We start from the raw sequence: 142,983 nt of genomic DNA, 5'->3' as shown, positions 1-142,983 counted from the left end.
CAGATGATCACATGAACATATAAAAATATACAAAACATAACACGTTTCCTAAGCGATATCTAATGTTAACACAAAAATAACCAAATTTTGGTTATCTAAAGAACCAAACTACAAAATCCACCAACTATCTATAAATAACATTGGTGAATTAATTATTTTGTCATTTTTATGGCACCAACCAATAACCATCATGAGTAAATCAAACATTCATAATGTGGACCAATAAATTGTAACCACCGCACATAGAAAAAGCAAAATTGTACCTGAATTGTTCTGTATAGGGGAGCTTTGAGTTAAGCGACTTGACTGGTGTGTAATTGAACAGGCCAAGCCACGGTTGTTGCGGCGGCTTCAGCCGCCTCTTCTTGACGGCGACCACCAGGACTTGGGCCACGCTCGTGAACGGACTTCCCTCCGGCTTCACGATCACGTAAATGCTGGTCCCCACGAAGAAGACGAAGCACGATATCAACATAAATAAAGTGGGGATCCCCAGTCCGATGCCCCAACTCACGTCCGATTGCACGTACACAACGAGAGTCACCGACACCATTTGCGCGAAAGATAACGTGAAGAAGTACCAATTGAAGAAACTGTCGATCCCCCTCTTGCCACCCTCCGTTTTCGGATTGAACTGATCGGCCCCGAAGGCTAAGTTACATGGCCGGATCGCGCCGGCGCCGAGGATCATCAGCCCGAAACCGCTTAGCAGAAATACCATTTGCCACGGACTTGGACCGACGCATCGTACATCTTGTGCCCCACAATGGGGTGGATGCAAGTTCTTGACTGCAGCTGTTAGTGTTATCACCAACAAACCCTGCGCCAAACAAAAAAACGTCACATATCTCGTGCGTATATTCGAAAACCATTGTAGCAATAACAAGTAATTCACCAGAAAGGAAGCAATGGAGCCAAATCCAAGTGTTTTGTAGCGACCAAAGTAAGTATCACTAGCATAAGCACCAATTAGCGTGGAGAAATTGGTTGTCCCGTTGAAGACATTCAAAAGCGTGGTAGCAGAGATCCGTTTCATATTGAAAACAGTCGTCAAATAAACTTGAAGATTGAACAACATCCCAAGTGCTCCAAGTTTCTCAAATGTCTCATTCCCTGCTTCATTTTTAAATTTGTTTTCAAGAACACAATTAGAATCATGTTCAAATTGTCGAAGTTAACAAGAAAAAAAGAAGAAGATGAAAATTAGAGTATAAAACATCACCTATGATAAAGGGCATGGCTTTGATTCCTCTATAGTTGATCTCTGGTTCATCTTCATCGTTTGTGGTTGCTTTCTTCTCTTCCATTTCCATCGCCATATCCTACCTAATTTTGGCACTTTGATCGGACTCGAACTCGAACTCGAATTCTGTGTACACTTGTTTGGCAAGAGGGAAACACTTGGAAACAAGAAGAATGGTGAGATAGGGTCAGTCGGTCATTTGCTTTGAGACCTTTGTAATGCTAGCTCTCTCCTCTATTATATACATGTGTAAGTCGTTTTCCCTTTATTTTCAATATCTATATAGATGCATATTTGGTTATCTAAAATCAAATTTCAGTCTAAATCCATTAGTTTTATTTAATTATTTATTTGTTTTATAATTTTAGTCTTTTTTTCATGTGACACCCATGTAAAACTGACGTATCACTAACTCGTGTAATGTCACATAAGCAACAATCTTGCCAAAAAAAATACTAAAATTGCCAAAAGTTTGAAAAAAAAAAATTACAAACACTGAAATTTGTTAATGTAAATAAACAAAAATCACAAAGAAACAAATATAAATTATCAGAATTATAATTTATTTTTATCTTTATTTTTATAGTGAAATATTATATTATGCAAAGCATATGTACACTAATTATTTTTTAAATTATTAATTTTTTGGAAATCATAAACTATATATGGAAGTGTTGAGTGAGACCATATGTATGTATGAAAATAGAGAGTAAATTAAAAGAGGTCATAATTATGGTGATGTAGGTTATATTTTTAAAATAACAATCAAGTTATCTTCTGACAAAATTGAATGATCTTTTTGTATTTGCTTTAAAAGGATATGGATAAGTTCAATTTCCTAAATAAACACTTTTCTTACCATGAAATAAATTGGACAAATATAAAATTGCACTAATATATGAAAAAAAGATATTGAGGTGAGACTCTCCTTCTTATTTGTGCTCTTAACTTCATTCCCACTATGTAGTGAAATCAGAAGTTTTTTTTTTTAAAAAACCATCAATTAATTTTAGATATTAAATTTGAAAATTCGAGATAATTTATAATTACATCTACGTACTTTTCTATTGTTTTCGATTTCGTTATTCTAATTATGTGTGTCATTTATATCGATCTCTCAAATTTTAGATTGTGTCACGTACGAGGCTATGTCGTTACCTTTACCACGAATCATTCCATTAAATTCCATAACAATTATTGTTTGAATATCACATGAAAATTGGAAAAAGAAGAAGCAAATATCCAAATAAAAAATCCTCATTAGATTTTATTTAGTAATTATTGATTTGTTAATAGTTCATTGGTATGTAAAAAAATAATAATAAAATAGAGTGCCATATTGTAGTATAATGTAATCTAATAACGGAATATTTTAGAGGATGCATAAAAATAGGTAAAAATTTATGTGAGATGGTCTCACATGTCGTATTTTGTGAGATAGATCTCTTATTTGGGTCATCCATGAAAAAATATTACTTTTTATGCTAAGAGTATTATTTTTTATTGTGAATAAAGATAAGGTTGACTCGTCTCACAGATAAAAATTTATGAGACCGTCTCACAAGAGACCTACTCATAAAAATATACATTGAAATTATTTATTATGTTTTAATATGTAATATTGATTTTCTAAAAAATAAAATTGTTATTTAAATTTTCAAATAACAAGAAATATTTTCCCATTTTGATCGACACACACACTTAACATTTTCAACAAGTCAAACTTGAAAGTAGACATGCCAAGACGCCAACAAAGACCATGGCTTACAATACAATCGGATCCAACTACTTGCCTGTAATCATTATTTTATTCAAACATACAAAAATATACAAAAGTTACAAAACTATTTTTTAAAAAAGTATTTTTTTTTAACTTTTATTATCGAACGATCCGATCTATACCTATAACCAAGACGAGAAAAACAACCCGTCGAGATTTAATCGAACCACATTTCATCCATCAAGATCAAATACCCGAGTTTCCATGCTTCCGCGTCTACGAGATGATCTATGTATACACGTAATCGATATTCGACGAGTTGTTTTTCTGAGACGGTCTCACGGGTCGTATTTTGTGAGACGGATCTCTTATTTGCGTCATCCATGAAAAAGTATTACTTTTTATGCTAAGATTATTACTTTTTATTGTGAATATCGGTAGGGTTGAATCGTCTCACAGATAAAGATTCGTGAGACCGTCTCACGAGAGACTTATTATATATATATATATATATATATATAATTTTTTAACAAAAATTATATTTTGTCCATTAAAAATATTAGTTAATTATATCCAATAATTGAGTTGGGTGTTGACTACATAAAGGGGTAAGACAAAGTGCACCACTATGAACTAAAGTCGTGCTTCATGAAACAGACAACATGCACACGGAAAGACGTTTATTAATATTCATTTGATTTAGCTTTTTTACATCATCCAAATGGACAGCACACTACTAACCATGTCGACCCAGTTCATATTCACACGTCTCTTGGTCTAGTGACACTCGATTTATAGACTGTCTTCGAGTTCGAGTTCGAATTCGAGTTCGAGTTCGAGATACGTGAAATTTTTATAATCGAGGTATTAATAAGATTTTATTTAAACTAAGTAATCAATTAATAACAACTTATTTTTAAAATAAACATTTCAACTACCTTTTGATCAAGTGTGTGAAATTTAATTAAATTTATAATATTATATTTATTTTTTTTGGGATAAAATAGTGTGTGAATAAGTGTGAAATGTGAGACCAATTTATTTGTTTTGGGTGGCCACCAAAAAGTATTATTGGTGTACTTAACTTTCTACCTTACCTGTTTATTAAATTCTCTTTTTTCAAATTCATTTATTTATATATATGTATGTATTTCTCTATTTGTCTCAATTGTACGTTTTTTTTTTATTTTTTATTATGTCGAATATATAGTTCAGTTTCTATATTTAATAATTTATTTCGTTAATATATTATTATTAACTAAGTTTTGGAAAAAAGTAACTAATTTTTAATTATTTAATTAAAGACCAAATAAAAAATTTGTTTCTAAACTTTGTTTTTCCAATAATTTCCTTGTAAAAAGTAATATATATTATTTAGACAAGAGAATAAAGTCACATGCGAGTCTGAGAATTTATTAGAAAATTAAATGAGAAAACATTGGAATTGTGAAATCTGAATCCGACACTCAATCTAGCCATGAGTGTAAGCTTCTAATATTATTTTTGGAAAGGTTCCAACATTATCATTCTACTAGTATTTATAGAAATTTTTGCCAAAATTTAAAAACCCGAAAACCTATCCGAACAAATAAAAATCGGTTCGATTATGTAGAATCCGATAAAATCTGGTTTTAATCGGATGAAATTCTCGAATATGAACCGGTCTGACTTCTGATCGATCGAGTTTTTTCTTGCTCGAACTAACTTGACCTACACCACATATCAATCAATTTTTTTTTCCTCATTCTCTTAATAATTTGTTAGCACTTCATAAAACTTTACTCATGTTTGGAGGTGCTGTATCGTATCGTATCGAACCGAAAATCTTATATCGTATATCGTACTGAAAATTACAGTATAAGAAAATTCAAACCGATATCGTACCGAAATTTTCGGTGCGTATAGCTAGCATACCGATTATTTCAAAATTGTATGATATATCGAAATTTCGGTACGGTATCGATATATACCGTTTCATACCGAAAAAAACCTTACATCATTGGAATTTCATCAATTTCAAATACCGAACACCCAAAAATGGTAAACTAAACAAAGAAGTTTGTACACATTCGCCAAATGAAACCTCACGATATATTTCTTGAAATCACACAATTTCAACATCTATTTGAAAATCACTCGTAAAATATTCACCCACGCAACCACCGCCAGATACCTTTGCAATTATTGAATGTGTCCAAATGATTGATGGATATTGATTTGATTAGCAAATATGGGTAAAATATTTTTGGATTTTTTCGATTGAGTGCTATAAAAAAATATGTAATATTTTTAAAAATAATGATTTATATATATAAAAATATTAAAAAATTTGATTACATACGTTAAAAATGACACCACGTGCATGACCAAATGCTAAAATTATTTAGTGCAGTTGTGAAGTTGGCATCCTCGTGGATGCTGCCCTCTTTTTCTGCATCGTCTCGAATATAATATAAACTAATACATCGAAACAGTGTTACATGATTGTATCATATTTTTTTATAACACTTTATTAATATACATGTAATTATTAAAACAGATCATGATACCAAAAGTTAATTACTCTAAAAGGTGTCCAACTTAATAATATAATATAAATATTGTATTTTTTTATAATTTGTTCCGGATATAAATTATAGTTATCATATTTAGTATTATTTTCTTTATTATTATATATATTATATATCATTATCATTAAATACATCACAAAAATCAGATGAGATTGTTTCCTAAGGCAATTTTGTGAGAATTTTTTTTTACCTGACCGAATCATGAAAATGTTATACTTTTTATGTCAAAAATAAATATTTTTGACTATAAATATGGACTGAATCGATCCGTCCTATTAAACCCACTAATTAAAGATTTATTCTAAGCTCATTAACTACTTCCAACATTTTTTTATCACATCAAAACACTCATTAAATAAGGATAAATAAAAAATTTATTTGTAGAATTAATGTTTCAAACAATTTTCTATATGAAAATATATATAAGTCTATACATATAATACAGATGAAGTCAAAAGTATTATTTTTATTGTAAATATTAATATGATTGATCTGTCTAACGAAAAAAATATATGAGATCATCTTATTTACTGCATACGTAAAACTCGTATAAAAATCTAAACGTAAATCCGTACCGTATTTGATTAATTTATTTTCCATATATTTCTTGAATGATACACGGGATAACTTATATCAAAAAATAAATCCAGTTGTACCCAACATTATATAAAAATAGATGTACTTATTAGTAATTTTAAAACATCTCACCGAATATTTTTCTACTTTTCTCTCGACTAATTCCGAGATATTTAGTAAATCACTTTTTAAATATAGAAAATTATATATTCCAAACTATTATTTTAAAAATAAAAATAAATTTATATATGAATAACAAATAATATGAATATCTTATATTATATACATGTATCGCGTGTGCTACGCACCAATATAATATATAAGAATCGAAGAGAATCAAACATTAGTGAAATATTAATTCAACGAGTAGGTCTCTTGTGAGACGGTCTCACGAATCTTTATTTTTGAGACGTGTCAACCCTACCGATATTCACAATAAAAAGTAATATTCTTAGCATAAAAGTAATAATTTTTTTATGGATGACCCAAATAAGAGATTCATCTCACAAAATACGATTGTGTGAGACCGACTCACACAAGTATTTACCTAATTCAACTTAGACTATGATATTTTTTTTTTTTTTCCGATTTAACCTAACATGTAGAATTCCAACAATCTACTATATTATAAAGTTAAAATAATCCCAATTCATTGGATTTTTTCACGGAAACCGATTCTTTGGATAACGCATTAATAAACTGTCCTAGGCACGACAATCAACTTTATAAATAATAATATAATCGGAATATAATATAGTTTGGTTCATTTTTTTTTATAAAGAGAATATAATATAGTTTGCTACTCAATTTCAAAACTCGGGGGGAAATACAATCGATCGAGTTCCTTTGTTTTGTTCTTTTTTTAAATATAATTTGTTTAGAACTGAATGGGATAATATAACTTTATAATAAATTTATTTATAATTAATGTACTGACGGCAAAATATGTTTTCAGAGAAGCAATTAAATTAATTATAATGTAAAAACACAAGAAAAATTAGAAAAGAGAAGGGTTTGAAAAATCAAAATATCATTTTTTTAGTAGGTCTCTTGTGAGACGGTCTCACGAATCTTTATTGTGAGACAGGTCAACCGTATCCATATTCACAATAAAAAGAAATACTCTTAACATAAAAAATAATATTTTTTCATGGTTGACCCAAATAAGAGATCCGTCTCACAAAATACGACATGTGAAATCGCCTCACACAAGTTTTTGTCTTTTTTGAATATGAATTAAATCGATCAGAATCAGAAACAAAAAATAAATAGAAAATTATCACTTTTCATTAGAGCAAACACTTCCTAACTTCAATATGGAATGGATGTAATTAAATATTACACCCTATTTCGCATTTGCTAATTCCACAACCATTTTTCAAGTTCGATTCTGCCGCCATCCTTTGGTTGCAATAGGATGTGAGGATAAGTATATAAACCTCGATCTTAATTAAAGTGGAGTTTAATATATTTAAGATTACAATAACTTTTGTGAGACGGTTTAATAAGTCAATTTTGTGAGACAAATCTCCTATTTCGGTCATTCATGAAAAATAATTTTTTAATGTCAAAAGTATTACTTATTATTGTAAATATAGACATTGTTGACTCGTCTCATATGTAACGTCTCGGATTCGACGACTATCCTGTTGTACCAAGACGAGTCTTTCCAACGTACTTGTGTCCTCACTCACATGTATCCTAAGAAACTTCTCAAAGGGTTATCCAACCCAGAATTGAGTCAACCACACTTAGTTTTTGAGTTCTTATGTGATAAGCTCCGAAAAAAATATGCACTTTTTTGTAAGAGTAATACCTATTAAATCATTTAAACACTCCTCAACTGCACAGTCTCATATCTGAACAGTTTTTGGAATCTCGCTAATTTTGGTGTAGGATCGGTTCTTTCATGTTTCATTTGCCTATAAGCTTGCCAAGATCCGCTCATTTTTCGTGCAACCTCATGACACAGGTGATCACCCTCCGCTCTCTTCGGCCCCGGGCCTCATATCACATATAAAGATTCGTGAGACCGTCTCACAAGAAACCAACTAATCTATGACATATTTTCAATATCTGAATTAATTTTACACAAAAACTCATGTGAGACATTCCCACAAGTCAATTTTGTGAGACAAATATTCTTTTTGGGTTACCAATGAAAATATTTATTTTTTATTGTAAATATGAACACGATTGATCCGTCTCACGAATAAAGATCAACGACTTATACTATATCAACATTTTTATCGAGCACACAACATGAAATTAGGTAGAGATATATATATGTATCCTGACTTGGCTCGCAACAAATCTAATTAAGTGGTCAAGTGAGGTGAAACGTTAACAGTCGTCTGTTCGTTTGATGCGCATGTCCCTCTTCATCCTTTACCTATTCACGATATTTTACATAATGTACATAATCCATAGCACTGCACCCATTACAACCACCTGTAAACTATTTTCAACTTTCAATTTTGCCTCCCGTGGGACAAGAGCAACTAATTTGCTCTAATTACGAATGTCTGAAATTTGTTCGACGAATGATAATTACGTAGTTACATCGTTTAACATATGGAAAAAGATCCAAAGACCAAATTCTAATGAGGCCATGGATCGATAGAACTTTTGGATCTAGCGCGAGGGTAATATATTTATCCTCGACATAGATCGAGATTAAAATTAAACTATCTTTGCCTCAAATATCAATGTAGATTTCAATTCAAAGTGCTTTGTGATCTAAACTACATGAATTTTATGATCAATCTTCTCCATGGCCACATCTTTATCATTACTCTCAACCCTCTTATACTTATACCACTTGGCACAAATCAAGAAATACCCCAAATTCACCACTTGTATACCAGCAATCATGTAGTAAAAATAATCCAATCTCCCCTTGTTCAAATCCTCCTCCAACCAATTCCCATTTCCCCGCACCCTCGTCGCCTTATGAACCACCGAAATCAAGAAGCTTGTGATGTAACTCGAAATCGCGAACCCACTAAACAAGAACGCTGCGGCGAAACTCCGCATGTTTTCGGGGAACTGCTTGTAAAAGAACTCGATTTCCCCGATCACCGCGAATGCCTCTGATATCCCCGCCAGCGCCAGCTGAGGCACGAGCCAGTAACCCGACATAGATGAGACCGTGCCCTTCTGTGCAACGACACCTAACGTGGGACGAGTAACGGCCAATGTCCGTCTGTGATCCTCCACTACACCTGATACAACCATTGTGAGTACTCCGAGAAATATTCCGAATCCTACTCTTTGCAGCATTGTGATGCCTTCTTCTTTCCCTGTGATTCTTCGAAGAAACGGGACTATGATTCTGTCGTATATGGGGATCCATAGTGTAAGGGTTGCCATGGTGAAGACATTGTACGAGGCTGCCGGAATCTTGAAGTTTCCGGCGCTTAAACGCCTATCGCATTGCAGGGACTGGAAGACTGGGTAGGTTTGCATCAAGGCTAGGATAATGTAGTATATCATGCCGGATAACCAGATGGGAATCACTCGAATTATGCATTTAGCTTCTTCGACTTGCTGCACGCTGCGGAGTTTCCAGGGATTGGCTGCGGATCCATCGGGATTGATTGTGTCATCAGGTGTTGCAATTGCTGCTCTGTTCAGAAACCTGGAAACGAACATTTTTCTAAGCTCATTAACTTCAACTCAAAAGATTCAAACTTCATTAAGTGAACAAAAGATCAAAACTTGAAAATGCCCACAAATTTATTTCATTTTTACCTCAATTCATCTGTATATTGAAGCTTAGAATTCATGGAGCCTGGATCGACATGATTAAACAAAGAACACCGTGGTTGCTCCGGCAGCTCCAGCTTCCTCTTCTTATAGGCAACCACAAGCGTCTGCACGAGGCTCGTAAACGGGCTACCTTCCGGCAGCACTTTCACATAAATCCTCGTTGCCACGAAGAAGAAAAAACACGACAGGAACATCATAAACGCGGGAATCCCCAACCCGATCGTCCAACTCATATCCGATTGCACGTAAACGATCACCGTGAGGGACAGCATCATGGCGAAAGTGAAAGTGAAATAATACCAATTAAAGAAACTGTTGATCCCCCTTCTGCCGGAATCCGTGTTAGGATTGAACTGGTCCGCGCCGAAGGCGAGATTGCAGGGCCGGATCCCACTGGCGCCGATGACCAGGAGCAGGAACGCGGTGAAGAGAAAAGCGATCTGCCACGGTGAAGCTCCGATGCATTTAAGATTCGGTTGTGTTGAACACTCCGGGGGATGAAGGTTTGTAAGTGCTGCTGTTAAGGTTAGCATCAGCATACCCTGGAACCAGTAAATTTCACATGAATGAAAATATAATTATAACTTTTTCTATTCAACGGGGCTACTCAAACTCGACTCGTACTGGTTCGAGATCGAATTCTTCGAATCATTTACAAGCTATTTGACTCGATGCATCCCCAAACAAAGTCTAGTTTCTGGAAAAGTACCAGAAAAGAGGAGACCGAGGCGATGCCGAGCGTCTTGTATCTGCCAAGATAAGTGTCACAAAGGAAAGCTCCGGCCAATGTTCCGAAATTGCAAGTTCCATTGAAGATATTGACAACATTCGTGGCTGTGATTGAATTCATATGAAATACAGTCGTCAAGTATACTAAGAGATTGGAAGAAGTCCCGATTGTCCCAAGCTTCTCGAATGTCTCATTTCCTGCAAAATCATCCAAGAAAATCTATGTCAAACTCCAAGAAACTTGGGAGTTGATCACAAATGAAACTTAAAATTGTACCCATCAAGCTTAAAAGTCATAAAATCGCACCTATAACAAATGGCATGGCTTTCACCCCTCTATAATTTGGCTCTTTTTTGGTCGAGGAAATCTCATTTTTCTCCATTTTCAATTTGCAGGAAGCAAAAAAGAAGAAGAAGAAGAAGATATATTTGGAGATGGGCACTTTCCCTTTTTGGCGGTACTACTTTTTTTCCAAGGGAGTTGTGCCACTTGAATTGCTCGTTGTTAACCAAGGGTTATCAAGTTATTTATAAAGAAGATACGATACTCGCAAGTCAACTACAATTTGGCTTTTCAACAAGAAAAATTATACAGTATTTGGGGCATATTCTGGTGTCGGTTTAATGCTTCACGTGTATTTATCTTGTTTTTATATTATATATGATTTGATCTTAGTGAAATAGACGAGCCGGGTAAAGGGCTCCATCGGATCAAATCAATAATTTAGTGTTTAGGAATTTGAGTGGAGATAATGGCTTCACTAACACCTGCAAACAAGAAAGTAACTCGTGAATGGGCGCCGGAGAAGTGTCCAGCGTAGCCTCTCCGATGCTTAAGTCAGCAGGTTGAAGATGAACAAAAACGAATATATGGGAGAATATATATAAGTACTTGAGAGTTCAAAGATTTCAGAATCTATAAATGACAATAATACCTGCTATTTATAGTAGAAAAATGAGGTAGGATACCTCGTTTCTAGTGTCACCTACTAAGTATGGTAAGTCGACTACCCATACTATAGCTTCTGATGACTTTTAGAACACTCCAAACCCATGTCGCTCTGACAGATTTGACAGCTTGTATCAATCACAATCGAGTGTGGTGCAATTCTCGAGATGGCCCGGGTGGTAAGGTACCCGGGTGCTTGTATGAGGGCCCGGGCTATTGATTACCCGGGAAGAGGAGAAATGCCCTGGCTAGCGAGGAAAGTACCCGGCACATTGGCTCTGATCTGGGCTATCCAATTAATAACCCGGGTTAATGATGACCCGGATCCTTATGGGGGTATCACCACCCATCCTTAAAATAGTCGGGCTAGAGTCTTACTCGCTGTCCCGATCAGTCATATCTGTTCTTTCATAGAAAAATAGTTTAGAGTGTGTAAGAGCATCGGGGCTTCAACTATCCCAGAGATGGGACGAGATACCGGGGTCTGATACCACCCGGACTTAGGATAAGATGTCGGGACCTTAAGTCTCCTAGTCTTTGAATATTGTGCCGGGGCCTCATATCTCTCGGACTTTGAATATTTTTGTCGCTTAGTATTCTCGGGTAGTCAGTGGGGTGTCATTATGACGCATGCTCTAGCATTTAAATCCGTCGAAAAATCGTTTCGTATTCCGAGATAATAATGAGAATGTCTCCTCGATATTCGTACGCGTCCTTTCACCTGCCTGCACCATTTCCTAGGTTCATCCTGATCGTCTAATCTGATCTAAATCAACGGTGGAGATTGATTCCCTCACCTTATATATAGTAGCCCACTTATTTTTCGAAAATCACTTGCAAATTCAAACTTGTGGCGAAGCTCTTGCAAATTTTTTCCTCGAAGTTCCGTCGCGCAAAATCATCCACTTCCGGCGATCTTCCACCACTTTCCTCTCCCAAAACTCGTAAGTTTTCTTCTCCAATCTTCTTAAAAAATGTCTACCTCCACTACCTCTACTTCAGGAGCCAATGCGCTGAGGCTCGCCTAGTGACGAGTCCACCGCGCTGTGCTCTGATTCACCCCCATCTCCCTCTCGCCATCATATTCCAATTTCCAAAAAACCCTGCAGCCCATCAAACTAAGCCATTTTCTTCCAAACCCTCTTCCTCGGGTCTCTCCCAAACTCTAAAAAAGAGCAAGAGTAAAGGTAAGGCCTGGGCTTCTGACCCTCCTGTCTCCGAGGCCCCTGGGGTTCCTTGGTTCTCCTCAATTTTACAGAGACTTGAGGGTGTTATTTATAGGCCAAAATCTGACTGTTAGACTCCCTATTAATGGCCATAATCTGCATTTAACAGTCTTTATTCCATTTTAAATGCTTCAGTTACAAGTCATGAGTTGAATTAGTAACTGTCTGCTGGAATCTCGTTCTTCTGCTGCTGGATTCTATCTGCTGGAAAATATCAACTTCTGGAATATTAGCTAATGCTGGAATTGTTAGCTTCTGCTGGGATTTTCCTTTGCTACTGAATATTGCTAGCTGCTAGGAAATATTAACTTCTGTTGGAGTTTTGCATTGCTGCTAAAATGATGGAAATTCGGGTTCTCACATCCCTCCCTCCTTATGAGAAGTTTCGTCCTCGAAACTTGGCTATACATGATCCTCAAAGAGATAATGGTATTGCTCTCGCATCTTTTCTTCCAACTCCCAAGTAGCTTCTCTTTCGGTGTGGTTGGACCATTGTACTTTGACATATGGAATAGTTCGTCTCCTCAGTACTTGGTCTTTGTTATCCACATTCGAATTGGAATCTCTTCATATTTTAGCCATTCATTTAAATTTCCCTCAACCAACAGTGGTCCAGCTTCAAGAATATGACTAGGATCGGAAATATATCTCCTCAACTGCGAAACGTGGAATACATTGTGAATTCTTGACATGTCGGATGGAAGTGCTAATCTATAAGCAAGTGTTCCCACTTTCTCAAGAATTTCATAGGGTCCGACGTATCTAGGATTCAATTTCCCAGCCTTATTGAATCAGATTATATCTTTCATGGGTGACACTTTCACATATGCCTTTTCTCCAACTTCAAATTCCACGGGTCGTCTTTTCTGATCAGCCCATCTTTTCTGTCGATCTTTTGCAGTTTTTAATCTCTCCTTGATCAAAGCGACTTTATCCACTATTTCTTGGTTCATTTCGGGTCCAACAATGACTTTTTCTCCTACCTCATCCCAATACAGTGGTGATCGACACTTTCGTCCATACAGAGCTTCGTATGGTGCCATCTCAATACTGCTGTGGTAACTATTATTGTATGCGAACTCAATTAAGGGCAGATGTTCGCTCCAATTACCACTGAAGTCTAGAGCACATGCTCTCAGCATATCTTCTAGAGTTTGAATTGTCCTCTCTGTTTGGCCATCAGTCTGAGGATGATAGGCCGTGCTAAGAGTAATTTTGGTCCCCATAGCTTGTTGAAAGCTCTTCCAAAAACGGGATGTAAACCTCGGATCTTTGTCTGATAGTATGCTAGCTGGAACTCCATGTAGTCGTACGATCTCATTCATGTACAGTGTGGCTAGCTTGTCCAAATTATAGTTCATGCGGACAGGTGAGAAATGCGCAGATTTCGTGAGTCTATCTACGATTACCCAGATGCCGTCATGACTTTGTCTAGACTTTGATAACCCGACAACAAAGTCCATGGAGATATGTTCCCATTTCCTATTCTGGAATTTCTAGAGGTTGCAGAAGTCCTCCAGGTCTTTGGTGCTCTGCCTTGACTTGCTGGCACACGTGACACTTGGAAACAAACATTGCCACGTCTTTCTTCATTCCACTCCACCAAAAATTTTTCTTCAAATCTCTGTACATCTTGGTACTGCAAGGATGGACTGAAAATATCGACTTATGTGCCTCAGACATTACTTCTTGTCGAAGGTTATCGATGTCTGGTACGCACAATCGTCCTTCCATCCACAAGATTCCTTTGTTATCCGTCTCGAAATCTGGTGATTTCCCTTCTTTAACTTGCTCTTTTAGTTTCACCAAAGCGGAATCTCTATCTTGACTTATCTTGATTGTCTCTCGAAGACATGGTTGTGCTGAAAGTGATGTCAAGATCACCTTACTCATATTCTTTCGACTTAAAGCATCTGCTACCTTGTTGGCTTTGCCTGGATGGTAGCTTATCGTCAAGTCGCAATCCATCATGAGTTCAAGCCACCGTCTTTGTCTCATATTTAGTTCTTTTTGAGTGAACAAATACTTGAGACTTTGATGATTGGTGAAAATCTCGCACTTGGCTCCATAAAGATAATGTCTCCAAATTTTTAGTGCGAATACCACTGCAGCCTAGTTCGAGGTCGTGCGTTGGGTAATTTTGTTCATACGACTTCAACTGCCTTGATGCGTATGCAATCATCCCTTCCCTCTTGCATGAGTACAACATCCTAAACCTCCTTTAAATGCATCACTGTAGATAATAAAGTCTTTACCTTCAGTTGGCAATACCAACATCGGAGTGGAGGTAAGCTTCTTCTTCAAATTCTCGAAGCTTTGCTCACATTTTTCACTCCATTGAAACTTAGAGTTATTCTGTGTGAGCTTGGTGAGGGGTATGGCTATTGAAGAGAATCCTTCAACAAATTTTCGGTAATAGCCTGCTAATCCCAAGAAGCTTCGAATTTCTGTCACATTCTTTGGTCTAGGCCAATCTGATATTACCTCTACTTTCTTAGGGTCCACAGATACTATTGCTGCTGATATTATGTGTCCCAAGAATGTGACGCTCTCTAGCCAAAATTCGCATTTCTTGAACTTGGCGTACAGTTCCTTTTCTCTCAGCGTCTGGAGGGTGAGACGAAAATGTTCTTTGTGGTCTTCTTCACTTGACGAATACACTAAAATGTCGTCGATTAATACCACAACAAACTTGTCAAGAAATGGTTTGAACACCCTGTTAATGAGATCCATGAATACTGCTGGAGTGTTGGTTAACCCGAATGGCATTACCATGAACTCATAATGTCCATATCTTGTTCTGAAGGCTGTCTCCGGAATATCGTCTGTTTTGACCTTCAGTTGGTGGTAGCCTGACCTTAAGTCGAGCTTGGAAAAGACCGTAGCTCCCTTGAGTTGGTCAAACAAGTCATCTATCCTTGGAAGTGAGTATTTATTCTTCATTGTGATCTTATTCAGTTCTCTGTAATCAATACACATCCTCATGCTTCCGTCCTTCTTCTTTACAAATAGGACAGGAGCTCCCCACGGAGATGCGCTTGGTCGGATTTGCTCCTTATCCAACAATTCTTTTAATTTGCTCTTTGAGTTCTTTCAACTCTGCCGGAGCCATTCGGTATGGTGCTTTCGAGATTGGTGTAGCATTGGGCACTAAATTAATCTCAAATTCCACTTCGCGGTCGGGAAGTTCGCCAGGGAGTTCTTCAGGAAATACATCCGGAAACTCTTGTACTACCGGAATCTCTTCTAGCGTAAGTGTGGTTTCTTTCTTTACCTCACTTAACATAGTGGTTTCTTTCTTTACCTCACTTAACATAGCTAGGTAAACTTCTTCTCCACTTTTCATAGCTTTCCAAGTTTGAGAAGCAGAAAGAAGAGTCTTTCGTTCTTTTGTCTTACCATGAAATAAAAGTTTCTCTTGGTGTGGAGCTTGGATGGTTACCGTCTTTCCATGACAGTCTACTAAAGCATGATTCTTGGCTAATCAATCCATTCCAAGAATTACGTCGAATTCCACCATGTTTAGTTGAATCAGGTTTGCCTTGAAATTCTGATTATCTATGAGAACATCAATATCCCGATATAGAGTGTGAGTTTCTAAAATTCGATTTGCAGGAGTTGCTACTCTATATGGTTCTTCTAAGTTATCAGGCTTAGCTCCTAACTTCTTGGCAAATATCTTAGACATGAATGAATGTGTAACACCACAATCAAATAACACATACGCAGGCATATAATTGATTATAATGATACCTGCTATGACATCATTTGAGTTGTCAGCCTCTTCTTGAGTAAGAGCATAAACTCGAGCATTTGTCTTGTTTTCCTTAGGCTTGTTTGGATTTGTTCCTCCTGCTGGACCATTCCTTGGATCTGGAAGAGGGCATTGAGCAATGCGATGGTCCATCTTTCCGCAACGGAAACAAGCTCCAGAATTACTACGACATTCACCAGTGTGAGCGAATCCATAAGTTTGGCACTTGACTCCCTCTTTACTTGATTGAAAAGACGTGGTTCCTTTAGCTGGAACACTGGTGAATTGATTGCTTGAAAACCTAGGCCTCTTGAATTGCTGGCCCGATTGGTACTGGCTTGCACTGAGGACATTTGAGTTTGTTCTCGCCTTCACGCCTCTTGATGTCATTCTCAGCCCTGATGGCAGCTCCCATCAATTCATCAAAACTATTGGGCTCGATAACGGTAAGGGCAAATTGAATACGGCTGTTCAATCCCTTCTTGAAGCGATGCATCTTCGAGACCTCGATTCCCATAATGGTTGGGGAGTAAGTTCCCAATGAGTGGAACTTGGATGAATACTCCACCACTAACATGTTTGGTTCTTGAACCAAACTTTCAAATTCTGACAGCTTATGCACTCGAACTGCTGTCGGGAAGTATTGCTTCAGAAATGCCTCTCGGAACCTTTGCCAAGTGATAGGTCCCGCCCTTACCATAGCTAGTGAGACTCTTTCCCACCATTTGGCTGCTTTATCCACAAGAAAATGTGTAATCACATCTACCTTGATCCATTGTGGAACCTCAAGTAGTCGAAGATGGTTCTCCACCTCCTTCATCCAATTTTGTCCGACCTCAGGATCGGAGCTTCTATCGAAGTTTGGGACTCTTGCTCTTCGGAGAGTCTCATAGTGCTGTTTCGTCCCATTCTGAGCTGGAGGTGGTGGCGGTGGCTGATTAGTATTAGGGTTCACTAACCCTTGTAGCGTGGTTGCCACAATCGTGGCTATAGCCATCAAGTCCACCTGACTGAGGCCAACTGCTGGTGGTGGTTGTGGTGGTTGTTGTGCATCTTCATCATTGCGGTTATTGTTGCGGTTATTGTAGCGAGGATTGCGATTGTTTCTAACTGGTCGTCCGTCCATTTTCTACAACTATGAAAGTTCTAAGGTTGATGGTAGAATAAAGACTAAACAAAGGAAGCAAAATGATTGAGTAATTTCTCCAAAAATTAAATATGAAACCAATGGATATAAATAAATTTTTATTGATTTCCCAAGAAAGTGCAATTACAAATAACCTTTGAAAATGCTAACAAAATGCAAATAGAACAAGTGCTATTACAAAAGGCTAATACTGAATGTCTAATCTATCACTTCTTCTAATCCCAAATCCATAGGATCCTCTTCGACTTCTTCATCTTCTTCGGGATCCTCCTCAGGTTCGTCTTCATGGTTGGCTATTACTGCTTCTAGATGTTCAATATGACCATGCAGAACTGCATTCTGGTCGCTAAGAACTTCAACAGTGTCCTGCAGCTCTTGAATCTGAGCATCAGTCTGTTCACTATACTGATTATGCTGGTGCACGAGTTGGTGATTTTGATCCTTAATGTATTTGGATCTTCTCAACTAATGTATCACGTAACTCGATGAACTCTGCCACAGTCTCTCGGGAGGTTTCAAACTCTTGAGTTCTCCTATTCCTCTCTTCTGCTTCATGCAGATAATGAGCATAACGTTGAACATCACCTCTCAAGTGTTCTGCTCGACGTTCTAATTCATCTTTGTCCAGCTCTAGGCAGTAGTTATGTTCCTTGAGTTTCTCTAGCTTCCTCTCTAAGCTCTTAATGTAGCTACTCTGGTCAGTCATATCCTACATCCAAAACATGGAAGTGAATGTTCAGAAATGATCTCGAAAATACAGGTCAAGTTATAGACAAATACTGGAAAGAACGAAATCACTACTGCCTACACATTTAATAGAAGAAATAAGTCAAAATTCTTCGATCCTAGAATTGCGTGAAAAATTTACTAAAAATCCTTCACATCAAGAATATGAAGTGTACCAAATTTGGTGCAAAAATATTGAGCCAGTTTGGAAATGAAAATTCCTCAAAGTTTCAAAAATCTGGAAAATTTTACGGAATTGAATGATATCTCTATCTAAACGAAGGATTTTAGGGTTCGTCGGCGGTGCTAGAACGAAAGTTTGGTTCTAGGTTAGGTTCTTCTCGTCGAGAGCTTTCCAACATAGTAAAAATTCCTCCTGGATCAAAAGTTATGGCCGTTTGAAGTTTGCGCGTAAAAACACCTCAACTTTCATATGCCATTTGCAAGGCCTACTGCATGCGCTTGCTGGAATTCGCGGTCTACTGCAATTCTGATGCTTCTGCAATCAGTCTGCTGCTTTTCCAGCACTGCCTGCTGCTTCCCAGCACTGTTAGAACCAGTCTGCTGCATTCCGAGTCTACTGACCCAGTCTTCTGCATTCAGATCTACTGGTTTCTATCTACTAGTTCTGGTTTCAGACTACTGGTCTGATACTACTGTTTTTCGGTCTACTGGTTTTTCTGTTATCTGCTGGTTCCGGTCTACTGATTTTTGGCCTAATGAATTTTTTTTCTACTCATTTCAGTAGTCTATTACAGTAGCTTATTTTCAATAGTCTTTCTCAGTAACTTTCAGGACTTATTTTCAGAAGTCTATCAGAACTTATTATTTCTAGTTCCTCCTCCCCGGATTATGAAACATGGTTTGCTCTGATACCACTTCAATGTCACGCCCCGGGACGGGGGTTGGTTGACACCGGCGTTGCTCTCAAATTTACATTTGAAAACAACAAGCCTCATAAGTACAGAATTCAGAAACCAATCTTTTTATTTATAAATAGTGAATATTTCAATGTCAGATACAAACTCAATGCCAAATGTTTTACAGCGGAAATGTAAAACCAAATATAACAACGTCTTATCAAATGCAGCGGAATAAACATAAACTAGAACTGATAAACAACGGTCTTCTTCACCAACCCCAGAATTGAATCTGCTCTTCTTCTTCTAACTTTTCTTCCTCGTTCTTATCTGAGATGGGTTTGGTGGGTGAGTGATATGATTGTCACTCAGTAAGCAGGGGCGGAAATAACTCCCAGTTTTCGAAATCGTTTTCAACAGAAACAGTAATATAAGAATATATAGAAACTCTTATTTTCAGAACTAGAAATCAGAATTCAGAAAATCACAGGTTTCAGAACAGAAATCAGAATTAGTAAGCACTGAGCATGTTAGTGAATTTCATGGCTAAACTGATATCAGTCCCCTATATGTTTTCTCCTCTAAGGGGTGAGGCCAGAATCAGAATAATTCAGAAATGTTCAGAATATATATTCCTACCATTAGTTCACTAGGGAGTTTCAGTGCTTCAAAATCATATATAAAAAATCAAACATACAGAAACTGAGCTTTAAAACAGAATTATCAAACGAATTTCAAGATATTTATATATAAGCCCACTTACCGTAATTTGCTAGAGTTTCGGTTAAAGTCTACTGGAAATCTGGTTGCTCTCGCTACTGGATTTTTACAGCTCGAACAAGGAACTCTCTTAGCTCGAAAATTTTTACAGAGACTTGAGGTTGTTATTTATAGGCCAAAATCTGACTGTTAGACTCCCTATTAATGGTCCATAATCTGCATTTAACAGTCTTTATTCCATTTTAAATGCTTCAGTTACAAGTCATGAGTTGAATTAGTAACTGTCTGCTGGAATCTCGTTCTTCTGCTGCTGGATTCTATCTGCTGGAAAATATCAACTTCTGGAATATTAGCTAATGCTGGAATTGTTAGCTTCTGCTGGACTTTTCCTTTGCTACTGAATATTGCTAGCTGCTGGAAATATTAACTTCTGCTGGAGTTTTGAATTGCTGCTGAAATGCTGGAAATTCGGGTTCTCACATCCTCCTCCTCCCTCCTTCCTTGATCCTGCTCCTGCTCCCTCCCTGGAATGGTATCATGATGAGAGAGATCTTTCTGGGCCATGGCTTTTCTCACTGCCTCATCTTTCATCCGAGCCAGATTTTTTGGGGACACAGTGATAAGGTTAGGTTCTTTGAGAAGAGCACCACCTTGTCCCGAAGTATGTGCACCAGCACCATCTCCAGGAGCCCGGGAAGTATCTTGATTAGTTCTTCTCATTGGAGCCATATCAATGCCTTAGTCTCAATTTCCCACAGATGGCGCCAATGATGTGATCTTAGTGAAATGGATGAGCCGGGTAAGGGGCTCCACAGGTTCAAACCAATAATTTAGTGTTTAGGAATTTGAGTGGAGATAATGGCTTCACTAAAACCTGCAAACAAGAAAGTAACTCGTGAATGGGCCGCCGGAGAAGTGTCCAACGTAGCCACTCCGATGCTTAAGTCAGCATGTTGAAGATGAACACAAGCGAATATATGGGAGAATATATGTAAGTGCTCGAGAGTTCAAAGATTTCAGAATCTGTAAATGACATTAATACCTGCTATTTATAGTAGAAAAATGGGGTATGTACCTCGATTCTAGTGCCACTTACTAAGTATGGACAAGTCGGCTGCCCATACTATAGTTTCTGATGACTTTTAGAACACTCCAAACCCATGTTGCTCTGACAGATTAGATAACTTGTATCAATCACACTCGAGTGTGGTGCAATTCTCGAGGTGGCCCGCGTGGTAAGGTACCCGGGTACTTGTATGGGGGCCGCGCTATTGATTACCCGAGAAGAGGAGAAATGCCCGGCTAGCGAGGAAAGTACCCGACACATTGGCTCTGATCTGGGCTATCCAATTAATAACTCGGGTTAATGATGATCCGGATCCTTATGGGGGTATCAATATAGTTTTTATCTGGTTTAATATAGAGTATCACGCGGGTTTAATGCGTCAAGAATATTTTTTTCATGATCATAAAATTCATAGTCACTATCTTTCGATACGTATTAAGTAAAATTTAAGCTAACACATAGTCCAACAGTTGTGATTAATTTAGATTTTGGAATGTAGAAGAGTAATGAAATTCATCAAACCATTTTTATACTTGATTTTAAGAATATATCTCTTGTGAGACGGCCTCACAGATTTATATCTGTAAGACAGGTCGACCCGATCTATAATTATAATGAAAAATAATACTTTTGACATAAAAAATTTAATTTTTATGTATTTGGTCAGATTAAAGATCTGTCTGACAAATTAATTTGTGATTCTCACAAAAGTTTTTGTATGATTTTAACAACAAAGTTACTCTTTTTTTTCACTTTTGAAATCTAAAATGGATAATTTTTGTGTGTGAATATTATACATGGAAAAGGTGATGCTTCTCTTCATGACTTTCATACTTGATATTGACTTAAAGTCTTAGTTTTTATTTATATATATATTTTAAAATTTTAGTCTTTTTCCAATATGACTTAGATTAAATGTAGAAGTACGCAATATTACATTAATACTCTAAAAAGACAAAAACTTGTGTGTGACGGTCTCACATGTCGTATTTTGTGAGACAAATCTTTTATTTTGGTCATCCATGAAAAAATATTACTTTTTATGCTAAGAGCATTACCTTTTATTGTGAATATCAGTAGAGTTGACCAATCTCACAGATAAAGATTCGTGAGACCGTCTCACAAGAGACCTACTCCTCTAAAAAATATCATAATTACAAAATGAAGGATCTAAAATCTATTTTTGATAAAATAAATCACAAAGAGAAATACTCATGTTCCAAATTACAATTGTTCCTTCAAAAATATATTCTGATACTACCAAAAATTAAATTGTCCCACTCAAGACACTAGTTTGATATTTTCCTTTTATCCTCACTACACCAAATGAGACCTAAACTTTCTCTAATGTTATCTTATGCAGGTATGTGGGTAATAGTCTAATCACACAAAAGTTGTCAGTTAATTTTGTCGATGCTTAGGCCATTTTGGAATCAATATCCCAAATTCAAAATGGAGTATCCGATTCAAAATCTAATTATAACAAACATATTCTCCAACCCAAAACAAAATTTTCAATTTTGGACCAGCAACACTCCGTGGCTCACCAATCATGCTCATTTTCATGTCCACTAATTAGATAACACTTATCTATTAAATGTTATGAAACATATCTAAATTATATATTTATTAAATGAGTGTCGACGAGATGTCGTTGGTGATGGGAAAGTAAGTATATAAGTTGTCATTTTTCATAATGTGTACTTGTGATGATGATTAGGCCACATGGAAATATATTCTCACTTGGAGGCGTGTCAAATTTGTTATTGTGCTCAACTAGACATTTCTCATTTTGTATGCAAACCTTTCAAAAGCCAACAAATATTTGGATAGAATTCTCTAGTGTCTATAATATATAATATTCTAAAATAGTATAATTTTTTTAGAGTAAGTCTCTTGTAAGACGGTCTCACAAATCTTTATCTATAAGATATTCACAATAAAAAAGTAATACTCTTAGCATAAAAAGTAATATTTTTCATGGATGACTCAAATAAGATATTTGTCTCACAAAATACGACCCATGAGACTGTCTCACACAAGTTTTTGCCATTTTTTTAATACCAAATTTAATCATGAATTCGATTTCATAAATAGTAACTTTATGTTATTTGAATATTTTGGTAAATTAAATAGTATGCATTAAAAATAATTAGATTGATTAAAATATACTTTAAAAGAAATGCATCTATTAATTTTGATTTAAATTTAAATTTAAATTTTAATTTTATATAATATTTAAAATAATTAAATTATTTTTAGAAAAACGTAAAACAAAATAATATTAACATTTGTCATCCCTAACGTGGGAGATATGCCGAGATGGTGATCGATTGGACTCCAAATCTGGACTATTATCCAAATTCTTTAATAATAACGTGTACATTATGATAATTAGTTAGTATTTAGTAGTAGTTTGTATTTAGCCGCATGTATGTTGTGAGACGATTTCATGAATCTTTATTCTTGAGACGAATAAATTATATCCATATTTAAAATAAATAGTAATATTTTTGACGTAAAAAATAAAAAAAATTCATAGATGACCCAAATAAAATATTTATCTCACAAATTGATCAACGAGACTGTTTCACACGATTTTTGTGTTAGATCAATGGATTAGGAGCGAAGAATCTCAAATCCTAAATAACGAATGAATCCAGCTCTTTAGTTTACATGCTCTTGAAATCTATAAATTTGAAATTTATTTGTTTTTTTATTACATTTGATTTTGATTCTCACAAAATTAAGTTATTTGAAATCTTTTCTCAAATCCAAATTCTTCTATTAAAATTTAACCTTTTCTTTTCTTTTCTAAATATTTTGGATATGTTTTTAAAATAATATACTAAATGAAATATTTTAGTTGAAATTTTTAAATATTTTATTATGCAAATAATCGCGTATGATACGAGTACATTTCATGGTCTTTACGTGGTAAGAACTGATCAAATTTGAAACAAAATCGAATATTTTCTTGGAATTTCTATTTTGTTTTTATTTGTTTTATTAAATAAGGACAAGTCGATTACTGGGTCACGAGCTTTGACTCAGATTGTGAAACCACGCACGACTGTGGGCAGTGGCGAGTTCATCTATCGAAAGATTTTTCTTTTCTCATAAATTATAATTATAAAAAAATATTAGAAATCTATGGAAACTTTTTTGAAAAAAATTAGAATATCACACTAAAATTTAGATAAATTTTGCATTTTTCATAATGTATGTTTGCATTTTTGTGATTTCGGTCATTTATGTTATCAAATTTCAAACTTTATCCAGCAGTTTTTCGGTTTTTTTATAATTTGTCATCTAGGAGTAACATCAATGTCATGTCGACGCCACATCAATGTCATGTAGGATAAAAAACGAAAATTCCAAATTATAAAGATTAGAATAAGACAGAAATTTGATAATACTGATAACTAAAATCACATACAGACAAGTATACAATATCAGAATTGTAATTTCCCCAAGAAATTAACAATGTTATGGACAAGTTCAATTACTTTTAGAGCACAAAAAATCTTAGCTCGGAGTCTAAAACTTGAATAAAATAATCTTTTTTCATACAAATGATGAAACAATATTGTCCAATCGGTAGTAGATTTCTCACAATAAATGTTTGCTTCATGGTTGATATTGTTACATTAAAAATTGTTGGAAGCTAAGTGTATCGGGATTTAATTAATAGTAATTATAAAATTAAATACTATGATTTATATAATTTGAATAGGTTTTCAATGAATTGAACATTAACTGAATAAAGTGAAAGTCTACTATAATATAATACAAACAACTATTTAAGTCGGGGGTTTAACTATGATTGATTTTTTTATAAAAAAAATTCATATGAAACAGTTTCATGGGTTAATTTTGTTAGACGGATTTTCAATCAGGTTTGATTCATGAAAAAATATTATTTTTCAGCTAAAAATATTATTTTTCACTTTAAATATGAATATCATCGATAATATCAAATTGATGTGATAAAAAAAATAGAACATCAAATTGATAAATAATCCAAAATTAGACATCTTTCATCAAATATCCTAAGATGACACCTTATATCTCTGCAAAGCTTAAATTTATTCATATTACGAATCTTACTAGAACTGTACGTTTTTTATATGAAGCCTGCGATTTGGTTTTTGATGCAGGAAGTAGGGGAAAACAAATCTTAATTGTTGGTATAAAAAATAAAGCAACTGATTCAGTGGCATCGGCTACAATAAAGGCATGGTAACATTGTGTTAATAAAAAATGGCTCGGCGGTACGTTAACGAATTAGTCCACTAGCAAAAACGAGACTTCGTAAGTTCAGACACGTGAGAATGAACAAAAAAGAGAAAACTCAACCGTCCTCCGAAAAGAGATCTCAGTTACTATACTTTAGATACATAAGTATTACCTTATATTAGTATTATTATACGCATACATTTATGAGCACAATTTTACTCGTCAAAGACCTATAAAATTTGCTCCATAAACAAGTACATGAAACAACATATCCCATGCGGACCAGACCGCAGCTATAAAACGAATCAAGTTGTGTTCGAGCTCGATTTTCGTTCTAGGTCCTCCAACTCGTAACTCAGAAAAACACCCGCCCGGCGAACACCAGAATCCCCCTCCGGCCCTTCACCGGCCCTGTCTTTTACACCATTGCCGCAAAGCACAAACTTTCTACCAAAACATGTGAAATATAACAAGTTGAGAACTCCTAGAGATGCAACGAAAAAATAGTAGTACTCAAGTTTATTCTTGTTAAGGTCATTGCCCCCTAGCCATGGCCTGTCTCCTCTGCCATTTGTGACATAATGTATCACATTCACGAGTAATGAACTTATATAGCTTGCAATCGACAGGCTAAGGAAAAAGATCGAACCCGCGACACTTCTCATAGTCTCCGGCATCTGTATGGTGAAAAATTCCATTATTGCGACGGCCGCAAACGCCTCGGTTAGGCCTGAAAGTATGAACTGAGGCAGCAGTGCCGTTACATGTAGAGGTGAATCCAATTTGTCGTATCTTAGAGCAAGTTCTTTTCGTTCTTTCTCAACGATTCCTGCGACGACCATGCACAGAATCGACATGATGATCCCTGTTGTAATCCTTTGCTGCATAGTCATTCTCAAGTCCTTTTTCTTCAAGATTTTCTTGAATTTCTTGACATATATTTGCTCGTATATGAAAATCCAAATCGAGAGTGCGATCATGGACGATATCCCCATCCAGGCTGGTGGGATTACGAAGCTTTTCCCCAACATTCTGTTCATCTGGATGGATTGGAGGATTCCGAATGTGCTCTGCTGATCCATCACCACGAAGCACCCAACGCCCGATACCCAGACGGGAGCGATCCCGAATAAGCACTTCAGATTCTCAACTTGTTGCACACTGCACAGTTTCCAGCCATTTTTGGGCATATTTCTTGCATCCACTTCACTTGGATCAGTTATCACTGCTGCCTTATCCAGGCACTTGAATCTATCTACCTTGATCGTTTTACTCGACTCGGGCTTGGCTTCCGATGAACCATCATAGAACCCTATCCCATCTCCTGAATTCAAGTCAATTTTTCGGTTCCGATACGCCGCCACCATAACCTTAGCCATGTCCACAAAAACAGTCCCCTGCGGCGTTTTGTAAATGTACGTGTGCGTCCCTACCAAGAAAATCGTGATCGAGACCGCAAGACAGCCCGTGGGGATAGCATAGCCTATCATCCAGCTGATATTCGTCTGGACGTATATAACACCCGTTAGAGCTATGATCAATGCGATCGTGAATGAGAAGTACCACCAGTTGAAGAAGCTCTCAAGCTGGGTTCGCCCCTTCTCTGTTTTTGTATCGAATTGATCAGCGCCAAAGGCAATGTTACACGGCCTGATCCCACCGGCACCCAATGCCACAAGCCCGAGTCCTGTGAACAGAAAGGCAAGCTGCCATTTTTCTGGCTCAATACATTTCAAATATTCCCCCTCGATGCATGGTGGTGGCCTGAGTTCAGGTATTCCAGCAGTTATTGTAACAGCTCCCATTCCCTGATCACAAGAAAACACACACACACACATTTAACGCTGATAGATTATCCAATCTCCCCCTTCAACCAACCCAAAAAAATAGCATAAATTTATCACTAATCTCCAAAAAACTACGTTATATACATATATTCAGCGCCATTTTGCATGAATTATCGCTAAAGAAACTTTAATAATGGAAAGATCAATACCATACCAGCAACGTGAAAATGGTGCCGAACAGGAGAGTCAGGAACCGCCCCAAATACACATCGGAAACAATGGCGCCCGCTATCGACGACAGGTTCGTCGAGCCAGACCATATCATCACCGTGTTTACCAAAAATATCCCGCTCAAATTGTACTTGGTTCGTAGATACACCGTTATGTTGGATACCAGGCTTATCGAAGCCAGCTTCTCGAACGATTCATTTCCTTTCAAGAATCCAAACCACAAAACACATAAAACCCATCAAAGATCTTAATATAACATCATACAAAAATTTGAAATAAGCACATAATCTAAATAATTTTATCTACCAAGAATGTATTTGATGGCTCTCCATCCACCACGCTTCTTGGATTGGGATTCGGACGAAGAAGAAAGGGTCCGTCGGGTAGGGGGAGAATGGCTACCATTCTCCATTGCTCTCCCTTTTTTCCTTTTTTCTTCCCCTTCTTTGTCTTCAATATTTTTTCATTGCTTCCATTTTGTTATTTGGATGTGGACGAGGAGAAAACAATACATATGACTTTGTTAATATTGAAAAACTTGTAATTCGGAGAGTTCGTTAATGTTTAAGAAGTTGGTTAATTGCATGCCACACATCATGATTTGTTGGGTAATTTCATCAAATTTTACAAGTTGTTTAACATAAATCTATTATCTATTAACTATCTATTATTATTATTATTAATATATGAGTTTGAATCGTGAATTTACATCTATGTCTTTATCTTCTTAAATAATATTCATTAATATATGTCACTTTACTTGTTTTGTTTTCATCTATTAATTAATAGAATCTAAATTAAATTCAAGAAAAATAAAATTTAGCATATATATGAGTTTAGATTGTGAATTTACATCAATGTTTTTTTTTTCTCCTAGCTATTAATGACTTTTAACTATTAATGAATTTAAAATAATAGTTATAATGTTTTTTGTAATAATGAATTTAAAATAATAGTAATAACATTTTTTTTCTCCTAGCTATTAATGAATTTAAAATAATAATAATAATCCATTTTATAAAAAAACGTATATCTTTAATAAAATTCAAAATGATAATAATAATAAATATATAGTTTTTGTTTGTTTTTTAAAAATTGTGATGTTACTATCTTGTCCACAAATCGTTGGCTGTTGAGATATTTTGGTAACCATTGAAAATCGAGTTTCAAAGTTGATATTTGAATTGTGTTTTTGGATTCCTAACAATATGTCATATTGTTTTTAAATTATTTTTATCACTATCGTGATTGGTAAACACATTTATTACAATATATAAATATAATCATCTCTTTAAATTAATATTTACTTTAATGTTTGACATGTTATGAGTCTTGGCCAAAATGAGGAACAATAAATTCAAGCAAACGAATATATAAAGCATGGGGCGAAATCAGAATTATATGGTAGTGAGAATTAAATATAAATCAATAATTTTTAGTGAATTTATTGTTGTTAAGATGCATAACAAATCATATATAATAATGTATAAATTTTTTGTGATGAAATTTGCACTCTATTTTTTTAAAAAAAACTTATATTTTTAATGAAATTCAAAATGATAACAATAATAAATATATGTTTTTTTTAGCTTGTTAATGAATTCTAAAATAAATTGAAACCACTTATTTGCATGAAATTACACTCTATATTTAAAAAAAAAAAAAAACTATATCTTGTTCAAAATTTTATACTTCTCCAATTTTTTATTAGGTTTTCTGTAAGACGACATTAAGTAGATATATCTCTAAGACGAGTTGAAATTTTTTATTAATTAATGTTAATTCATTTAAAATAAATCGAAAAAAAAGAAGTTTATACTTTTGTTCAAAATTTTATAGTTCTCTAATTTTTGATTAGGTCTTCTTTGAGACGGTTTCATGGATATATATCCATGATACAAGTTGACCCAATCATTTTCAGATTGAAAAACAATTTTTTTATAATTCAGGGTCGGATATGAGACATGTTTCACAAAATTGACGAAACATTCTCATAAGAGTTTATGTGCCAATTTATTTTAATATTTTTAACTTGAGTAAATTAACATCCATGATAATGTAAATAATAATAATTAATATATGTCTCTTTGTTTATTTATTTGTTTTTTTCCATCTATTAATCAATAAATTCTAAAATAAAGTGAAGAAAAATGAAATTTAGCCTTTTTTTTTTGGAATGAAATTTAAATTTAGCCTTCATTTTTTGGAATGAAATTTACACTCTATTTTTAAAAGTGTATATATATATATATAATGAAATTTAAAATAATAAAAATACATATTATTATTAATGAAATTTAAAATAATAACAATAATGTAAATTGTGTGAATTTACATGTATGTCCTTATTTTCATTAGATAGTATCAATAAATATATGTTTTTTCCAGGTATTAATGAATTTTACAATAAATTGAAGAAAACGAAATTTATTTTGGAATAAAATTTACATTCTATTTTTTTAAAAAAATTGTATATTTAATGAAATTTAAAATAAGCGACACAATGTCAACAATACGCACAAGAACTCCCTAAGAGTTCATCAATCTCAGTATTATTGTCACTCATGCACACTTAATCCAACAAAACTGAATGATAGTGAAAGATTAATCTTTTGGTTCAAACGTTTCTTGATCTTCGGATCAAAAGTTATATTTGTTACCAAAGACAAGATTTTTATTTCTTATATTTGTGATACACAGTATAAAGCCATATACAAAGCTAATCATGAGAAATTCAGAAATTATGGTTGTTGTATGTTCCATTATCGTATGATCCTCACGTGCAACGTATGTATATGTCTTCTAATAAACAGAAAATATCGAGATTGTGTGTATCAGTTAATTGCATGGTGTACATATTTTTTCTATTTCGAATCACGGCGCGATGCTCCTAACAGATGAGACATATGAACAATATATGTGGAATTTTTGTAAAAAGGAAATAAAATATTTAAAATTATAGTTTCAAATCGATCAAAATAACTAATTAAACTGAATTGGTGGCATGGATCTAGAATTGGACAGATCGTGTTCAAGTTAAGAATGTGGGAATATTCCGCTCTTGCAATTTGAGCACCATAAAATGGAAGTATTCATTTAGCTTGCATTTTTTTTTTTGTGAAAGAATATCTAAAAAATTAAGGTTAATTAGTTTTTGGCAAACAAAATTAAATTTGAGCTAAGTTGGAAATATGCATTTGGCAAAAACTTGTGTGAGACGGTCTCACGGGTCGTATTTTGTGAGATGAATATCTTATTTGGGTCATCAATGAAAAAATATTATTTTTTATGCTAAGAATATTACTTTTTATTGTGAATATCGGTAGTGTACCAGGTTGACTCGTCTCACAGATAAAGATTTGTGAGACCGTCTCACAAGAGACCTACTCTATGCATTTTTTCAAGAACAAACTTGTTTGGACATAGATTTATGGAGAAGAATAAAATGATCATTTTGATCTAAAGTTTATTTTTTTAAATCTTATTTTAGTTCAAATTATTCGATATATAATTGCACATTTCTGGTCATGCATTTCAAATATAAATTTACAATATCTCTACTTCATTAGATTTGCTTATTATCTTTCGTCTGATTCACATATCATATGTACATAATGTCCAATGGGAGACCAACGCAATATTTATTCATTTTCAGGCACAAAAAATCAGGGAAAGAGGATTAAAAAAACTCAAAATGATCCTATAGAAACCTTGCTATGATTCCAATGAAGCTCCACTTTGTCTTTTTTCGTTTAAGTATCATGATCTTTGATTCTTTGACAAATATAATTAATTCTTCGATTTTTTTACTATTTTTGTTGTTTTGTTAGGCAGCAATTTGAGAGAATAATCTGCTGGGAATATCGGATGCTCTCAAGTGCACAAGTATGCTATAAATACAGTAATTTAGTTTTACGATTTCGGCGTGAGAGATGTTGAGAAAATGATTGAAATGGCAACAGGTTTGTGGGTGGCATTTGCCATCGGTGTTGTGCCATTAGCAGGGTGCCTGTTTTGGTACTGGAACGATATCTGGTATGTTCTGCCGCATCGCCTTCGCCGTTCTGGAGGCGGCGGGGAGCTCCCTCCTGGCTATATGGGGATACCATTTCTTGGAGACATGCTGGCGTTTCTTTGGTACTTCAAAATTGTTCGTAGGCCTGATGTTTACATCACTTCTAAACTGCGAAAGTAAGGACTTTTTAGATAAGTCACTTGCTTTTTAAAGCTGTTGCAATGCTTGAAAATTCTTGTTAGCAAGTGTACTTAATTGTCTTCGATGTTGAATGCTTAGGTATGGAGATGGTGGAATCTATAGGACGCATCTCTTCGGATCACCATCCATCATAGTTTCCACCCCATCGGCTAACAAATTTGTATTGCAAAAGGATTCTAACTTCACAGCAGAGTGGCCGACTCCGGAAATCGTAGGGGTCACCTCACTTGTATCAGTACAAGGAGATTCACATGCTAGAGTCCGAAGCTTTGTCGTGAGGTGCATCAATCAACCTGATGCACTCCGTCGGATCGCCCTTATGGTCCAACCCCGCATAACTTCTTCCCTCAAATTGTGGGCTAAGAAGGGTAGGATTGTTGTTCATAAGGAAGTCAAGAAGGTATATATTATGATCATTTCAGCTTAGGAACAATTTGTTTTTGGCATAATATAGTAAGATCAATCAAACCATGAAACCACCTTAAACTTTAAGCTAAACATTATGCATTCATTAGTCTCTCTATTTTTTTTCTCTGCAGGTAACATTTGAAAACATTGGCAAGTTTTTTGCCGGATTCGAGCCCGGTCCTGTTTTGGATACCCTTGATGATTTATTCAAGGGCTTGATGAACGGGATTAGATCCCAACCAATCAATCTTCCAGGAACTGCATTTCACCACGCTCTCCAGGTCATTAACTTTGTTTCCTCAAAACTATTTTATCAAGGAAGTTTTACTAGTACTTTTGAAAGTCTTGTATGAGACTAAGCATTCATTTGCTAAAATAGTCTCTCAATGGCAGTGTCGAAATAAAGCAATATCAATATTCAGAGAAGAGATGGAGAAGAGAAGAAAGAATGCTTCGAACGCGAAAGACGATCTAATGGAAGGGCTAATGCAAATGAAAGACGAGGAGGGGAAGCACTTGAGTGACATTGAGATTCTTGATAATATTGTTAGCCTTGTTGTAGCTGGCTATGCATCCACTTCTCTGTCTATTATGTGGGCTTTTTATTATCTTGCCAAGTATCCAAACGTTCTTGAAAAGCTTCAGGTAAAATGACCATAAAAAAAAAAATCCATATCCAATGCTTGTTTATCTTGATAATCTCCTAATTAGATGATATCCCGCTAAATCCAGGAAGAACATATACCAATAAGCAAGAGGCTGGACGGAGAATTTATCACGTATGACGACGTTTCAAAATGCGAGTATACCAGCAAGGTACACATAGTATGAATTAGAACACAATCTCTTCATGCTGAAAACTTTGTTCTGGTATTCTGCAAACAGGTGGTGGAAGAGGTACTTAGAATGGCCAACATTTCTGCATTTATTTTCCGCACTGCTAAGGACGACGTCGAATATAAAGGTAAAACAACTTAATTGTCGTAGCAGTTCGATATAAGATAGCATCAAATTCCTATAATTGCCCACAGAGCCAACCTAAAACAAGAAACACAGCTTCTCTTCTAAAAAAAATAGTATGAATTTCAATTAAAAAGCATATTGTTTGAATAATCTATCACGAAACAGGATATAAAATTCCGAAAGGTTGGAGGGTCATATGCTGGGTCAGGTATATTCATGAAAATCCAGAAAATTTCGAGGATCCAAGGTGCTTCAACCCCGATAGATGGAATGTAAGCAGAATTCGAAATGACATACACAAATCAAACAATCAGCTTCTCATTTACTAAAGTCTAGTTAAACCATTTCTACTCAGGAACCCGCGAAGCCGGGGACGTTTTTAGTGTTTGGAGGAGGACCTAGAATTTGCCCCGGAAACATGCTAGCACGATTACAAGTTTCTATCATAATCCATTACCTGGTTGTAGGATACAGGTAATAACGCTAGCTGCTGTTTCCGAAATTCGACTACTCGATTCGGCTCATCCGGTTTTTTAACTATTAATGTCATGATAAAATGTATAACATGAGCTTTCATTTTTCAACCCCAGATGGAAACTGGTGAATCCTGATGCTGGGATGACATATCTTTCCCATCCAAAGCCAGCGGATGATGTTGAAATTGATATCACCAAAATTTAAGGACATGCAGAATATGATTCCCTGCTTTTCTTGCATTATTTCTTGTATTATTACCGTACTGAATCCTTAAATAATCATATGTTTTATCTACTTTGATCTATTTCTATTTAATATCATTCCAATTAAATCATATTTTCCCTCTCATGAATTATTACCACCCGAACAACATATGACTTCTGTCTGCGTAGGAAAGTCATTGGATTGGAATAGACCCATCGAAACAGGAGGACACATCAAAATTCCATGGTTGACAATACAATAGAACCAGAGAAGGAGACAGACAAATCAACTCGGGAGCTAAATAAATAGATGTAGTAATTCACACAGGTTCACAAAAATCGAAAGAAATTTTTTTACTTTAATCATTGGAATTTATTTATAAGAAAAACTTATTTTAGCAACATAATTTTGAAATGAAATTGTCTCCACTGACATAAAAACAAATATCTCATTGTTCACGGGTCAAAATAATATGGTTCATCGACCAATACTTAAAGTTTGGCCAACAAGAATCAATAATACTTCGGCATAAAAATTAATCATTTCAACCAATAAATCAAAATGTAATATGTGAATCTCACCTCATCGATAAAAATAAGGCATGTAAATGGGGAGCGTATAGGAGAGGGTTTGGCCATTTGGACTCGCTTGACTTCGAATCCGAAATGGGGCGGGTTGGACCCGCAAGAACAGGAAAAAATTCAGAAAAGCATTGCCCATATCAAGATTCAGATTTGGAAACCAAATTAAACAAAGATTTCTACAATTACATGAATTTCAAAGATAATTTACAAGAAATTAAAAGTAAAAAACCCTATGATCAAATAAACAATATTAAAGTGACTTTTCATTCTTCCAAAACCGTCGGCCAACTCTTTTTTAAAAAAAAAACGTCGCTCTAAAAAATCTAAATGAACAATGTAAATTTTATTTGATAAAAAGTATCATAAAATATATTTTAATAAATTCGTAACTTATCTATCTCTACTATATGTAGATTTTTTAAAATAATCATATCATTCCTAGATTTAAAAAATCTAAAAATTTAAAAACAACAAAAATTATTTTACATGAAAAATTATATATAAGCATACAATGTGTTCGAGGTGACACTAATTATTTATTAAGGATGCGTTTGGTTAGAGTGATTAGGTGAGTTTATGATTTTTTAACCCACATAATCCCATGTTTGGTACGTTTTTTATTTAACCAAGTCAATCTCTCCTATGAATGATTAGGTTATATTAGGTGGGTTAAAATAATCACTCCTCACCCTCTAAAATTATTTATCTCACTCTTAATCCATCTTATTTTTCCAATTTTACCCTTCTCCTAAATCCAAACTCACCACCACTTCCCTCCACCGAGCGCCTGCCTCCGCCGGCCGCCGGCCGACCACCACTGCCGCCGACCGCCGCAAAAGTGAAAGGACAATTTTGTCAATTCATCAAAAGATTATTAATTATCTCATTCTTAACCATCGTACCAAACATAATATTATTTTATCATTATATATTATATTTCTACTTCAATCATTTTTTTATCATTTCTCTCTTAATCATTTCATTATTTTATCCTCCAACCAAACGTAGCCTATGAGTCAAAATAGGAATGAACTATGAAGATTTGAAATGTAGTGACAGATTGTTAAAAGGTTGGCAGTAAAAATGTAATTCTTTAAATTATTTGTGGACTACAACATTAGTTTAGTATAAATGAAAATTTGTAGCAACATACTCCTACACACCGCATGAACTATAGTTTGATTAATGCTAAATGTATATTTAGATTGACACATGTAACAATATTTTTAAAAAATAGATATTTTTTGTAATTTATCGTGCCAAAATGTAAGCATCACTTCGTCTTTTCTCTTGTCAGAAGTATATTGAAGATAAATATATATATCCTATGTAAGATTTGAAAGATTATCTAAAGTTAGTGGATAATTATATCATGTACAATATTTTTGGAGCTTGAGATTTAAGATAATATTGTGCATATTTTAAACTTGGGATAATAAATAGATCATGATTTAAGAAATTAAATAAGAAATTTTTGGATATAATCAGGTAAATTTTGAGATATAAATTCAAAATTGAAAAGATTATAACAGATAGAGATATAAGATTTGAGATGATATTGATATTTGGGTATGGATAATGAGATAGATAAGAGATAATAATCTATCCTAAATTCAAGTTTAATTCAAAGTTTAAACGAGGAGATAACACATGATCTGGATCACAACCACCCCCTATAAATAGGAGAAGCTCTTATTCAGAATTTACACATCAAATTTCGAGTTTTGCTATCATATTTTCGAAATTTCTCCCCAAAATTCTGCACAAGTAATCAAAATTCTGTCCAAGTTCAGAAATTTATTTCTCTCGCTCGGTTAGTCGGAATCCGATCTCCACCGTTCAGTATTTTCGGTGCATGTATTTTCGTTTTTTTTGAAAATTCGGTCGAGTGCAAATTCTTCTTCTACCCCCTTCTGGTTACGATTTTTGGCATGAGTAAATGTTTTGAAACTGTGAGAATTCAAATTGATATGAGTGGGAATCCCAACCATACGTACCCTTACGCGGTGTGGGAGATAACCGATATACGGCCTCGTCCCCTTAGAGGAGTAAAAATTAGGGACTGATATCAATAAACCATTGAAAGTAGATGAATCTCAGTGTCTGGTTAATGATGTGTACATGGTATGAGTTATGTTATGAAAGGTGTGTGTTTCGAATTTTTATGCATTTTGTTATGCTGTGCTCGAACGACCCCCACTTGCTGAGTATTTCCCAAAATACTCACCCCTTACTCTACCCTCCCAGATAAATCAGAAGAAGAAATAGAGAAAGAAGAATCAGACACCAGTTTTTAGACTGATAGTGGACGCATGAAAAATTTTAATTAAGAATATGTTCTTGTGAGTTTTAATTCAAGTTGTAAACGCTTCCGCATATTTTTATCGTTTTCAGAGTTACTATTGTAAAGACGATTTCATTTTTATGGTATTTATGAAATAAACTTGTTTCGGTTTATACTATGCTACGATGCTGGTTTTTTTTCGATTGTGTGATTGATGAACAACGCCAATGTCGACTAAACCCGATTTCGGGGCGTGACATTTAAGTGGTATCAGAGCCGGCAGGTTCATAATTCAGTTGGGGAAATTTTAACAAAAAAAAAAAAAAATCGCCCATTTTAACAAAAAAAAAAAAATCGCCTTGATTTTTTTTTGCAAAGAGCCGATCCAGTCTCCTTCGAAACTACCCAACGAGTAATATTCACAAGTTTGTGAGGCGTGGTTCGCAAATGCGAAATTTCTTCATTTAGACCTCCAAAATCGCGTTTTTCCATTTTAGAAAAGTTTCGTATATCCTATAACTTTCTGAAAAAGAAATTCCAAATTTTATTATGTCAACTGTTCTGGAACCCTCTCGACGTATTCTTTCAATCCATATGTTTATCTCTAGACTTTCATTTTTGGAATATTTTGTTTAAAATTAAGTTGGGGGGACAATATCTTAAGGATAAGAAATTTATATTATTTTGGGATAAATAGTAGATTACGACCTTATGTGAATAAAATAAGTTACGAGATATTGTTTGACATTGAGGAAGGTACAGCATAATAAGTTTTAAATTTTGTTACGGTACTAAGAATGATTCAAGGAGAAAGAGATTCAATAAAAATAGTTTGTGTTAGAGCTCTCTAAGCTCATGGTCTTGAGAAAAGTAAGGTTTAGTGTAAGTAAGATTTAACAAAAGAATTAATTGATGATTAATTTCATTTATACAAGGTTGAATAAGATTTTATTTTATGACGACTGAGTTATAATTTTTGGGATTTAAATCAATAGGGTATATATTGATATTGAGTTAAGTTCCAAGATTTTATATGGGTTTTAAGTTTTGAGATAATAATTGTGATAATTTCAAGATAAAATAAAATCAGTATCTATTCGCATATATTCCGTGCCAACTTGATTCCAAGTACTTTGGTAGATTTCGATGTCATCATATGGATGGTTTGGTAATCTAACCGCAGTGCTGTCACGCCCCGAAACTCGGGATTTGACACCGGCATCGTTTAGCAATCACACAATTGAAAACAACCAGCCTCGTAGCATAGTATAAACCGAAAGCCAGTTTATTAATCATAATTTCTCAAAAACCAATGTCTTTACAATTGAAATAAAATAAATTTGCGGAAACGTCTAACACAAAATTTAAATTGCAAAAATTCGAAAATCCTGTTCAGATTCTCCTTCCTCAACCTGTTCTTCAGATTTATCTGGGGAAGGTTGTAAGGGGGATGAGTATTTTGGGAAATACTCAGTAAATGGGGGATATTGAAAACAACATAAAAATTTTTACAACATTTTCGAAACATACATATAAATAGATCATGCTTTTAATAATTGTAACATCATAATCATATCATAATAACACTGCGATTTTTTTACCTTTCATGGTTTACTGACGTCAGTCCCTAAGTTTTAATCCTCTAAGGGGGCGAGGCCATAGAACGATTATATCCCACCGTTAAGGGCCATATGTTGGAATTTCAGCCATTTTCAGGGGATCCTCACAGTGCCAAACATAAACGTACCAACTTTCGTAAAAACGTATAGACGGGAGACGGAGCTCGACCGAATTTTTAAACCGAAAAACCGAAAATTCATATGCACAAAAACCGAAATTTAAAACAGCCCACTTACCTCAAATCTTAGAGAAAAACGTGAAAATAGAAGGGTTTCTTGCATTGGGAATTCGAAATTCCTACTTCACTGGCTGGACGGCGGCAGCGCCTCGCTGTGCTCGAAAATTCCTAGGGAGGCTAGAGGAGAGTCTCGAAATTTTGAGTGATAATTTAGGTGTGATTTTCGAGTTATAGGGCCCTCCTATTTATAGGGGTTGGCTGCTATCGGGATCGAGTGATATCGCGTTGAAATCTGACTTAAATCTTTTATCTCGAATCGTGATATATATATCCGTGATTTGGGTGATAACCGAATTCCAAATCTTCCATCCCCCTAAATTTCGAAATTCACATGGATAAATATATACACTGATTAATTCGAATCCTAGTGATTTTATTATCTCATGCTCGATCTTTTATCCCGGTATCTCCATCTCAACTCAAATCTTAGATCTTTTAGGTGCTTATTTTCGAAATTCCTTAATAAATTCTTGGATAGAGATAGATTTATCCTCCCAAAAGTTCAAGTTGCACGATAAATAATACCATATAAATTTCGAGCTTCAAAATTCTGCACACGATAAAATTATCTACACGGCTTAGATAACCTCAAAAGAAATCTTATATTCTGGATAATAATATCAACATCCAAGATTAAATCATCCTAGTACAATCAAATTATTAATCTGATATGATCACGATTGTACAAAATTCCGGCTTTTACAAGTTCAATAGCAGATTGCCGGAGTAAGAATTTCAAACTCCGGACCACGAACCAAGAATAAATAAGGTATCATGGCAATGCCAAAAGATAGAAATACATTCTTTCTGCTTCCCAGACTTGGAAAGCCATTAAATCAGGCAAAGACGTTTACCTAGCAATGGTGAACGAAGTGCAAGAAAAAATTGAGCTCAAGCTGGAAGATACCCTAATAATGCGGGAATTCTCGGACGTTTTTCCGAAAGAATTACCTGGGATAGTCTCGGATCACGAGGTTGAGTTCAAATCAATGTGGTTCTCAGTGCTGCACCAATTTCAATAGCACCGTACCGAATGACGCCAACTGAACTCCAAGAACCAAAAGAACAACTCCAAGAATTGCTAGACAATAAGCAATTTCAACCGAGTACGTATCCATAAGGAACTCCAGTACTGTTTGTGAAAAAGGAAGACATAAGTCTGAGATTGTGTATAGATTATAGAGAACTCAATAAGATCACAATCGAGAATAAATATCTTATTCCAATGATAGACGATCTTTTCGCTCAACTTAAAGAAGCTACAATATTTTCCAAGCTCGACCTGAGAAGATGCTACTACCAATTGAAAGTCAGGGCTGAAGATTTTCCCAAAACAGCCTTACGAAAAAGGGGTTCAAGCCATTACTTGACAAACTTTTTAGCGGTGTTCACTGAGGAGATCCTCATTTTCTTACCAAGTGAAGAAGACCAAAAAGAACATCTCCATCTCACTTTTCATAGGTCAATGGAGAGAGAATTGTATTCCAGTTCAATAAAGGTGAGTTTCAGCTACAGAACGTCACTTTCTTAGGTCACATAATATGTGAGGCATGAGTATTTGCGAACCCTAAGAAAGTAAAGGCAATCAAAGACCGGCCAAGACCAATGACAATATCCATGGAATAACTAAAGGCAATCAAAGACCGGACGGGTAAGAAGTGTGCGGATTTTGTAAGTCTATCTACGATTACCCATATTCCGTCTTGTCCTTGTCTCGACATCGGCAACCCTACCACAAAATCCATGGAGATATGCTCCCATTTCTATTCAGGTATCTCCAAAGGTTGCAATAATCCTCCAGGTCGCTGGTGCTCTGCTTTGACATGTTGACACACTTGGCATTTAGCGACAAATTCCGCTACGTCTCTTTTCATTCCGTTCCACCAAAAATTGCTCTTAAGATCTCTGTACATTTTTGTACTCCCTAGATGGACTGAAAACTTGGACTTGTGTGCTTCTGACAGTATTTCTTGGCGAAGGTTATCGCTGTCTGGTACACACAGTCGTCCTTTCATCCACAAGACTCCTTTGTCATCGATCTGTAGGTCTTGAGACTTCCCACTTTCAACTTGTCCCTTAAATTTCTTTAGCTCAGGGTCTTGGTCCTGGTTTAACTTGACGGTCTCTTGCAGATAGGGCCGAGCGGAGAGTGAAGCCTAGGGTGGTCTTGTTCCCACTTTTCCGACTCAGAGCATCGGCCACCTTGTTCGCTTTACCTGGATGGTAACTTATAGTCAAGTCGTAATCCTTCAGTAGTTCGATCCACCGCCTTTGCCTTTTGGGTGAACAAGTACTTGAGACTCTGGTGATCTGTGAAAATTTCACACTTGGTACCATAGAGATAGTGCCTCCAAATTTTTAAAGCAAAGACAACTGCTGCTAGCTCCAGATCATGCGTAGGGTAGTTCTGCTCGTGCGGTTTCAACTGCCTTGACGCATAGGCGATCACTCTTCCCTCTTGCATGAGTACGCATCTCAGACCTTCCTTAGAAGCGTCACTGTAGATGGTGAATTCCTTATCTTCAGTGGGTAAGATTAGTACTGGTGTGGATGCGAGCTTCTCTTTTAATGTCTGAAAACTCTTCTCGCAACCTTCGTCCCAAACGAACTTGGAATTCTTCTGAGTGAGTTTAGTCAGTGGTATGGCAATCGAAGGAAACCCTTCGACAAACTTTCTGTAATAACCTGCCAGTCCAAGGAAGCTCCTGATGTCGGTGGCGTTCTTAGGTTTTGGCCACTCTGTAATTGCTTCCACTTTCCTGGGATCCACTTATACTCCTGCTTCAGAGATCACGTGCCCTAAAAAGGATACACTGTTTAGCCAGAACTCACATTTCTTAAACTTAGCATAGAGTTCCTTCTCTCTCAAAGTCTGAAGTGCAATGCGGAGATGCTCTTCGTGATCTTTCTCGTTTGAGGAATAGACGAGGATGTCGTCAATAAATATCACTATGAACTGATCCAGGAACGGTTTGAACACTCTATTCATTAGGTCCATGAAGGATGCAGGCGCATTGGTCAGTCAAAAAGGCATCACTGTGAACTCATAATGCTCATATCTTGTCCGAAAAGCTGTTTTGGGAATATCTTCAGCCCTGACCTTCAGTTGGTGGTATACAGTCCTCAGATCTAGTTTAGAAAAGACTATGGCTCCTTTAAGCTGATCAAATAGGCCGTCAATCCTCGGGAGGGGGTACTTGTTCTTGACAGTGATCTAGTTCAGTTCTCTATAGTCGATACACAACCTCATACTCCCATATTTCTTCTTTACAAAAAGTACTGGAGCTCCTCATGGGGACACACTTGGTCGGACTTGCCTTTTGTCCAGCAATTCTTGGAGTTGTTCCTTTAACTCCTTGAGTTCAGCTGGCGCCATCCTGTAAGGTGCTTTCGAAATTGGTGCTGCACCAGGAACCAGATTAATTTCGAACTCAACTTCGCGGTCCGGGACTGCCCCTAGTAGTTCTTCTGGAAAAACATTCGGGAACTCACGTACTATCGGTATGTCTTCAATCTTCAGTTCGACTTCTCCCTGCACTTCGCTAACCATTGCTAGGTAGATATCTTCTCCGGACTTCATGGCTTTCCATGCTTGGGAAGCGGAAAGGAGTGATTTCCATTCCTTGGATTTACCATGATACACGTTCTCTTCCTGATTTGGGGTTCGGAGCTTAACTCTTTTCCCTTTACAATCTACTATTGCATTGTTTCTGGCTAACCAATCCATTCCTAGAATGATGTTGAAGTCGGCCATAACTAATTGTATCAAGTCTGCACTGAAAGTCTGATTACCGATACTGATTTAACAGTCCCTATGAATCTCGTGAGTTTCGATGGCCTTACTTGTCGGTGTGGCTATTCGAAAAGGTTCAGCTAATAATTTGGGCTTAAGTCCTAGTTTCTTAGCAAATCTCTTAGATACGAAAGAATGCGTAGCACCACAATCAAATAACGCATAGGCAGGCACTTTTTGAATTAGGATGGTACCTGACACGACTTCATTGGCGTCGTCGGCCTCTTCTTGAGTCATAGCTAAGACCCTGGCGTTAGGCTTGCTCTCCTTTGGCTTGTTGGGGTTAGCTCCTGAATTTTTGGCCCAGTTCCCTTACTGGGCCCGGCGGCTTGGTTGGCGGCAGTAGGGCATTCGGCAATTCGGTGTCCCGCTTTCCCACATCCGAAGCATACACCACTGTTTCTTCGGCATTCTCCCAGGTGTCGTAAGTGACAAGTTGGGCAAGGCTTAATATCCTGGTAGCTTGAAGTAGGCGAATGCCCTTTAGATTAGGGGTGTTCAAACTTCGGATAAAATCGAAAAAACCGAAAATCCAAACCGAAAAAATCGAAAATGGAACCGAACCGAAAGCCGAATTTAGTAATTCGGATATAAATGTTAAAACCGAAGTTTATTTGGTTCGGTTTAGGATTATATATGTCAAAACCGAAAAAACCGACCAAAATTTCAATAAATTAATAAATTTTTTTAATATTTTTATTGATATTATATATTTTGATATGATATTTAGTGAACGAAGAACTATTTTGAACAATTTTTAGGTGATTGTTGTTTGTTTAATTAATTTAGACAATATTTTGTTTGTTTAATTAATTTAGACATTATATTTAAATATTTCACTAAGAAAACATGTAAAAAGTTAACATATTATATTTTACAATATATTTATATTATTAATTTAAATAATTATATTAAAACCGAATTAACCGACCGAAATAACCGAACCGTTTTGGTAGAAAACCGAACCGAACCGAAGGAAAATGGTTCGGATATCGGATTATATATTTCTAAAACCGAAAAAACCGAAATAAAAAACCAAAAACATAACCGAACCGACCGATGAACACCTCTACTTTAGATGGTCCACCGGACTGGTTAGGCTTCTTGAAAGTCTGATTGTTGCGTGAGGACTGACTATTCATGGGCCTTTTGTTCTTATTTTCCTTCTCCCTGCGCTGGATGTCAGTTTCAGCTCGGATAGCTGCGCCCATTAGGTCTGAAAAATCCGCGGGTTGGTAGACCGCTAGAGCTGATTGGATCCTGCTGTTCAATCCCTTCTTAAAACGGTGCAGTTTCAAAACTTTCTCCACCATGATTGCCGGAGCATAAGATCTAAGGGCGTTGAACTGGGAGGTGTATTCTACGACTGACATATCCGGAGTTTGAGTGAAATTTTCAAACTCACTCAGTTTCTGTAGTCTAATCTCGGCCGGATAATACTGTTTCAGAAAGGCTTCTCGAAATCGCTGCCAAGTGATTGGTCCTGCAGCTGTCATGGCTGGCGAGATTGCTTCCCACCATTTTCCTGCTTTATCTTCTAGCAACGGCACAGTCACGTCCACTTTCAGTGCCTCGGGAACTTCCAATAGTCGCAGCTGCGTCTCTACACTTTTCAGCCAGCCCTGGCTGACTTCAGGGTCTGCAGCTCCACTGAAGGTTAGACACCTGTTCTTGTGAAGCGATTCGTAGTGGAACTTAATTCCATTTGGTGGAGGAGGTGGTGGTGGCTGATTGGCGTTCTGGTTTCCCAACCCTTGCAGTGTTGTTGCCACAATGGTGGCTATGGCCATAAGATCAGCTCGGCTTAAGTTGACTGCAGGCGGGGGTCCATTTCCCTGCCCATTCTCCTGTCCGCCTTCACGGTCGGTATTAGCATAACGCGGGTTGCGGTTCTGTCTTGGGGGTCTACCGGCCATTTCCTACAATTTCAAGTTCTAAGAATTTGTTGTACGAGTAGGATTCATGCAATAGATCGTGCAGAAGTAAATTGAAATCAATGGAACAAATAAAATATTTTATTGATTTCTCAAGCAGAAAAAAATAAATGAACATGACCAATCTAAATGAAATAAAAGTCGTACTGAATAAAATAGCAATAATGGAAAGATAAACTCCTAGAACAAAATCACTAAAACATCCTAATCTAATCCTCTATCTCTCCATCTCCAACGGCTGCGATAGGCTCCTCAATCTCTATAGGTTCTTCCGCTTCCGGCTCCTCATCCGGCTCTCCTTCCTGCAGTAGCTCTACCATATGAGTGAGCCGGGCATTGTCTGTATTAAGCTGGGCCACCTGTGTCTTCCATCCCTGAACATCTGCCTCTGCCTCGTCCAACAGATCTATGGTCATCTGATGGCGCTGTTCGTACTCCCTTTTATTTTGCTTGATCTTGTTCTTCAGTGTTTCACCCTGTTGAGTCAGTTGATGGTTCACCTTAGCGATGCAGCTTATGGCTTCACTTAAATTTTCCAATCTCTTTTTGCTCCTGGCATTCTGCTGCTTTTCTTCCTCCAACTCTTTTCGGTACCGGTCGATATCTTCTTGCAGCTTCTTCTCTCGAGACAGGCCATGCTCTATGCCATCTCTCAAATCCATGATATATCCTCTTACCAACTCTCCTTGATAGATCGCCTTATTGAGTTGGACCCTTATGTCCTCCTTTTCCGTGGTTAGAGTCTGAATTTCTTGTCTCTTTTTGCCTAATCGTGCTCGAAGTCGCTTAATCAGGCGCGACTGATTGTCAAGGGCAAGCTGCTTCATGTGGATGGCAGCTTGAGCACGAGTGCGGAAATGGGGAGACAATTCCTGAAAATAAATAAAAAAGAAAATGCTCAGAATATCATAAATATAACAGAATAAAATATCAGGATAGAGTAAGGTACTGAAAATTAAAAGTTTTCGAAAATTTCCAAAAATGAAAAGTTTTGAGATAGACATATGGATTCGAAGCATATGTTGAGAGGATTTCGGAACATTTGACAGAATCGAATTCGGAGTTTCCTATGAGAAGTCGAAGGATGTGCGCAGCGGGTTGACTCGTTGATTTGGCTGGGTTGACTCGCCAGGGCATGGTCGGAGCAGCGGCATGTGCCGGCGACGGGGTCAGGATCACGGAACCGGTGGCGGCACGGAAAGAATCGGTCGAAAAACGACCCAAATGGACCGGGAACTCGCTCAACTCGGTTGACTCACTCGAAATTGGGCGTTTCCAATTGGTTGATCCGAATTCCAAATTGATGTTTGGGAAACATTACCCATGGATAGTATAATGTTTGGGTAAAAGGAATTGAAAGTCAGAGTAGGATTGGTAGGGTAACTGGACGAAATACCATTCGGCGTTTAGGGTTTCGGACGCCCCATCGTAGATCCAAAATTTCGGTTGCACCCGAACGCGAACTCTGAAATTGTTTGAGGGCTTGTGTTCGTCTCATCGAGGCGGTTCTGGAACAGGTCGCCGATCGAAGAAAAAGTATCGAAAATGGCCGGAATCGGAGGAAACGCGGCGGCGCGCGTAGACGCCGTTCGTCGGAATTTCCCGAAAATTTTCCCTTTTTTTTTTTGAAAATCGATTTTTCCTACTCGGATTATGAACCTGGAGGCTCTGATACCACTTAAATGTCACGCCCCGAAAATCAGGATTTGACACCGGCGTCGTTTAACAATCACATAATTGAAAACAACCAGCCTCGTAGCATAGTATAAACCGAAAGCCAGTTTATTAATCATAATTTCTCAAAAACCAATGTCTTTACAATTGAAATAAAATAAATTTGCGGAAACGTCTAACATAAAATTTAAATTGCAAAAATTCGAAAATCCTGTCTACCAAATTCGAAAATAACCTAATCACCAGCCCCAAAATTGTTCAGATTCTTCTTCCTCAACCTGTTCTTCGGATTTATCTGGGGAAGGTTGTAAGGGGGATGAGTATTTTGGGAAATACTCAGTAAATGGGGGATATTGAAAACAACATAAACATTTTTACAACATTTTCGAAACATACATATAAATACATCATGCTTTTCATAATCGTAACATCATAATCATATCATAATAACACTGCGATTTTTTTACCTTTCATGGTTTACTGACGTAGTCCCTAAGTTTTAATCTTCTAAGGGGGCGAGGCCATAGAACGGTTCTATCCCACCGTTAAGGGCCATATGTTAGAATTCCACCCATTTTCGGGGAATCCTCACAGTGCCAAACATAAACGTACCAACTTTCGTAAAAACGTATAGACAGGAGACGCCAAAAAACCGAAAATTCATATGCACAAAAACCGAAATTTAAAACAGCTCACTTACCTCAAATCTTAGAGAAAAACGTGAAAATAGAAGGGTTTCTTGCACTGGGATTTCGAAATTCCTACTTCACTGGCTGAATGGCGGCAGCGCCTCGCTGTGCTCGAAAATTCCTAGGGAGGCTAGAGGAGAGTCTCGAAATTTTGAGTGATAATTTAGGTGTGATTTTCGAGTTATAGGGCCCTCCTATTTATAGGGGTTGGCTGCTATCGGGATCGAGTGATATCGCGTTGAAATCTAACTTAAATCTTTTATCTCGAATCGTGATATATATATACGTGATTTGGGTGATAACCGAATTCCAAATCTTCCATCCCCCTAAATTTTGAAATTCACATGGATAAAAATATACACTAATTAATTCGAATCCTAGTGATTTTATTATCTCATGCTCGATCTTTTATCCCGGTATCTCTATCTCAACTCAAATCTTAGATCTTTTAGGTGCTTATTTTCGAAATTCCTTAATAAATTCTTGGATGGAGATAGATTTATCCTCCCAAAAGTTCAAGTTGCACGATAAATAATACCATATAAATTTCGAGCTTCAAAATTCTGCACACGATAAAATTATTTACACGGCTTAGATAACCTCAAAAGAAATCTTATATTCTGAATAATAATATCAACATCCAAGATTAAATCATCCTAGTATAATCAAATTATTAATCTGATATGATCACGATTGTACATAATCCCGGCTTTTACAAGTGCAATAGCAGATTGCCGGAGTAAGAATTTCAAACTCCAAACCACGAACCAAGAATAAATAAGGTATCATGGCAATGCCAAAAGATAGAAATACATTCTTTCTGCTTCCCAGACTTGGAAAGCCATTAAATCAGGCAAAGACGTTTACCTAGCAATGGTGAACGAAGTGCAAGAAGAAATTGAGCTCAAGCTGGAAGATACCCTAATAATGCGGGAATTCTCGGACGTTTTTCCGGAAGAATTACCTGGGATAGTCTCGGATCACGAGGTTGAGTTCAAATCAATGTGATTCTCAGTGCTGCACCAATTTCAATAGCACCATACCGAATGACGCTAACTGAACTCCAAGAGCCAAAAGAACAACTCCAAGAATTGCTAGACAAGAAGCAATTTCAACCGAGTACGTATCCATAAGGAACTCCAGTACTGTTTGTGAAAAAGGAAGACATAAGTCATTGTGTATAGATTATAGAGAATTCAATAAGATCACAATCGAGAATAAATATCTTATTCCAATGATAGACGATCTTTTCGATCAACTTAAAGAAGCTACAATATTTTCCAAGCTCGACCTGAGAAGATGCTACTACCAATTGAAGGTCAGGGCTGAAGATTTTCCCAAAACAGCCTTCCGAAAAAGGGGTTCAAGCCATTACTTGACAAACTTTTTAGCGGTGTTCAGTGAGGAGATCCTCATTTTCTTACCAAGTGAAGAAGACAAAAAAAAACATCTCCATCTCACTTTTCATATGTCAATGGAGAGAGAATTGTATTCCAGTTCAATAAAGGTGAGTTTCAGCTACAGAACGTCACTTTCTTAGGTCACATAATATGTGAGGCATGAGTATTTGCGAACCCTAAGAAAGTAAAGGCAATCAAAGACCGGCCAAGACCAATGACAATGACAGAAATTCAGAGCTTCTTAAGATTGGCGAGCTATTATCGGGATTTGTCCAAGATCGTCCCTCAATAGCAATGCAACTTACAAAACTCACAAAAGAACTCTAAATACAATTGGAGCAAAGAGTGTGAGAAAAGTTTTGAAACCTTAAAGAAGAAACTTACAACCACAATGGTGGTAGTGCTACCTGATGAAGGCAATGATTTTTTCAATTACAGAGATGCGCCAAAGTAAGGTCTAAGATATGTGCTCATGCAAGAAGGAAAGAGTAATTTCCTTTGCATCAAGGCAATTGGAACTGTATAAGCAAAACTACCCAACTCGCGACCTTGATTTGCCGCAGTAGTTTTTGAATTAGTGAAGCATTACCTTTACGATACCAAATGTGTGATCTTCACTGACCATCAGAGCCTCGAGTATTTGTTCACGCGGAAAGAATTGAACATGAGACAGAGATGATGGATTGAATTATTTTGACGTAACGTTAAGCTACATTTCAGGCAAGGCGAATGAGGTAGCTGACGGTTTAAGTCGGAAAAACATGGGTAAGATGATTCTAGCCTCACTATCAGGGCAATCGTTCTTTGAGAAATCAGTTAAGCAAAACCAGTTTCATGGTCTTGATGAGAAATTAAGATTTAATATTAGAGAAAGAAAAGAAAATTTGAGATTAGAGTTTATGTGAAATGATCAATTGGAATTTTGATTTTTATTTTTTAAGATAATATTTTTGAGGTTTACTTTAGGTTGACCGTAATGGGTTATAGTTTGACTTTTGGGAATTTTACATTACTACAAGCATTGGGATATGAAACAATTTTAATTGGGATCCAGCGTATGCATTACATGGTTGATATAAAATTTAAGAAATGATTTTTTAGGATTTATATTGGATTGATTATGAGACTAGTCTTTATATTAAAAGTTCAATGGAAAAGTTGATATTGATTTTTTAGATTTTAGTTAGAGTTACATTATTGGGCTACATTTGGATTCAAAAGGTTTATATTTGGGTTTTTCTCTCTCATAAGAAAATAGTTCATCAAATTATGATTATGAGATATGCGATTATTGGGTTATAGTAAGTTGTAGAATCAACGATTTTAATAATTTTGGTTCAATAGAAGAGATATCATTGGATGCAGTAATAGAAGTAATAATAAGAAAATATGGTGTTACAGTTATGATTGAAAGTATGAATAACTCAACACTTTAGTTATTAAGATGTCTGAAAAAAATCACTATATATGATTTAAGAATTTTAGACGATTTTCTAATCATACTGGAAGAGAAGTCGCTTGATAACTAGAATGGAAGCTGCACGACCAATACCCGTACCTCTTCTTAGAACAAGCCAATCTAAGTTTCGAGGACGAAACTTCCCATAAGGAGGGAGGGATATAAAATCCAAGATTTTTGCATAATCATGATAATATTTTCGTACTAGGATTTGCGCAATCTTCGGGTATCTATATCATTATAAGATGTAAGATTTGCAAGATTATCTAAAGTTAGTGGATAATTATATCATGTACAATATTTTTGGAGCTTGAGATTTAAGATAATATTGTGCATATTTTAAACTTGAGATAATAAATAGGTAATGATCTAAGAAATTAAATAAGAAATTTTGGATATAATCAGGTAAATTTTGAGATATAAATTCAAAGTTGAAAAGATTATAACAGATAGAGATATAAGATTTGAGATGATATTGATATTTGGGTAATGATAATGAGATAGATAAGATATAATAATATATCCTAGATTCAAGTTTAATTCAAAGTTTAAACGAGGAGATAACACATGATCTGGATCACAACCACCCCCTATAAATAGGAGAAGCTCTTATTCAGAATTTACACATCAAATTTCGAGTTTTGCTCTCATATTTTCGAAATTTCTCCCCAAAATTCTGCACAAGTAATCAAAATTCTGTCCAAATTCAGAAATTCATTTCTCTCGCTCGGTTAGTCGGAATTCGATCTTCACCGTTCAGAATGTGCTTCCATATGTTTTGAATTACATATCCAAATTTCGGTCAAATCCAACGGTTAGTTTTTTGTTTGTAGCCTTCGCAAGAAAACTACTCCGATTCTAGGCGGGAAACAGTATACCTACGGTTTTTTTTCCATAAGCAGGTTAAAACGACCTCCAAAATCGATCTTCACCGTTCATAATGTATTTAACGTCATTTTGAACGTATTGTGAAATTTTGAGCCCGATCCAACGGTTCAATAAGGCAATGAATTTTTCAAGACTGCTGATTTTTCGGGCGATGGTGCTGCTGCGTTTTCAAAGTGTCGGTTACATGATTCTTCTATGATTTTCGAATTATTCTTATTTGTTCTTCAAGGATTAAGGTAAGTGAGCTTGTTTTAAATTGTTAAATTTTCGGTGCATGTATTTTCGTTTTTTTTGAAAATTCGGTCGAGTGCAAATTCTTCTTCTACCCCCTTCTGGTTACGATTTTTGGCATGAGTAAATGTTTTGACACTGTGAGAATTCAACTAGATATGGGTGGGAATCCCAACCATACGTACCCTTACGCGGTGGGGGAGATAACCGCTATACGGCCTCGTCCCTTTAGAGGAGTAAAAATTAGGGACTGATATCAGTAAACCATTGAAAGTAGATGAATCTCAGTGTCTGGTTAATGATGTGCACGTGGTATGAGTCATGTTATGAAATGTGTGTGTTTCGAATTTTTATGCATTTTGTTATGTTGTGCTCGAACGACCCCCATTTGCTGAGTATTTCCCAAAATACTCACCCCTTACTCTACCCTCCCAGATAAATCAGAAGAAGAAATAGAGAAAGAAAATCAGACACCAGTTTTTGGACTGATAGTGGATGCATGAAAAATTTTAATTAAGAATATGTTCTTGTGAGTTTTAATTCAAGTTGTAAACGATTCCGCAGATTTTTATCAGTTTTCAGAGTTACTATTGTAAAGACGATTTCATTTTTATGGTATTTATGAAATAAACTGGTTTCGGTTTATACTGTGCTACGAGGCTGGTTGTTTTTTCGATTGTGTGATTGATGAACAACGCTAATGTCGACTAACCCCGGTTTCGGGGCGTGACACTGTGTCCATATTTCCCATGATTCCAATGAAGCACCACTTTGTCTTTTCTAATCAGAAGTACTATGATCGTATGAAATTCCTTCTATCATGTTAATCAAAATTCCTCGGTTTGTCTTTATGTCAGCCGGGATTTCAAGAAATAGTCTGCAAGGAATATTGGATGCATTAAGTGTAGAAGTGCGCCAAAAAAATAGAATATATTTAAGTTTTCCGATTTAGGCAAGGAATCGTGTTAGAAAAATGATCGAAATGGCGACAGGTTTGTGGGTGGCATTGGTGTTTGGTGTTGTGCCATTAGCAGGGTGTCTGTTTTGGAACTGGAATGACATTCGGTATGCTCTGCCACACTACCATCGCGGTTCCGAAGGCGGGGGGATGCTCCCTCCTGGCTATATGGGTATACCATTTCTTGGAGAAATGCTGACATTTATTTGGTACTTCAAAATCGTCCGTCGACCCAATGATTACATCACTTCTAAACTGCGCAGGTATGGGTTTTCTGATAAGCCTCGAGCTTCTAAAGTTGTCGCAAAAGTAGTTACATTACAATGCTTGAAAACTCTTGTTAGCATGTGTACTTGAATGTATCCGATGTTGATGTTTAGGTATGGATCAGACGGTGGACTCTACAGAACTCATCTCTTTGGTTCACCATCCATCATAGTTTTCCCCCCATCCGCAATCAAATTCGTGTTGCAATCAGATTCTAACTTCCTGCCGGAGTGGCCGGCCGCAGAACTTGTTGGTGTTAACGCACTTGTATCGGTAGAAGGAGATTCGCATGCTAGAGTCCGAAACTTTGTTCTGAGGTGCATTAATAAACCTGATGCACTTCGTAGGATCGCCCTTATGGTCCAACCACGCGTAACCGCTTCCCTCAAATCGTGGGCTCAGAAGGGTAGGATTTTAGTTCATAAGGAAGCCAAAAAGGTATATATTATGATAATTACAGCACAAGGGCGATTATGTATTATGCGGCTAAAGACTAAACGTTGATGCAATCATCTAACTTTTTATGTTTTCTGAAGGTAACATTTGGAAATATCGGCAAGTTCTTCGCTGGATTTGAGTCTGATCCTGTTTTGGATACCCTTGATGAATTGTTCAAGGGGTTGATGAATGGGATTAGATCCCAACCAATCAATTTTCCAGGCACTGCATATCACCATGCTCTCGAGGTTATTCACTTTATTTCATGAAACTCCTTCGTGCTTACTAACTAATTGAATCTACCCTTACACATGGATAAGTTGAAGGAATTTTTCCCGATGAAACGCAGTTAGTACAAACAAGGCGATTATACTATGTTCGCGGAGAAAGTGACACCAAAAAAGAAGTGGAAAAAGAAATCTTAAGCTAAAATTGAAAAGAATGAAGAAAGCTTGTATCAGATTAATCATTCATTTGCTGAAATGGTGTGTTACTCAATTGACATTGTCGAAATAAAGCCAACATGTTCCGATAAGCAAGAGGCTGAATGGAGAATCCATCACGTATGATGACGTCACAACGTGCAAGTATTCGAGCAAGGTATGGCGAACATTTCTGCATTTATTTTCCGGACTGCTAGGAAAGATGTCGAATACAAAGGTAAAACGATTTTGTTGTTGCAGCAGTTCGATATAAGTTCGTGTTGAATCCTGCTTTATCATGAAAACAGGATACAAAATTCCGAAAGGTTGGAAGGTCTTGTGCTGGATCCGGTATACTCACGAAAATCCGGAAATTTTTGAGGATCCAACAGACTTCAACCCCGAGAGATGGAATGTAAGCCAAATTTGAAGTTACATATGGATCAACATAAAGGATTTCTTTTATTAATTATCCTACTATAAAATCCAAAAAAAAATTGTCTCATACTATAAATACTTATAATGAAATTTGACCTTAGTTTTTAAAAAGATCTCCTATGAATTACCATAACTATTTTGCCCATAGATTAAGATAAATAATCAAATTTACCTATTAATTATGTTACCTTATTTCATTTTCATGAAGACAAACATAATTAGAAGATCGTAGTTCATATTAAATTAGCAAGAAATTATAATATCATTATACATTAATTCATACTAAAATTATATTAAGATATATACTAACGCACTACAAATTATATACAAAACCATACGCATGTTACTAAGATGTTCGTACAAATTGTATATATATAGCCATGCATGGTTTATCAAATTAAACTATTAAAAAAAACCACGTGGTAAACTTAAACTTCATAATATAAATTTATTAAGGGCAAATTTCAAAAAAATACATCTGTACATCTTTGGTTTAAGATTCAGTATCTAGATGATTTTTTTTACAAATCAATACCCGACAACTCTACAAACTTAGTTTTAGCTCCCTACAAAGATAAATTTACATTTTGGCCCTTTTATTATTTAATTTAAATAAATATATAATTTTATCCACCAAATTAATTGTGTGTTTTCCATCTACCAAAATATTAGTACTTATTATGGGATTTCAGATACTTGATTTTGTTATTTGAATACTCCAAATATGTAAAAAAAATACTATATTTTCGAACAATAACAATAAATTCAGTCATTGTTGGTTTTTCATTAAAAATGCATTATAATGACTTAATTATGTCATTTTATTTTTTAAAAAATATAGTTGTTCACTCGTCGTGAAATAAGATTAAGTATTTATTTTGACATATAAAGTATCTATTTTGAAGTTCCAGATACTTGATTTGACTCTTTAAATACTCCGAATGTGTAAGAAAATACGAAGATCACCATAAATTCAGTCATTGTTTGTCTTTTCATGAAAGATGTATTTGGATGATATATTCATCTCATTTAATATTTTTTTGTAAAAAAAATTAAATTCCCCACTAAGCATGTACATTTTAAAATACTTAGTTTTACTTGAGAAATACATATTTTGAGTTTGCAAATACTTGCATTTCGTAAATGAGATACTCACAATATTTATTAAAATATTGGATATTCGAATAGACAACGTAAATTCACCAAGTATTGGTATTTCAATAGAAAATGCATTTGGATAACATATTCATCTCATTTAATATAATTTTTTGTAAAAAAAAAACAATTTCTCAAATAAGCATGAAAATTTTAAAGTACTTAATTTTACTTAAGAAGTACCTAGTTTGAGTTGTCAAATACTTGATTTCGTAAATGAGATACTCACTGTATTAAAATATTATATATTTGAATAAGCAACGTAAGTTCTCCAAGTGTTGATATTTCCATGGAATATGCATTTGGATGAGAAGTACCTAATTTGAGTTTGTAAATATTTGATTTGATATAGGAGATACTCATAGTATGTCATAGAATACTGGATATTCAAATATGCAACGTAAGTTCACCAAGTGTTGACTTTTCACGGAAGATGCATTTGGATGACATATTCATCTCATTTAATATATTTTTGTAAAAAAAACAAATTCTAAAATAATCATGAACATTTTAAAGTACTTAGTTTTACTTGAGAAGTACCTAATTTGAGTTGGCAAATACTTGATTTCGTAAATGAGATACTCACAATATGTAATAAAATACTGGATATTCGAATAGACAATGTAAATTTTCCAAGTGTTGGTATTTTCATGGAATATGCATTTGGATGAAAAGTACATAATTTGAGTTTACAAATACTCGATTTGGTACAAGAGATACTCATAATATGTAATAGATTACTGGATATTCGAATATCCAACGTAAGTTCACCAAGTGTTTGCTTTCCACGGAAGATTCGTTTGGATGACATATTTATCTTATTTAATATGTTTTTTTGTAAAAAACAAAATAAATTCTCAAATAAGCATGAAAATTTTAAAGTATTTAGTTTTACTTGAGAATTATATAATTTCATATTGAAAATACTTGATTTGGTACGTGAGATACTCATAATATGTAATAGAATACTGGATATTTGAATATGAAACGTAAGTTCACAAAGTGTTGGTCTTTCTATGAAATATGCATTTGGATGACATATTCATTTCATTTAATATTTTTTTGTAAAAAAAATTTCTCAAATAAGCATGGATATTTAAAATTACTTAATTTTACTTAAGAAGTACCTAATTCCATATTGCAAATACTTGATTTGGTACACGAGATACTCATAATATGTAAATAGACTACTTGATATTCGAATATGCAACGTAAGTTCACAAAGTATTGGTCTTTCCATGAAAGATGCATTTGGATTACATATTCATCTTATTTAATATTTTTTGGTAAAAAAAATTTAAAATAAGCATGAAAATTTTAAAGTACTTAGTTTTACTTGAGAAGTATCTAATTTGAGTTTGCAAATACTTGATTTCGTAAATGAGATAGTCACAATATGCATTAAAAATACTGGATATTCGAATATGCAATATTTCCATGAAAAATTCATTAGGATACTTATTCATGTCATTTAAAAAAATAAACATAGTTCATTATTCATCATGGATTAATTGGGAGATGCATTATGAACATAGTTTGTAAATGAGCTTGAAGTTTGCATTTTAAGCACATCTATCGATTTTTGGATTAATGATTTATAAAATATTCATCAATATTGATTGACAATACTTTTGATATTCATTGAACGACTTATTTGACAATTATTCTTATTTAGCATAATACTTATTAGTATTTTTTTCTTTATACTTATGAGTGTTAATTTATAATATCATTAATATTCATTCACAATTCTTGTTGGTATTCATTAAATGACAAGACAATACTTCATTTGATATCATCCTCATTAGTATTCATTCATAATATTTATTGGTAATCATTCATTATATGTATCAATATTCTTTCATTATACTTATTATCAAATTTGAGTTTTTAAATGATAAAATCAATTATCATTTGAATCTAATTATGTAATATTTTTAACAATTTAGATATCACATTTTTATTTCACGGATCTTATCATCAAAAGTCACTCAATATTGACTTCAAATTATATATTTTGACATCATCAAATAATCGAATTTGAGTTTTTAAATGGTAAAATCAAGTATTTGTGGACTCGTATTAGGTATTATTTGTATTATTTTAGGTATCACATTTTTACTTCACGAATGTCATCATCAAAGACCACACAATATTAACTTCAAATTATATATTTTGACATCCCAAAATAGTTGGATATAAGTATTTAGAGAGTAAAATCAAGTATTCGCGAACTCGCATTAGATATTCTTTGTACCAACTTAGCTATCATATTTTAACTTCACCAATTTAGATACTCTTCGTATCAATGCATCTTCCATGGAAAGAACAACACTTGGTTAATTAACTTACGTTGCCTATTCGAATAGTCAGTATTTTAATACATATTGTGAGTATCTCATTCAAGATATCAATTATTTACAAACTCAAATTAGATATTTCTCAAGTAAAACTAAGTATTTTAAAATTTAAATACTTAGTTGGGAATTTGTTTTTTTTTTACAAAAAAAATATTAAATGAGATTAATATGTCATCTAAATGCATCTTCCAAGGAAAATAAACATTTGGTGAGCTTACATTGCATATTCGAATATCCAGTATTCTATTACATATTATGAGTATCTCATGTACCAAATCAAATATTTGCAATATCAAATTAGGTAATTCTCAAATAAAATAAATACTTTAAAATTTACATGCTTAGTTGGAAATTTGTTTTTTCTTTTACAAAAAAAATATTAAATGAGATGAATATGTCATCCAAATGGTTATTCTATAGAAATATCAATATTTGGTGAACTTACGTTGTCTATTCGAATATCCAGTATTTTAATATATATTGTGAGTATCTCATTTACGAAATCAAATATTTGCAAACTCAAATTAGGTACTTCTCAAGTAAAAATAAGTACTTTAAAATTTTCATGTTTAGTTGAGAATTTGTTTTTTTTAAAAAAAAATATTAAATGAGATGAATATGTAATCCAAATGTATCTTCCATAAAAATACCAACACTTGGTGAACTTACGTTTCTTATTCGAATATCCAGTATTTTAATACATATTGTGAGTATCTCATTTACGAAATCAAATTAAGTAATACTCATTTATGGAGTAAAATTAAGTATTGATATATCGAATTAGATACTTTTTATACTAATTTAGGTATCATATTTTAACTTCACAAATGACACATCAAAAGTAATTCAATATTACTTGAAACTATATTTTTTTATATCCAAAAATAATCAAAATTGGGTCTTAAAAGAGTAATCAAGTATATGCGAAATCAAATTAGGTATTATTTGTATCAATTTAAGTATCACGTTTTTTATTCACAAATCTCATCATCAAAGAACAGTCAATATTATCTTCGAACTATATATTTTGACATACTCAATCGAATTTGAGTATTTAGAAGGTAAAATCAAGTATTTGTGGACTCGAATTATGTATTATTTGTATTAATTTAAGTATCACATTTTTACTTTACGAATTTCATCATCGATATCACTTAATATTAACTTCAAATTATATTTTGTCATCCTCAAATAATTGGATATGATTATTTACGAGATAAAATAATTTATTTATAGATTCTAATTAGATACTCTTTGTACCAATTTAAGTATCACATTTTAACTTCACAAATGAAACAATCAAAAGTCACTTAATATTACTTGAAACTTAAGTATTTTCTTATACATTTGAAGTATTCAAATAGCCAAATCAAATATTTGGAACCCCAAAATAGGTATTTTATCGATCAAAATAAGTACTTTTTTCTAATTCAACAATGAGTGAGAAACTTGTGTTTTTTCAAAAATTAGATGACATGAATAAGTCATCTTAATGCATTTTCAATGAAAAGACCAACAATTATTGAATTTATTGTGATAGCTCGAAAATCCAGTATTTTCTTACACATTTGGAGTATTTATAGAGTCAAATCAAGCATTTGGAACTCCAAAATAGGTATTTTGTAGGTCAAAATAAATATTTCATCTTATTTCATGATGAATGATGACCTATGTTGTTTTTAAAAAATAAAATGACATTAATAAGTCATCCTAATGTATTTTTCATGAAAAGACCAACACTGACTTAATTTATGGTCAATGCTAGAAAATATTGTATTTTTTTATATATTTGGAGTATTCAAAGAGCGAAATCAAGTATCTGAAACCCCATAATAGGTACTTTGTATGACAAAATAAGTATTTACTTTTATTCCATGATAATTGAGAAACAATATTTTTTTAAAATTATATTTTAAATGGAGAAGATACATGTAATGTTTGTGAATAAAATAATATATTTTTTTAAATAATAAAGGGTAAAATTGTAAATTTTTCCTTATAAGGGTTAAAACTAAAAGTATATATTTTTCAGGTACTGATTCCTAATAAAATATGTCTATGTATTGAATCTCAATTGAAATGTTGACAGATGCATTTTTCTTAAATTTACCGATTTATTAACATCTCAAATATAAATTTGTTTTGGGCTATCCAACAAAAAAAAGGCTAGATGTTAATAATATAAATTTATTAACATCTCAAATATAAATTTATATTTCAAGACTCAAGCCCAACTATGTCACATCTAGCTTTTTTTTTTTTTTGTTGGATTGCCCAAAACAAATTTATATTGCTGTCCTAAGTAACCGTAATTAAGAAGTATTTACTACCTATATTGCTGTCATAAGTAACCGTAATTAAGAAGTATTTACTACCTAATGATGTTTCTGTTTTTGAAAACTCGATCGTACACTACTCATTTCATGTCTTTTATTCCATATATGTTCGTCCCTCATAATTCTTCTATTATTCTTTGATTTCCCGAATAAAAGAAGAAGAAACGCGAAAACCTCATTTTAACTTGTGCAGAAGAGCTGGTACGGGGGCGGTTGAGGTTGTCAGAGGCACTTTAAGGACAATAATAATAAATATATATCTGGAGGATAAAAGTATTGTACGAAAATCTTGTATATATTCACATTAAATTTATTGTCTACCTTAATTTTAGGAAGATTGTTTGAAAAGGAACGATAAATGCAATTAATTTTGGGGTAGGTCTCCAGCTTTAGTGGGGTATATTCAATGTAGAGATTTAATGACTTTCAATGACTTATTTTAAATGATAGATTTTCGTGGATTTGGTAGATTTTTATTGACTCTTGTAGAATCTCACGGATTTGTAATCAGAAATCCATGGAATTTTGTAGACTTTTTGCAAGATTTTGATTGACTTTTTTGCAAGATTTTGATAGATAACTGTTAGTATTTTGCCTATACACTGTTGGAATATGAGTGTCATCAATAGCCTCAAAAGAAGCAAATAACAAATAAGTCTCGGACACAAAATAAAATCAATGAATAGTGATATGGATCAAACTCCTACAAAAACTTTCATAAGAAGCTAACAAGCATATACATTTTTTTAACATATTTTGTTAAATTATCTCCAATTTGTTCATCTCGGTACACAATATATGATGACCCACTGTTGATAATTTCTTAACTTCAACAGAATGAAACATAGAAATTGAAACATATTTTTTTTAAAGAAACTGATAGACCAAAGCCTTCATGTACACTACTGATGAATTCTATATATATTGGACATTAAAAAGCTACTAAATTTGAATAAAATATAATTATTTAAGTATAATAATACTTTCCAATTCAATTGATTATTATTATAAGGTTATCAATAAATTAGATTCATACCGTGCCTAACTTCTTCAAATTTTCTCTATTTTTTTATTAATAAAAACAATAAAATTTAAAATTACAAAATGGTGAGACATGATGTAAGGCCCGAGATTATATCATTTTAATCCGAGATTATTTAATTTACGAATTTTGGAATGATGAATTAAATTTCACGATTTTTGTAATTAATTAGGATTGAAATGGAATTAAAAAGAGTTTTGGGGACCAAATTGCAAATAGTGAAGAATTCAGGGGCTAAAGTGCAATTATGGGATTTTAGTTGGACACTTGTCTTTGCCATGTGTTTTGGACATATATAAATTGTAATTCCCTTCGTTCCACCAGAAACAAGACCGATACTTCAGAGCAAAATCTTCAATTTCATGTTGTTCAAGAAATTTGATTTTGGTTGATCCGATTATCAGAATTTTGATCCGAACACAGTTCTGTAATTTTCTCGTCGACAGCTACTACAGGACGTAAGTTTTATTGAGTTCTGTTATCATTTGAAATTATGATATTTGATGAATTATTATTTGATCATTATATGGTGTTCTAGATATGTTAGACATCGTAGAATCGAAGTCAGATCGGAAGAACAGATTGATTATGGAATTGTTGTGAATTTCTGATTATATCGATTGAAATTGGACAGATTTGAATTATGGATTGATTACAGACTATATCGGATATGGGTTGTGATTTGTAATTGATATCTGTTGATATTGTATTGACGGGAATATCGGGATTGTGCAGTTATACTGTTAATGTTGAATTAGATTCAGATTGATCGGATTTAGTATTGAATTGGGAATGGAATGTTGATATTGTTCTTCTCGATAATGTCATTTCAGATTTATATTGACAGCTTCGGATTCAAGACTTCGACTTCGTCCGAACTACAATAAGAAAATGTATAAGTCAATGTGGTATTGGGAGATCGACTCAAGTAAGATATACTTGAGTTTCCCTAAATCACATACTTCTTATTATTATGTTCATTGATTTGATTTGATATGCTTGTTCTATGAATGTATAGAAAGCAGGTATTAGTCGAGTGATCTTGTGACATCAGTGCCGATAGTGATGGAATCGTCACTGGTACATTGCACGGTGTCACAAGATAGTTGAATTGGCGATAGTGCCACAGTCTGTAACGGATAGGTTAAGACCCCGAATGTTTGGTTATATCGAAGTGGATAGAATTGGATTTTCTTCTATTACTGATGTTCGATATAGGAATACCAACATCTGGAAACCGGGATCCCTAGACTAGGATTGAGTCTAGTCTGAGACGTGGAGTCACGAGTCTGATTGACATCATCATATTGATTTTATTTCCAGATTTTGATATATATATTTGATATATGTTGCATGTTTTGTATTGATTATATGATTGCATGTTCATTGATTTATACTGGGATTATATTCTCACTTGAATTATCCGGCTGTTGTCGTGTCTGTATGTGTGCATGGCAACAGGTGGGACAGGATCAGGGTCGAGGAGATGAGGAGAGATCGTGATAGAGTGGAGACTACGGACTTTATTGTAGATAGGGTTTGAACACTTGATGTTGAACCTTAGTTTGTATTGAATGTATGTTGTACATGACTTGTACCTTATTTATACTGATATGTATAATAGATGAATTCCATTACGTTCCGCATTTAATACTGTATTTAAAAAAAAAATTAGACCCTGTTTATTATAATTGATTAATTAGTCCCAATGACGATTAAGAACATGATTAGCGTCCGGATCCTCACACATGAGATAATAAATAATAATGAGATAGTAGTAACAATAGATGCTCCGTCCTGTTTTCTATGATATTTTTAGAGCTGGATTTTTTAACTTGTCCTCGCGGAATTTTTTTTATCTTGTTATTGTTTTCTTAGATTATAATTTATAAGTGTAGTGATAAAATCTCGAGGACAACTTGAATGGGAAGAGAGATATATGAGTGAGAAAGATATTTTATTTGATTAAAAGTCTACCAAGATCTCTAAAGTGAGTAGAAGACAATTTTTGAGTTTTTATAGTTGTACCTAGAGTTTTAAGGTTTGTACATAGAGAATTATATTAGAATCATTGTAAATCTATGAAAATATTGGATACCTATATATTTTTATAGATATTTAAAAAGTCAAATTTGAATATCACTATACTTTTTAAGACTCTATAAAAATCTAATTTGGATACCACAAAAATTTATAGAGTTTATAAAAGTCTATGTTCAATACCTCTAGACTTTTAAACTCTAAAAAAGTCAATAAAAGTAATTAAATTTCCAAGATTGAATACACCCCTTAAAGTAGACCTGGCTCTCACGCGGGTCTTCGAAGCCATGATTGAGCATCTGCAGGATCAGTTTTCCCTGCATTAGCATTTATAAAATAGTCATCCATGGGAAAAATACTTTCTACGTTTATGTTTATTCAATAATGATGGTGGTAAACATAAATGATTTCTTTTATTAATTATCCTAATATAAAACCCAAAGAAAAAAAGTCTCATACTATAAATACTTATAATGAAATATATATATATATATATATATATATATATATATAAACATACTTTATACGTAAAGATAATTTTCTGAGTGAATAAAATTATATTGAGTGCGCTACATTACATCGGTGAGTTTATTGAACTTAATTTCTTCTCAAAATATAGATATTATTGAAATATTGTGCATGCAATATTAAAAATATTTTAAGATATACAGTATTTTGAACATGGAAAAGTGACATATATGATCAAATAAACAATATTAAAGTGACTTTTCATTCTTTCAAAACTATCGGCCAACTCTTTTTTTTTTTAAAAAAAAAAAAAACGTCGCTCAAAAATATCTAAATGCACAATGTAAATTTTATTTGATAAAAAGTTTCATAAAATATATTTTAATAAATTCGTAGCTTATCTATCTCTAGTACTATATCTAGGTTTTTTAAAATAATCATATCATTCCTAGATTAAATAAATCTAAAATTTAAAAATAATACATGAAAAATTATGCAATGTGTTCGAGGTGACACTAATTATTTATTAAGAGTCAAAATAGAATGAAGATTTAAAATGTAGTGACAGATTGTTAAAAGAAGTTGGCAGTAAATATGTAATTCTTTAAATTATTTGTGGACTACAACATTAGTTTAGTATAAATAAAAATTTGTAGCAAAGTTCTGCTGCTACACACCACATGATGACATGAACTAAAGTTTTATCAAGACTTGTTAATTGTCCTACATCGGTTGGATAAATAACATCGGAGTTGTATATATGGGCTTGGACAATCCTCCCCCCTTGAGCTAGCTTTTCGGGTTGAGTTAGGTCCAAGTGTCAATCTTAACATGATATCAAAGCCCAGGTTTCACCGTTATGTGTTGGACTGCCTATAATTAGGCCACCCGTTCTGCCCATAATTGGGTCATTTGTAAACTCCACGCGCCAGATGTTCATTCCTGGGCGTGAGAGGGGTGTGTTAATTGTCCCACATCGGTTGGATAAATAACATCGGAGTTGTATATATGGGCTTGGACAATCCTCCCCCCTTAAGCTAGCTTTTGGGTTGAGTTAGGTCCAAGTGCCAATCTTAACAAGACTAAAAGTTTTTGAAAACTCGATCGTATATTAATCGTTTCATGTCTTTTGATTCCATATATGTTCGTCCCTCATAATTCTTCTATTATTCTTTGATTTCCCGAATAAAAGAAGAAGAAAAGCGAAAACCTCATTTTAACTTGTGCAGAAGAGCTGGTAGGGGGCGGTTGAGGTTGTCAGAGGCACTTTAAGGACAATAATAATAAATATATATCTGGAGGATAAAAGTATTGTAGGAAAATCTTGTATATGTTCACATCAAATGTATTGTCTACCTTAATTTTTAGGAAGATTGTTTGAAAAGGAACGATAAATGCAATTAATTTTGGGGTAGGTCTCCAGCTTTAAAGTAGACCTGGCTCTCACGCGGGTTTTCGAAGCCATGATTGAGCATCTGCAGGATCAGTTTTCCCTGCATTAGCATTTATAAAATAGTCATCCATGGGAAAAAATACTTTCTACGTACATCTGAAGAAATTCTCAAAATTGTTATTTATATATTTTTATGTTTATTCAATAATGATGGTGATAAACATAAAGGATTTCTTTTATTAATTATCCTACTATAAAATCCAAAAAAAAAATGTCTCATACTATAAATACTTATAATGAAATTTGACCTTAGTTTTTAAAAAGATCTCCTATGAATTACCATAACTATTTTGCCCATAGATTAAGATAAATAATCAAATTTACCTATTAATTATGTTACCTTATTTCATTTTCATGAAGACAAACATAATTAGAAGATCGTAGTTCATATTAAATTATCAAGAAATTATAATATCATTATACATTAATTCATACTAAAATTATATTAAGATATATACTAACGCACTACAAATTATATACAAAACCATACGCATGTTACTAAGATGTTCGTACAAATTGTATATATATAGCCATGCATGGTTTATCAGATTAAACTATTAAAAAAAACCACGTGGTAAACTTAAACTTCATAATACAAATTTATTAACATCTCAAATATAAATATAAATTTATATTTCAAGACTCAAGCCCAACTATGTCACATCTAGCCTTTTTTTTTTGTTGGATACCCCAAGACAAATTTATATTGCTGTCCTAAGTAGCCGTAATTAAGAAGTATTTAGTACCTAATGATGTTTCTGTTTTTGAAAACTCGATCGTACACTACTCATTTCATGTCTTTTATTCCATATATGTTCGTCCCTCATAATTCTTCTATTATTCTTTGATTTCCCGATTAAAAGAAGAAGAAAAGCGAAAACCTCATTTTAACTTGCTGCAGAAGAGCTGGTACGGGTCAGTTGAAGTTGTCAGAGGCACTTTAAGAACAATAATAACAAATATATATCTGGAGGATAAAAATATTGTACGAAAATAGTGTATATATTCATATTAAATATATTGTCTACCCTAATTTTAGGAATATTGTTTGAAAAAGAACGATAAATGCAATTAATTTTGGGGTAGGTCTCTAGCTTTAAAGTAGATCCTGGCTCTCACGCGGGTCTTCGAAGCCATGATTGAGCATCTGCAGGATCAGCTTTCCCTACATTAGCATTTATAAAATAATAATCCATGAGAAAAAATACTTTCTACGTATGTATGAAGAAATTGTCAAAATTGTTATTAATATATTTTTATGTTTATTCAATAATGATGGTGATAAACATAAATGAATTTCTTTTATTAATTATTCTACTATAAAAAAAAAAGGTCTCATACTATAAATACTTATAATGAAATTTGACCTTAGTTTTTAAAAATCTCTCCTATGAATTACCATAACTATTTTGGCCATAGATTACGATAAATAATCAAATTTACCTATTAATTATGTTACCTTATTTATATTATTTTGCATGAAGACAAACATAATTAGAAGATTGTTGTTCATATTAAATTAGAGCAGAAGCTTACCTACATCATGATTGCTGCCATAAAATAGTTCATCGTGATATAAAGTCTAGCAATATACTACTCGACGAGAACCTTGAGCCTCATGTTTCGGACATTGGTCTTGCCAAACCGTTGGTTGATGAGGATGCTCAATGTCACAAATGTTGTTGCAGGAACATTTGGTTACCTGGCTTCCAGGTTTGTTCTACGTGTTTAATGCACTAAGATTTCTGAGTCTCATGACTAATGATCGTTGATTGCTCTACAAAAGATACCAAAACTGTCGCAAAATTAGGTGGTGGTTTTTTAAAAACCGTCGCTAACTGCTAATTTTTTTGTAGTGGCGGCCTACCACTTGTGAATGTAATTTAATATACACGTAGCTCTTGCTCTAATGACTGACTGACATCTAATTTGTTTTTAATTTCAAAATTTTGACTCCATCATGTGGTTTCTTGAATTCCTCCTCCTGATTATAACAAATTCATTTATTTATTCGAACAAATTCACTAAACAATATATTTTAAATATCAATTAGTTATGTTTGAGTCATTTTTTCAATTACTAACTCGAATACAAATCCTCTAATTCAAATCAATTTGATGGATTTATGTTGGATGCATTTGTTCATTTATATAGCTACAATGATAGTAATGATGTATTTAAAATATAAGATATACGCTTCATATGAAATCCTTAATCTTAAAATAATAATTTGGTCCAATAATTTAAATTAGTCCAACGAGCTTTGGTAAATGGGAAATTGTGTCACAAACTCATGGCCTCAACACATAGAACATTCATCAAGTGGACCATAAACATCTACTACATGTAGATGGACCACAACATTAAGTATGACACATAAAAAAACTGCATATAATAATATAATTAATTATTTTGCAAAAGGGTCGAACCACTGATTGAGCTGAGCATCTCCAGAATCACCTGCGGAGCCGCCACCACCTTTCACTGCATTAGCATTTATAAAATAATTATCCACGGGATCAATACTTTCTAAATTCTCAAAATTATACAAAATATCTTATCTAAAAATGGATATTGGGGTGTGGCCAGCATATTCAAATGCTTCTCCAGCTTCAAGATAGAATCGTCTGTCTTTTTTGCTGAAAAGATGATAAGAGATATAAGTTTCATATAAATGTACAAAATTTATGTATTATTATCCATATTTTCTTACACATCGACAAGAACGAGAGTACAAGTTTTTGATAAGGGGGTTCCTGCATTGGCTAGTAACTATGAGACCGAGGTCTATGGCATATTGAAACACATCATCCATGGAAGCGCCGCCTCTGCCAAGTTCGTCCTTCAATTTTTCCTCGTCGTAATACAAATTGTACAAATTTTCAAAAACATCTTGTACGTCCAAAAAATATTTTGTGGTGCCTTCCGCTTCTAACTTCAATTTCATGCAGTTCATTTCTATGCATGCCACTTCTGCTATAAAGGCACATGAATTTTTTTTCATGTAACAGAAAAAAAATGTTTTTTTAGGTTATATATATGAGACCTTCTGAAAATGAATTAACTAGTGAAGATGAAGATGTGCGCATGTGGTGGTGATAGTGGGAAATGCAAGGATTCAGATTGATGACGAAGTTACAAATTTTTTTGTGTTGCAAAACAGCTATGGTGAAAGTTTTGGATGTGCAGGGTATGCTTTAATACCTACTCATTTGGCAGATGAGTTTTGGGTACCTCTCGTCAGTAATCAACAACTCTCACTCCGAAAGCTGAAAAAATTTTGGTATATATTTTTCGTATTTAGGTGAAAGTCATTGTGATTTTTCACACTTTACATTTTCAGTAAAGAATACAGCCGCCAGTCACACGTCTGTGCCAAGGAAAAGACCGGGGAAGGGTCGCAAAATTCGGGTTCCCGAGTGGGTTGAGGGGGAACTAAGGTAATGCAATCTCATGCACAAATGTCTCTTGAAATTATTTCCTACTGTTGGTTCCGCTTGTAAGTTTTGTTACGAGTTGTGTTTTTTTTTAATGTTGTTGTTTGAAGAATGTCTCGGTACATGATAAACCAAACTTGGGTGATCTTTTTTCCACATCAATGTTAGGATGCTTTATGAACATTTAATTTTCTTGGTTATATATGTTGTTCCCTTGTGTTATTTTTTTTGTAATCATATATATATGATGTATCTTGGTTTGTTGACGGACCCATTTTTAAATAAGATATTTTGTATAATTTTGAGAATTTAGAAAGTATTGATCTCATGGATAATTATTTTATAAATGCTAATGCAGTGAAAGGTGGTGGTGGCTCCCAGGTGATTCTGGAGATGCTCAGCTCAATCAGTGGTTCGGCCCTTTTGCAAAATAATTAATTATATTATTATATGCAGTTTTTTTATGTGTCATACTTAATGTTGTGGTCCATCTACATGTAGTAGATGTTTATGGTCCACTTGATGAATGTTCTATGTGTTGAGGCCATGAGTTTGTAACACAATTTCCCATTTACCAAAGCCCATTGGACTAATTTAAATTCTTGGACCAAATTATTATTTTAAAATTTAAGATAAAGGATTTCATATGAGCGTATATCTTGTATTTTAAATACATCATTACTATCATTGTAGCTATATAAATGAACAAATGCATCCAACATAAATACATCAAAGTAATCAAATTGATTTGAATTAGAGGATTTGTATTCGAGTTAGTAATTGAAAAAATGACTCAAACATAACTAATTGATATTTAAAATATATTGTTTAGTGAATTTGTTCGAATAAATAAATGAATTTGTTATAATCGGAGGAGGAATTCAAGAAACCACACGATGGAGTCAAAATTTTGAAATTAAAAACAAATTAGATGTCAGTCAGTCATTAGAGCAAGAGTTACGTGGATATTAAATTACATTCACAAGTGGTAGGCCGCCACTACAAAAAAATTAGCAGTTAGCGATGGTTTTTAAAAAACCATCACCTAATTTTGCGACGGTTTTGGTATACTTTGTAGAGCAATCAATGATCATTAGTCATGAGACTCGGAAATTTTAGTGCATTAAACATGTAGAACAAACCTGGAGCCAGGTAACCAAATGTTCCTGCAACAACTGTGAGAACCCGAATTTCCTGCATTCCAGCAGCAATGCAAAATTCCAGCAGAAGCTGATATTTCAGAAGCTGGTATTTTTCCAGCATATTAGAATCCAGCATCAAACAACAGATAAAATCCAGCAGCAGACAACAGATAAAATCCAGCAGCAGAAGCACGAAATTCCAGCAGACAGTTACTAATTCAGCCCATGACTTGTAACTGAAGCATTTAACACGGAATAAAGCTTGTTAATGGCAGATTATGGCCATTAATTGGGAGGCTAACAGTCAGAATTTTGCCTATATATAACACCCTCAAACCTCTGAATTGGTGTTACACAAATCTTGAGTTATCACTTGAATTTTTCTGAGATAAGAGAGTGCTTATTTTCGAGCAGTAGAAACCAGTAGCGAGAGCAAGCCTATTTCCAGACTTCAACCGAAACTCTCCAGCAAATTACTGTAAGTGGGCTTATGTATAAGTATCTTGAATCCAGTTTGATGATTTATGTTTTAAAGCAAAGTTTATGTCTAATCGATTTCTGATATCTGAATTTTGAAGCACTGAAACCTAGTAAACTAATGGTAGGAATATATATTCTGAACATTACTGATTACTAGCATCACCCCTTAGAGAAGAGAACATATAGGGGACTGATATCAGTTTAGCCATGAAATTCACGAACGTGCTCAGTGCGTACTTGTTAAATTTCTGATTACTGATTACTGAATACTGAATACTGAATACTGATTTCTGATTACTGATTTCTGTTATGAAAATAATAATTTCTGTATATTATTCGTGTTACTGTTTCTGTATGAAAATGATTTCGAAAACTGGGAGTTATTCTCGCCCCCACTTACTGAGTGACAACCATATCACTCACCCACCAAATCCATCTCAGATAAGAGCGAGGAAGAATTGTTAAAAGAAGAAGAACAACATCAATTTTGGGGCTGGTGAAGAAGATTGTTATTTTTCTCAGTTCTGAATTATGTAATTAGATTCTGCTGCATCTGTTAAGACAGTATTATGTTCGGTTTACATTTCCGCTGTAAAACATTTGAGTTTGTATCAGACATTGAGATATTCAGTATTTATGAATAAAAAGACTGGTTTCTGAATTTTGTGCTTCTGAGTCTTGTTTTTTTCGAATGTAAATTTAAAAGCAACGCCAATGTCAACCAACCCCCGTCCCGGGGCGTGACAACAACAGTTGTGACATGAGCATCCTCATCAACCAACGGTTTGGCAAGACCAAAGTCCGAAACATGAGGCTCAAGGTTCTCGTCGAGTAGTATATTGCTAGACTTTATATCACGATGAACTATTTTAGGGCAGCAATCATGATGTAGGTAAGCTAATCCTCTCGCAGAACCCATGGCGATCCTTAATCGAGCACCCACCCCAATTCAAGGATCGGTTCTCTACCCAATATTATTCTAAAAGCCACGCAAAAGGTCAATGATAGCATAGAATCTTTCTTACAAGTAACTATTTGACTTAAATTTAGTGGTTCGAGGAGAAAAGTCGAAAGCATACCATGCAAGAAATCGTCTAAGCTACCCATGGATAAATGGTCAGAGATCAGGAGCTTTGCTGTGGGAAGCCTACAGTAACCTCTGAGGTTGACTAGATTAATATGCTTGACGCTACCCAAGATATCCAGCTCCCTCTCGAAAACTTGATCTGAACCTTCTCGTGTACGATCAACTTTCTTGACAGCAAATGTTCCACAATCGTTCATAACCATTCTATACACAGTCCCAAATCCTCCCCAGCACCGACAATATCCTCTTCGTTAAGGGATTCAATTTTTTATACTAGCTCACAAGAAGGGTATGGAAGATCACCATGGAAAGTGATAAGCTTGGCACCTAGAAAAATAACAAGAAAAACAAACCATGAAAGACCAAGTAGAAGATTGAAAATTTTGCAATATTTTTATAGGAATCTTTTTTACTTGGTTCTTTGTAGATTTGCTTCTTCACTTCGGTATATATCTTAATAGCCCTTTCTTTCTTTGACAGTAACCAAATCCAGAGAAAGCCAGAAAGCAAAATAAACGCAAGCCCTAACGCAGATATTGCACCAATCACAGCTCCTTTGTTGAAGTGGAAGGATCGTCCCTCGGGCACTGGATAGAGAAGTGTATTTTCAAATGGGAACTTTAGAACTTCAGTTTAAAGTCAATAATTAGGTTGCAATCCTATTGTCTAATGATGATGTTAATACCTACTGCTTCATCATTGGCAGCATGAGGCAATATAGCAGGGAATCCTAGTGAGGTTCAGCATGGCTTGCCCGCTTGTCGGCCACAGAGATCTAAGTTACCAGTAAACCTGTGCACGAGCATAGATATGCAGATCAGTGTCAAAATCTTCAACTTTACCTAAGGATGACAAAATAAAAGGTTCTTATCGGTGAAAACCTACAAACATAAGAAAAACAATCTGGTTGCTCACAAATTTGATGATCCAATAATAATTTGCAATAATATTTCATTTTCAACTTATGGTAAAAAGGGACTTACGACGAGTTTCCAAACTTGCTTAGCACTCCAACTTCGGAGATTTCACCTGACAAGAAGTTTGTAGACAAGTTCCTGAAGAAATTAATTAAGAGTGTCAAAAATTCATAGCTTTACCTTGAACAAATTTGCCTAAAAAATCAAAGCACGGAAATGATGAAAGCAGTGCTAGTCAACTTACAGATATTTCAATCGGGCTAATCGTCCTAACGAAGAGGGTATGGCACCTCTAAGTGTATTGCTAGACAAATCCCTGTATAACGATAATTAATATCGATCACTCGAACACTTTAATCAAACAACAGGGCTTGTGATTAACAGATGAAAAAATACAAAGTTCTTACAATATAGTCAACAGAGAAAGGTTTACAAAATTTGAGGGTATGCCTCCTTGAAATAGTTAGCCCCAAGATACCCACGTAAACAGTTTTAATTTCAAGAAATTAAACCTTACACATTGAAAAAAACAGGGTAAAAAAAACACATTGAAAAATACACAAAACATAACTCAGAAAATGAAAAGGGGGACGCTTTTCCACTTACAAAGCTCTGAGTTCGGAACAATTTGCAATTTCATAGGGAATGAAACCATGAAGACTGTTCTGATGAAGTGCCCTATGTTAATGAATTAATGAAAATATAATCAAAATACGCATAGTGTTGGGGAAAACCCATAAACCGCAGAATCCATCATGATAAATCATCAAGAATTTGACTGAAAACTTAAGCGGAAGCGTACCTGAAGCCATAATCCTGAATTCTTTATAACGTGTCTTGATCTTCCAGATCTACGCGCTCTTTCCTTGAGAGAATCCTTTAGTTTCTCTTCAGAACTATTTTCTTACTGGGGGAGAGAATAGTGAAAGTGACAACGCGAGATCTGGGGACCATGACCCATATTTATAGATAATGTTTATCAATATCTTCTGATATTTCTGTTTTAGCCCATCATAAAAACAGAAATTACACTTATGTCTCTACACATTAAAGGCCCACAGCCCATTAGATACATTAAAGCCCAATAACCCGAAACATTAATTGATCAATTTATTTTGGGCTTAACTTAATAGACAACCCACAATACATAATTATTCACATATAAGCCCATATAAATAAATTGATCCAACAATCTCCCACTTGGGCTATATGTGCAACTTTATAATTATGTTTGTAAAAATAACCTTATGAGCTCAAAATTGTTGTCATTCCGAAATGTATCTATAACCAATCCGGTCCATCAATCACATCAACATAGGATCAAAGCAGTGTTCGCTACACTCAAGGTAACTAGACCCATCAATGGTCACATATGCCAACACAACTGAATGACATGGATCATGAAGTGGATGTGTAGCATGGAAATTTCATGCAATGTGACCGTAACATGCCTATTTCCAACTGGTCCTCCCTTTAACATTATCGAGATCAAACTTTAAATCATAATTAGAGTGTGACTTAACTTGAAATTTATTTCTGCAGAAAATAAATTTACATAACTGTAACTGAAAATGTCTACAATTGAAAAGCATTTAAAATAACAAACTCCCACTAAAACTGGATTTCCTCAATTGACATAACACCCATACTAGCAGTATGCTCATAAAACTGTTTGGGTGGTAGTCCCTTAGTAAGCGGATCCGCAACCATGGAGTTTGTACCGATATGCTCAATAGACAACTTTCCACTCTGAATTCTTTCTTTAACAACCAGAAACTTGATGTCAATGTGTTTTGACTTCGTCAAGCTTCTGTTGTTATTGGAATACATAACTGCTGATTTATTGTCACAATGTAATCTTAGTGGCCTTTCAATGCCATCAACAATGCGCAGTCCCGTGACAAAATTTTACAGCCATATTCCATGATTGGATGTCTCATAACACGCTACAAACTCAGCTGCCATGGTGGAAGAGGCTATAAGTGACTGTTTAGCACTCTTCTAGGAAATGGCACCTCCAGCAAGGAGATAGATGTAGCCCAACGTAGATTTCATACTATCTTGGCATCCAGCAAAATCGGAGTCAGTATACCCAATGATCTCAAGCTGATTCAACCTCCGATATATGAGCATGTAATCTTTTGTTCTCTGTAGGTACCGTAAAACCCTTTTGACTGCTTTCCAATGTTCCACTCCTGGATTACTTAAATATCGTCCCAACATTCCTGTCACGTACGCAATATCTGGACGTGTACAAACCTGAGCATACATCAGATTCCCCACTGCAGATGCATAAGGAACCTTCTGCATTTCTTTTTCCTCAAAATCATTCTTTGGGCATTGTTTGAGACTAAATTTGTCTCCCTTAGCCACAGGGGTATCTGTTGTTTACAATCTTGCATCCCGTATCGCTTGAGAACTTTCTCGATATAGCCTTTCTGAGATAATCCAAGAATACCCCGAGAACGATCCCGATGTATCTGAATACCCAGTACAAAAGATGCATCACCAAGATCCTTCATCTCAAAATTCTTAGCTAGAAATCTCTTGGTTTCATGCAACAACTCTATATCGTTGCTAGCGAGCAGAATGTCATCAACATATAAAGCCAGAAAAATATGCTTACTCCCACTGAACTTATGGTACACACAATCATCGACCAAATTCATCTCAAAACCAAACAAGATGATCACTTGATGAAATTTGAAATACCATTGTCGAGATGCTTGCTTGAACCCATAGATGGATTTCTTTAATTTGCAAACCATATTATTTGTGTCTTTGGACACAAAATTTTCTGGCTGCACCATATAAATCGTTTCATCAATGTCACCATTTAGAAACGCAGTTTTTACATCCATCTGATGAAGCTCAAGATCGAAATGCGCCACCAAAGCCATTATAATCCTTAAAGAGTCTTTCGAAAAACCCGGAGAGAAAGTCTATTTATAATCAATGCCTTCTTTCTGTGTAAAGCCTTTAGCGACAAGACGAGCCTTATATCTTTCCACATTGCCTTTTGAATCCCTCTTGGTTTTAAATATCAATTTGCAACCAATGGGCTTCGTACCTTTAGGCAATGGGACAAGATTCCATACGTCATTGTCCTTCATGGACTTTATCTCCTCATTCATGGCATTATTCCACTTTTGGGAGTTAGAACTTTCCATGGCTTGACGGAAGTTAATAGGATCATCCTCCATCAATCCAATGTTTGCCTCATGTTCTTGAAGAAATACAATGTAATCATCTGGCACTGCATTTCTCCGCTCTCTAGTGGATCTCCTTAATGGCATAGGTTCTGGAGGTGCTTGAGTTTGTTCATCTGGAATGAGAGGATCTATAATATTGTCTTCATGTATTGTGTCTTGGTCAAAGTGAGGAATATGATCCTGATCAATGTCCAAGACACCTGTGGGAATATTTGCATATTCCTCTTCAAAGACAATATCCCTTACTTTATCTCCCCCCGCAAACTCAACATCCTCAAAGAACCTGGCATTTCCTGACTCAAAAATCGACTTACTCGTGGGATCATAAAACTTGTACCCCCTGGATCTTTCAGAGTATCCAATAAAATAACAACTAACCGTCTTTGAGTCCAGTTTCTTTTCATTAGGCTTGTAAGGCATTGCCTCAGCTGGACATCCCCAAACGTGCAGATGCTTAAGACTGGGCTTTTTACCCGTCCAAAGTTCATAAGGGGTTTTGGTCGCTGCCTTAGCTGGAACCCTGTTAAGGATATATGCTGCGGTCTTTAGTGCTTCTCCCCAGAGTGATTCTGGTAAGGTAGAATGACTGATCATACTCCTCACCATGTCCTTAAGCGTTCTGTTTCATCTTTCAGCAACACCATTCATAGTGGGCGAACCCGGCATAGTGTACTGTGGGATGATACCACATTCCTCCAGGAATCTAGCAAAAGGTCCTGGACGTTGTTCACCTGAACCGTCATATCTACCATAGTATTCACCACCACGGTCAGATCTAACGCTTTTAATCTTTAAGCCAATTTGATTTTCAACTTCAGTTTTATAGTTTTTGAACACATCCAATGATTGTGCCTTTTCATGAATGAGATAAATGAAGCCATATCTTGAAAAATCGTCTGTGAACGTTATAAAATATTGTTGACCATTCCAAGAAGCCGAAGGGAATGGTCCACAAATATCAGTATGTATAAGTTCTAAGACGCCTGAACACCTGTTGGCTTCAAATCTCCTTTTGTTGGTTTGTTTTCCCTTTATACAATTAACACAATTATTAAAATATGTGTAATCTAAAGGTTTGAGGATTTCGTCTGACACGAGTCTCCTTATTCTCTTTTCAGAGATATGACCCAATCTTTTGTGCCATAACGCAGCTGAATTCTCACTGGTTAATTTTCTTTTAGTGCCTCTACTTGTTTGCAGGGATTCATTAAATGAAGCAATAACATCCAAAGAATAGAGATTATCGTATCCTGATAAAGAACCAGAACCAACCAATTTTGAATCGAGAAACAAACTGAATATTCCATTTCCAAAAGAACAAGAATAACCAAATTTGTCCAATGCAGAAATGGAAATCAAATTCCGTCTAAAAGACGGCACAACAAATGTTTCATAAAGATCCAAATATATTCCAGTCTTTAACAATAATCTAAATTTTCCTATTGCCTCAACTTCAACTTTGTTGCCGTCACTAACATAGATGAATCTTTCAGCATCACTTGGTTTTCAGCAATCCAGGCAACCCTGCATATACACACTGATGTGAGTTGTAGCACCAGAATCTATCCACCACGTGTGTCTAGGCACTGAAGTTAAATTAACCTCAGAACAAACCATATTCAGAAGCATACCTTTCTTAGCACGCCAAGCGTGATAATTACTGCATTGCTTCTTCATATGCCCATCACTGCCACAGAAAAAACAACCAGAACTTTGAGAATCACTAGGATTCTTCTGTTGTTTCTTCGGAGGCTGTGTATCCGCAGCTTCCTTATCCTTTCGTTAATTTCCTTTAACCTTCGAGGTAGAGGCATAATGAGCACTTTCTGTCTTGTCTTGCTTCAACCTTTCCTCTTCCTGGACACAGTGCGAGATGAGCTCATTCAGAGACCAAGTCTCTTTCTGACAGTTATAGCTCACCTTGAACTGGTTAAACTGAGGAGGAAGAGATATCAAAAACAGATGCACCAGCAAGTCCTCAGAGAGGTCAAGCTTCAGTGCTTTCAACCTTGAAATAAGATGAGACATTTCCATAATGTACTCCCTGATGTTGCCCTTACCCCTGTACCTCATTGAAACGAGGCTTGCCAAAAGTGTATCAATTTCAGACTTTTCACTTTTAGCAAACCTCTTTTCGAGGTCTTGAAGGAAAGCCTTAGCCGTAGCAATGTCGCTAGACATTGTGCCCCTGAATGTTTCTGGAATGGCCCTCTTCATGATCATCATACACATGCGATTCGATCTCTCCCACCTTTCAAACTCCCTCTTTTCATCAGAGGTACTCTTATCCGTAATGGCGGGAGGAGAGTCAACCCTTATCGCAAGGTCCAAATCCATGACTCCGAGAACAATCAATAAATTATCTTGCCACGATTTAAAATTCGAGCCATTTAACATAGGAATAGAATTTATGTTGGAATAAATATTTGCAGGAGTCAAATCTGAACAGAGAACATAAAACAAAACATACATGCTCAACCAAATATTCAAATAAAATAATCAATAAATTCAAATAATGTAAACCCCCATAAACAGAATATCGAGCACTCCATTAATGTTTCATCATTGAACAAAAGATTAACTTGTAAGTGATATCCTGGCGCAGCAGTCAAACACTGATAGTAATTATCATGTCAAATAACAACCTTCCTTTGGGCCGATTTATTATTCACATGAAACCGAACAACTATCACATGTTTACCACCACAAGTGCATATGTAATTATATTAAATATTAACCTTCCTTTGGGCCGATCAGTATTCATATAAATCACATATACCCAAAATCCTTTTGTATTTCAAAATAAAATTAATTTCCATAAAAGAGGTCACTTTGGCGACATTTTATTTCAATTAATCAATTTTTTAAAATGCATATAACCGTATCATTATTTGAATTAATGAAAATTTAACCTTAACCGAATAAACCCGAACTGAAAAAAAAAATTTCTTTTTAAATTTCGGAAATTCCGTACGGGTCGGGTCGGCCCGGATCCGTACGACCTGACCCGGATCCGTACGATTCGGGTCGACCTGGGTCCGTACGACCCGACCCGAATCCGTACTTTTTTTAAAAAAAAATTTAATCCGAATTTTCGATTTTCCTCTAAAATATTTTGTTGAACAAAAACCGGAAGGAAAATCGAAATCTTATACCAAATATTTAAGTTTTACAACCAAATATTTTTTACCAAAACTGAAACTTTAAAAGATTTGATTTTCAACCAAAATATTTTCCAGATCTGAAACCATATCAAAAAAATTTTCAGATCTAAAGCAAAATAATTTTCAGATCTGAAACATATCAAAATATTTCCAGATCTGAAAACATATCAATATATTTTTCAGATCTGGAGCCATATCAAAAGGTTTTAAACAAAATTTTCTTTTCCAGATCTGGATCCAAATAATATGCAAAACTTTAAACAAATCTCAATGATTCAAACATGAATGGCTCTGATACCACTTGTTGGGGAAAACCCATAAACCGCAGAATCCATCATGATAAATCATCAAGAATTTGACTGAAAACTTAAGCGGAAGCGTACCTGAAGCCATAATCCTGAATTCTTTAGAACGTGTCTTGATCTTCCAGATCTACGCGCTCTTTCCTTGAGAGAATCCTTTAGTTTCTCTTCAGAACTATTTTCTTAATGGGGGAGAGAATAGTAAAAGTGACAACGCGAGATCTGGGGACCATGACCCATATTTATAGATAATATTTATCAATATCTTCTGATATTTCTGTTTTAGCCCATCATAAAAACAGAAATTACACTTATGTCTCTACACATTAAAGGCCCACAGCCCATTAGATACATTAAAGCCCAATAACCCGAAACATTAATTGATCACTTTATTTTGGGCTTAACTTAATAGACAACCCACAATACATAATTATTCACATATAAGCCCATATAAATAAATTGATCCAACACATAGCACCAACCTTTGAATAAAAACATATAATAATAATTATGGGACTTACAATCTCTGTAATCGATTGAGTTTACCAATGATAGGAGATATAATCCCCTCAAACTGCATATATGGCAAGTTTAGGCTTGAACACTGATAAAAGAGCCACACACATAGATATTACTCTTGAATCTTGAGTGCCACAAGAAATGCCAATCCATTTACAAGGAGAATCATCAGAATCGTTTCAGTTTCTCAGAAAATTCTTGCTGTCATTCAAACTGTTCTTCACTTCCAACAATGCAATCCCAAAGAAAAACAAAAAAAGAAAAAAAAGAATTTAAAATGGGAACAAACCCACAAATATTTACCCATTTTAAAGAGAAACTGCGCCAAAGATTCGATTTTTCTTCAAAAAAGGTAATAAAACGAAGTATCATACCATCTGGAGAGAGAGCTAAAGAGCATTCACTCAAAAGGGTTGCTGCCAAAGCAGCTGAGAAGAGCAAAACGAAAGAACACACTTTCATTTCTCAGATTCAAAATGTGAGTTTCCTGTGAATCTGCACATCAAGACAAGGTCTGAACTATGTTCTGAGCAATTTTACTCCAATATTTTTGTCTTTCAAATTTTAATTTTAAATGGAGAAGAAATGCGACAAAGAAATGAAGAATGATAAAAAGCAAAAATAATGATCGGTTTTTGGAAGTGGGCAAATGTATATAATGACTAGGCACAAGTCTAGATAAGAAGAATCGAGCATGGGTTGTAAATGAATCCAGTGTATTTATAAGTTTTTGGAGTCGGTTCGATAATTTTTTATTTGTATTTGAATTTATCGAGATAAGAAGAATCGAGCATGGGTTGTAAATGAATCCAGTGTATTTATAAGTTTTTTGAGTCGGTTCGATAATTTTTTATTTGTATTTGAATTTATCGACCTTGAGCTAAACTCGAACAAGTTCGAACTTTTTTCGAATCGAACTCGAGCCAAAATTATTTTATTTGATAATTCACGAGTAGCTCACGAATTTTAATAGTTTATTAATATAACATAATATAATATATGTATATTCCGAGTCTTTCGAACTTTTCGAGCTTTCGAACCATCATTCTTGAACTTTTATGTCTGGGAAATAGTTCGAATGGCTTGCTAATATATTCGAACATTTCGAGCCGAAATCGATCAAAAAAATTTAAAATTTTCGAGTTTCGGGTCGAGATCGAACTATAATATACTTCATTCGAGTCTTAAATTTTTATTAATATCCAACTCGATTCATTTACACCTCTAATTATTCAAACATCATTATGGCTTTCCTTGGTGTTGATTTTTGGGTTCAAGATTTTGAGATAATAATAATTATATTTTATATAATTTTTAACCTTTATAAGTTTTTTTCAATTAAAGAAAAATTTTGTTATAATTAATCTTCTCATTTTAAATTTGAGATTTTCATACATAAATAAACTGGCATGGCCAATATTATGACATACTTATGTGTTCATATTTTGATAATTTCAAAGGCCTTTCTTATAGGATATATCTAAAAAATATTAATTTTACTAAAATATGTACAAAAACTTTTTTTTTATCTCCAAAATACAAACCAAATATCAAGCAAAAGCCTCCAATTTTCTCTACATTTTTAAATTTTTATTGATATTTGAGCCATCAGACATACGGTTTATTTCATCTTACCCATGTGGGTATTGTCCCCATGACAGGATGGATGGCCAAAATTTGTCCATGCATATATAAGACCCACTCTTTTTTTTGAAATTGTATATATGACAAGATCTTACTCGTTGAAATGAAGTGAGGGTAGTGCCCACATAGGTAGGATCTCATTAACCGTTGTCTTCAGTGAGTGGAATTTAATAAACTCTCGCGCTAGACTCTGCGTGATATACACTCCCTCTATATGGTAAGATCCATGTAAAAAAAACCAATGGATGAGAGTGTGAACGACATTCGAAATGATGGCGCGTGAGATTAACCAGGGCTGGCTAAAAACCCGAAATTCCCGACCCTACCCGATTCCCATCTCATTCCCTTCCCGCAAATTTCCCGACCCGATTATGTCCCGACCCGCAGGTTCAGGATTTTTTCCGTCCCGATTTATTTCGGGAGAAGGGTAGGGTATATAATCTCCTCCCGACGAGATTCCCGTCCCGACCCGAAAAAATATTATTAAATTTTATATTATTTTTAATTATTAATATGATTATAATTAATATTGTAACACCCCAATTAACAATCAAGTATTCGTAAAATAAAATTATTGATATATTTATGTTAAATAATATAAGTCTAATTTTTAGACAATAATTTAAAAACAAATAAATCATGAATATGATTTGGTATTATCTTATAACTAATTATGAGTCCTTTTATAAGTATCATTAACAATTAAGTTAAATGAATATTTAATTTTGGGTTTGGACTTGAATATCACCCACAATATATTTAAACTGAATAATCAACCCTATAATTCACATTAATCTTTCACGCTGCACGTATCAGCGGCGTTGCAAGGCATAGAGAAGAAAACCCAAGAATCTTCCATCTCAAGGTCTCGAGAGATTTCAAAAAAAAAAAAAAATCGGGATATCACATCCCTACCCGACGGGATCCCGAATGTCCGGGTCCCTACACTTGTCGGGTACGGGATCGGGGGAAAAAAAGATTCCCAATTTTTATCGGGACGGGGATTGTCTATGATAATTACGGGACGGGTCTCTACCCGATCCCACCCCTAAAACCAACATCTTTTATGCAGCAAGGTCTGTAAATCCGCCTTACTTAACATATTTTGAAAGCTCTTTATTTAATTAATTTTATGTAAGAAGATTTTAATCATGTTTGTAGATACCAAATTTGAATATAAAAAATATTGAAGTAATTATTTTTAAAATGATAAATTATTATATTTTAGATAACCAATATATTGATGTAAATATATAATAATGAACCGATTAAACTGAACTACTACTTTAAAAATTACTCAAGTAAAAAAAAAAAAAAGCTCATAATCAAGTTGAAATAACCAATAAAGTGGAAAAGTACTTATATGATCCTTTTGTGAAATTGAGCTCAAGTTTCAATGTTTTGGAGTGGTGGAAAGGGAATACAAAGACATTTCCAGGCTGTTCAAAGATCTTCAATGATGTTTTTTCAAACTACTAAAAAGAATTATAAAATTTGTATAAGTATCATAAATAAATAAACTACAAAAAATGAATTAAAGAGCATATTATTAAGGAATGGTCTGTGGGCTCGGTCTTGTCAGAATTTCCACGGGCTTGGCCGCTTTGATATGTTCTTGAGCTCGGTCTTTTTTTGAAGAGAATACGAGCTCTGACTTTTAAGAACTCTGGTCCATAACGATGCATAACCCTTAACGAGTTAAGCCAATTTCAGTGATGTGCTCGGATCCCCAACAATTTTAGGAGACATCAATAATACATATATATGTGTGTGTATATATAAACACACACTAATACACACTTCGTTTTGTTCCGATATACTATTTTCATCTCAATAATAAACATTTATATTTGATTTTGTTTCCGATTTCGATGTATATATTTTTTAAATTGAGTCTTTTTTTTAAATGTATCAAATGATGAATGGATTTTTGGTTTATATTAGGAAGGGAAAAAATTTATTATAGGATACAAAACTATTCCCTAAAAAACCAACATGGCACGAACTTTTCATATTTCATTGATTATTCTATCATTATATTATATGGTTATCTTATAATATCTAAAATGTAATAATTTTAAAAATAATTACTTAGACATTTTTTATATTCAAATTTGATATCTACAAACATAATTATAATTTTCTCACATAAAATAACTTGTTATATCAAATAAAATATTAGAAAATTTCTTCTGTGTAACTTCTTCCGAATATATTTCTAAAGGTAAAATTTCAAAATTATTCCCCAAAGACCGAACGCAACCATTTGCGCGCGTGAGTTGTTTTTATTAAAACTATTTCTTCCATTCAAAATTTTGCTTGGCTGGGGAACTGCAGCTTGGATTTTATTTTGTAATAATAATAATAATAAATCTCACGCGCCATCATTTCGAATGCCAGACACACTCTCATCCATTGGTTTTTTTACATGGATCTTACCATAGAGAGGCAGTGTAGTTCACGTAGAATCTAGCGCGACTGTTTATTAAATTCCACTCAACTGAACGACAACGGCTATGTATGTCTCATGGCTCAAATATCAATAAAAATTTAAAAAATGTACAGAAAATTGGAGGCTTTTGCTTGATATTTGGTTTGTATTTTGGGGGATAACTTTTCGTGTATTTTATTTTTAATTTAATTTCGACCGATTATTTAATTAAGAAAATATTTTCTTTGTGCGTATTTGATATACACATAAAAAGATCATTTTCTTAATTAAATAGTTGATCAATGTTATTTTACAAATTTTCTCTAATTTTTTTTTAAAAAATTTTGTACATATTTTAGTAAAATTAATATTTTTAAGATATATCCTATAAAAAAGGCTTTGAAATTATCAAAATATGAACACATAAGTATGTCATAATATTGGCCATGACAATTTATTTAAGTATGAAAATATCAAATTTAAGATGAAAAGAATAATTATAATGAATTTTTTCTTTAATTGAGAAAAATTTATAACGCTTAAAAATTATATAAAAAAGAGAATTATTAGTATCTCAAAATCTTGAACCCAAAAATCAACACCAAAGAAAGCCATAACGATGTTTGAATAATTAGATGTGTACACGAATCAAGTCGAATATTAGTAAACATTTAAGATTCAAATGAAGTATATTATAGTTCGAGCTCGATTCGAAACTCGAAAATTTTAAATTTTTTTGTTCGAGTTCGGCTCGAAATATTCGAACATATCCGCAAGCCATTAAAACTATTTCCCAAATATAAAAGTTCGAGAATGATGGTTCGAAAGCTCGAAAAGTCCGAAAGACTCGAAATATACATATATTATATTATATTAATAAAATATTGAAGTTCGTGAGCTACTCGTGAACTATCAAACTAAATAATTTTGGTTCGAAAAAAGTTCGAACTTGTTCGAGTGTAGCTCAATAGATTCAAATACAAAACTCAAAAACTTGTAAATATGTTCGATTTGTTTACCGTGTTTGATTCTTCAACTTAAGATCTTATATAGACTTGTGCCTAATCATTATAGATTTTTACTAGTAAACGCAGTGTAATTATACCTTTGCCCACTTCCAAAAACCTATCATTATTTTTGCTTTTTATCATTCTTCATTTCTTTGTCGCATTTCTTCTCCATTTAAAATTAAAATTTGAAAGATAAAAAAACTGGAGTAAAATTGCTCAGAACATAGTTCAGACCTTGTCTTGAGGTGCGCAGATTCACAGGAAACTCACATTTTGAATCTGAGAAATGAAAGTGTGTTCTTTCGTTTTGCTCTTCTCAGCTGCTTTGGCAGCAACCCTTTTGCGTGAATGCTCTTTAGCTCTCTCTCCAGATGGTATGGTACTTCTTTTTATTACCTTTTTTGAAGGAAAAATCGAATCTTTGGTGCAGTTTCTCTTTAAAATGGGTAAATCTTTGTGGGTTTTTCCCATTTAAATTCTTTTTTTTCTTTTTTGTTTTTCTTAGGGATTGCATTGTTGGAAGTGAAGAACAGTTTGAATGACAGCAAGAATTTTCTGAGAAACTGGAACGATTCTGATGATTCTCCTTGTAAATGGATTGGTATTTCTTGTGGCACTCAAGATTCAAGAGTAATATCAATGTGTGTGGCTCTTTTATCAGTGTTCAAGCCTTGTTCTTTTTATTTTCTTTCCTTTTTTGTTCTTTTGTCCTATGGGGGGTTGTTCCAATCTTGCTTAAAGTTTCATGGTATTACTTGTAGAAACTTGCCGTATATGCAGTTTGAGGGTATTATATCTCCTACCATTGGTAAACTCAATCGATTACAGAGATTGTAAGTCCCATAATTATTATTATATGTTTTTATTCAAAGGTTGGTGCTATGCTTATTTTGATTATATTTTCATTAATTCATTAACATAGGGCACTTCACCAGAATAGTCTTCATGGTTTCATTCCCTATGAAATTGCAAATTGTTCCGAACTCAGAGCTCTGTAAGTGGAAAAGCGTCCCCTTTGTCATTTTCTTAGTTATGTTTTGTATATTTTTCCATGTGTTTTTTTTTACCCATTTTCTTAAAATTAAAACTGTTAATGTAGGTATCTTCGGGCTAACTATTTTCAAGGAGGCATACCCTCAAATATTGGAAACCTTTCTATGTTGACTATATTGTAAGAACTTTGTATCGTTTCATCTGTTAATCACAAGCCCTGTTGTTTGATTAAAGTGTTCGAGTGATCGATATTAATTATCGTTATACAGGGATTTGTCTAGCAATACACTTAGAGGTGCCATACCCTCTTCGTTAGGACGATTAACCAGATTGAAATATCTGTAAGTTGACTGGCACTGCTTTCATCATTTCCGTGCTTTGATTTTTTAGGCAAATTTGTTTAAGGTAAAGCTATGAATTTTTGACACTAATTAATTTCTTCAGGAACTTGTCTACAAACTTCTTGTCAGGTGAAATCCCCGAAGTTGGAGTGCTAAGCAAGTTTGGAAACTCGTCGTAAGTCCCTTTTTACCGTAAGTTGAAAATGAAATATTATTCCAAATTATTATCGGATCATCAAATTCATGAACAAACAGATTGTTTTCTTATGTTCGTAGGTTTTCACCAACAAGAACTTTCTTATTTTGTCATCCTTAGGTAAAGTTGAAGATTTTGACACTGATCTGCATATCTATGCTCGTGCACAGGTTTACTGGTAACTTAGATCTCTGTGGCCGACAAGCGGGCAAGCCATGCCGAACCTCGCTAGGATTCCCTGCTGTATTGCCTCATGCTGCCAGCGATGAAGCAGTAGGTATTAACATCATCATTAGACAATAAGATTGCAACCTAGTTATTGATTTTAAACTGAAGTTCTAAAGTTCCCATTTTGAGAATACGCTTCTCTATCCAGTGCCTGAGGGACGATCCTCCCACTTCGTCAAAGGAGCTGTGATTGGTGCAATATCTGCGTTAGGGCTTGCGTTTATTTTGCTTTCTGGCTTTCTCTGGATTTGGTTGCTGTCAAAGAAAGAAAGGGCCATTAAGAGATATACCGAAGTGAAGAAGCAAGTCTACAAAGAACCAAGTAAAAAAGATTCCTATAAAAATCTTGCAAAATTTTTAATCTTCTAGTTGGTCTTTCATGGTTTGTTTTTCTTTTTATTTTTCTAGGTGCCAAGCTTATCACTTTCCATGGTGATCTTCCATACCCTTCTTGCGAGCTAGTAGAAAAAATTGAATCCCTTAACGAAGAGGATATTGTTGGTGCTGGAGGATTTGGGACTGTCTATAGAATGGTTATGAACGATTGTGGAACATTTGCTGTCAAGAAAGTTGATCGTACACGAGAAGGTTCAGATCAAGTTTTCGAGAGGGAGCTGGAAATCTTAGGTAGCGTCAAGCATATTAATCTAGTCAACCTCAGAGGTTACTGTAGGCTTCCCACGGCAAAGCTCCTGATCTATGACTATTTATCCATGGGTAGCTTAGACGATTTCTTGCATGGTATGCTTTCGACTTTTCTCCTCGAACCACTAAATTTAAGTCAAATAGTTGCTTGTAAGAAAGATTCTATGCTATTCATTGACTTTTTGCGTGGCTTTTAGAAGAATATTGGGTAGAGAACCGATCCTTGAATTGGGCTGCTCGATTAAGGATCGCCACAGGTTCTGCGAGAGGATTAGCTTACCTACATCATGATTGCTGCCCTAAAATAGTTCATCGTGATATAAAGTCTAGCAATATACTACTCGACGAGAACCTTGAGCCTCATGTTTCGGACTTCGGTCTTGCCAAACTGTTGGTTGATGAGGATGCTCATGTCACAACTGTTGTTGCAGGAACATTTGGTTACCTGGCTCCAGGTTTGTTCTACGTGTTTAATGCACTAATATTTCTGAGTTTCATGACTAATGATCATTGATTGCTCTACAAAGGTTTTTCTTAAAAGAAATGGTGTTATGGTGCTATGTTTGCTTGAAGAAAATTCAGAACCCTTCCCGAAATCCTCATCAATAACAAAACTTACCATGTTCTTTATTTAAACCTGGAACAGAATATCTGCAGAGTGGAAGAGCCACAGAGAAGTCGGATGTCTACAGCTTTGGCGTCTTACTGCTAGAACTCATAACCGGAAAACGCCCCACTGATCCGACCTTTGTCAGGCGTGGATTAAATGTTGTTGGTTGGGTATGTCAAGTCAAACTTTCTTCAATCTTGTTACCAGCAAATGTATAAAATTAGAAGCAGCAAAATCAGATTGTTAATGACTGTATTGTGGTAGAAAAGCTTAATCATTTCACATTAAAATGATGTACAGATGAACACCCTTTTGAGAGAGAATCGATTGGAGGACATGTTGGATAAAAGGTGCGCTGATGCAGATGTAGAGACAGTAGAGGCAATCGTAGATATAGCAGCAGAATGCACTGATGCTAATCCAGATGACCGCCCCTCGATGCAACAAGTACTGCAGTTTTTGGAGCAAGAGGTCATGTCACCTTGTATGAGTGAATTTGTGGAGTCTCCATCCGATAAATCTTGATTGATTGCTAATTATCAGTTAACGTATCGTTTTAGAAGCATGCTAAACCAATGATTTTTTTTCCTAATACCCATTGTCTCGTGGGTATTATGATTATGATTCTCATGTTCATCGGACTGAGTTGTATTCGTACATTCAAGTTGAATGTGCATTTTCTCCTTGGTACTCACGTTGCCTTGTAGATTATTTTGTTTTGTATTGTATCTAATGTTTGGATGGAAGAAAACCAGTTTTGATCATTCAAGGAATTAAGATGATGTACTGTTGGCACTGATTTGAAATGAAATCAGATCATTTCTTAAAAATTTTCCAAGAAATGAAATAGAACATCATCCTTTGAAATCACAATCAAAACCGTTCAAACATGGATAACAACAGTGTACTTTAAATCACTGTCAAACAATATTTTTGAATTTATTTCCAAAAGAAAATGAAAGATCAAAATCAACCTTCTGTAAAGTTATTGTATGATTAAATATAAACAGTTTCACAACTTAATTTATTTCCAAAAGAAAATGAAAGAAACTGAATTTTTCTTGGACGTTTTCTAGATTTTGATAGGAATTGGAATTGAAACATTTGCAAATTGGAGTTGACGTCTCTGAGCAGTATGGTTTCCGCTCCAAACTGGAAGCATTGGTTCTGAACTGTCGATTTCGAAATCGTGGTCATTCCTACACGTAACAAAGATATGTATCAAAGAAATCAAGGAATAAAGAGGCCACATCAACATAAATCGTTCTAGCATTCAATTGCACGACGACATAATCCAAAGGCGTTTATAAAGATTGTCACTAAACCATATAGAAAACTAGTCAAAATCACAACACAACAAAAGAACACGATGAAAGGAGCCATTTCTAACATAGGACAGGAACACAACTTTCTGAGTCCTAAAGATGGGATATTATTCTTACTTTGTATGCTGTAATGAATATGCTACACGTGAAAACAGATGACAGAGAGGTCCCGGAAGTGCACCTTATGGAGCTCAGTACCAGAAACTAAAGCCATGTTCCTCAGCTGGAAACAAAAGGTAATTGGAATTTGCAGGTGACAGGCAGTACTCGCTTGGAGAAAACTCTGATCCATCAAGCTCAAAAGCATGTGAAGAATCACCAGATTCCGTGAGAGGTGAATTGATCATATTCGAGAAATATGGACTAATGGTATCAGTTACATTACTTCTGGCCGAGCTATGGTTCTTGTTCTTATCACTAACTACTGACACATTGGATTCTTGGTGTCTTTCCAGCAGAATTCCAGAAAACTCTTCAGCATCACAAATTTTTGAGTTTTGCTTCTCATTACATACAACAAACTTGTTATCTTTAAGGTGTAGAACCTATAAGAAAAAACAAACATCAGAAAACATGTCATATGATATAAGAACGTAAAACTTGAGAGTAAATAATCACCACCTCCATATTTAGTTTCTCGTTGACAATGAGAAGATTATCATAGTCAGTTTTCAGGCTATCATAGCTTGCAAGTAACATCTCATAATCTGTTTCCAGCTGCTTTGTCTTGCAACGTGCTCGACGGTTCTGAAACCATACTGCAATCTGTCGAGGCTGCACGCCGAGCTCTTTTGCTAGCTGGATCTTTCTTTCCGGTTCGAGTTTATTATCTACTTCAAAACTCCTCTCAAGAAACTGAATTTGATCGATTGAGAGGCGACTCCTTTTTTCTGTTTCGTTAAAATACTCATCAAAAACTTCGTCTACGATCTCTTCTTGGTCACATGAGTAAAGATATGAGTTTCTTGATTTGTTCACCCCAACAGCTCCAAAACTAACCATGGTACCGGATCCTGGCCACAAAGCAGACTCGAAATAGATCAGACAATGATACTAGAGTTGACTGAAGCTAACAAACCATTCCCGACATAGCTTCAAACAAAAAATCGAGAAATATTACAGTCGTTTTCGGTAGGCTATTACAGAAGCAAAATGGTTCTTTTTTTTAAAAAAATAAAAATGGTTAGTCGTTGAGAATTGCAAACACCGTGAGTATTGGATCGAAGAACACCTTCAACAAAAATGAAGATGCTAAAAAAATAGAGAAAATAAGTCAACGCGAGTTAATTCAATAAAGGAGACAAAAAAACAAAGAAATCAATTACCGGAAGACGAGTTTGCACGTGATTTAGCGAGGATAGGATCGAGAGGCCGATCGCTACAAGGCCTCTTGCGTTTCTGCGTCTGCTTCTTTGCATCACTGGTGATCCAATCCGCCATGGCCGATTAAATTGACTTCAAGCAGTATAACGATAATGAGATTTCCAAGAACCGGCACGAAAACAACTACTTTTTTCTACTTTATATTTTTCCCTTGAATCTCTACAACAAACCCTTTTCCCGCTGTGGATTTCGAGAAATGGGAATCAAATTTTATGACGAAAGAAGCTGGTGATGATGATCTCTGTGATATGGGAAGTGTGCGAACAACGGCTGCTCGTAACATCCTCCATCTTTCTACACTTTATTCAGCAAAAATTCAAGCAAAAGTACACTTTTTCTTCCGAAATTTTTGTAGATGTCCAGAATTTCAAATTCTGAACAAGGAAAATCCACCGGCGGTTTTGAAGGAGAATATCTAGTAAGGTATCATAATTCTCCACTTTTTTCTGGGTGGAAAAGAATGAAGATTTCACGTTTTTTATCAAAAAGAGAAGATCGAATTCGCGTTTCCTGTTGATATTGTAACTTTTTTTTGACAAAATTCCAAAGAGCTACCGGCGCGAGAGATGAGATGGTGCTCAAGAAGAAGAAGACAAAAGACGCATATAATAGCAAGAAAGTGTGTGGCTGATGATATCTGACGTTAGCTTTACCAGACTTAATAAATCTTTTATGATACGGTCTCACGAATCTTTATCTGTGAAACGGATGAATCCCACCGATATTCATAATAAAAAATAATATTGTTAGCATAAAAACAAATACTTTTACATGAATGACCCAAATAAAAGATCTGTTCCACAAAATACGACATGTGAGACAGTCTCACACAATCAACTATAAAATAATTAAAAATACTATTTTTTTTGAAACGATTTCATATATCTACGAGTTAAGGGACAACAAAATAATGACACCTAATTAGGACACCCACATTGGTTGGTTAATGGGTGTTAATAACACCCATTAATTTTCGTCCACAAATGTGGGCGCAAGAATTAATAATCTTGGCTGACATGGCAGCCAAGAAATTCATCATAATGAACGGCGTTATTTCGAAATTTGCGACGGTTTTTTGTAAACCATCGCAACTTTGCGACGGTTTTTCGTAAACCGTCGCAAAGTGAAAAGCGTCTGTTTTTTTAAAAAAAAGGTCGCTATTTGCGACGGTTTTTTAACACTCGTCGCTATGTGCGACGGTTTTTGAAACCGTCGCTAATTATCACCAACGGCTATTTTCAAACGGCAAAATTATGCACCAACGGCTATATTCGATTATCGTAATTCGTTTTCTTTGTATTTTGTGTTTTTTTTAAAGAGATTGTGTTGAATAATATTTTAAATAAAAGATTCCAACTTTTTTTTCATTTCTTAATAATATTTTAATGAATATTGGAATTAAATTATTTTTAAAATAATAATACTATTTATTTTTAGTAATATTTGTTGTAAAATTTTAAAAATATTAGAAAGATATTGAAATATTAAAAATAAAAAAAAATAAGTAAGTGGACAGTGGGACCCATAAATAATGAAAGTTGAAATTAAATGAATGTGTGTGTGTTAATAATGGGGAAGTGTTAATGTAATGAATATGTGGCTCGTGGACTCCATCATTTTTTATGAGATGGAGAGTTATTAACATGGATTAATTTCGACGGATGCGGATGCCCTTATATGACGAAAGAAAAGTTCAAAAAGTCAAAGTGCATTTATAAATTTTTTGTTTTTGTTTTTTTTTTTGACGAGATAAATTTTTTGTTAATATTAACAAGTTAGTGGCTTTTGCGTGCACCACCATCCCAAACTCATCCATTACACACCTCGCAAAGTATGTATTGACCCATTCAATTTTCACTCGAAAGTGTTTTCTTTTCCTTCTAAATTAATTTCTATACTTTCTAAAAATAAAGAATTAAAAAAAATAATTAATGGTATTAACAAGAGATCCACGATTACTACATCTTTCAAAAAAATAAAAAATAAATAAATAATCCTAGTACTCGATATTTGTCCTAACATTTTAAAGCACGAGTGATCGTTAAAAGTAAGTTCTGATATTTACAAGTTTAAAAGAATTTAGTATAAGATTAAGAGTGAATTTAGTTGTAATTTTGCAATTTAGAATTTTTTAACTGTATAACAACTCAATTATTATGTTTCGATCTGTCGGAATGGTTCGTGACCCGTTTTGGCTTATTTTTATTGTATGGTCCACTTTTACTTTATAGTATTTTCTACTACACGAATACACAAGGACAAATACACAAGGTATAATCGGTCCTTAATATCATTGTTTGGCAAAATGAAAAAATATTACATAAATTGGCCTACTTGTTTGGACATTAATTTGCTTTACCAAACAAGGCATAGTGGCTATGTAAAGATAAAGACAGCTATGTTCAATTTTAAACATAAATAGTAATGGTGGCCATGTTCGTGTTTGCTTACATTATATATCACTCCTTGAAAATGTTGAATTTGATAGCGATGTTTAATATTAGAAATAATTGATTTATTCCAACTATAAATTTAGTCATAAAAACTTATGTAAGATGGTCTCATGGGTCGTATTTTGTGAGACAGATCTCTTATTTCAGTCATCCATGAAAAATTATTACTTTTTATGCTAAGAATATTACTTTTTATTGTGAATATTGATAGGGTTGACCCGTCTCACAGATAAAGATTCATGAGACCGTCTCACAAGAAACATACTCAAATTTAATCCGTCCTAACAACTCACTATAGAAAAGGTCTTTCCCGATTCTTAGCTGCATCCGTTTGGTTTTAGTTCATCTTTCGATTGAAATGAGGCCGAATCCGAATCGGGTATGAGTCGGATTGATTTGTTTTTAGAGAAGATGGTGAAAATTTAGAGACATTTTTTAGGCGTATAAAATTTGTTTGAAAAATACATGAATGAGACAACATGTATTCTTCCACTTTTGGTTGTCATGATTTTATATCACTTTCAGCTTTTTGAGATCTCTTTATGGTCCGTGGATTCCTCTTTATTGTTTCGAATACAAACAACTAGTGTTCGAATTATTGGAGTAGACGGTGTTCGAATAATGTTTAAAAGTTTGATTTCTCTTACCATTATTTTCTCGGACGGGCATGTCATGCATGACTTATCCAACATGCTTTATTTGGTTAACGTGTTTGCAGACTATTATGTTAACTTGAAGTTTACCTAATGCACATCAAATGTTAGCGACTATAAGTTGACACGTCATAAAAAAAAAGTACCGAGTCGGATCTCATGGAAATTGAAATTTCAAATTCACGCCAATACACCACTAAATTCATGCTATTATCCCCGAGCTCTCACAAATATGGGAAACACATTAAAAAATGTTATAATTATAGTTCATGTGAAATAAAAAAGACAAAAAATACCTTTATATTAAAATAAAAGTATTTTAATAATGATTTTTTTAATAAAACCGTCTTACATATTAATTTTATGAAAAAAATATTTGAACAAAACCTACTCATTATTATATATTAAATAAATAGATCAGATCGATTTATGTCACGTCATCGTATATTTAGTGATTAAAACATGGATGTAAAAGCCCAATACAGAAGGCCCAATAGAGCAAGGCCCATCCGAGAGACAAATAAAATTAACTCAAATTTATTTCCTCTGTCCACGATCTCTTCGGGGGGGTCAGTTAAAAAAGTAGGAGTGAGATAGAAAGTATTTAAAAAATAAGGACTCTGACTTTTTTTTTTTAAGAAACAAGGAGTTGACTTCTGATTATTAAATTAGGTGCAATTAAATTCTTTAACTTAATTAATTCTCCCATTCTTTTTTTTCTTTGTCGACACACATCTTTCCCAATCAAAATTTACAAGTCTTTTCCCAAATCAAGATATATCGACCCAAAACCAATTTAGTCGATCATAATGAATCGACCCAACAATCAACAGTGTTGACCATCAATGATCGATCGATTGTTGGTCGACCAAAGAGTGGTCGACCATTGCCAACAACAATGGTCGACCAAAGAGCTTTGGTCGACCAACAATGTCGACCATCAACAATGGTCGACCATTGCTCTGGTCAAAGACCAAAGCTTTGGTCAAAGACCAAAGCTATCAATTGGTCGACCAAAGCTTTTGGTCTTTGATCAAAGCAATGGTCGACCATTGGTCGACCAAACAATGGTTGACCATTGTTTGGTTTTGGTCGACTATTGTTGGATTTTGGGTAGATCCAAGATTAGATAGATGATCGATTTAAGCTTGGTTGACTCACGTCTGAGAAATTTTTTTCTTCAATCAGTCGATCGACCAATGAAAATAAACAATAAATCGAAATAAACGTTAATATTATCAAATTATTATTAGTCATTGCGTCGATTTGTGTTGAGAATTGTAGTCGGAAAGAAAATAAAAAAGAGGTCGACAGAGATGACTTAAGTTGAGTCGACTGATGAAAATGAATTACGTGTTAAAGTAAATATATATATGTAATCAAATTTAATGATGTATTTACACTTAAAATAAAAAGACATTCAAGTAAATTTACTCCTGGATCCTTTTTTTTGAATTATTCAGAATCCATTCCCTTCTCCCTAAATTTCCCCTCTTCGGGGTCTCCTCTTTATTTTATCAGGTACTCTGGCGGCGGCGCATGGCATATGCTACCCGGTGTTGATCGAACAGGAGTCGCTCGATTTGGCAAGGCGGAATACATACGAATCTGGGACGAGAACGGAAATTGATTTTGTGGTATCTTTGCAACTGAAGGATATGAAAGCCAAGAACTTTCGGAAAAGAAGTCTAGAGGTCGAAGATGAAGACCCCGACCATGAAAAAAGGTGCTTTGTTTTTTAGAAAATAGTTTCATATCAGGGTTATTTGGTTGCGATTTGCCCCGAGCTTACGTCTCTAGTACATTGCGCATTTCAAGTTTTGTTGTGTGTTGTATCTCCAATTGATTGGATAGTTGGTTGCTATTTGCCCCGAGCATGTCTTTGCCATGGGTTCCTTAACTTGTCATGTGTCGGCCACGTCTTCCAAGTAATGTAGCTAATACCGCAGAAGGCGTGGACTGCCTCAAAACTACGCCTTTAACAAGCTTAACCCAGGGATTTATTAAATACAGTTTACATTCTTTTGGAAAATGGGCCCAAAATGGAATGGACCTATATTTTGTCTGCTTTATTCATGCCTAGAGTATTGATTGATGGATGGTTGTTCAATTAGATTAGCTTTGGCGCTGGAGGAGGTAAAATACCTGCAGAAGCAAAGGGAGAAGAAATCTGGGATACCCGCACTGCCCATCCCTGCAACGTCTGTGGCTGCAAGTGGTGTGGCTTCCAACAGCAGTGCCGGTGGTTTGGTTCACAAAGTAAATGATAAGAGTGAAGGTGATGGAGAGAAGGATGATTTGGTTTTGCAGGACACCTTTGCTCAGGAAACTGCTGTCATGGAGGAGGACCCCAATATGTATGTATTTTATCCACGTTTACTCTTTGAACTTCTTACTGGGTTTAAGGCATTAAGCGTTTTTATACCATGCGACTGCTTATGATTTCAATTACTTTGCCTTTTATCATGTTCTTTCTGAAGCAACAATAATTTGTTTTGATTTGCAATTTGAATAGTTTGTAACGAGTATGGGACGAAAATCACAAAATAATTGCTTTTTATGAAGAATGGTTTTTGCTCTAGGAGGCAAAGCCATGAAGTTCATTTTTTACACTTAAAGAGGAAAAAAGCTTAATGAGCATGTTCTCTGCATGGATGATAAGAGCAATTGAAGCTGCATATGTGAAGTATTCCCTATGAATTGATTTTTTTATTTTATAAAAATGGATTTGTACAAAGTCACAAACCAATTGGAACCCTTTTTGCCCAAGAAAGTGAGGAAATCCATTTTCTTTTTTCTTCTTATCAAATTTCGACGGAGATACTAGTGAATAATTCAACATGGTAATTAGTTTTCATTGTTTTCAAGGATACATAGGGTGGTGCAGCAGCAGCTATCTTGTATTCTAAAGTGGCAAATATGTTCACTATCTAAGGGTCATGCTATGTGTTTCTGTGCAAGACAGTGAATGTTTTTTTGATTTGAAGTAATTCGGACCAAGTTATAACACATGGCTTGTTCATTAATTATATGAGAATGAAGTTGAAATTTAATACTTTAAATTTGGTGACAAGAATATGTATGGAATATAAAAATATTAACTCTGAAATTGACATTTTACAATTTTCTAAATTTTTTTTTAATCTTTTAATTATTTATAAAACAATCAATCTAGTGTTACTGATGTGTTATCCAGTGTATTTGCTTTTGTTCAATCTTTATTGCTCTGAATCTAATATGCAGGTTGAGATATGTGGAACAAGAATTGGCAAAGAAAAAGGGAAATAATGTTGACTTGGAAAATCCTGCCGAAAATGAAGTTAAGCGTGCAGAGGATGAATTATATGATATCCCGGAGCATCTTAAAGTAAGTGACTTGACAAGTTTGCTTGCCCCATTCTTTTATTTGTTTTAGTATCAGACTGATTGTCTACTCATCTCTCATGCACCAATGAACATTTGTTGCTAACACAAGTTATTGGATCATAACTTGTTGCCTTTGGTTAATTGCAACTTTGTTTTCACTACAAACCCTGTTGTCCTTGGTGGATTATATTTATATGTTCCCGTGGATGTGCTTTTCTCTCTGGATTTTTTCATGTAGTGGTTATCATCAAGATTTCTGCATTATGAAGCATAGAACTCGCTACCCGTATGAATATTCTCTTTTCATGACTCCATCACCAAACCTTATCCTGAAGTGAGTGGAATATTTCTCTTGCTATCCTGTTAATTCCATTTCATTTTACAATAAGACAGTGCAGTCATCTTCTTTGAATATCATTAGTTAGAAATTTTGTTGTTGCATTGTTTGGGATTGTGAATCTTTGCTGATTCATTTTTAAATTTTAAAGAAATTTGTGCCAAAATTGGATAAAATCTCACGTATAACTAAGTTAAAAGGTTGTTTCTCATCAAGCTAGAGAAGGGATGGCTAGGGTAGTGGTGTGTTTGTTGGGCAGAAGCTATTATAAGGGGCTGAACGGTAAAATTCTGAGTCTGTTTGGCACTAGCCTGATTAGTCTAAAAGTTAAAAGCGATTCTAGGATATAGTTGATTCTCTCTCTCTCTATGGTTGATAGACTTGATCGTATACAATGCTAGCAGTCTGATCTAAGGTCGCAAGAAGATGTGATAGAAGAATATCCGAGTTGGTGGGAACCTTAAATGAGTCCAGGTTTCTATTTTCACTTAGGAAAAATTATGTGTGTTATGGGTGCCATAATTTTTTATTCCAATAGAAGTACCCCTAGGAGACCGAATCTGGTCATGTAACTCAATGGCCAATGCCTGTAGGCATCTCAGTTCTTGACTTGTTGACCCGCTGGCAATTTAGCAGTTTGTCTGGCTTATACATTGCATTTTAACCTTTTGCTTCAGCGGGTTTGTTAATTTGAGAAAGTAGTAGCAATATGTTAAGCTACCATTTCTGTCTGCTTCTGGTGTTTACTCTGTTAGGGGGCCCATATTAAAAGTCGACATTGAACTTTAGATTACGTAATTTCAAGCCTGACGAGAAAGCACTGTGCATCTCTTTGTAACTGTACCAGGTTGAAGAAATTTCTTTCCCTACTCATACCCTTGTGAAATAGATACCTCTGTCCTCCTTTTCAATATTTTTGTGTAATCACACGCTGTGGATTATATTCAAACATCATGTGTTCTCAACTTTTCTCAGGTGAAGAGGCGAAATTCGGGAGAAAGCTCTACTCAGTGGACCACGGGAATTGCTGAAATTCAGCTTTCCATTGAGTAAGCTTCTTGATTCGTAGCCAGAGTCGAATTATTTCTCTTCACGTGGATATTCTGAAGAATTTTTTTGGGGATAAATCCTTTACCCCCCCTAGAAAGAGAGAAGCACACGAAAACCCACCGAGGAAGCTTTCCTTGGTTGCCATATATTTCCCATGCTATCGAGCATATCTTCCAATTTTATAAAAGGTGTTGGTTGCACTTTTGCTGTCTTTCTAAACCGAGGCTCTGATTAGGAAGTACCACCAAATGTGTGAAAAATTGACCTTCAATAAACCTTTATTCTAATTGGGAAAAACATTTGGCAGGCAGACTTGGCTGATGAAGGGACTTTACCATCAACCATTGAAAATTTGAAATTTTGTTTTTACAGTGTTTTCCCATTTTAGAAGTGCTTGGGTCCTCAAAAGGAGAGAAACAAATGTTAACCCTCAGCACGCACTCTTCGATCTTCGCTCAATCAGTGGTTGATGTTGGGTGTTTGCTCATACTTGTCACTTCTTTGCAGATACAAATTGAAAAATATCGAGGAAACAGAGGCTGCCAAAAAGCTCTTACAGGAGAAGAGGCTTGCAGGTCGTTCTAAAGTAGAGTCTAGCATCCCCTCAAGTTTCAGTGCTGACTTTTCTCAACGAGGCAAGGACTATGCTGAAAAACTTAGAAAAGGTGAATTTCAAGTTTCCTCACATCACTCATTATGCAGAAGCATGTACAGATTCATCACCCGCAACGTTTACCTGTGTGTTTTCACTATGATTCGGAGCTTCCTTTTCCGTTTGAATACCGTTGTTGACCTTTGTTCAAATATCTAGTATATCGGTTGAGTTTTAATATATTAGCCTTGCTGGCAATCTCTTGGTATCAAAATCTGGTCCCAAAAAGGACAAGTTCATTTCGATGTTGCACCTGATACAATAGCTATGTTTATAGTAACATTAATCAGAAAAGATGGATGCTCAGGGTGTACGAGTCTGTAATAACACCACTACTCAATTCTTTTCTTAGATAATCCGAAGTCGCACAAGTACAAAAGTAAAGATGACGGGGGTGTGGAATCCAAACACCCTGATCCAGCTCCAGATGCTGTGGTTCGAAGACAAGCTGCCACCGATGAGCTCATGCTGGAGCGGTTTCGAAAACGAGAAAGACAGCGTGTATTACGGAGATAGCAAGAATGCTTGATCGCTGATACAGACGACGGGCTAAGATTGCATCCAAGCCCCGGTTTCTACCCATCCGCTTCTCTATCAGTTCTGCCTTTCATTATCGTTAGTTTGTTTACTTCCAGTGATTGTCTCAGAAGTATTTGTTCAGAATTAAATGAGATGAAGACTTTCCCCTTTTCGTTTCCCATGTACGATAGATGTTCATTATAAATTTGCCGTCAACGTGGTTTGCAGGATATTGTGTTAAATTAAGTTTATTAAGTGCATACCGAAAAGCAGCGAATGCGAGTTTTCAGGTAATCAGAATAAATAAATAAATAAAACTAAAGATCTCTACACAAAGAATATTTGTTTTTAAATATATAGTAAAGTCTGTTCAATATATATATATATATATATATATATATATTCCTATCATTCTTATTGTAATGAGAAAACATAACAAGGAAAAGCTTAACACAAAATTACAAAGCAAAAGTTACTGTAGTATGATTATATTTTCTTATCTTATATGTAATCACATATTATATTAAAATTAAATATATTTTCATTCTAACAATTAACTTAAGTTTGATAAATAATTAAAGTTATAAATCATTATATTATTCGTATAGAGTAGGTCTAGACAATATTACGAATCTTTATCTGTGAGACGAGTCAGTCCTACCGATATTCACAATAAAAAGTAATAATTTTAGTATAAAAAGTAGTATTTTTTCATGGATGACCCAAATAAGAGATCCGTCTCACAAAATACGACCCGTGAGATCGTCTCACACAGGTTTTTGACATTCGTATATATAATTTATCGTCCATGTATTAACATCATTTATCATCTCATCCCATTAACTAAACAATATCGTATCATCTCATTATGCCGGAGATTGAGGTCGCTAGTATTTATCATCATTTCTTATTTTTTTAGAATCAAATGATTTATCATTTTATAAATACGGACAACCTGAAAGATAAGATCACAAAAATTCTCATGTGCTTACTTCACCTAAATTTAGTTAAAAAGATTTATATTTGCACAAGTAAAAAAATATTACTTTCACTGTGTTTGTAAGGAGAGCTACTCCGAATAGAGCAAGACTGGCGTGGATTCGATTCCCTCGGTATCTTGGAAAATATATTCTTGAAGAGTTTTATTTCAAAAGCATCCGAATTATAATATTAATATAATAATCGTGAAAATAATATTGGAAATTTGCCTTGGTCATCGGGCCAATCAGCTCTATCCTTCTGTGCAGTGCCCTTTTAAGTCACCGGAGACCAATCCATAAATATAGAGGTGCCCAATCTGCATCTGGAGTCATTCATTTCCCCGGATTTTTTGTGGGCTCAGAAGCTTTGTTTATTACTGCTTTGGAAAGGATCGATGGCGGCGATGATCGGTGCTAGGATAAGCTGCTTGTTGCGGCTGCTTGTGGGGGTTCTTTTAGCTGTTCAGGTACTTTTAATATTCCATTTTCTATGTTTCTCAGCTATTTTTCGATTGCTTTCCGTGATTCCATGTTTAAGATTCGATTTTTAAAGGCCATGTTGTGATCAGGGCTTGGAAATTTATTGAGTTGGAGTTTGGGACTGGTTACTGTATCATTATTTAGAAGAATTAGATGTAAATTTTGGAAAAAAGAATGAATCTTTGACTTGATGGGGCTGTTAGTTCCGCTTGCGGGGGTGGCTTACACTGCTGTAAATAGTCTGATTAATGAGATTTTTTACTTGCAGTCTCTCCCGTTGATTCGTGTATAGTTTGTGGTTTTTGGTTGAGCATGAACTGAGATCCTGAAGAAAGGCGCTTGTTTATTCTTATTTATCTTTCTCTTTGTCAAGAGTTGATGATTTCTGCTGTTCCCTTTGGGTTCTGCCACGAGCTTGAGCTAGCTCTAAAAGCTGCCTCGTACAGCATTACTTGTTCGTGATTTTTGTTCATGTTGCAAATACAAATTTTTTGTGCATAGGATACGTGCATCTGTCTTGGCAATGAGCCCTGATGTGTCGAAAATTAGCCTTAATATTCCTTTGAATTTCTCTCCGAACTCTGCTACGGCAGGTCATTGCAGGCAAGCCAATTCCTCAGCTGAAACTTCACCATAAGATTCTTCAGGTAATTTTCTACTCGCGTGAGGGGAAATTTTGTCATTTTGCATTCAGTTTTGAGCTGCAAATTTCCCTTTCAGGAGTCTATTGTTCAACGAATTAACGAGGATGCTCATGCTGGATGGAAAGCTTCTATGAATCCTCGACTAGCCAATTATACAGTGAGTTTCAGTGTTGAAGCATTGGATGAAGAATTTGGTTACTCGAAACTATTTAATTTCCAGCAAATTGACCTATTCACTGTCTAAAATGAAAGGATATTGAGATGATGATAGACTAAGCTGATGATACATTTTGATCTCCAGGTTAGTGAATTTATGCACCTTCTTGGGGTTAAACCAACGCCAGAAGGTTATTTGAAGAGTGTTCCAGTTGTTACTCATGAAAGAGTTCTGAAGTTGCCGACAACGTTTGATGCACGCACAGCTTGGCCTCAATGTAGCACAATTGCAGACATTCTTGGTTAGTTGCTTGACGCCTATTTAGTTGTGTTTCATTTAATAGTCGCTAACCTTTTTTGTTACTTTGTCACTTTGCCACCTCTTCTTGGTTTGTGCCCATGCAAATATCTGAAATCAAAGATCAGGTAACCTGTTTCTATTTTTCGATAAGTTTTGCTTGTTTATTTATATTGTGGTTCATGCATATTCTAGTAATTTTTGGTTTTTTTATTTATTTAGGGGCATTGTGGTTCATGTTGGGCTTTTGGTGCTGTTGAATCTCTCTCTGATCGCTTCTGCATTCAGTTTGACATGGTTATTGACGAGCCCTCTAGCTTCTTCTCTTATGTAGCATCTGATGTTATTATAATTTATCAAATAATAGCAATAACATCTGTTGTGGTCATTCTATGTTTTGTAGAATATTACACTCTCAGTCAATGATCTCTTATCATGCTGTGGCTTTCTGTGTGGTGAGGGTTGTGATGGAGGCTACCCCATATCAGCATGGCGATATTTAGTCCATTCTGGTGTGGTGACTTCAGAGGTATGTTTCTTGTGAGAGAGTGAGTCACAGTGTTCAAAATAGTCTCAGATTACTTGAACATATAGCTGTTAGAAGTGCCCAGGGCAGGACACAGCAAGGAGCAGCCCTTGCTCCAAAGGCATGGTCCAAAGCATCTCTCTTCCATGAAGCTTGCATGCCATAAGTGCTCACGATACACTATAATCTGAGTCCCATATTTAAACCAAACTTTGCTTTGAAGTTAATAAATATTCGTTTTTTGTGAAATAAGTATTAGATGTTTCATGATGTGTATGTCTAGAACATTATGGTTTAGTGTACCAGGCTTTAATAATGCATGTGCCTTGTCTCGTGCCTTTAACGAGTGTGTTGAACATGTATTTGAATTATGTCTTTCAGCGGTGGCTCTCTGTTTGTATCTCATGCATAGTCTCCTCTTGCTATCAATATTAATTTTTACATATGGCATACTTGTCTGCTCGAACGCTTAATGAGGTATTTTTGGCAGTGTGACCCTTACTTTGACAATACTGGATGCTCCCATCCTGGTTGCGAACCTGCATATCCCACCCCAAAATGCGAGAAGAAGTGCAAGAAAGAGAATCTACTCTGGAAAAAGTCAAAACACTTCAGTGTCAGTGCATATAGGATAAATTCCGACCCTCATAGTATAATGACGGAAGTGTACAAGAATGGACCAGTTGAAGTCTCTTTCACTGTCTATGAGGTAAAAGAATGAAAAATCTGTTTCTTTTTGTTCAAACGATCCATTTCTTGGATAATTTATTTGTTATTCTTTGCTGTCTACGCTTTAACCAGAGTCTGAAAGTTTAAGTGTGTATCATGGGAAATATAACCTCGATTCAAGCTTGATCATATACACCTAAGATTTGAGTGTATAAACATTGAGTTTTATTTTTTCTCTTCTGTGTTGGACTGAAGAAAATTCTTCAACAATGATTTGTGTTTTCATGCCACCTCTAAACCATAAGTTTCTTTTCCTAGTTTCCTTTTTCTCCCTTGCAAAATTATATTTGATCTCGCTAAATTTCGTTCATTGCAGGATTTCGCTCATTACAAGTCAGGAGTTTACAAACATGTGACAGGTGATGAGATGGGTGGCCATGCTGTGAAGCTAATAGGATGGGGAACTACAGACGATGGCGAGGACTACTGGGTACTTACTGTCTTATTTTTTTCCAACATCTAATGTTCTAATTGCAAGTTACACATGGATGGTACGCTTACTTTTCGCTCGTTTATGTAGCTCTTAGCAAACCAGTGGAACAGAAGCTGGGGTGATGTAAGTTATCTCCATCGAACCCTTGAGATCTTTATTTAGTCGCTTTAACAGAATAAAAGCTCTCATATATTAGTTTTGTACTTAATGAATCTTCTATCATAACCTAAAGACACAATAGAAATAGATTCTGTCTTTGAATCTAAGGATATATTGGAAGACTGATTACACATGCATTTTCTTTGTCGAACATGATACAAGTTTTGATGATTGAAACTCATATGGCAGGACGGATTCTTCAAGATCAGGCGAGGAACAAATGAGTGTGGCATCGAGGAAGATGTGGTCGCAGGTATGCCTTCATCGCGTAACGTGATCTCTCCATATGGCACTGCCGATGCTTCACTTGATGCCACGCTTTGAAGCCGTCCCCTTACGAACACGGACTTGTTAATTATGGTACGATAAAAAGGTTCTGAATATGACATGATATGCTTCTACTCTACATTGAACTGCCATTGCAATGGCCTGGTTTATGCTGTACTGTACTGTACGTATCAATGTATTATAATAACTGTGGTGTGTGCCTTGATAACATAGTTATGTAAAAGATGGTCCTGAAACAATTTGGTTCAGTGATATTATTTAAATAAAATATATAAAAAGTTACACAAGTCAACAATGGTAAGAGATTTTTTTTATTAGCCTATTAGGATATGGTAATGATAGGATATACAAATTTATTAAATTAGGTTTATATTATTTTTATTAAGTTAAAAAAATATTTTTTTTGCCTCAATGAGGTGGCCGAGTAGGTGATCGCAAGATCAAGTACTTGCGAGGTCGATTTTTTTTTTTATCAACATTTTTTATTTCGAATCTGTCACTCTGGATTTTTCTAATGTGGTTCATTCGACTGACGTAATTTGCATGATATCATGTTAAATTCGATGTTTTGTCCAACGAATACTTGATGAGCGGTGATCAATGACTTTCACATCACATAAAAAAAAAGAATTTTTTGTAATTTGAGAAGACATGTATTTTTTATTTATCAAAAATCATATCATTGTTCGATCCACATGTATTCTCTGAACTTACAAAAAAGAGAATATTGAAACATTTTTTTATTTAGAATGTATTCAGTCTTTTTTTTTTAATTAAAATTATTTAATCGTGAAAATGAAATCCATTGTTGGAAGATTTGATGACGTCTTAGAGCTAGGGTGCCATTGGGTGCCTTGGTTTCTTGGAAGCCAGCTGGCCGAACTTCTCTCGCTCTGGCTACAGCAAATCAGATGTGAGCTGTGAGACCAACACAAAGGTCTGTTTGCTGTTTCAAACCCTTCAGCAATAATTTTAAAGCAAGTTTAGATGCAATGAAAACCAAGATTATGTCTGAAAGGGTTGTTGTTCATAAACTTATAGGAAATAGTTGTAAACTAGTATATCAGAATTTGATGTTGCGCTCGGTGTTGTCAACATCAGCACACAACACTGCATCGGAAATTAATATTTAACACACACGTAAACTTTAATAAATGAACACCAGTTATTTAAATCATGCACAAGTACGAATACATCATGTCAAGAAAATTCACTAGAAAATTATGTAACTCGTTTTAACAAACCAATACTAGTGAGGATAACAAACCTAAATTCCTTGACACTCAAGGAAACCAAAATACATCAAAATAAATCAATACTGTAAACTAGATGCATAAAAACGAAACGTATTGATCAAAGCAAACACAATCATTCTTCGATCAACACTTCCGCGTCAGTGTTGTTTTTCGAGTGTTGTCAACACTAGACATCAACACGGTCACGATGTGAGTCAATCACCCAAACTCTTTACGCGAAAATCTTCAATTCCAAAATTCAGCAGCAACGTAGTTATTCTTCAAGAAAAAGCTTCCACTCGTTCTTCTCTCAATATTCCCACTATATAGATCTTTTCCTCTTTACTCAATATATTTCCATAGATACTCAAATCCTACAAACAAAGAAAATCAAAAGTTTATTATGAATAAAACTCTATTTTAAGCTAAGATGATGTATCTTATAGATAGGTTCCCAAATTAAAATACATATTAATCTAGGAGTAAATCTTATCATATAATCAATTTAAATTAGTCTAAAAATGCAAAATTATAATATTTCATTTTAGATGGAATATAGATTAAATAAGATTAAAATATTCATTTCAACGTCGATACTAATTTGTCTACATATTTATTGATTGGCCTTTAGGACAATGTATTTGTGAATGTGGTGGCATCAATACAGTACTGCACACTTGCAAATAAGGCAAGTGATGCTTTTTACAAACTCAGCAACTCAAGAACCCAGATTCAGGCTTATGTATTTGATGGTACTGTTCTGTTGTTCCCTTACTCAATAGTCAATAGTTATGATTCTTGGTATTCATTTGGATTATTATGGATGTGTTTGTCTATAACATAGATCAATATAAAAAGAACATGTCTTATTATCCAGTTATTAGAGCAATTGTTCCAAAACTCAATCTTGATGATGCTTTCGAGTTGAAAACTGAAATTGCTGAGGTTGTTGAAGATGAACTTGAAAAGGTAAGGCCAATTTTACATCGACGCTAATTTATATGATTGGACGTAATTCTTGAAGTTAAGAGATTGACTTTTACGATGGTTTCTTGCAGGTATGGCTGCTTACGGGTATGAAATTGTTCAGACGCTGATCATCGACATAAAACCTGATGAGCACTGTTACTATATTTTATGTTAAACTAGAGTTTAATATGATAACATCTTTTTTTTTTAATGACGAGAAACCACAGTTTCGTGTGTGTACTGAGTAAACACATGTATATGATATTTGCAGTGAACTGCTCACTTGAGAGCTAGATGACAAGTTCAAGAATAGAAGATTTTCGAGGGATTTAAATTCGGGACATCCAAACAAAGAGTAGTTATAATAAGCATTCTATATATATTAAAAATATTGGTTAAATTAGAAATATACCTAATATTATTAAAAATGGATCAGCAACTGAACTGAGTTTTTTCTCCTATTTGTTTAAATATTGTGTATAATTCTATTTATACATCTTTAGTGACCTCTAATCAAAAATATTTTATTACATTCTCTTGAATTTAGTGTCATATATACTATTTTATTAAATTTGAGGCACTTAGAGTAACTAACTTTGGTGTCATGGTCTGTTTTAATAATTATATATATTAATAAAATGCTAAAGTTTTAATGTAAGTTATATGTAGTTCGGCGGATAGAGTGATTGTTTCCTGAGGTTTATGTTATATGTTCAATTCTTACTGTAGTCATTTTTTTATTCTTTTATTTTTTAATTTATATATCAAAATTACAGTGTAGTCCTTCACTATTTTTCTAATTATATTTTGATCTTCATTTAAATATAAACCAAATGAATTATAAAAAATATTATACGTGTTTCGTTGCATTAGTGTAAATAGACTAAGAGCACCTCTCACTGAGAAGTTTATTCACTATATTGGGGTAGTGTGTTCATGGTTCAAAAAACAACCACTTTTTTTAGAGTTTATGATGGTGGGAAAGAGTTTTAAAGATAGCGGGTTTTTAACTTTTGATGTGACGATAGATCATAGATGTAATAAAAACGAACTCGTTTTCTGGATTCATGATCGGAAAATTCCTAAAACCATATACTCAACACATCTAAAAAATCTAAAAAAATATATATCAAACAAATAAGTAAAGAAACTTGTAAACGTCGTTTGACTTATAGTTATGAGTTCAATTTTTCTAATTAATATTTTCTCGAACATATTTTTTGCATATTGTTTGCCAATAACACGTACATATTTTTGAATCTGTATAAAAATAAATCGGCTACCATTTTTTCGCCCGTATTTACCATTTTTGAAACTTACATAATTTTCTTCATAAAATTTTACGGAATTTCATAGAGAATTTCTATTAAAGAGGTGCCAAACGCGGTGCTTAGCGATCACTCGCAGATATTTCGTGAAGCCCACTTGTTTTTTTCTGGTAGTTTCTGTGGCCCCTCTTTTCTTCAAACATCTGTTAGTCTACTATCTTTACGTTTATCTCTTGTGGTATCATGATTAATTTGTAGTCTGGAGTGATTTTTAGGTCAGTCAAGATCTTGAGACTCCGTGGTAATTGGGTTCTTGTTTTATTTGATGTGTGTTGTGGGTGAAATTTCCTCTGTTCTTGCTAAACCAATTTTGAGTTCTTGATTGTTTTGTGATCATGCAGATGTGGTTGTTCTATTTTGACACTTGAAATTCAAGTGATAAAGATTTACGTTATTCGTTTACCAATCTTATTTTGTTACATGTGTGTGAGGTTAATCTCGACATATTTGATGCCATGATATGTGTAGACATTATGTATGACACTATGATTCATTTCTCAATCAGCCCTTTTCTTGATATTGTTTGATTGTTGGTTTATATAAGCAAGAGTTGTATTGATCCGTAGGGAGAATTATCACACACAGGGTTCGAATTCGTTGTAAAATAAATTATGTAATGAATTGTTACAATAAATTATTATCCATGAGCTAGTAATCGTTTGGCATTTTTTTTGGAGGAACCAGAATTTTGCATCATCAACGTGTTACTGTAAATGTGCAGGTAATGGGAAATTTATTTTGTTGCATTCAAGTGGACCAATCTACTGTTGCTATTAAGGAGACATTTGGAAAGTTTGATGAAGTCTTAGAGCCAGGGTGCCATTGTCTGCCTTGGTTTCTTGGAAGCCAGCTGGCTGGGCATCTCACGCTCCGGCTGCAGCAATTAGACGTGAAGTGTGAGACCAAGACAAAGGTCTGTTTGCTGTATCAAACCTTTTGGCAATAAATTTAAAAGCAAAGTTTCAATGCTACCAAAACCAAGATTATGGCAATACTGATTTGTCTAAATATTAATTGGCCATTAGGACAATGTGTTTGTGAATGTGGTGGCATCAATACAGTACCGCGCACTTGCAGATAAGGCAAGTGATGCTTTTTACAAACTCAGCAACACAAAAAGTCAAATTCAGGCTTATGTCTTTGATGGTACTGCTCTGTTCTGCCCTTACTAATAGCTATGATTACCAGTATTCATTTTGATTATTATTTACATGTTTGTTAAAGTATAAATTGACCAATATCAAGAAATCGTGTTTGTCTTGTTATCCAGTAATTAGAGCAAGTGTTCCAAAACTCAATCTGGACGATGCTTTCGAGCAGAAAACTGATATTGCCAGGGCTGTTGAAGATGAACTTGAAAAGGTTAGGCCACTTTTGCAATGATGCGAATTGATATGGTTGAATGTAATTCTTGAAATTGAGAGACTAATCTTTGCGATGGTTCCTTGCAGGCTATGTCTGCTTATGGGTATGAAATCGTTCAGACGCTGATCGTCGACATAGAACCTGATGAGCGTGTTAAGCGGGCGATGAACGAGATCAATGCAGGTCGAGTATAAGATCTGTTATTTGGATAAAGTAGTTAAGCCTGCTTGTCTGTTCATTATTCTTATCATATGTGGACATCATTATATTATCTGAAACAAGATAAAAAATTATTCTCACTATTTACAGCTTCTAGGATGAGGGTGGCTGCTAATGAGAAAGCCGAGGCTGAAAAGATTTTGCAAATCAAGAAAGCGGAAGGTGAAGCAGAAGCTAAATATCTCGCTGGTTTAGGTATTGCTCGCCAGCGTCAAGCAATTGTCGACGGATTAAGAGACAGCGTGCTCGGTTTCTCGGTTAACGTTCCTGGTACCACTGCAAAGGATGTTATGGATATGGTACTTGTCACCCAATACTTTGACACGATGAAAGAAATCGGTGCTAGTTCCAAGTCTTCTGCTGTATTCATTCCTCATGGACCTGGTGCTGTTCGTGATGTAGCTACTCAGATCCGTGATGGACTTCTTCAGGCTTCCCATCATAATATGCCATAAACATTTTACTTCTGATGTTTCGAGAATTTTTTATTGAAATATGCTTTCTTAAAGTAGTTTCTACTCTTTCTAGTGTTGAGATGTTATTTCAGGTCGTTATTAACATTCTGTTGCAATGTTTGTTTGCTTTAGTAGTAGTACTATTCCGTCCCGTCTAAAGAATTGTATATGAACGGCAGGTTTCACAATATCCATATTATAACACACTTTAGTACGTTTATTTTTTCATTTGTATGGGGTTGGCTTTTTAAATTCATGGATGCTTGAAAGTATCCATAGTATAATATCCAATGAATACCTTGTTTACAGTAGAGAAAATGTTCAAAAATGTGATTTCAGGTTACCTGTGTTGCTGCTGCCCCATTGATCTGTATAATAAGCTCCATTTCAAATCATGTTTATGTGGGAGAGAAAGCTAGGCTGTTTTCTGATTCATTTGTTGATAAATGACATCTCATTACATTAAGGTATGCTCCCTTCCAGTACATCTAGGCAGTTGTTTTTTATGATCCTGTCAAATATATGTAGATTTCCAATATCTGTTGCTTTGTTTCGTCACCTTCTTATGTTCCTTGACGATAATTTGCATATACGTTTCCAACTAGCAGTCACATTATGCGTTCACAAATGTGATAAGTTCCTCCTGCACACTCACGATGAAGTATAGACTTACTGGGAGCTAGGCTACGTGCATCGTGTGCCAAAATTGCTAATATACATATGATTTGTAAGAATCACGATTACTTGCTTGCTGGATACTGAGCCATATAATTGAAGTAAAGAAACAGATGAAATTTCATCATTTGAATAAAACTTGTAACTCCAATGCTCATTGGCCGGAAAATTTTGAACTTTTTCCCTTGGAAATTTAGCTTTTATCAAATCCAACCATTATCCGTGCATGGCGAGTAAATAATTATGATAATGTAACTCGATTGTTTTTAAACAAGGACAAGTCTCATAGTATTTTGTTTGATGGTCCTCAAATCACGGAATATGAACAAATTGTTAGAATAAAATAAATGTCAATACTTTTGGGGGACATAAATACATAAAAAACTGAGCCATATCATATCCCTCCATTAATCTCGCACGATTGCATCCCAATTTTCTTCCCACTCCCAACTTTCCGACCCCTTTTCCTTTATTCAACTATTTTAGTCAATAAATTCCTCAGCCTTTTCACTTCCTCCGAGGTTATTAATCAAAACCCTTTTCAAGAAAGTGCCTAAACAAGCTGTTCCACACCTGCAATCCTTCCCCCCCACTTCCACAAATTCTGCGGCCTAAAATCAAATTTTGGGGATTGCTTTCAAACTATGCTAAAGTAACCTATCGGACAAACTAGGAAGCCTCCGGAAAAAACTCAAGCTAGCCGGAGGCATAGGATCCCGGAACATGGGGTGGCGGAGAAAGAAGAACCCGAGGGCCACTGTCACCATTTTAGGCGGCACAACATACAATATTATCGTAATTGCAAGGCATACACCAAGAAACAACTTTGATGCTCTGGGATCCCTCCAGCTAACCAATGCTTGGACCCTTTCACCTTGTGTAGCAAAATCACCCAAAACTGTTTGAACTCTTGCAGCCAAGATTCTTAACCTATCGTAACGAGCCCGGATGACATCAGGTGATCTTGAACTTGGAAATGTATCGAACTCCTCATCCAGTTCATCTGGATCAACTGTCCCGGCTTGAGACAGCTGTATATCCATGCCGGCTGGGACTTTTGGCCTGAACCGATAGTACCAGACACCTATCAAGAATATGTATAAGAAACCGGTAGGGACAACCAAATCTGGGTACCAAACTAGAACCAAGTAAAGAACATGAACCAAGATAGTTGTCACCGGATTCCTCCACCTCCGGATGTGATCCAGCCATTTTGCTAACCCCACTGCCCAAGAAAGTACACCAACTATCCGAAACCAGTTCGCCTTACTTTTCCTCATGCTCCAACTATGAGAATCTGCATCCAACATATACCTTACGACCTCCGGTCCTAGTGGTGGTTCTGACCGAGCCAACCAAGCAGCCACCATTTTCGTGGCAGCGCCACGCAATGCCTCTTGCTGAGCCACCCCAAGTGGGCGGAGGTAGTGCATTCGTGGCAGCAATGGTTGTCCGTATACTCCACAAGTGTCTGGTAGCAATGAAGGGCAAGCAAACCGAACTGCTAACTCAATCTCCCCCATTTTCTTTAACCCTGTTCTTAATAATACCATCAAGGGATATGAATTCATGTATACTTTATTGCTCTCTAGAGTAGACACCCTAATTCTCACCTTTCCAACTCGATAATCGGGCTTCTCCTCCCCACCTTCAGTAAACATACGCCAGTTGTCGAACACCGCGACTGTGAGGACCGTACATGGGTCATATACCTGCCAAGTATACTGCTCATTCCATCTCGGATCAAAGCTATCCACAACGGTCTTAGTTCGGACCCATTTCTTGCCATACTTGGCCACACAAAAAGCATCAGTGGATCCTTTACCATTGCCCTTGGATTTCATAGGCAGCAATCCTCGGGCACCAAGAATTCCAAGCTCCAAAATCCCAACTGCGGGCTTCCATAACTGTTTCGCTGTGGGTCTATAATCACTACAAACATGGGCTGCTTCATCCAATACATGGTATCCTCCTTCCAAACACATCCTTAAATGCAGCCTTCCACAGTAGGAACCACTCCCTCCCGGACCACCTTCCAATCCGAACCATTTGGCAGGCAAGTGGCGCTCGTCTATTCGTTGCTCAATTGACCCCACAGGGATTAAGACGTGCCCCAGAAGCACCGGATCTTGGCCTGTGCGGTCTTCCATTAGCAAGATGAGACTATCTTCGAGGGGCTCACCTGCAACAAAGATTAAATCTTCGTTCCAGTGAAATGTGGAGGTGTTGTGGCTCATTGACCCTCTTCGGGTTCGGACCGACTGAAACCCGAGCTGACCCTTGACCCGAATCTCAGGGGCAGTCAATGGGGGCAAATTTGGAATTATGTGAAGGTCTTGAGCTTCAATTACAGTCACTCTTAGATACCATAGCTTAGGAGATTGATATACCTTTGCTCGAGTGTACGACACGAAAGGTTGCGGCGCGTCTGAGCTCCAAGATTCTGGGAATGCATCATCAGCCTGCGTGCCAATCCAAACGGAGAGCTGCAAGTCACCGGTAACTCTATTCTGATCATCGGCGGCGGTGCCGCCTTCTAGGTGGTACCATTGTGGGGCTAGAGAGCTGTCCGGTGGGTCCCGCACTGGAACGTCAGACAAATCGAAGCACACCCCGCCAAGGAATTTATCTGATGCTCCGTCCCAAACGGAAATTTCAAGCGTAGAGTTCGCTGTGGCATCCTTGTTGTAGCCAAGAGCAAACACCTGCTGCCACTCCGGATTGGCAGATTGATCACCGCCGCCGGGCCGAGTGACTGCGGGCTTCGACATGACAGAGTGGCCCGACGTTCGGATTTTCACGTGTGGATTTTCGTTCGGGGAGAGCCCGCGGGCTTTCACTATTCTTACGAATAAGTATTGCATGGGCTCGACTAAATCATACGCCGGGATTCTGCCGGAAGTGTCTCCGGCGAGCTTCCCGTCAATAACCTTCGGGGAGTGATCACCATTAGCAGGTCTCCGAAGTACTTTTATCCTCTCTCCTGACATAGGCCCGACGGCCCCGTCTCCCATCTGCATTCTCTTCATGTCCGGTGAGAATACCATCGGAGGCCCATTATCCATCGGCGGTCTGCTTTCTGGGGGAGCCTCGTGAACTCTGACCAATGGCGGCGAATGCCCACGCCCCTCCATAGGTACATGACCCGGATATGGCATCGGAGGCAGCTCCTCGTATACCACTACCACCGGCTTCTTCATCACTTCGTCCACCGGCTGCGGAGGCTCCTGCTGCGGAGGTTGCTGCTCAGGTGGTCCCTGCGGCTCCTCCTCCGGAATCTCATCATAATAATAAATCTTCAAACCCAACTCACCTCTTATCCAGCTAAAAACACTCTTCTTCTCCAACGAAAAATACACCAATCCCTCCTCCCCTCTCCTCACAAACTGAGTCCCATATAATTTCACCCTCCCCAGGAAATGATTCTTCCTCGCATTCCCATTGCTCAGCTTCTTATCATTAAACACCTCAACGTTAAGCTCTTCAAACTCCATCCCATTCGGATCTGTTACAATGAAATCCAACACCTCATTCCAAACCGGATTGAGGTCTCTTTGCACTGTAGAAGTTCTCTTCTTTTGGCCATCAAAATCAACGACAACGTAAGAACTCGAGCTCCCCTGGCCATCTTTGGGCAGAAGGTCTCTCGCCTCAACTACTTCCACCACAAGCTTCCTGACGGGGGAGGGTGGTTTAGGATGGTCAGAAGGCGGCGGCTGAGGGTTGTCGGCCGGCATCACCATGGTTCATTTCATCACTTGTTGTTATGGAAGTTGTTACGGCAGTTTTATGCAATGAGAAGAATGTTTTTAGTGAGATTTTGGTTGAACAATGCTTATTTGGAGAGAGAGAGAGAAGGAAAGGGAGATTGGATTCTATTCTCTCTTCTCAAGTTTTCTTAATTAATTTATTAAAATTTAAAAATAATATCATATTTATTTATATTTATATATATATAAATGAATAATTGGAGAATTGAATACAAATTTTGAAAATATGTGTGATATAATGTATGATTATTTTTTATCATTATATAAACTTATATATAAATGAATAATTGGAGAATTGAATACAAATTTTGAAAATATGTGTGATATAATGTATGATTATTTTTTTATCATTATATAAACTTAATATCTGAATCTGATACTCGTCTCAAACTTAAGATCTTGATACAGATAAACAATAAGATATCAATTTGCATGCATGATTAATTTCTAAATGAAATCCATTGATATCAAGTTAAACATATAGTTGTCATTAAGCACACAAAATTGGCAAAAATTTGTGTCAGACGGTCTCAAGGGTCGTATTTTGTGAGACAGATATCTTATTTGGGTCATCCATGAAAAAATATTATTTTTTATGTTAAGAGTATTACTTTTTATTGTGATATCGGTAGGATTGATCCGTCTCACAGATAAAGATTCGTTAGACCGTCTCACAAAAGATTACTCTATAAAATTTATATATAGTATTTTATTGTGAATTTTTTTAAAAAAATATTAAATTTTATAAACGAAAACTCAAGATTTTCATTGAAAGTGTATCACATGTAACTAAAAACTACACTAAATTAGAGTGATTATTAATAATTAATTTTCCTAGATCTTGGAGCATATATCCTATCCCTATGTAAAATAGTGATATATACACTTTACGATTTAAGAACTCGATTCGGCTCTCGTCAACCATGGCCAACACAACGCCCCTTTTTGTCAAAAGTTGCACAGAGCATCCACTTTGTCCATTTTGGTTCTTATTCTTTCTAACATCCATTGTCAATACCTTAAATGTGAAACCAAGTTCGAGCTAAAAAATAAGTTTTTTGAAATCAACGAACCATGGGAAAGATGAAAACTCGGTAACAAACCGCGCGTAATAAAACGAAGGACGTAAGATGAAAACTCGGTAACAAACCGCGCGTAATAAAACGAAGGACGTCCTTCGTTTTAGAATTGATTATTATTTTTCTTGGCAATCCTAATAGCATCGTTTTAGTTGACGTTAGGATTATGGTTTGTGAGTAGAACTAATATCATAGGAGTTTTTCCTATTCTTTGATTCGTTTTTTTGCTTGAAGTACACAATTCTTACGATTTGTGCATGTTTGGTTTTATTTCCAGTTTAGTACACAGCACTAACAAGAAGATGAACAGAGGGATCTTGTGAGGCATTTCACCTTTTATTAATTTTGGTGGGCTTCTTTTGGAATCAGATCCTCCTTAGATAAAAGAGGGGTAAAAGATATAAAAATGTTTGTTCTGATGCTTATTTTGATAGGATATTCACTCTTCAGACAGTGGGTAGAATCGTGTGATTTACGATTGTTGCGTCTTCAACCTGGGATTCATGGCCTCGTCCAAGTAGCACAATGAATCAGAGAAATGATGTATGGATACTTACAAACACAAAGATATATCATGTCAAATGCTTATATGTTACCAATATTTAGCAGATACTTCCCGGATTCTTGGATTGGAGTGCTTGGAATTTAAATTGAAAACAGTGTTTCGGGTACCGGATCTAACTTGGTCGAGTGCCGTTTATAAAAATGGAATGGGACTCAACCATGTAACAGCAAATTTGGTGTATGGAAAGAATTTTAACCATCCAAATTGGAAGCTACATATACGCTCTGTTACAGCTCAACCTTGTAAAAGTGTACAAGAATCAATAAATGATGGTTCACAACATATCATTTCCATCGTTCTTGTTCTCTGTATACACGCATGTGTGCCTCGATACTTATCAAGGAACAGCAGCAAACAAAAACAATAATATGCACAAAAAGTAAAAAAGAATGAAAAACAGAGACGATTTTCATGAGCAAGTGTTACTTGGTAAAAGAAGTTTCATTTCAAGACAATGATATCCTCTCCAGGACTGATATCTGTAATCAACAAAGTGTCGGAAAAATATGTTCATCTGACTCAAAGATGTAGGAGAAAAAATGGATACCATGAATTGCGATATTGTAATCATTAACTTTTGAAAGTTCAGAAGCACTTGAGCTGCTGATGAAAGCTGGAAAACTAAGATAACAATCAATGTCACTAACTATATGGTGAAGACAGGTACTTTGAAGTTACTAACCGTTTGAATTACAGCTCTATTTTCTCCCTTATTGCTGCTATAAGAGGCGCCTCAAAATTCATCAATTTGGTGAACTACAGAAAAAATAATTTTCAATATTACAGAATGAGTTTACTTGTAAAAAGATTATAGAAACATCACTAGGAAATCATGATGTAGTTTCTCAAAACAAACCTGTGAGGTCTTCAGGTCTAGTTCCTGCCATTCCAGGGCCGAATTGCTCCCATCTACTATCCCAGTTCCGGCATACAGTAATGCACCAACACCCTTGTGATACAAATTAATATTGTGATTTAGTCGATGAATGGACGTAAGAATATGTGAACTATAACAAGATGCTAGTGGACCTGTTGCTGAAATAAGAATAATCTCAGGAAGGTTTTTTAGATTATAGAAATAGCATAATGGTTGAGGATTTGAAAATTTCTAAATGATACAGCATTCAATGAAACAGTGACAGATATGCTCACCTTGCCAACTAAGGCAGACCTTATACCCACAGCAAACTCACTCTCTGAACCCCCAAACCATCCAACAGGGCCTGCGTACATCCCTCGATCAAACATTTCTGCATGACATAGTATTTTTAATGTCTCTAATATCCAATCTCTGTATCTTAGATTATGACATAGTATTTTTAATGTCTCTAATATCCAATCTCTGTATCTTAGATTCTTGAGCACAAAAACATGATAAACGCAAAGCAAGAGGAATGAGAAAGAATCAGAAAGGAGAATATCAAAAGCTAGTCAAAAAGCATTAGTGGTATAGCTGTAAAGGTACCAGTTTCTGATATTAAAACCCGTGCCTCTTCCATAGGATGCCCACAAACAGCAGGAGTTGGGTGAAGAGAAGACAAAATCTGAAACTGAAAACAAAAAAACAGCAGTCTCAAGTCCTGCCCAAAGAAGAGGAAAAGATTTTCTAAACATATGAAACAGCCGGTCATCTGTCACCTAGAATTATTTAGAGATGTGAGAATGTGGAACTAAAAGTTCATACTTCATCATCTTCTTTCCGTAGTGTGCCAGTCAATCGAGCATAAAGATGCTGAACTCGTCGAAGTTTCCGTAAAGCTTTTTTTGGTTCTATTACGGTGCTGGAACATACAGTCTAGAATGCATGATTATGAAATAAAACAACGTTAAATATAAAAATAAGAATTCAAGAGGGAAGAGCAAATCAACTTCACGGAAGTGTTACACTGTGGAGATGTGCAAATGGTACATGCATCACTTACCTCTAGTTTTCTTCTTATACACTCTCGCACCACTGCAAATTCACGATGGTCTTTGGGACTACATACCAATAGAGAATTTGAGATTTGGTTAAGAAAAAGTTTAAGACAATCAGAGCAAAAAATTACACGATTACACCTGGTTCAGTGGAGACTAAGATGAGAAAAACCTGGAAAGTAAATCAAGTCCTGCCTGTAAATCTAGGGACTCTGATCTACCTCTAGCTCGCGTTGCAGCCAAAGCCTCACTGCAAATGCTAAGCCGGTGTCGATAAAATAGTCGCTCTGGCTATTCAAGAAGTGCATAAGTAATGTAAGAAGTGAAATGCCTGGCCTCACAATTCATTCGACTCTTTTCATGCGGTGCACAAAGAAGTAAGTAAATGAAAATCCTGGAAATTTTTAGAGCATCTACATGTTGCAACAATTACTTAAGTGCTAGGTATTCAACCAGGATTGAAACTTTGCAAGTTCAGTGATAGACATTTCAAAAACCTTTCCCTATATTGTTAAAGCTGAAAATTAACATTTCAAGGCTATAAATCAGCATTTTCTCAAGTACTGTAAGAGAAATAGGAATATGCTTTAGTCTTCTTGGTTCTTGCCATTTGTTCCCACGTGTATGAGAAACATTAAACGAGAACAAATACTTTATACTAGATATCTGTTAAGAAGTTATTTAAACCATGAAAAATTACATTAATATCTCACTATGATCTACTGATCTGTCAGCCAAGAACTACCTCAAATGATTCAGTTATCCAATTTTGCAGTCATATCAGAACATTGTAAAGCTAAAAACTCATTAAAATCAGTCAATATCTCATATATCAACTAATAGTTGAGATCGACAGGGGCATGGACAAATCAAAATGAAAAAGGGACTTTACTTTTTAAAGAAATAAGAGAGTAATATTACTCACAGTGTTTCCAATGAAAGCAGGTGACTCAGGAGGTTGCAGACAAAACTGATACGCATTATCTCCTTCAACCTACACTCGTTATGCATCCGTACTAAGCATTACTTCAATCTGTATTTTATCCGGCCACACTACAATAAATTGCATCAGACACATAAACAACACCTGTAAGCAAGTCAACCACATTAAGGGGTCAATTTCTGATGTAGTCAGTATTCTGCTGCTACGTGCAAGAACAACCTGTATGTTCAAGATGAATGTGTGAACCAATCAATGCTGAACCATGTATAGAAAACGAAGTTAGGTCAATAAATGATGGTAGAAGAGAGAACCGATGTCACAACTTCCAGGAAGAAATTTAGAACTCATAAACATAATTTACACAAAAGTTTTATTGTCGAAAACTTTATGAATATTACAATCTACAACCTTAACTAGTGATGAACTTTTCCCATTTATCTTGTCCAACGCTCGCTTAACAGCTGAATCCCAATATGTTTTGTTAGGAACATGAGTCTGGTGGAGTACAACAGTAAGAGGAGTATCGCCATTTAATCTCTGGACAGTGGAGGAAACCTGCAAAAGAATAATTAGAAATGAGACCTTGGACCTATGAAACAATAACCAAGATCAAATAAAAAGAAGGAAGAATAGGTCGAACCTGACACATGGTTGCCTCAAGTGCGACAATCGCTTCTCTACATGTCCTTGACAAGTCATTGTCCCATGCAATAGTTGCCGCAATCATTGAATTTCCTTCAAACTCATCAAACTCAACCTACATTCTTGCACAAAATTTCCATTCATTGACAATATACTGAAACAAGTAATTGTCCATAAAGAAAAGAACTTGATATACCTGAGGGACCATGAAATAAAAAGAACCAAAAGCCTTCCACTCATAGGATATATTAGATCTTGCGTCAAATCGAATTGCACCATAAGCACGAATTAGCGGAGATTTTTTGGATAAGAACCTTCAGAAAAATATAAACACAATTAAAATTCGGGAGCTGGAAGATAAAACAATATAATTTATGTAGATTTTCAATCTTTTACAAATTTGTCACTTCTGTTCGATTAAGCTGATTCTAATACTAGATTTTCCAACTACATAAAGCACTCAGAATTTCTTAGCTGCACATCAGATTCGTCCATTATGCCACTGTTTCAAAAGGGGATTAGTGTATCTTTTATTGATTCCCACGTAGCTAGCTATTATTTATTATATGGATGTAAATTTTGTTAATAAAGATTTTTTTCACCCTTTTTCCATTTTCAGTCAGAAATACACTGTCCAGCATGGTTAAAACATTGCTATTACTCGATTCATAAGTTCACTGGTAACCATGAACACATTAAAATCCAATTCGGCGTTCCAACTCAAGAGATATTTGTATCTCCCTAAACTTTAACAGAATGGATGATGATGGCTACTTTAGAATTTGTATAATTGCTTCCTCGTTAACTAAATGAACCTCAAAGGTATCAGGCTAACTCCGTTTATGTGCTAACACAACGCAACTTTGCTCCTAAAAGAATAAACTAAAATGGGCATTCACCTTTTAATGGAACGCCAATGATCCAAAGAGAATGGATCCAGATTGTGGAAGAACACCGCAGAACCCAACCCAGCAACACTGATAAGCTTTTGTTCATGATTTTGCTCAGCATGGCCATTTCCATTGTACAGGTGATCGATTTGTGGGACGGTGCTGGAATCACGACCGGAGAAAAAACAGCGGGGAAGAAGGGTTTGCGTCTGGGATCGAAGCCAATCAAGCGCCCCAATTTGCTGCTGGATTGGCACCTTTACGCAGCCACAGCCAGTGAAGCACGGCTCAGCTCAGAGGCAAATAATGGGCCAAGAGCATAGAGGCCCAGTGGATCAGAGAATCGTATGTCGATACAATAAATAAGCCCAAACGAGCTTGGAATTATTATATAATTTTATATTATTTATTTATACTTTTATTTTTCTAGTAGATAACATGGGCTCAAATAAAACATTTCTCAAATAAATTTTTTAAATAATTAGTTTGCTTAATGTATTTGGTTCAAGAAATTTTCCTCTAAACTTACATAGAATTTTAATACTTAATCAAAAATACAAATTTACATAAAACAACAATATCTTCTTATCGAATCTAATGCTGAAACTGACTGATAACTTGTAGTTCATTTGACAACTATCCCAAGTTTACCACAATATCTCGTCAATAACCAAAAAAAAAAAAATTTCTATACTGAAAAAGTGAATCTCTTCACCTCAATATCAAATGGGGACCCTTACACTTTTAACCAGAACCTTCACATCATATGTTTAAAAAAAATATATTACACTATATTGAGTGAAACACACTATATTGTTTTACAATTGGATCATAAAGTATAGATCATAATAAATTTGAATTCAATACACTAGTATTAATTGTATCTATTAGAATACAAAAACTTGTGTGAGACGGTCTCACAGGTCATATTTTGTGAGACATGTATCTTATTTGGGTTATCCATGAAAAAATATTATTTTTTATGCTAAGAGTATTATTTTTTATTGTGAATATCGATAGGGTTGACCCGTCTCACAGATAAAGATTCGTGAGACCGTCTCACAAAAGACCTATTCTTATTAGGAAAAAAATAGCTCTATTTAATGGCTAATGACATCCTAATTAATTTAATAATAAGATAATTCAAGGAAAAAAAATATAATTTATGAGTTTTCAATGAAAACAATCACACAAACCCGAAACAAACACGTCCTCTGATAGGACGAACCGACTTAATCTATGTTACACTTGGAGTAATTATCCCCGTATCTTAATATCGTTATATCATGTTAATCTCTCGTATTTTAGTGGAAACGGACATCGGATCAATTATCCAAAAGTTAAAAGTTTCACCACATTAATCATCAATTTTCTACAACAGAAACTGCATCATAGATTTGATGATTAGAATCCATTGGAATAGGCAATTGGTGTCGGATAAGGAACAGGATTGGATTATGAATCATCCTATCTGAACCAACCACGTGGCATGTAACCCACAAAAATGAATCCAACCCCAACTCTTGAATATCCTACTTATGAAGCTGCCTATGATACTATGCATAAAAAAAAAACTCAAGAATTTGTTCTCAGTGTGGACAAATTACACACCTGGAGGCGGATAATTCCGGAATCAAACGGCGGAGGGTTCGATTTCAGGTCGAATATGGCGGAGTTGAGGCGGTGGGTGGCCATCGCCGGTGTCACGGCCTCCGGATATGTTCGAGTTTCGATAGTAGCAATGGGAGTTATAGGATGATCTCCCCCGCACCCATTCATGGACAATGAGCCAAACTCTTGATATTTCTACCAAAAACCAAAAAATGTACATAACATTATAAAATATATAATGATTCTCAAGCTAAAAGATCAAGAAAACATCGTGATTGTACGTGATTTGCGAATCGAATCGCTTGTTTTGCGGCGGTAGTCGGAGACGATGACGAATGGTTCGCGGGCTCGATATCCATGTAACGAGCAATGAAAGAGTTGGAAGCACTCGAAGCCATGTGAATTTGAGTGTGTGTTTCTTGAAATACACATCCTTCCTATTTATACTAACTAATAGGCATTGTGCTTCTCTCACGCGGCAATGATAATTAAATATTATTTATTGAATTTTTTTAAAAAAAATTGTAATTATTTTAGACTTTTAGTACAAAAATTTTGGATTAATTGAGCACTGGAACCTTAGAAAAATTATTTATTGAAATTTAAAAAGTATATAAACCTTTTAGGGAGGCCATCTCAACTTTGGGTCTCGAATTCGAGATCTCGTAAGCACGTTATCTTGATCAAGTGTTTAAGAACCACGATTTTTTTTCCTAATTTGGATAACTATTAGTTCAAATTTCTCAGCATTTACAGAATGTGAGGAGTATATATAACTGTATAAGTTACAACTTAAGAGAAAGGATTTAGGATAAAAATATTTTGTAAAAAAACAATTTTACGATGAAAAAAAATATTATGAGTTAAAAAATAAATTATCTTCCAATCCATACGATTATCACATATAATTATTTGAACCATACAATTATATTTATTATCAATAAATATTCAGTTATTTATCCCATTGATCGAACTAACACATTAGAATGGAGCATATATTAATTTTATCAACTCCAAATTATAATTATATTAATTTACTATAAATACTTCAACAATATATTGCAGAAACAAAATCCAAAAATTCATGCTCGAATACTCGATTTTTTTTTTTTTTTTTTTGTGACGAGAAACTGACAACCACAATCTTTCAAGTGTGTACTGAGTAAATCTTGAACTGCAAACCACACACATCACATATACTGTGCGGAAGACTGCAAACATGCTCAAACAAAGAATATTTTTGCGGATTCGAATCGTAAACCTCAGTTTAACATTCGCAGATTCAACCAACTCAACTACGCCCCGAGAACAATATTATCTATTCTTAAATTTGTCAATTTAGAATGCTAGTTTCTTGGAATTGATTAATTAATTAAATTTGTGATTGTATTGTTGGGAATCTAGTAACATATTCCGTTGTGTTTACTAATATAATTTGTTATATTTTTCCAACCAGACCAAAAACTATAATTGTTAGTTAAAACATAATTTTATTTGTTATACTATAACAACGTATAATACATCTAATTGGGTGCTAATGGGTCGGACTGTTAGGTCCATTAGTCTGGAGACATGCGAGTGTGTCTATCTGTTGTTGTTGTCTCATATCTGTTAGAGATCAGTCTTACTATTTTCTTACCGTCGACCCAGTCTCCAACATAAACAATATTACTCGTTAAGATCTTTCGTCATTCTTTTATGATCCAACTAGCCAACCAGATTAAGCGGCACAACGTCAACAACTTGAATCACGAGAACTTCCTATGATGTCACTCATCTCAGCACTACACTATTTCATATACGCTTAACCCAACATAATTATTACTAAATCAACTAAAAATTTTCACATATGATTATGCCACTGGTTGTTGGCAGTAATGTAATTTATTATTTTATATATAATACATTTTAAAATATGGTAGCAAATTTTCCCTTTTTATTTTGTTATGTTTTTCACGATGAAAATTAAAGAAATTAGGAGAACTATATATATATATATATATATATATATATATATAAACTAACCTCTCAAAGACAACTGTAGCGCTACACAACCTGTCAATTATGAAAAACGCCAACAATTTGTAATTTTGGTTGTGTGTAAATAAATTTTGAGACAGGGCTTTGGCCCAAGTGGTCTCACCATCTTTCCTCCGGTAAGTGACTCACTTCGAATCCTCTCCATCCCATAGTTTAGGAATTATTAAAAATAAAAATAAATTTTGGTTTTTTTGAAAATAATAATAAGTTTTATAATTTTCTTATATTTTTAAAGTTAAATTTTCTATGTTATGATCTAATTATGATCTGTTAGTATAGGACCGAATGTTTGTCGTCATACCAAAAATTATAGTTGATGGAGTGATGGTGTGCGGGGACCCGGACGCTAATTCATTCCTTAATCGTCGTTAGGAATAATTCAAACAATCATAATAAACAGGGTCTAAATTTTAATTTTTTTTTTAAATACACAGCGGAAACGTAATGTAATTCAATTCAAATTACATATTAAACATAAACATATAAATCTTGTATTATCTATAAGAATTCAACTAGGTTCAACTATATATCAGTGCTGAATCCTAAGTTGCTTCGAAGCCCGGATCTCCACGCTATCTAGTCCAGCCTCGTTCTCTTCTTGACCCTGATCCTATCCCACCTGTTGTCATGCACACATACAAACAAGACAACAGCCGGATAACTCCGGTGAGAATTACATTCTCAGTATAAATCATGTATACATGCAATCATAAAAACAATATAAAAGCATATAACATATATGTCTAACATGTATTCAAATCAGAATATAAATTCACATCAAGAATAAATCCTATTCTAAACATGTACCATCATCAGGAACATAAATCAATGTGTACCATATTCAGGAACATAATCAGCATGAATCAATATAACTGTCAATTAGACTCATGACCTCACATTTAAAACTAGACTCAATCCTAGCCTAGGGATCCCGGTTTTCAGAAGTTAGCATTCCCATATCGACCAACAGTAATAGAAAAGACTCCAGTTCTATCTACGTCGATAGGGTATCGATCACCAGTAATAGAAGAAATATCAATTCTATCCACATCGATATGGTATCGATCACCAGTAATAGAAGAAGCTCGTATTCTATCCACATCGGTATAGTATCGATCACCAGTAATAGAAAGAACTCCGATTTTATCCACATCGATATAATATCGATCACCAGTAATAGAAGAAGTTATGATTCTATCCACATCGATACGGTACCGATCACCAGTAATAGAAGAAGCTCCGATTCTATCCACATCGATATAATATCGATCATCAGTAATAGAAGAAGTTATAATTCTATCCACATCGATAGCCAAACATCCGGTGACAAACTTTGGCACACTCGCTAATACATTATCTTGTGACATCGTGCAATGTGCCCGTGGCGATCCCACCACTATCAGGCACTTCTGTCACAAGATTACTCGTCTAATACCTGCTGTCTATAAATAAAGAGAACAAGTACATCAATCAAATAAATACAATAAGGTAAAATATGTGATTTAAGGAAACTCGAGCCAAACCTCACTCGAGTTGTGCAATCCCAACTCAACATTAATTTATACCTTTATCTTCTCGGCCCGACGAAGACGAAGTCCTGCATTCAATCCTGTCCATTCTCAATCTGGTAATAACAATACCGAACAGACACAATATCAGTATATAACTCAATTCAACACCTGTTCTGATCAATACTCAAATCAAAACATAATCTGATCAATGCCAATCGACATATGGTATCACAATACCATCTCAATCAATACCGAGTCTGATCAATATCAATTTACGGATGTTTCGACGGCATAACAATACAGTCTCGATAACCCCGTCAATTCCAACACCACATCTATAATACCAGAACTCATAATTAATATCGGTAGAAATCATAATCTCAACGATGATATAAATCTGATATCGATTCTCAATCAAATCGACTCTAAAATTCATAATAATTTCATAATCAGTCCGTTTCTTAATCTGACTTCGATTATATGATGTCTAACATGTCAAGAACATCATATATGAATTCCATTCAATTCTGGCAATATCATAATTTCAAGACATATCAAAACGTAGTAAAACTTACGTCCAATTGTAGCCTACGTCGTTAGGAACTAAGTACTGAAGTCGGATTTAAAATCAGACGAACGGATTTCTCGTAAATCGAATTCTAAAATCAAGAAGTAAAACTTCCCCTCAATTCTCGATTTATCCTTATTAACGTTTGTATGTATATATATATACATAACTCGTGCATGATAGAAACGTGGCATGTTCTTGTTCTGCATGACTCGCGCATATGCGCGCTCAAAGTCCGCGCATATGCGCCGGAAGCCTTATCCAACCACTGGACTACTCGCGCATATGCGCGCACATAAGTCGCGCATATGCGCGAGACCTACTGTCTCGTGCCTCCCCTTACTCGCGCATATGCGCGCCTTCTGCCGCGCATGTGCGCCAACCTTTCTGCCCTGCTCGCGCATATGCGCCGTTCACGTCGCGCATATGTGCCGAGCACTCCACTAGGCTATTGGACACCTTGCGCATATGCGCGTCCTCACTCCGCGCATATGCGCGGAGTCTTCTGTCAAAACCGCGCATGTGTGCGCACCAAATCGCGCATGCGCGCGCATGACATTTCCTTCGCACATATTTCGCGTCTGTTCTCGTCTTTCCCGGTCCACTCCATTCCGTCTATAATCACTTCAATTAATCAAGAAATCATCCCAGATTAATCTCAGATTACGGTAAATATACCCAAATCATTTTCGATTACAGTAATCAAATTCTCGGGCCTTACATTTCTCCCCCTCTAAGGTATGATTTCGTCCTCGAAATCACAGGCAATCAAATCAGATAAAGAAGGAAGGTATAATAGAGGTTACTTTAGCAAATTCATTCGATCAAACCATTCTGATAAAATTACTTGCAAATACTGGCTATACAACACTCGTATATATCAATCAACAGCTCATACCAAATCAATATCATCAGCTGTTATCAAATGCAATCTCAAATATCACCGTAATATCATTCCCATTCAGAGGAAATCCGTAGTACTCATTGTACAATACCTCGACTAGAGCTATCTCGATACTCATCTAATAGCTATTAGTGTACAATAATTCATAAAGTGACAATACATCAGGTCACTAGTGCTAAAATCCAGCACTACAGTTCCTGGATATCCTCCAGTATCTAGATAGTTCACTCCAACTATCCGTCAATCTATAATCCATAGATAAAACATTATGCTATACATTCTGCCAAAAGTTTAAAATCAACCAAAAATCACGGTATAATATAATTAATTCTGGCATTCAATACCATCTGACCCCTTTTCTGACTTACCTCTCAGTCGTCTTGTCATATCTGTACATCATCCTGTACAATATAACATCCGCAGATTTGAACAATCGTTCAATAGTAATCACATCATATCACCGTCATAGCAAGATTTTCGATAGTTTCATCACGAAATTCATAGAAATGTACCCCCATTTCTATTCAAGAATCGATAATCTGTATAACCAATTTCCTGGTTTCTATCTTCCTGTCTTCATCTGTCAGCGATTTAGACATTTCAATACAACTCTGACATAACTGATTTCGTTTATTTACATCAAAACTGTCCGTTCGTATTATCACACATTTCTTGTTGCTAGAATAATACGGAATCTACTACTGTGTGCCGCTGACAATACCTGTCATTTCAAATTCGAAATATCTGGCATAAACAAATCAGCTAATTATATAAAATAAAGCATTACCTACCTGGTATTCTGATTAACACATTGTTCTGACTATCGAAATCAAGTTCTGAAAAATATGATTAAACTTCGGAACTGCTGTAATTTTTAACATCAGCTCTGAGCCGGCTTAACTGTATATAATCTCAATGGTTTATATAATCAATCATTATACTATCTTCAGATATCACAGACTCTGAATACAATCTGTTGCAATCTGGATTCATAGCCGCATAATTCTGTATACAACAATCTCAGTTCCCAGAATATTCAATACAAATTTCAACTGTTCGATTCAATCAATCATACGCTGCGAATATATCAAAATATCATAGATAATACAAGCATAAAATCATCAGAACACTTCGGAACACAGGATTCATCAACCCATGCACAGAACTGAAGTATTTTCCAGAGGAACACATAATCAGATGTAACTCTAACTCTCAGACAGTAAATCTTCTAACTGACATTTCAGTTCTTTCAATTTAATCAATATCATTCTGTACAGAAATCTAAAATGAAATCCATACCTGATATCAAATCAAGGCTGAAGTCACTCTCCCTGATATAAGACAAATCCGGAATTTCATATGGAACGACTATAGCAACTCTCCTGCTACTGACAAATCATTCTCAGACAGGCTCAACTTCAGTAATCAACTGAATACATAAGGAATTATTCCATTTTTTCGATAATCATCGAATCATACATAATACGGATATCAAGGAATTCAAAATCGAGAATCCTTACCGTATATCATTCGTTCATCGGCCATTTCAGGTGTGAATCTTACCATCTCCTGGCAAGAATCTATAATAGTTCTATACTTGTTAGCATATTAATATCAATAATGTAATCAGAATCAGATAAAACAAGTACAATACAATCTAATTCAATATCATTCTCTTTTTACTGCAGTACATAATATATCACAGAATTCACTGATATCAATTCCTTTCCCCAAAAGGTACAAGGATCAATACTACAGTAATACAGACCCAGCAGGTACAACATATATCAATACAACTCAGTTAAAGATAATCGTAGGGAATGCATTAGTATATATCAATACATATGCAACATAATCATAAAAGATTATTACCTGCCACTATATCATCACGTGTGTTCTGGGTCCGTTCCTCGATCACTACCACCAGATGATTCTGCTCCCTGAAATCTTCGGGAACCTTTCTGTGGACAGACTCTAGCAAAGTGTCCCTGCTGTTTACAGATATTGCACCTACCAGTCACTCCCTGGCACTGTTCCATGGGATGTCTCCCTCCGCAAGTCCTGCAATAAACTCCAGTATAACTCGGGCTTGAACCACTCGGTCCGCTTCCTAACTTCTTAAACTGTTTCTTTCGAGTTTTCAATTGTTCCTGCTTTCCACCACTGCTGCTGCCAATCTCGAGTCTGGACGGCAGTAGTGGTGGTATCGATGTGGGAATAACATATGAAACTTCTTTTTGTCTTATCAGAACGGTTTCTGCTCTTCTGGCTCGATTCAGAGTATCAGCAAAATTACTCGGTGGTTTCACATTCACCAATGTGCGTATCTCCGGATTCAATCCCTGGATAAACTGATCAAATACAGTTGTATCATTTCTAGCCACTTGAGGGGCAAAATGTATCAAGGTGAAAAACTGGGTCAAATATTCATCAACATTCAACTGACCCTGTCTCAGATTTGTAAACTCTGCACTTTTATCCTGTCGGTATAATAGAGATACAAATCTTTGATAGAATTCAACTTTAAAAATTTTCCACGTAATCGTTGAGCCACGCTGTGCTATGGCTTCCCTGGTTACCAGCCACCAACTCCTAGCGACTTCCCGTAGTTGATTTCCAACCAGTTTAACTCTACAATCATCTGTGAAACCCAGAAATTCAAATAACATTTCTATATCCTCCAGCCAATTCTCACAATCGTCTGGCGCCTCAATACCCCTCAGAATCGGCGGTTGAAATGACTGAAATCTCATCAACTGTGTTTCCATCAGAGTTTCTGATACATCCATCAGATCAGTCGAAGTACTACCTCGTTCTCGCACTCTTCTAGGAGGAATATCTGATAATCACAGATGTTAGTGGTAACAGGAGACAATTCCGTCTCAATCCCAATCCTGATCAGCTTGCCTCTGATCAAGAATTGGTTCTGATTTATTTTCAAATCAGACATATTACCAAATCAACTCAGGTATTTAGGTAACATGTATTTAAAAACAGTAAACATAATATCATGCTAGCATACACAATGTAATTCCACATTATAAGTAATCACATGCTAGCAATCAAAAGCAGGAAAGAAAACCTCAGTCTACCCCGCTCACTCTCTTCTATCTCAATCTCAAGAACCTACAGTTCTAGAACCTACTGTTCTGGAGCCTAATGCTCTGATATCACCTGTTGTGGGGACCCGGACGCTAATTCATTCCTTAATCTTCGTTAGGAATAATTCAAACAATCATAATAAACAGGGTCTAAATTTTAAATTTTTTTTTTTAAAAAAATACACAGCAGAAACGTAATGTAATTCAATTCAAATTACATATTAAACATAAACATATAAATCTTGTATTATCTACAAGAAATCAACTAGGTTCAACTATATATCAGTGCTGAATCCTAAGTTGCTTCGAAGCCCGGATCTCCACGTTGTCTAGTCCAGCCTCGTTCTCTTCTTGACCCTGATCCTATCCCACCTGTTGTCATGCACACATACAAACAAGACAACAGCCGGATAACTCCGGTGAGAATTACATTCTCAGTATAAATCATGTATACATGCAATCATAAAAACAATATAAAAGCATATAACAGATATGTCTAACATGTATTCAAATCAGAATATAAATTCACATCAAGAATAAATCCTATTCTAAACATGTACCATCATCAGGAACATAAATCAATGTGTACCATGTTCAGGAACATAATCAGCATGAATCAATATAACTGTCAATTAGACTCATGACCTCACATTTAAGACTAGACTCAATCCTAGCCTAGGGATCCCGGTTTCCAGAAGTTAGCATTCCCATATCGACCAACAGTAATAGAAAAGACTCCAGTTCTATCCACGTCGATAGGGTATCGATCACCAGTAATAGAAGAAATACCAATTCTATCCACATCGATATGGTACCGATCACCAGAAATAGAAGAAGCTCGTATTCTATCCACATCGGTATAGTATCGATCACCAGTAATAGAAAGAACTCCGATTTTATCCACATCGATATAATATCGATCACCAGTAATAGAAGAAGTTATGATTCTATCCACATCGATACGGTACCGATCACCAGTAATAGAAGAAGCTCCGATTCTATCCACATCGATATAATATCGATCATCAGTAATAGAAGAAGTTATAATTCTATCCACATCGATAGCCAAACATCCGGTGACAAACTTTGGCACACTCGCCAATACATTATCTTGTGACATCGTGCAATGTGCCCGTGGCGATCCCACCACTATCAGGCACTTCTGTCACAAGATTACTCGTCTAATACTTGCTGTCTATAAATAAAGAGAACAAGTACATCAATCAAATAAATACAATAAGGTAAAGTATGTGATTTAGGGAAACTCGAGCCAAACCTCACTCGAGTTGTGCAATCCCAACTCAACATTAATTTATACCTTTATCTTCTCGGTCCGACGAAGACGAAGTCCTGCATTCAATCCTGTCCATTCTAAATCTGGTAATAACAATACCGAACAGACACAATATCAGTATATAACTCAATTCAACACCTGTTCTGATCAATACTCAAATCAAAACATAATCTGATCAATGCCAATCGACATATGGTATCACAATACCATCTCAATCAATACCGAGTCTGATCAATATCAATTTACGGATGTTTCGACGGCATAACAATACAGTCTCGATAACCCCGTCAATTCCAACACCACAGCTATAATACCAGAACTCATAATTAATATCGGTAGAAATCATAATCTCAACGATGATATAAATCTGATATCGATTCTCAATCAAATCGACTCTAAAATTCATAATAATTTCATAACCAGTCCGTTTCTTAATCTGACTTCGATTCTATGATGTCTAACATGTCAAGAACATCATATATGAATTCCATTCAATTCTGGCAATATCATAATTTCAAGACATATCAAAACGTAGTAAAACTTACGTCCAATTGTAGCCTACGTCGTTAGGAACTAAGTACTGAAGTCGGATTTAAAATCAGACGAACGAATTTCTCGTAAATCGAATTCTAAAATCAAGAAGTAAAACTTCCCCTCAATTCTCGATTTATCCTTATTAACGTTTGTATGTATATATATATACATAACTCGTGCATGATAGAAACGTGGCATGTTCTTGTTCTGCATGACTCGCGCATATGCGCGCTTCCGGAAGCCTTATCCAACCACTGGACTACTCGCGCATATGCGCGCACATAAGTCGCGCATATGCGCGAGACCTACTGTCTCGTGCCTCCCCTTACTCGCGCGGAGTCTTCTGTCAAAACCGCGCATGTGTGCGCACCAACTCGCGCATGTGCGCGCATGACATTTCCTTCGCACATATTTCGCGTCTGTTCTCGTCTTTCCCGGTCCACTCCGTTCCGTCTATAATCACTTCAATTAATCAAGAAATCATCCCAGATTAATCTCAGATTACGGTAAATATACCCAAATCATTTCCGATTACAGTAATCAAATTCTCGGGCCTTACATGGTGTGTCTCAAATTTTTTAAATCATATAAAAACTCAAACAAAACGGTTCGATCGCTCTCCTAACAGAGACAATTATTGTTTAAATCAAACGCTTACTGCTAAGTCAAAAAACAATAAATTTTAATAAAATGACAAAATATGAGTTTCAACACCTTTACATAATCTCGTATTCGATTCAAATTTTACAATAACTATTTCTGTTGCAATTGATAACATATTTAATTTTTAAACATATTCATTCAAGGTGTTTATTCTTGGACTTGGGATACAAATTTTATTATTGTTGATCACATATTTAAGCTTGTGCTTTCTTGAGATTCTTGTATGATAAAAAAAATACTTTAAAATATAATGAGTATTTTATTAAAGTTGACAAATTATTTAGTCGTATTTATTTAATTGAAATAAAAAATTAATAAAAATAATCTAATATGAAATATAAAAAAATTTCCTCTTTATAAAAAATCAAAATCAAACAATGAAAAGTGAATTTATGTCATGTTCAGAATTTTTTTATTTTTTAAATAATATCCAGGAACTGTAGTGCTGGATGTTAGCACTAGTTGACATGGTTTATTGTCACTTGTAAATTATCATATAACGATAGTTATCAGATGAGTATGGAGATCGCATCATTCGAGGCATTGTACAGTGAAAACTGCAGATTTTCCTCGTATGAGGATGATATCGCGGTGATACCTGAGATTGGATCTGATAGGATCAGAAATCTGATAGAGAAAATGAAACTGATTCAGAAGAAAATGAAGACAGCTCAGAATAGACAGACTAAATAAGCCAACGTTGGACGATGACTGTTGGTATTTGAGGCTGAAAATTTAATATAGCACCGACTGGGATAAACAGATGTGGTAGCAGATGCTGATATTGATTTATTAGGAGCTGTGGATTGGTATATACGAACGTTGTATAGCCAATATTTTGTGATTGATTCTATCACCAATTATTTCAGTGGGATTATGATATTATACTTCTTGAATGATTATTCCCGTCTGGAATCAGCGATCCGTGAAAGAAAGATAGTCCAGAATGGAGGCTATTCTGCTATTGAAACTACAATAAAGTTGATAGGTCATCAAAGAGACTAGCTGAGAGGTAGAATCTGATATGAGATTGAGATTTCAGAATGATTTTATTGAGATGAGTTTCTGACTAACCTCTATAATACGTTTTTTCGTACATATCTGATTTGATTGCCTGTGATTTCGGGGACGAAATCGTCTCTTAGGGGGGGAGAAATGTAATGCCCGAGATTTTATTTACCATAATATGAGATTAATCTGAAATGATTTATTGATTAATTAAGGTAAATATAGAAAGGTACGGATTAGATCGGGAAAGATGAGAAAAGACGTAAATTATGTGCGAGGGTGTGCCATTCGCGCACATGCGCGACGTAATGCGCAAAAGCCATACGAGATGCCAAGGGAAGTCCAGAATGACTGGCGCACATGCGCGACACGGATGGGCGCACATGCGCGAAAATGGCAGAGAAGTTGGCGCATATACGCCGGAAGGAAGCGCGCATATGCGCAACTGGTTGTATGCCGAGACAGTAGGTCTCGCGCATATGCGCGGTGTCAGTGCGCGCATATGCGCGGGCAGTCCAGTAGCCAAGGAGCTATAACAGAACATTGCGCGCACATGCGCGAGGTAGGCAGAGAAGTTGGCGCATATGCGCCGGATAGAGGCGCGCATATGTGCGAGTTGCATTGCACGAGACAGTAGGTCTCGCGCATATGCGCGACGATGGGACGCGCATATGTGCGAGCTGCCGTGATGTTACGCGCCGAGACTTTGTGTCTCTCGCATATGCGCCGATGCTGGTCGCGCATATGCGCGAGACGTGCAGTATGCACAATACTCCACTTGCCTTACATGCACACACACACACACACACACACACACACACACACATATATATATATATATATATACACACAATTCATTCTCCCGTAGCAAATGAAGAAATAGAGAAAACTTTGGAAAAATTGATTCCCGACTTTAGAATTCGATTTGTGCAAAATCCGTCCGTCAGATTTTGAATCCGACTTCAATACTGAATTCCTATCTACGCAGGCTACAACTGGACGTAAGTTTTGTTACGTTTAAATATGATTTGAAATTATGATATTGTCAGAATTGAATAGGAATCATATATGGTGTTTCTGATACAGTGGACATTGTATATTTGAAGTCAGATCGAAGAACAGACTGTGTATGTATTTGTTATGATTTTCGGAGTCGATTTGATTGAGATTTGATATCAGATTTGTATTATTATCAAGTATGAGTTACAGGAATTGATATCGGTTGATTGATATTGCGTGGTATATTTATATGGTACCGTTATGCCGTTGAAACCGAATTCGATTAGGTTCTGATTTTATCTGATATTGATTATGAGCCGTATTATTATATCTGTGATGTTGAAATTGACGGGGTTATCGAGGTTGTATTATCCTGCCGTCGAAACATCAGTGAATTGATATTGATCAGATTCAGTATTGATTGAGATTGTATTATGGTGTCGTGATATCGATCAGATTAGGTATTGAATTGAGTTATACATTGATACCGTATATTCGATATTGTTATTGCCAGATTGATATCGACAGACATTGAGTCCAAAGCTTCGACAGAGTCAGACTGAAGATGGACAGAGTTGAGTTTGAGACTTCGTCTTCGTCAGACCGAGAAGAGAAAGGTATAAGTCAATGTGGTATCGGGAGATCGACTCGAGTATAGTATGATATACTTGAGTTTCCCTAAATCACATACTTCTTATTACCATGTTCATTGATTTGACTTGATATGCTTGTTCTATGAATGTATAGACAGCAGATATTAGTCGAGTGATATTGTGACAGAAGTACCTGATAGTGGCGGGATCGCCACGGGCATATTGCACGATGTCACAAGATAGTAAATTGGCGAAAGTGCCAAAGTCTATCACGTATAGGTCACCGGACAATTGGCTATCAATGTGGATAGAATTGGAGTTTCTTCTATTACTGGTGATCGATACCATATCGATGTGGATAGAATTGGAGTTTCTTCTATTACTGGTGATCGATACCATATCGATGTGGATAAAATTGGAGTTTCTTCTATTACTGGTGATTGATATGGAATGCCAACGTCTGGAAATCGGGATCCATAGACTAGGATTGAGTCTAGTCTGAGTTTAAGAGTTACGGATATTGATTCATTGATTGATGTTGATTTATGTTCCTGATTATGATACATGTTTAGAGTAAGGGTTATTGTTGATATTAATTCATGTTTCGGATTATGATACATGCTACGAATATTTGATTCATGTTCTGATTTTGATACATGTTATGAATATCTGTTATATGCTTTTATATTGTTTATATGATTGCATGTATACATGATTTATACTGGGAATGTAATTCTCACCGGAGTTATCCGGGTGTTGTCTTGTTTGTATGTGTGCATGATAACATGTGGGACATGATCAGGGTCAAGAAGAGAACGAAGCTGGACTAGATAGCGTGAAGATCCGTGCTCAGAAGTAAATTAGGAGTCAACACTGATATGTAGTTGAACCTAGTTGAATTATTGTAGACAATACAGGACTTGTATGTTTATATTTAATATGTAATTCAGATTGACTTACATAACGTTTCCGCTTTGTATTTAAAAAAAAATTTAGACCATGTTTATTATAATTGAGTAATTAGTCCCAAAGATAATTAAAAACTTTAATTAGCGTCCGGGTCCCCACAATATCGGTAGGGTTTACCTATATCACAGATAAAGATTCGTGAGACCGTTTCACAAAAGAACTACTCCGACATATTTGGAGCCATAAACCATAACCGACCCGTGGTTATGTTTCTCTATTGTAATGTTTAATTATTAATATTTGCAATTCGTAAGCTTATGCTTTTATACACACATTATTGTCTCAGCAATTTAGCTATCCATATATTTAAATTTGAACGAACAATCTTATCACCATATTTATGATATTCAATGCAAAGCATGATGACTATAAATTTAGTTTATTGAAAAAGTCATATGACTTTTTTTTTAAAAAAATATTATTCTCTAAATAATTTTTTTAAATAAGAACTGATTGATATTTATAATATTTTTAAAATAAAAACCGTCAAACAAGTAATAAATCATGAGTAGGTCTTTTGTGAGACAGTCTCACGAATCTATATCTGTGAGACGTGTCAACCCTATTGATATTCACAACAAAAAGTAATATTCTTAGTATAAAAAGTAATTTTTTTCATAGATGACCCAGATAAAAGATTCGTCTAATAAAATACGACTCATGAGATCGTCTCACACAAGTTTTTCCAATAAATCATAGACAAGAGAATGAAAAAAAAATTGCAATTAATTTTTTTTAAAAATAATTGTCCAAACACTTTCTTAATTATTTCAAATTATAAAATTATTTATCTAAACACATATTTATTCTTAAAATAATTTATAAAAACATTTTTATAGGAAAAAAATTATAAATATTTGTTCAAATGAAGCTGAAAAGTTCTAGTCAACCACATTAAATATTCACTCAAGAGCGACACCGTTTTATTATCAAAACAATTTTTTTACACGAAAATTTATATGAATCTGTTTCACGGGTTAATTTTGTGAGTCAAATTTCTTACCCGAACGGAATCATAAAATAATATAATTTTTTATGCCAAAATTATTTTTTTTCTAATTATGGACCGAGTCCATCCGTCTCATATGATATCTACTCTTTTTTTGTTTTGTTAGGAAAGTCCGTTTTTAAAATTGTATAAAAATAAATTAAAATACATTTAAAATTCAAATAGTAAAATTTATCCAAATACATATTAAATTAAGTTTAGGTAACTAAAAACGATAATAAAAAAATTTAAAAAAACTTCACATAACTGTAATGTTTATAACCAATGTACCATGTTGTGACAAATGAGATAATGCAATACGAGGGTTTCTTGGGGCCTGAAAACATGGTCAAAAGCTCGACTCTGTCAACTGAAGCAAACAAGCAAGAAGAAAATACAAGGATTCATGAATAAGTGAAATAAGATTTATATGTGGACAAAAACTTATATTTTTCTGATAGCTAATACAAGAAAAAATAATATCTATATTTTAACTTTCACAAGGAATAATCATACCAGAAATGCTAGTTTTGGAGAACCTTTTTCTTGTAGTTCAGAAACCTTTTGTTAAGGCGAAAACTCGTCCTGCCAAAGGGGGCGGCAATGCAGCGATAGCTTCTTCGATGACCTGACAAGCCATAGTTTTTGGAAATCAATGCGAAACCAACAATGTAATTAACCCAGATTTTAAGCAGCACTTGAACATGTAGTCTTTATATGTATACAGGTTGTGCCGATTGCTACTAGAATCATCAAGAGAGTGCAATTCATGAGTGTTGTAGACACTTACGTTCAATTGATAGCGAGCTGAAAAGTGGATTAAGAGAATGGCTTTGTTTTGGAATTGATCTGCGTGCTTGATTATCTAGTAGTGCGATAATAAACGAGCAACGGAATTCCAGTCAGACCTTTAATGAAATATCCAAGTAACTTGGGATATGAAACAAAGGAAGTGAAAAAGATTAACCTCGGATAAATGAGTGTGTCCATATTCTCTTGCACCCTCCACTGTGGTAGAATCCTCAACAAAGGTACTCTACAAGATAATTTCGGAGACATAAAAAAATGAATTAAAATCCATTATTACAGCTAAATCGACGGAATCTTGAAAAGAATTGTTCAAGTACAAAGCCGTAGATGGTGACTTACTTCCATTAAGTTATGGGAAATAATACCCTATACTTCTCCACTGAAATTTCAAATGAATATTTTACCGGTACAATTTCTTTTTAGAAGTTTTCTGTCAATAGATAACTCACATCCTTTCAACGTTCATAACTTTATGACTGTACATTGTTTCAAGGAAAATGCACAAATTAATCCGAAATTTATATAAAAATAACACAGATTCAAAGATTTTAGTCTCTCTTACTTTCCTTGATTTTGTTCTTCCTCAATATTTGGGTGAGCAATTTAATTAGCATAACCGTATTGAAAAACCTAAGGGCATGGCGATGCGGAAGGCAATTAATTGTCCAGCCATCTTCACATCTCTGGCAGCTGTATTGAACACTTTTGGACCGAAACCTTAAACTCCAGAAGCAACAAAATCGTCGTACCAAACGAGATAAGATGGTATAGTTATATTCTACTTTTAGAATATAACACTTGGATGATTCAAATCGCAGATATCTGTGGGCAGTTGAAAATTAGTACCTCCACAACAAGAATCTTTGCCCGCAAAACATCAATATTGTCAGGATCAATGATGAAGTCTGACATAGTGTCTCCTGTGAATGCAATCTCGGGTGATGTATATGTATCTGTAATCTGCCAATAAACAGTGCTAACAGAGTCAAACAAGATCAATTCAAAATTCATCAGAAGGATGCATATATCTTTCAAACAGGTAACATAAGCAAGCACTAAAATTTTTGCAGAAGTAATTTAAACTGGATTTTCGAATACAAAGAACATTTCAGAATTAATTATATTTAAAAAACGCAACGAGCACAACATAGTTCACATTGAATGTGATTGGTGGAGAGTGATTTAAAAGAAAAAGTAGTATCGTTTGAATATCTTAAGGGGAAAAAAAATCAGATCTTCGAGAAAATTATTTCAACATTTACAAAAGAATTTGGATTAGAAAGAAAGCTTCTTAACTTAAGCTTGATCCATCATGCTTGAACTTTGCAGGAAAAAAAGGGTAAAATAAGGTTTGACGCAAAAAAAGAATCTAATCAGCAAACATAAAATTTGAAAATGAGACCATGTGAGTAATAACTGAACAACTTATAGTCTAAAATCTGTTGTATAATGATTATGGTCTCTGTGACGAGTATTTTTATCATAAATTTAAACCGCACACAATTATCAAGACGAACCTCCACACCTGATTGCTTCAGTTTCTTTATCTCCTCTCCTGGAAGCCCAACAAATTCCAACTTAAGTTTCTGTCTCACAGAATAAACTATATATCCCTGCCAAAGACCAAAAGCAATCCAATGAGTACCCTGGAATTTCTAAACAATTTTGAGTATCTACTATAAATCAGCCAGAGGGACTTGAGGAAAACCTGGCTTGGAATGACGTGATAAGTCCTAAATGCTTTCACTTTAAGGTCTCGTCTTAAATAAAACTCTTCCCCTGTAAATTAGAGTTAAAAATAATGTATCTGCATAGGGAAAGTTAAAAAGGAACAAAACATCATATTAGTAGTGCAGCATTACCCACATCCACACCAATTAGAGTATGATTAAGCTCAGACTGATCCATAGCCCTGTGAGCTTCAAAAATCTTTTCCACATTCTCCTTAATAACTTTTGGCACAAAAATAGTTGGGGGAGCCATTCGGTATAAGCCACGAGTCGCAACATACATTGGCAGTCCTCCCTAAAACAAAGTGACAATAACAATAAGCTCTCTCGATAAACTAAATAGAATCCTGCTGAATTAAATATTTGGGTGATAATATATCCCTTGACCACACACAGTACAGTTACTACAGTACATTCCATACGCATTAACAAACGAGAATTACTTCGGAGATTTAGGAGCCTCTGGAATGATGGATTTTGCAAACAATCTCGAAATTCAAATCTCAAAACAACATACTATAGAATTTGAAATATAGAATCGCTAGTAGCCAAAAGATTTAAAGTTGATAACTTCGTTTTCATCTATCTAACCAACTACAGTACAAATTTCAAATTCATTTCAAAATCTTTCAACCCATAGCTATATAATCTCAACTCACAAACAAGTAATATAATATTGAACCAGTTAATTCAACTTCAAGAGCTCAACTGCACCCTAAGATCCTCAAGACACAATCATACAAAAGCCCAAAACCCATAAACTAGCTAAAATTCTTAATGCCCAGAACCTAAGGAACTTGGGAAAAGGGTACAGTGAATTGACAATAGCATAAGAAAAATTAAACATGGAAAAAAAAAACTGTGAGAAAGAGGAATGAACAGAGAAATTACTATGTGATCCATGTGCCCATGGGAGATGAAGAGGAACTTCTGGGAAATGGCGCGCTGCGGGCACTTGCCAATGTCAAATGCCAAGCTGAGACTGGGGAAAATCACGCAAGTCTCGTGCCCTGCAATTGATAATCCATCAATGGCGTATCCCTCTATCCGCAACTCTTCATCTTCCTTTTTCTTCCGCTTCAATTTCAGCTTCCCATCACTGGGCTTCTGCAAATCTGCCATTTCCGAAGCATTTCTTTCAGCAGACTCCATCAATTTCTGTGATTCAGATTGGATGGCCAGAATTGCTCAAACCTTTTGACCTAGAATTTCTCTTGGATTTGGATTCTGGGAAATGGAAATTGAAAAGGCCGCACCTTTTTTCATTTGCTAGATTTCTTGGGAACTTATTTATAGTACCGTTGCAGAAAACATCTCGTGGCCGGTGAGTATTATACACGGACAGAGGGATCAGTGGTTGAAAAAAATTTTTAAATATCGAAAAATCGTATTGAAATTATCGAAAAAATTGATATATCGAAATTTTCGATATCGGTATCGATACGAAAATATTTTTTTTTTGGTACTGAAATACCGAAAATAATTTTTTATTATTATTATTTTTAAAATTTAAATTCGATATACCAAAAAAATTTCGGTATACCGACAAAATTTTCGATGTCGTTACGATATCCAGTATGAACTTTTTTCATATCGAAAATTCGATATACCGAATGTGCGGTATACCGAATTTCTGATATCGGTATCGGTATGGAACTGTAGCGTATACCGTACCATACCGTACCCACCCCTACAATCAAAAATTAAAATTTCAGGATAATCTTTAAAAAAAAAAAAATAGGCACAAATCTTTTAAAAATTTGAACTTTATCATTTATTTTATATCCTAATAAGGAAAACTCGAAACAAAAGCATCGAGTTACCTGGATTTTCCAGGCAATGAGCCGGCGCAATGACGTCCCAACCTCCGACGTGCTGTTTCATGAAAAATTGTGTCTGATTTTTCGAGTTGTCATCTATATGGTATCTCTTGATAATTCAATCAAGTCTTTTTGTCCAAGAGACATCACATAGGTTGAATGAACATGTCATTTGGCTATAGCTTCCTCAATATGTTGTGATTCTTCGTTCCAACTATTGGATTGGTATAAATAATCCATCATGTATGCATTCATTTGATGGATGATTTTTTCTCTTTTGCTCTCATGTTGTTTCTTTATTCTTTATCTGATTTGAAAGTTCTCAACATACACAGTTTGATGATATTTAGAGATTCTAGTCCTGCAATATCTAGATTTTTAGTCGTTGTATCTTATGACGATTGTCTTGAAACCGTAAGTACATTGGTACAGAACAATTTTGTGTGAGGGAAAAAGAAAACATTTCTTGCCTCAACTAATGTTGAAATTAAATTCTCATCCCAACGACATTTACGAATTAAACTTCCAGAAGAAAGTAGAAATTCTACTTCTTCTATATCTGATTTTGAAAAAATCAGTATATCTGGTCTTCAAAAGACTAAAGATAATATATCGCAACCAGAATATAAGGTTGATCTTCCTGAATCTAGCACTTCTCGTTTTCAAAGAAGTTATTCTGTTAATAATCGAAAATCAGATTCTCCTACTTTTTCTGATATGGGTTATAATGTTATGGTTATTAATAATAACGATTCTATTCAAAAAAGTTTAGAAAAGATTAAAAATCTACATAAGAAAAAATGGTTTTTAAGTTGTTTAAATTCAAAACAACAAAATCTATAATTTTCAAGATATACCGAATGGGTAGAAGAAACTAAATTAAATTTGGATTTCTTCAAATGGATTACTCAACAAATTAAAAAAGACAATAAAGAGATATTTGCTGCTCCTATAAAATCCGAATTAGGAAATGGTAATTTTGACCATATAATTCAGCAAAATAATTTTACCAATTTAACTTTACATTCTTTAATAAATCAAACTACAAGAATAGAAGATATTTTATCTAAATCTAAACAAGAAATTTCTTGTGGAGAAAGTTCAAAAAATTTGATAATAAAACCTCCTCCTAATCTTAAATAAGAAAAATTTCTTTTAAGTTCTATAAAAGACGAAAATTTTATAGAAGGTCTAATAGACAGATTACAAAAAATAAATATAAAAGAAAAGGGTTCTATTTCGGTTATTACCAAAGATGAACAACTTGAAAATTCTTCAAGTTCTTCTGAAGAAGAAATGCAGATTAATAAAATGCATAGAGTATCAATTGTAAAACCTTTTTATAAAAAGGCAACACCTATTGATCTTCAAATTGAAGAAAAGAAAGATTATGTTCAGTTTAATGGTGAAGCCATTATTGAATGGAATATAGATGGTAAATCTGAATATCAGATTAAAACTGTTATTAAACAAATGTTAATATATTCTTCTGCCGCAAAAATAAAAGGTAATAATGATAGGCAAATTGCTCAAGCCATTATTATTGATTTTACTGGTCCAACTTCAAGGTTGATGGGATTTTTATCTCTCAAAAGATGCAAAAAATAAAATTATTAACACTTCTATAATTGATCTTAATGGTCGAGAAGAGTCTGATGCAGTTAATACACTGATTTATACCATTCTATCTAATTTTATTGGAGCTAATGAACTTCAATTAGATAGATCTCAAGAACAATTAATGAATTTGAGATGTCCAACATTATCTGAATTCAGATGGTATAAAGATGTTTTTATGACAAAAGTTTTAACTAGAAATGATTGCAATGCAAATTTCTGGAAAGAAAAATTTATTTCGGGACTTCCAGTTCTTTTTGTTGGGAGAGTTAAAAATAGATTAAAATCTAAATCTCCAACAAACTCTATAGATTGGAGTAATCTGACTTATGGAGATTTATCTGCAGAAATAACTGCAGAAGAAATAACTCTTTGCAATGATATCAAGTTAAAAAGACAACTTGATATGCAAAACAAAAGAAAATCGTAATATTATTGGTGACTTTTGTGAGCAAATAGGCTTTCAACCAATACAATATCCTAAAAAGGATAAGAAAAGAAAAAGATTTCCTTTTAAAAGGAAGAAACCCTATCTAAAAGATAAAGAAAAATCTAAAAAATATTCTAAGAAAAGATTTAAAAAACCCACAAAAAATGATTCTACTAAAGTTCCAATATGCTGGAAATGTGGAAAAATTGGGCATAAAGCTAATAAGTGTTATGTCAAGAAAAAGATTAATAATCTTAATATAAACAATGATTTAAAAGAATCATTGATAAATATTCTTCTTAATAAAGAAGAAAATTTAAAACAAAAAGATTTTTATATCAATATTATTAATAATGAATTCTCTGAATATTCTGATAGTAGTTCAGATAATAATTCTGAAATATCAGAACATAAAATCTGTGAACCAGATTGTGATTGTGATACTTGTCTCATAAATTTTATGGGCCTAGAAATAAATGTTATATCAAATGAAGAAAATTTCATTTTAGATCTCATAGATCAAATAAAAGATCCTATAGAAAAAAGAAAAGCTATAGAACATTATTTAAATATGACAAATCATAAGCCTACTAAACTTGTACAAAATACGGTACAAGAACATGAATTATATTCTTATAACAAAATATTAGAAAGAGATAAACAAAAAGAAAGAGAACCTACGATATCCGAATTAAAGGAGAAATCGATCAGATAAAATCTGAGATCAAATATTTAAAAGAAAGAGTAAATACTCTTAGTATTAATAATAATCATATTTGGGAAAAAGATTCTACTTCTGATGAAGAAGAAGAAGAAATTTTACCCAAAGATGATACTGATAATGAAATTAATCAAATGATTTGGATCAATAAAATTGATCAGATTATTTCTCAAAAATGGTGCTCAAAAGTAACATTAATTATTAATAAAAAATTTAAAATCACGATTGAAGCACTATTAGATACAGGAGCTGATGTAAATTGTATCAGTGAAGGAATTGTTCCTTCTAAATATTATAAAAAGATTACTCAATTACTCAGTTTATAACAGCTGCTAATAAGCAACCTCTCATAGTAAATTACAAATTGTCTGATGTGGCAATGTGTAATTCTGGAGTTTGTTTAAATACTTCTTTTATTCTTATTAAAAATATTTCTACTCCCGTTATTTTAGGAACTCCATTTTTCCAAATGTTGTTT

General features: G+C 35.0%; 13 protein-coding genes, 2 long non-coding RNA genes and 2 pseudogenes across 28 annotated transcripts in view; 8 read left to right on the top strand and 9 right to left on the bottom strand.

Moving 5' to 3' along the window:
• Positions 1–1,469, bottom strand: part of LOC142520124 (protein NRT1/ PTR FAMILY 2.11-like) — a 3,669-nt gene extending 2,200 nt beyond the window's left edge. Inside the window, exons 1-3 of the mRNA XM_075623107.1 lie at positions 1,223–1,469; positions 896–1,113; positions 264–820 (exon numbers count right to left, since the gene is read on the bottom strand). Of these exons, the coding sequence (XP_075479222.1) occupies positions 264–820; positions 896–1,113; positions 1,223–1,319 (872 nt within the window). The 5' untranslated portion in view covers positions 1,320–1,469. The remainder of the gene's footprint in view (positions 1–263; positions 821–895; positions 1,114–1,222) is intronic.
• A 7,332-nt stretch (positions 1,470–8,801) lies between these two features.
• LOC142520999 (protein NRT1/ PTR FAMILY 2.11-like) lies at positions 8,802–11,124 on the bottom strand. The gene is made up of 4 exons (XM_075624180.1): positions 10,917–11,124; positions 10,590–10,807; positions 9,863–10,422; positions 8,802–9,749 (listed from the first exon to the last, which is right to left on the bottom strand). The coding sequence occupies exons 1-4, from the start codon at positions 10,990–10,992 to the stop codon at positions 8,849–8,851; spliced, it is 1,755 nt and encodes a 584-aa protein (XP_075480295.1). The 5' UTR covers positions 10,993–11,124; the 3' UTR covers positions 8,802–8,848.
• A 14,271-nt stretch (positions 11,125–25,395) lies between these two features.
• LOC142521375 (protein NRT1/ PTR FAMILY 2.8-like) lies at positions 25,396–27,831 on the bottom strand. The gene is made up of 3 exons (XM_075624576.1): positions 27,621–27,831; positions 27,298–27,515; positions 25,396–27,104 (listed from the first exon to the last, which is right to left on the bottom strand). Exons 1-3 carry the CDS (start codon positions 27,724–27,726, stop codon positions 25,602–25,604), a joined length of 1,827 nt encoding a protein of 608 aa, XP_075480691.1. The 5' UTR covers positions 27,727–27,831; the 3' UTR covers positions 25,396–25,601.
• On the top strand, positions 26,930–33,710 carry LOC142521376 (ent-kaurenoic acid oxidase 1-like). Its single transcript, XM_075624577.1, has 10 exons — positions 26,930–27,070; positions 31,149–31,505; positions 31,609–31,930; positions 32,070–32,219; positions 32,332–32,583; positions 32,671–32,754; positions 32,824–32,902; positions 33,067–33,173; positions 33,257–33,375; positions 33,492–33,710. The coding sequence occupies exons 2-10, from the start codon at positions 31,258–31,260 to the stop codon at positions 33,580–33,582; spliced, it is 1,452 nt and encodes a 483-aa protein (XP_075480692.1). The 5' UTR covers positions 26,930–27,070; positions 31,149–31,257; the 3' UTR covers positions 33,583–33,710.
• A 7,887-nt stretch (positions 33,711–41,597) lies between these two features.
• On the bottom strand, positions 41,598–42,338 carry LOC142520395 (uncharacterized). The gene is made up of 2 exons (XM_075623381.1): positions 42,152–42,338; positions 41,598–42,037 (listed from the first exon to the last, which is right to left on the bottom strand). The coding sequence occupies exons 1-2, from the start codon at positions 42,336–42,338 to the stop codon at positions 41,598–41,600; spliced, it is 627 nt and encodes a 208-aa protein (XP_075479496.1).
• An 8,905-nt stretch (positions 42,339–51,243) lies between these two features.
• LOC142521162 (ent-kaurenoic acid oxidase 1-like) lies at positions 51,244–52,308 on the top strand. The gene is made up of 3 exons (XM_075624389.1): positions 51,244–51,597; positions 51,715–52,039; positions 52,138–52,308. Exons 1-3 carry the CDS (start codon positions 51,350–51,352, stop codon positions 52,306–52,308), a joined length of 744 nt encoding a protein of 247 aa, XP_075480504.1. The 5' UTR covers positions 51,244–51,349.
• Positions 52,309–66,772: 14,464 nt separating this feature from the next.
• LOC142520699 (uncharacterized) lies at positions 66,773–69,304 on the top strand. Its single transcript, XR_012813972.1, has 3 exons — positions 66,773–67,036; positions 67,097–68,438; positions 68,493–69,304. It is a non-coding gene; the product is annotated as an uncharacterized LOC142520699 (long non-coding RNA).
• Positions 69,305–69,562: 258 nt separating this feature from the next.
• LOC142520394 (LRR receptor-like serine/threonine-protein kinase FEI 1) lies at positions 69,563–71,137 on the bottom strand (annotated as a pseudogene).
• Positions 71,138–83,209: 12,072 nt separating this feature from the next.
• On the top strand, positions 83,210–86,888 carry LOC142520697 (LRR receptor-like serine/threonine-protein kinase FEI 1). Of its 5 annotated transcripts, none has more exons than XM_075623798.1 (13): positions 83,211–83,472; positions 83,604–83,739; positions 83,860–83,931; positions 84,021–84,092; positions 84,198–84,269; positions 84,361–84,432; positions 84,536–84,607; positions 84,799–84,905; positions 85,005–85,178; positions 85,265–85,597; positions 85,702–85,956; positions 86,148–86,281; positions 86,412–86,886. In XM_075623798.1, exons 1-13 carry the CDS (start codon positions 83,385–83,387, stop codon positions 86,634–86,636), a joined length of 1,812 nt encoding a protein of 603 aa, XP_075479913.1. In that variant the 5' UTR covers positions 83,211–83,384; the 3' UTR covers positions 86,637–86,886. The 5 variants fall into 5 exon arrangements, with proteins under 5 accessions (XP_075479909.1, XP_075479913.1, XP_075479908.1 ...); XM_075623797.1 differs by having other exon boundaries at positions 83,214–83,472; positions 85,699–85,956; positions 86,412–86,885; XM_075623794.1 differs by having other exon boundaries at positions 83,210–83,472; positions 83,604–83,931; positions 86,412–86,888.
• A 137-nt stretch (positions 86,889–87,025) lies between these two features.
• Positions 87,026–89,440, bottom strand: LOC142520698 (uncharacterized). 4 transcript variants are annotated; one of them, XM_075623801.1, is made up of 4 exons: positions 88,762–89,436; positions 88,058–88,449; positions 87,580–87,981; positions 87,026–87,310 (listed from the first exon to the last, which is right to left on the bottom strand). In XM_075623801.1, exons 1-3 carry the CDS (start codon positions 88,874–88,876, stop codon positions 87,628–87,630), a joined length of 861 nt encoding a protein of 286 aa, XP_075479916.1. In that variant the 5' UTR covers positions 88,877–89,436; the 3' UTR covers positions 87,026–87,310; positions 87,580–87,627. The 4 variants fall into 4 exon arrangements, with proteins under 4 accessions (XP_075479916.1, XP_075479915.1, XP_075479917.1 ...); XM_075623800.1 differs by having other exon boundaries at positions 87,618–87,981; XM_075623802.1 differs by lacking the exon at positions 87,026–87,310 and having other exon boundaries at positions 87,365–87,981; positions 88,780–89,440.
• A 3,966-nt stretch (positions 89,441–93,406) lies between these two features.
• LOC142521036 (protein COP1 SUPPRESSOR 2) lies at positions 93,407–98,100 on the top strand. 2 transcript variants are annotated; one of them, XM_075624220.1, is made up of 6 exons: positions 93,407–93,651; positions 94,045–94,282; positions 95,169–95,292; positions 96,604–96,677; positions 97,186–97,343; positions 97,683–98,100. In XM_075624220.1, the coding sequence occupies exons 1-6, from the start codon at positions 93,627–93,629 to the stop codon at positions 97,844–97,846; spliced, it is 783 nt and encodes a 260-aa protein (XP_075480335.1). In that variant the 5' UTR covers positions 93,407–93,626; the 3' UTR covers positions 97,847–98,100. The 2 variants fall into 2 exon arrangements, with proteins under 2 accessions (XP_075480335.1, XP_075480334.1); XM_075624219.1 differs by having other exon boundaries at positions 93,409–93,651; positions 94,040–94,282.
• An 848-nt stretch (positions 98,101–98,948) lies between these two features.
• On the top strand, positions 98,949–102,829 carry LOC142520653 (cathepsin B-like protease 3; annotated as a pseudogene).
• Positions 102,830–103,350: 521 nt separating this feature from the next.
• LOC142520037 (uncharacterized) lies at positions 103,351–104,898 on the top strand. Its single transcript, XR_012813882.1, has 4 exons — positions 103,351–103,479; positions 104,409–104,529; positions 104,655–104,746; positions 104,836–104,898. It is a non-coding gene; the product is annotated as an uncharacterized LOC142520037 (long non-coding RNA).
• Positions 104,899–106,062: 1,164 nt separating this feature from the next.
• LOC142520074 (hypersensitive-induced response protein-like protein 1) lies at positions 106,063–108,336 on the top strand. Of its 4 annotated transcripts, none has more exons than XM_075623036.1 (6): positions 106,063–106,184; positions 106,796–106,987; positions 107,100–107,220; positions 107,345–107,436; positions 107,526–107,622; positions 107,749–108,336. In XM_075623036.1, the coding sequence occupies exons 2-6, from the start codon at positions 106,799–106,801 to the stop codon at positions 108,111–108,113; spliced, it is 864 nt and encodes a 287-aa protein (XP_075479151.1). In that variant the 5' UTR covers positions 106,063–106,184; positions 106,796–106,798; the 3' UTR covers positions 108,114–108,336. The 4 variants fall into 4 exon arrangements, with proteins under 4 accessions (XP_075479151.1, XP_075479150.1, XP_075479148.1 ...); XM_075623035.1 differs by having other exon boundaries at positions 106,100–106,219; XM_075623033.1 differs by having other exon boundaries at positions 106,139–106,289.
• Positions 108,337–108,467: 131 nt separating this feature from the next.
• On the bottom strand, positions 108,468–112,689 carry LOC142520073 (protein QUIRKY). The gene has a single exon (XM_075623032.1). It carries the CDS (start codon positions 112,529–112,531, stop codon positions 109,436–109,438), a length of 3,096 nt encoding a protein of 1,031 aa, XP_075479147.1. The 5' UTR covers positions 112,532–112,689; the 3' UTR covers positions 108,468–109,435.
• A 1,276-nt stretch (positions 112,690–113,965) lies between these two features.
• LOC142520613 (isochorismate synthase, chloroplastic-like) lies at positions 113,966–120,637 on the bottom strand. 2 transcript variants are annotated; one of them, XM_075623665.1, is made up of 16 exons: positions 120,487–120,637; positions 120,206–120,400; positions 118,604–118,851; positions 117,901–118,018; positions 117,703–117,819; positions 117,471–117,617; positions 117,207–117,281; positions 117,045–117,113; positions 116,292–116,410; positions 116,125–116,182; positions 115,887–115,997; positions 115,668–115,752; positions 115,355–115,452; positions 115,059–115,151; positions 114,885–114,958; positions 113,966–114,131 (listed from the first exon to the last, which is right to left on the bottom strand). In XM_075623665.1, the coding sequence occupies exons 1-15, from the start codon at positions 120,601–120,603 to the stop codon at positions 114,893–114,895; spliced, it is 1,716 nt and encodes a 571-aa protein (XP_075479780.1). In that variant the 5' UTR covers positions 120,604–120,637; the 3' UTR covers positions 113,966–114,131; positions 114,885–114,892. The 2 variants fall into 2 exon arrangements, with proteins under 2 accessions (XP_075479780.1, XP_075479779.1); XM_075623664.1 differs by lacking the exon at positions 113,966–114,131 and adding an exon at positions 114,253–114,681.
• Positions 120,638–135,715: 15,078 nt separating this feature from the next.
• Positions 135,716–139,258, bottom strand: LOC142521249 (nuclear ribonuclease Z). 2 transcript variants are annotated; one of them, XM_075624476.1, is made up of 9 exons: positions 138,809–139,258; positions 138,050–138,212; positions 137,896–137,966; positions 137,705–137,800; positions 137,034–137,147; positions 136,345–136,413; positions 136,168–136,242; positions 135,894–136,005; positions 135,716–135,747 (listed from the first exon to the last, which is right to left on the bottom strand). In XM_075624476.1, exons 1-8 carry the CDS (start codon positions 139,067–139,069, stop codon positions 135,931–135,933), a joined length of 924 nt encoding a protein of 307 aa, XP_075480591.1. In that variant the 5' UTR covers positions 139,070–139,258; the 3' UTR covers positions 135,716–135,747; positions 135,894–135,930. The 2 variants fall into 2 exon arrangements, with proteins under 2 accessions (XP_075480591.1, XP_075480592.1); XM_075624477.1 differs by having other exon boundaries at positions 135,917–136,005.
• Positions 139,259–142,983: the final 3,725 nt, after the last annotated feature.

Source organism: Primulina tabacum, chromosome 12 (genome assembly GCF_025594145.1).
Source record: "Primulina tabacum isolate GXHZ01 chromosome 12, ASM2559414v2, whole genome shotgun sequence".
Taxonomy (NCBI): Eukaryota; Viridiplantae; Streptophyta; class Magnoliopsida; order Lamiales; family Gesneriaceae; genus Primulina; species Primulina tabacum.
Note: the sequence above shows the minus strand (reverse complement) of the source record. Positions and strands in the feature narration are given on the sequence as shown.

What these genes read in the sequence shown, in the direction of transcription:
- LOC142521162 (XM_075624389.1), top strand. Translation starts at nt 51,350, where the DNA reads ATGATCGAAATGGCGACAGGTTTGTGGGTGGCATTGGTGTTTGGTGTT. An exon ending in ATCACTTCTAAACTGCGCAG is followed by an intron (nt 51,598 to 51,714) that starts GTATGGGTTTTC and finishes GTTGATGTTTAG; the next exon opens with GTATGGATCAGACGGTGGAC. An exon ending in TTCATAAGGAAGCCAAAAAG is followed by an intron (nt 52,040 to 52,137) that starts GTATATATTATG and finishes TGTTTTCTGAAG; the next exon opens with GTAACATTTGGAAATATCGG.
- LOC142520395 (XM_075623381.1), bottom strand. Translation starts at nt 42,338, where the DNA reads ATGACTCAAGAAGAGGCCGACGACGCCAATGAAGTCGTGTCAGGTACC. An exon ending in TCGAATAGCCACACCGACAA is followed by an intron (nt 42,038 to 42,151) that starts GTAAGGCCATCG and finishes ACATCATTCTAG; the next exon opens with GAATGGATTGGTTAGCCAGA.
- LOC142521375 (XM_075624576.1), bottom strand. Translation starts at nt 27,726, where the DNA reads ATGGAGAATGGTAGCCATTCTCCCCCTACCCGACGGACCCTTTCTTCT. An exon ending in AGCCATCAAATACATTCTTG is followed by an intron (nt 27,516 to 27,620) that starts GTAGATAAAATT and finishes GATTCTTGAAAG; the next exon opens with GAAATGAATCGTTCGAGAAG. An exon ending in GCACCATTTTCACGTTGCTG is followed by an intron (nt 27,105 to 27,297) that starts GTATGGTATTGA and finishes TCTTGTGATCAG; the next exon opens with GGAATGGGAGCTGTTACAAT.
- LOC142521036 (XM_075624219.1), top strand. Translation starts at nt 93,584, where the DNA reads ATGAAAGCCAAGAACTTTCGGAAAAGAAGTCTAGAGGTCGAAGATGAA. An exon ending in GAAATTCAGCTTTCCATTGA is followed by an intron (nt 96,678 to 97,185) that starts GTAAGCTTCTTG and finishes ACTTCTTTGCAG; the next exon opens with ATACAAATTGAAAAATATCG. An exon ending in TGCTGAAAAACTTAGAAAAG is followed by an intron (nt 97,344 to 97,682) that starts GTGAATTTCAAG and finishes TTCTTTTCTTAG; the next exon opens with ATAATCCGAAGTCGCACAAG.
- LOC142521376 (XM_075624577.1), top strand. Translation starts at nt 31,258, where the DNA reads ATGATTGAAATGGCAACAGGTTTGTGGGTGGCATTTGCCATCGGTGTT. An exon ending in ATCACTTCTAAACTGCGAAA is followed by an intron (nt 31,506 to 31,608) that starts GTAAGGACTTTT and finishes TTGAATGCTTAG; the next exon opens with GTATGGAGATGGTGGAATCT. An exon ending in ACGTTCTTGAAAAGCTTCAG is followed by an intron (nt 32,584 to 32,670) that starts GTAAAATGACCA and finishes CGCTAAATCCAG; the next exon opens with GAAGAACATATACCAATAAG.
- LOC142520613 (XM_075623665.1), bottom strand. Translation starts at nt 120,603, where the DNA reads ATGGCTTCGAGTGCTTCCAACTCTTTCATTGCTCGTTACATGGATATC. An exon ending in TTGAGGCAACCATGTGTCAG is followed by an intron (nt 117,618 to 117,702) that starts GTTCGACCTATT and finishes ATTCTTTTGCAG; the next exon opens with GTTTCCTCCACTGTCCAGAG. An exon ending in GGTCTGCCTTAGTTGGCAAG is followed by an intron (nt 115,152 to 115,354) that starts GTGAGCATATCT and finishes TTGTATCACAAG; the next exon opens with GGTGTTGGTGCATTACTGTA.
- LOC142520697 (XM_075623793.1), top strand. Translation starts at nt 83,385, where the DNA reads ATGAAAGTGTGTTCTTTCGTTTTGCTCTTCTCAGCTGCTTTGGCAGCA. An exon ending in CTTTCTATGTTGACTATATT is followed by an intron (nt 84,270 to 84,360) that starts GTAAGAACTTTG and finishes ATCGTTATACAG; the next exon opens with GGATTTGTCTAGCAATACAC. An exon ending in TGCCAGCGATGAAGCAGTAG is followed by an intron (nt 84,906 to 85,004) that starts GTATTAACATCA and finishes TTCTCTATCCAG; the next exon opens with TGCCTGAGGGACGATCCTCC.
- LOC142520698 (XM_075623801.1), bottom strand. Translation starts at nt 88,876, where the DNA reads ATGGCGGATTGGATCACCAGTGATGCAAAGAAGCAGACGCAGAAACGC. An exon ending in ACGTGCAAACTCGTCTTCCG is followed by an intron (nt 88,450 to 88,761) that starts GTAATTGATTTC and finishes CTTTGTGGCCAG; the next exon opens with GATCCGGTACCATGGTTAGT. An exon ending in ACGAGAAACTAAATATGGAG is followed by an intron (nt 87,982 to 88,057) that starts GTGGTGATTATT and finishes TTTTTCTTATAG; the next exon opens with GTTCTACACCTTAAAGATAA.
- LOC142520074 (XM_075623036.1), top strand. Translation starts at nt 106,799, where the DNA reads ATGGGAAATTTATTTTGTTGCATTCAAGTGGACCAATCTACTGTTGCT. An exon ending in TCAGGCTTATGTCTTTGATG is followed by an intron (nt 107,221 to 107,344) that starts GTACTGCTCTGT and finishes CTTGTTATCCAG; the next exon opens with TAATTAGAGCAAGTGTTCCA. An exon ending in GATGAACGAGATCAATGCAG is followed by an intron (nt 107,623 to 107,748) that starts GTCGAGTATAAG and finishes CACTATTTACAG; the next exon opens with CTTCTAGGATGAGGGTGGCT.
- LOC142520073 (XM_075623032.1), bottom strand. Translation starts at nt 112,531, where the DNA reads ATGGTGATGCCGGCCGACAACCCTCAGCCGCCGCCTTCTGACCATCCT.
- LOC142520999 (XM_075624180.1), bottom strand. Translation starts at nt 10,992, where the DNA reads ATGGAGAAAAATGAGATTTCCTCGACCAAAAAAGAGCCAAATTATAGA. An exon ending in CCTCGGTCTCCTCTTTTCTG is followed by an intron (nt 10,423 to 10,589) that starts GTACTTTTCCAG and finishes TACTGGTTCCAG; the next exon opens with GGTATGCTGATGCTAACCTT. An exon ending in CAATATACAGATGAATTGAG is followed by an intron (nt 9,750 to 9,862) that starts GTAAAAATGAAA and finishes GTTCGTTTCCAG; the next exon opens with GTTTCTGAACAGAGCAGCAA.
- LOC142521249 (XM_075624476.1), bottom strand. Translation starts at nt 139,069, where the DNA reads ATGGAGTCTGCTGAAAGAAATGCTTCGGAAATGGCAGATTTGCAGAAG. An exon ending in ATCACGTCATTCCAAGCCAG is followed by an intron (nt 137,801 to 137,895) that starts GTTTTCCTCAAG and finishes GGTCTTTGGCAG; the next exon opens with GGATATATAGTTTATTCTGT. An exon ending in CAGCTCGCTATCAATTGAAC is followed by an intron (nt 136,006 to 136,167) that starts GTAAGTGTCTAC and finishes ATGGCTTGTCAG; the next exon opens with GTCATCGAAGAAGCTATCGC.